The sequence below is a fragment of the Ranitomeya imitator genome, chromosome 2 (assembly GCF_032444005.1).
Source record: "Ranitomeya imitator isolate aRanImi1 chromosome 2, aRanImi1.pri, whole genome shotgun sequence".
In the NCBI taxonomy this organism is placed as follows: Eukaryota; Metazoa; Chordata; class Amphibia; order Anura; family Dendrobatidae; genus Ranitomeya; species Ranitomeya imitator.
The window spans coordinates 182,997,003-183,141,181 of NC_091283.1; the positions used below are offsets into that span (position 1 = coordinate 182,997,003).

General features: G+C 44.0%; 1 protein-coding gene across 7 annotated transcripts; it reads right to left on the bottom strand.

The window, feature by feature from the left end:
* Window positions 1-3,019: 3,019 nt before the first annotated feature.
* On the bottom strand, window positions 3,020-115,689 carry AK1 (adenylate kinase 1). Of its 7 annotated transcripts, XM_069748218.1 has the most exons (14): window positions 115,514-115,689; window positions 111,928-112,105; window positions 110,815-110,970; window positions 110,243-110,415; window positions 96,025-96,138; window positions 95,760-95,951; window positions 94,652-94,742; window positions 94,466-94,542; window positions 38,147-38,186; window positions 31,962-31,997; window positions 15,955-16,118; window positions 13,965-14,081; window positions 4,758-4,949; window positions 3,020-3,603 (listed from the first exon to the last, which is right to left on the bottom strand). In XM_069748218.1, the coding sequence occupies exons 1-14, from the start codon at window positions 115,571-115,573 to the stop codon at window positions 3,535-3,537; spliced, it is 1,659 nt and encodes a 552-aa protein (XP_069604319.1). In that variant the 5' UTR covers window positions 115,574-115,689; the 3' UTR covers window positions 3,020-3,534. The 7 variants fall into 7 exon arrangements, with proteins under 7 accessions (XP_069604319.1, XP_069604323.1, XP_069604322.1 ...); XM_069748222.1 differs by lacking the exons at window positions 94,466-94,542; window positions 94,652-94,742; window positions 95,760-95,951; ... (3 more) ...; window positions 111,928-112,105; window positions 115,514-115,689 and adding an exon at window positions 64,370-64,544; XM_069748221.1 differs by lacking the exons at window positions 94,466-94,542; window positions 94,652-94,742; window positions 95,760-95,951; ... (3 more) ...; window positions 111,928-112,105; window positions 115,514-115,689 and adding an exon at window positions 64,505-64,524.
* Between the last annotated feature and the right edge of the window lie 28,490 nt (window positions 115,690-144,179).

The following is a 144,179-nucleotide window of genomic DNA, read 5'->3' on the forward strand; positions in this document are numbered from 1 at the left end:
CATTGAAACACACTGACATGTGCACAGATCCATTCACCTGAAAACGGTCACCACACGTACCAGACACACTGATGTCTGAAAGAGCCCTTACACCTATAAAATACTCTGCATGGAATTATTTAGAGGTACAGTATGGACCACTAGATTTCTATCGGCACTGCACTACAAATCCATAGCAAGAGCCCATGCTGCTTCTTTTGAATTTTGTAAAAAAAACAACAAAACACCACAACTTTGTTTTACAGACATTAATAAGATCCAGCAGAGTATCTCATCTCTTACATTGTCCATAAATGGAATATTATTTTCGTCTTGTCCTCCAATGTTTGGCCAAGTGAAATCTACTTTATTACCATTATTCTTACAGGGGTAATCCCAAAATATTTATAACACATCCACAGGAATGATGATAAATGTATGATTGTTGGCAGCCGACATCCCACTCATCCCGAAAACAAGGGGCCCAATGTGAATAGAGTAACCGTGAGCATGTGTGACCACCACTCCAATAGTGGTCACAAATTCTCACAGATGGACCTCTTGCTCTCGGAATCAGTGGGGGTCTCAGTAGCTGGGCTTCCAGCAGTCATATTTACTGTACCATCTATCTTGTTGCATATGTATTGTGTAAAATATATATATATATATATATATATATATATATATATATATATATATATATATATATATATATATAGATCCTCTATTATGCAATTCTGGGCGTTAATATATATATATACACAACACTTTATTATCATTATATGCTTGCTCTCTGTGTTGGGCCTCTCTCAATGGTGTGCGCCTCTTCTGAGGCACATGGCAACCTCTGGTCACTGCCCGTTGTGTCGCGCACCATGACCAGGGTGGTTGGACGGTCTGAGGATCACAGAAGCCGACATGCGTTGTGGATACATGAGGCCACATGACTTCCCTGAGACAGCAGTGATTTGCATTTATGTAATTTCTTGCTGGGATGACGTCATCCCAAGACAAAGGAAATTTGCAGAAATGCGCAATGGGGATGACACCATTCCAGTAGGAGAGGACTTGCATAGATATGTTACCATCTGTATATCCTAATACTTACCTCCATTACAGTCTCAAACCTTTACAATTATTCTTTACTCCGTGCATTTTCTTTTTGATACCTTATCACCTCCTCTATATTTTTATTGTCCTCTCCTGCTGGGTAGGACATTTTGTTTACTGTGATTTATTCATTCCAGGAGCTGACATATCATTGTCTAAGGGTACCGTCACACAAGTGGCATTTTGATCGCTACGGCGAGACGATTCGTGATGTTCCAGCGATATCGTTACGATCTCGCTGTGTCTGACACGCTCCTGCGATCAGGGACCCCGCTGAGAATCCTACGTCGTAGCAGATCGTTTGAAACTTTCTTTTGTCGCTGGATCTCCCGCTGACATCGCTGAATCGGCGTGTGTGACGCCGATTCAGCGATGTCTTCACTGGTAACCAGGGTAAACATCGGGTTACTAAGCGCAGGGCCGCGCTTAGTAACCCGATGTTTACCCTGGTTACCATCGTAAAAGTAAAAAAAACAAACAGTACATACTTACCTACCACTGTCTGTCCCCGGCGCTGTGCTTCTCTGCACTCCTCCTGCATCCTGTGTCAGCGCCAGCCAGCCGGAAAGCAAAGCGGTGACGTCACCGCTCTGCTTTCCAGCCGCTGTGCTCACAGTCAGTGCAGGAAAGCAGAGCGCCAGGGACAGACAGTGGTAGGTAAGTATGTACTGTTTGTTTTTTTTACTTTTACGATGGTAACCAGGGTAAACATCGGGTTGCTAAGCGCGGCCCTGCGCTTAGTAACCCGATGTTTACCCTGGTTACCAGGGGACTTCGGGATCGTTGGTCGCTGGAGAGCTGTCTGTGTGACAGCTCTCCAGCGACCAAACAGCGATGCTGCAGCGATCGACATCGTTGTCGTATCGCTGCAGCGTCGTTTCAGTGTGACGGTACCCTAAGTCTTAGACTCTAAGAGGTAAAGAGGCCCACTTCCGCCTATAAATCAAATTCTGTCACAGACTCACAGTGGGGTCCATATCCTGTTCTTGCTCAGGGGTCCGCTTGCGTTTGTCTCCACAAACACAAATTAATTCGATACAGTTTGCACTTTTGCTCCACACTTAGTTTATTGTGGGCTGATCGCCAATGTTTTATTGTCCCCCCCATCTTTGATTTTGAGGTTTACCATCGATCTTGTGAATACACAATAAATTTTGTGCATAGGACAACCCACTGACACATAAAACGACCCCAATATATTTATACATGTGAGACAAAAGGGGCAGATATCTCACACAAGACTGAAGGGATAAAAAAAAAATTGTAACAAAATAATTAATTAATTGGAAGGGTTGTTGCACCACTGGACTCTTCTCAAACCACTTGGGACCTGACTAGTCTACAATACTGGGTCAGTGTTGCATTTTTTATGCGATTTTCTATTGGCACAGTTAGTTCTCAGTTCTTGGCTCTGACATTCTTCTTTTCTTGGCATATATGAGGGACGATGACCGGAGACCTGAAGGCCAAGATTGGTAGACCATATAGACTCTTGGATTAAAAAGAAGTTAAGGAATGAGCATCTCACAAATGATTATGAGCTAAATTCACCAAAAACAACAATCTGTGACCCTGGGCAGTTAAGAGGTTAAGTATCTTTTCCTGCCTTAACATTCCATTGGAATTATGCTATAGTTACTTAGTATCACTTTCTGCTGAAATAATATGTGACAAATGCCTCATTTCACGTTGGACGTGTCCCAGAAGACAATGTGGTATCCGGTCTACTGGTCTTCCTCTCTGGAGCAGCCCCCCTCTAGCCAGTTCCTTCATATCAATGTCAAAGGTGACTTTACAGCTTTCTGCAAGGAGATAGCAGGCTTCCAAGAGGAAATAGACTGAGCGCTAACTTCAGATTAACCCTTCTCTCTGAGGCTCCTTTGATGGTGTCACTTTGACCGAGGCCACGCGAGTAAACCAGCAGTCATGGTGAGACAGCAAGGTGGCGCTTTTTATTTTTTAAACAAGCGTTTCCTGTTCTGGAAAGGAATGTCTCCAGCTGGAGAAAAGTGGAAAACTGGAGGGGGAAAAAAAAATATGAAAAAAAGGAGTCAAGTCAGGGGACCTCAAATGTTTCCTTGAAGTCGTTTACTGCTCAGGAAAACAGGAAGAGAGTTAAGGATATCAACAATCTAAGGACAGACAGAAGGGGATTGGGGTTGAAGAATGCACCTTCCTACAGGAAGAAGGGCAAATTCTTTCAAGTCTCTGGATGGGATTAGATGACGTGTGAGACCAGCGATTGGCAGACAGAGCGACACTGACCTGAATGTCCAAACACTCCGTGCCAAAATTCTTCTGCTTGTGTAAATGTGATCTCTATTATTTTTTTTATTTTTTAGAGGGGGAGGGGGGTAGGGCAGAGAATAAGGCAAAAAAAAAAAGTCACGGACAGATAAGAATAAGGCATATTTGTTTTTTTGTTTTTTTGTTCGGCTTTGTTGTTTATTTAAGGGCGTCAAGGGCTGCGCTGACTTGTTTGAAGACGTCGTCCACTGATCCTTCTGCGTTCATCTGTTAAGAGAAACAATAAATGAAGGGCTCTGGTGATAATGTTTCAATTATGTATTACGGTACTTCCACCTGAACTAGACTGCAGTATCACACCTAATAATCAAGTGAGGCACCACTGCTCCAAGACAGCTGACACTTTTTATTTATCTCCTGCTTGACACGTCCGTTTATTTTATATACTATACACTGGGATTGGTGACCATTTTAAAAAAATGTCTGCACGTTGTTGCAGATTTTTACCATCAATTTAAATGGTGGGCGAGGTTTTGGGGGGGGGGGGGGGGAGAGAAAAAAAAAAGAAAACGTATTAGTGGCAATTTTGCAGCAAAATCCACAATTATGGATTTTTATATTTCACAGCAAATCTGCATAAAATTTCCAACAAAATCCAGTGAGGATTTGTTTTCTAGACTTGCTTATAGATTTTCATCACATTTGCTACATAACTTACCGTACTTCACTCATGTGGACCTACCCTTACAAGGTTATCGGCAACAGTTAAAGTTATCCACAGGACAAGCGATAACTTGTGGATCTGATCAGCAATGTCCCCACTGCTCCGAAAGACCATGTCTGAATGGAAATGATCGGAGATACAGCAAGAGCAGAATGAGCGTTCATAGAGGTTCCCACATAGATTAATCTGTCTCTGGCACATAGTGTTTGAGTCTTGTCAGTTATCTATAAGTGGAGGATTACGCAACATACAGTGGGGGAAATATTTGATCCCTTGCTGATTTTGTAAGTTTGCCCACCGACAAAGACATGAACAGTCTATAATTTTAAGGGTAGGTTAATTTTAACATTGAGAGATAGAATATCAAAAATAATATCCAGAAAGTCACATTGTATAAATTATATAAATGTATTTGCATTTTGCAGTGAGAAATAAGCATTTGATTTGATCAAATACTTATTTCCCCCACTGTATACCTCCAACAGATGTTGGCAATGTTGACCACTGTATAGGTATACTGTGGGATAAGTTGCCAAAAAGCTCACATTAAACATGCTGATTCCTTCGCTCCTAAGTGTTCATGCATATAGAGAAGTAATAGTACAAACACTCAGCCAACAGCTCTTTCAGGTGTATGGAAAACATAATCACACCTCTAGGTTATGACCATAGCCTGTGACTTGCAAGGATAGCATACCTTTCTTACAATGCCTCTGCCTTCATACATGGCAATGACGGGTTCGGTGGCTTTGTAGTAAGTCTCCAGTCTCTTCTTAATGGTTTCTTCATTATCATCAGCCCTGCCACTGGTCTCACCACGTTTCATTAACCGCTTCACCATCGTGTCAGCCCCAGCATCAATGTAGAGCAACAGTGAAGGAGCAGCAATCTGCAATGAAAACGTAGGAACTACCATAATTATAATTGAGTTAAATGACAAGATATACAAGGAAGAAAGTGGGCAGTGTCAATGGAGCTGGTGGCCCCGGCATGTTAGATGTAGTAGAAGTTTCTCACGTGTGTATCTAGGGATGACCACTCAGCCACATGTCTTCACATTCTTGTTGCAGACATCCAATAGAGGATTATGAGAAGCCCAAGGAAATTGACATGATTAGTCCAGCAGGACATCACGTCACGGTGTACTAAACTCACTGATGATAAGTCCCAGACCGACCATAGGTGTCCTGAGCTGAACTCGATAGTAGAGGCTGTTGAGTTCAGGTCAGGAGACCCACAGCCTGTCCAGGCATAGTGTGAAACTTGTGTTACAGATGGGGGAAAAATATTTAGAAAAATATTTAGAATTGAGAGTCCTCAGTGGTTGATCCCTCTTAATGGCTGACTGAAAAGATGGTAACAAATTGCAAGCTTTCGAGACTACATAGGTCTCTTCATCAGGCAAAGCCTAAAAGAAATTCTGAAGAATCACATATTTATGCACAACATAGCACAGAGAGAAAAAAAACACAAAACCCCCCCACCATGGATAAGACAGGTGACGTGAGGCAGAATTACCATGAGTGATAAACAGTTATGTATCAATATTGGACCAGTCCTTAGATAAGGAATGTTTTATTGTCCTCTGATTGGGGTCTAGTTCTGTTGTGATGACCACACATGGTCTGAGCGGCAATGTTGTGCATAAATATGTGATTCTTCAGAATTTCTTTTAGTCTTTGCCTGATGAAGAGACCTGTGTAGTCTCGAAAGCTTGCAATTTGCTACCATCTTTTCAGTTCGCCATTAAAAGGTATCAACCACTGAGGACTCACAATTCTAAATATTTTTCTATCTACTGCCTAACACGGTACCAAGATATACAGTTAGGGCCAGAAATATTTGGACAGTGACACAAGTTTTGTTATTTTAGCTGTTTACAAAAACATGTTCAGAAATACAATTATATATATAATATGGGCTGAAAGTGCACACTCCCAGCTGCAATATGATAGTTTCCACATCCAAATCGGAGAAAGGGTTTAGGAATCATAGCTCTGTAATGCATAGCGTCCTCTTTTTCAAGGGACCAAAAGTAATTGGACAATGGACTCTAAGGGCTGCAATTAACTCTGAAGGCATCTCCCTCGTTAACCTGTAATCAATGAAGTAGTTAAAAGGTCAGGGGTGGATTCCAGGTGTGTGGTTTTGCATTTGGAAGCTGTTGCTGTGAGCAGACAACATGCGGTCAAAGGAACTCTCAATTGAGGTGAAGCAGAACATCCTGAGGCTGAAAAAAAAGAAAAAATCCATCAGAAAGATAGCAGACATGCTTGGAGTAGCAAAATCAACAGTTGGGTACATTCTGAGAAAAAAGGAATTGACTGGTGAGCTTGGGAACTCAAAAAGGCCTGGGCGTCCATGGATGACAACAGTGGTGGATGATCGCCGCATACTTAATTTGGTGAAGAAGAACCCGTTCACAACATCAACTGAAGTCCAGAACACTCTCAGTGAAGTAGGTGTATCTGTCTCTAAGTCAACAGTAAAGAGAAGACTCCATGACAGTAAATACAAAGGGTTCACATCTAGATGCAAACCATTCATCAATACCAAAAATAGACAGGCCAGAGTTAAATTTGCAGAAAAACACCTCAAGAAGCCAGCTCAGTTCTGGAAAAGTATTCTATGGACAGATGAGACAAAGATCAACCTGTACCAGAATGATGGGAAGAAAAAAGTTTGGAGAAGAAAGGGAACGGCACATGATCCAAGGCACACCACATCCTCTGTAAAACATGGTGGAGGCAACGTGATGGCATGGGCATGCATGGCTTTCAATAGCACTGGGTCACTTGTGTTTATTGATGACATAAGAGCAGACAAGAGTAGCCGGATGAATTCTGAAGTGTACCGGGATATACTTTCAGCCCAGATTCAGCCAAATGCTGCAAAGTTGATTGGACGGCGCTTCATAGTACAGATGGACAATGACCCCAAGCATACAGCCAAAGCTACCCAGGAGTTCATGAGTGCCAAAAAGTGGAACATTCTGCAATGGCCGAGTCAATCTCCAGATCTAAACCCAATTGAGCATGCATTTCACTTGCTCAAATCCAGACTTAAGACGGAAAGACCCACAAACAAGCAAGACCTGAAGGCTGCGGCTGTAAAGGCCTGGCAAAGCATTAAGAAGTAGGAAACCCAGCGTTTGGTGATGTCTATGGGTTCCAGACTTAAGGCAGTGATTGCCTCCAAAGGATTTGCAACAAAATATTGAAAATAAAAATATTTTGTTTGGGTTATGTTTATTTGTCCAATTACTTTTGACCTCCTAAAATGTGGAGTGTTTGTAAAGAAATGTGTACAATTCCTACATTTTCTATCAGATATTTTTGTTCAACCCTTCAAATTAAACGTTACAATCTGCACTTGAATTCTGTTGTAGAGGTTTCATTTCAAATCCAATGTGGTGGCATGCAGAGCCCAAATCGCGAAAATTGTGTCACTGTCCAAATATTTCTGGCCCTAACTGTATTTCTTTCCTGTATCAAGATGGGGGAAAGAATTTAAAAAAAGTTTGCGGCATATTGCAAATGGCTACCGGTTATAGAAGTCCTTTGGACCCACTACAGTATATCACGTCTGATGAAGTGTGGCTCCATTTAACTGTATAATATGTACTAGCAGACAGAGAATTCATAAGCTGTAGCATAATTCATTACCCAAAAATCAGCATTTATTGCATATCTATGGATTTGCAGATTTTGGGTCCAATATTCTATAGGGAAAACAGAGCCATGTACATGTGGAAACTCTTCCAGCTTCTCTTGTAATGGGCAAGTTCATCATTCTTCCATTATCCTGTACAAACCACACAAGGTAATCAAGGTTCTGGGTTTTTTTGGCCTCTGTATAATGCCACCATAAATCCCTTGGCACAACAAAGTCTTTAACACCATAATGTAAATGACACGTTATGGGGACCAGTCCCCTTCCTCTGACAAGGGGAATTACAAGATGCAGCCAAGGCATTAAAAGGGTTGACCAAGACTAAGATATTGAAGACCTAGCCGTAGGATACCCTTTCTTAGATGCTGCAGGTCAGCTCCTTTCACTCCAATAGGCGCTGAGCTGTACCGAGAACGGGCCACTACATAATGTACGGAGCGGTGGTGGCCCGGCTTCATAGATGTTAACTGTAGGCATTATGGAAGACCCCCACCAATCTGAAATGGATTACAAATGCTCAGGAAAGGTAATTAGATTGGACAAACCCCATCCCCTCTTTCCCAACAGATAATTAAAGGAGTTGTAGTGGTCCAAATTATATTAATTATTTGCATTCGGGTGGTTGATGAGGGGTCTGAAAAGTGACAACATGGACCGGCTGTCTTATGCCTGATATGAGTGGGCCGTTGCAAAAAAAAAAAAACCATATGGGAACGGGGACAAAATCCGCTGAAACGTAACCAGATAACTTCCTATATTTTATATCAGTGTTCACGGTGTTTATTGGGAGGCTGTAGTGAAGATATTAGACAATAGAAAATATCTTGAAGGATTTCCTCATCTCCCAGGTCATGCAACTTTTACTTTTGTAAGTCACTACTGTAAATATTGCTGTGAGCTGAAATCCACACAAGTCATCCCATATACAGTAATAGTCGAAAGTGTTGGCACCCTTGAAATTGTTCCAGAAATTGTTTCTCCAAGAAAATTATTACAACTACACATGTTTATTTCTTTTGTGTGTACGTAAAAAAAATCAAATTGGACATAATTTCACAAGAAACCCCCAAAATGTGCCAGACAAAATTATCGGCACCTTCAATTTAATATTTGGTAGTGTACCCTTTGGAATAAATAACTGCAATCAATCAATTCCTATAACCATCATAAAGCTCCTCAACTCTGCAAACAAAGAATAATCCAAAATTCCAGTTGTAAACTGCCCATGGTCTCATATGTGAAGGCACCTTCTTCCAACAGCAATTTTAACCCCTATCTGACCTCGGACGGGATAGTACGTCCGAGGTCAGATCCCCTGCTTTGACGCAGGGCTCCGCGGTGAGCCCGCATCAAAGCCGGGACATGTCAGCTGTTTTGAACAGCTGACATGTGCCCGTAATAGGCGCGGGCAGAATCGCGATCTGCCCGCACCTATTAACTAGTTAAATGCCACTGTCAAACGCAGACAGCGGCATTTAACTACCGCATCCGGCCGGGCGGCCGGAAATGACGTCATCGCCGACCCCCGTCACATGATCGGGGGTCGGCGATGCGTCTCCAATGTAACCATAGAGGTCCTTGAGACCTCTATGGTTACTGATCGCCGGTGGCTGTGAGCGCCACCCTGTGGTCGGCGCTCACAGCACACCTCTATTTCTGCTACATAGCAGCGATCAGCAGATCGCTGCTATGTAGCAGAGGCGATCGAGTTGTGCCTGCTTCTAGCCTCCCATCGAGGCTATTGAAGCATGGCAAAAGTTAAAAAAAAATAAAGTTGAAAAAAATGTGAAAAAAATATAAAAGTTTAAATCACCCCCCTTTCGCCCCAATCAAAATAAATCAATAAAAAAAATATAAAATCTACGCATATTTGGTATCGCCGCGCTCAGAATCGCCCGATCTATCAGCTAAAAAAAAGCATTAACCTGATCGCTAAACAGCGTAGCGGGAAAAAAATTCAAAACGCCAGAATTACGTTTTTTTGGTCGCCGCGACATTGCATTAAAATGCAATAACGGGCGATCAAAAGAACGTATCTGCACCAAAATGCTATCATTTAAAACGTCATCTCGGCCCACAAAAAATAAGCCCTCAACCGACCCCAGATCACGAAAAATGGAGACGCTACGGGTATCGGAAAATGGCGCAATTTTTTTTTTTTTTTTTAAGCAAAGTTTGGAATTTTTTTTCACCACTTAGATAAAAAATAACCTAGTCATGTTAAGTGTCTATGAACTCGTACTGACCTGGAGAATCAGAATGGCAGGTCAGTTTTAGCATTTAGTGAACCTAGCAAAAAAGCCAAACAAAAAACAAGTGTGGGATTGCACTTTTTTTGCAATTTCACCGCACTTGGAATTTTTTTCCCGTTTTCTAGTACACGACATGCTAAAACCAATGATGTCGTTCAAAAGTACAACTCGTCCTGCAAAAAATAAGCCCTCACATGGCCAAATTGACGGAAAAATAAAAAAGTTATGGCTCTGGGAAGGAGGGGAGTGAAAAACGAACACGGAAAAACGAAAAATCCCAAGGTCATGAAGGGGTTAAGATCTCTCCACAGGTGTTCAATGGGATTTATATCCGAACTCATTGCTGGACAATTCAGAACTCTCCGGCGCTTTGTTTCCATCCTTTTCTGGGGGCTCCTTGAAGTATGTTTGGGGTCATTGTCCTGCTAGAAAACCCATGACCTAGGACGCAAACCCAGCTTTCTGACACTGGTCACTGCATTGCGATTCAAAATCCTTTGGTAATCAGATTTCATGATGCCTTGCACACAGTCAAGGCACCTAGTGCCAAAGGCAGCAAAACAACCCACAACATCTTTGAACCTCCACCATATTTGACTGTAGGCATTGTGTTTTTTGCCTTGTAGACCTCATTCAGATTTCAGTGAACAGTAGAATTACCATATATACTCGAGTATAAGCCGAGATTTTCAGCCCAAAATTTTTGGGCTGAAAGTGCCCCTCTCGGCTTATACTCGAGTTACAGTGGGCGGAAGGGTCGGCGGGTGAGGGGGGAGAGGGCGCTGAGGCATACTTACCTGCTTCCGGGGCTCCTGGCGCTGTCCCTGCAGTCCCACGGTCTCCGGGTGCCGCAGCTCTTCCCCTGTACAGCGGTCACGTGGGACCGCTTATTAAAGTAATGAATATGGACTCTACTCCCATAGGGGTGGAGCCGCATATTCATTTCTCTAACGAGCGGTAACGGTGACCACTGATAGAGGAAGAGGCTGCGGCACCAAAGACCAGCTGTCCGGGGGAAGGAGCGGGACGCCGGGAGCAGGTAAGTATTACATATTTACCTGTCCGCGTTCCACACGCCGGGCGCCGCTCAGAGGGCGCGATGACGCATATAGTGTGCGCGCCGCCCTCTGCCTGATCAGTCAGTGCGGAGAGACGCCGGGACGGGACGCTGAGGAGCTGCAAGCAAGAGAGGTGAGTATGGCATTTTTTTTTTTTATTACTGCAGCAGCAGCAGCAATGGCACAGCTTTATAAGGAGCATATATGGGGCAATAATGAACGGTGCAGAGCACTATATGGCACAGCTATGGGGCAATAATGAACGGTGCAGAGCACTATATGGCACAGCTATGGCACAATAATGAACGGTGCAGAACACTATATGGCACAGCTATGGGGCAATAATGAATGGTGCAGAGCACTATATGGCACAGCTATGGGGCAATAATGAACGGTGCAGAGCACTATATGGCACAGCTTTCTATGGTACATCTATGGGGCAATAATGAACGGTGCAGAGCATATATGGCACAGCTATGGGGCAATAATGAACGGTGCAGAGCACTATATGGCACAGCTTTATAAGGAGCATATATGGGGCAATAATGAACGGTGCAGAGCACTATATGGCACAGCTATGGGGCAATAATGAATGGTGCAGAGCACTATATGGCACAGCTATGGGGCAATAATGAACGGTGCAGAGCATATATGGCACAGCTATGGGGCAATAATGAACGGTGCAGAGCACTATATGGCACAGCTATGGGGCAATAATGAACGGTGCAGAGCACTATATGGCACAGCTATGGGGCAATAATGAACGGTGCAGAGCATATATGGCACAGCTATGGGGCAATAATGAACGGTGCAGAGCACTATATGGCACAGCTTTCTATGGTAAATCTATGGGGCAATAATGAACGGTGCAGAGCACTATATGGCACAGCTATGGGGCAATAATGAACGGTGCAGAGCACTATATGGCACAGCTATGGGGCAATAATGAACGGTGCAGAGCACTATATGGCACAGCTATGGGGCCATAATGAACGGTATGGAGCATCTATTTTTATTTTTGAAATTCACCGGTAGCTGCTGCATTTCCCACCCTAGGTTTATACTCGAGTCAATAAGTTTTCCCAGTTTTTTGTGGCAAAATTAGGGGGGGGGTCGGCTTATACTCGAGTATATACAGTAAGTGCTTTACCAAAAAGCTCTATCTTGGTCTCATCTGTCCACAAGATGATTTCTCTGAAGGATTTTGGCTTACTCGCATACATTTTTAGAAACTTCAGTCTAGCTTTTTTATGTCTCTGTGTCAGCAGTGGGGTACTCCTAGGTCTCCTGCCATAGCTTTTCATTTAATTTAAAGGATAACAGATAGTTCACGCTGACACTGATGCACCCTGAGCCTGCAGGACAATTTGAATTTCTTTGGAACTTGATTTGGGCTGCTTATCCACCATCCGGACTATCCTGAATTGTAACCTTTCATCAATTTTTCTCTGCCATCCAGGGATATTAGCTACAGTGCCAAGAGTTGTAAACTTCGAAATTGTGTTGGTCAATCTGGACAAAGGAACATTAAGATATCTGGAGATGGACTCGTAACCTTGTTATATTGTCTAACAATTTTGGTTCTCAAGTCCTCAGACTGTTGTATTCTCCTCTTGCTGTTTGCCATGCTTAGTGTAGCACACACAGACCCACAATGTGTATCTGCTTTCAGGTGTGATTTTCATATTGCCCACACCTGTTACTTGCCACAGGTGAGTTTGAACGAGCATCACATGCTTGAAACAAAGTTGATTACCCACAATTTTGGAAAGGTGTCAATTTTGACCGAACCATTTTTGGGATTGTATGTGAAATGATGTCTAATTTACCTTTTTTTAAATCATTTTTTGGGGGTTGTTCCAACACACACACACAAAGAAAATAAACATACAAAACGTGTAATTGCGATAATTTTCTTGAAGAAATACTTTTTCTGAAACAATTTCAAGGGTGCCAACTAGTGATGAGCGATTATACTCGTTACTTGAGATTTCCTGAGCATGCTCGGGTGGGCTCCGAGTATTCGGGCGCGCGCGGAGATTTAGCTTTTGTCGCCGCAGCTGCATGATTTGTGGCTGCTAGACAGCCTGAATACATGCATGGATTTCCTGTTTGTTAGGGTATTCCTACATGTATTCAGGCTTTCTAGCAGGCGCAAATCATGCAGCTAAAAAAAAAAAAAAAAAGAAAGGCGAGCATTTTATTCATTTATTTTTTTGGCATCAAACACGATAGAAGATCATTCCTCCCCCCCAAATAAAAATGATTTAAGAAAAAAAGAAAACCTGTGAAAGCAACCATGCAGCAACTTCATCACCAATTCTCATTGCCAGGAAGTATAGGTGGTGTAACGATTGTGTACTTGTCAACCGTCCAGAAGTTGTTGGGACTGTCCTGGCAAGTTTGCAGTCTCAGGCTGAAAGGGGCAAGATTGATACAAACCCTGCCCACAGAAGGCATGACTGGTGAGGTCCCATACGGTGCTAGGAGCAGGACTAAAGCATCCTTACATTGCCAACACCAATGTTGGTAACTATGCCATTGCGGGTGCAGAGGTTGCAGTTGCGCTTTGGCTGTGGTGCCTAAAACAGCTGAAATTATTGTTTTGCTCAGGCTGTAGTCATACCTGTAGTAGTACCTATAGTACTGGCAGAATGCTGGCTAAGAGGAACCCTCCACCCCTCAAAACTAGTGGATGGCCAGTAACAAAGCATGAGAATTGGGATAATTGTTGGACATATTAGATGGATATGAGCACCAAAACCAGCTGTACCTTCTTACGTGGGATCAGGGCAGCAGGGTTGTGCTTTTACTCTGGCAATGACTTGACCTAGCTCTGCTTATTTCAAGACTGGATGCATCTAAACATGTAGGAATTGGCCTGTTACAAGAAAGTATGGCGAAAGACAGAACGTTCCTTACCTTCTTCTCAAACTCTTCTCCCTGCTTAACCTCACGGGGGTATCCGTCTATGAGGTATCCTTTGGTGGTGTCAGCCTTGGCGACCATAGCATCTCTCAACATGTCCAGAACAGTGTCCTGGGGAAAGAAGAGACACTTGAGAACATGAAGATTTATTTGCTATTATTGCACAATTTTCTTAGAATAATGAGTAAATGACACATACCACGATAATAACAACAAAAGCCATGTAAACAGGATATTAACCCCCCCATGGAAAAATCTTACACCGCTCTGACCTGTTGCAGGTGACACATTGCATTGTTTAGAAAACGACTTCAATTTCCTCCATTTCCTTAGACTAATTAAAGTTTTTGACCTTCATTAAAGTAAATCCTTTATCGGTGCATTCATGGTCACAACAGCGGGGGGGCGACCAAATGTCGGCTGCCATACGTGACCCCGGCATACTTCACCCAGTCAGATGTGACCCCGCCATTTGTGACCCCAGCCATATGTGACCCCGCCAAATGTCACCCAGCCATATGTGACCCCTGCCATACGTCATCCAGCCATGAGACCCCCGCCATACGTCACCCAGCCATATGTGACCCCCGCCATACGTCACCCAGCCATATGTGACCCCCGCCATACGTCACCCAGCCATATGTGACCCCCGCCATTTGTGACCCCCGCCATACGTGAACCCCGCCATACCTCACCCAGCCATATAAGACCCCTGCCATCCGTCACCCAGCCATATGTGACCCCCGCCATACGTCACCCAGCCATATGTGACCCCGCCATACGTGACCCTGTTCTGTTGCTCAGAGTAGGACTTAGTGATTCAGTATATAACAGGCAAGATCTCAATTAGACGAGGAGGGTGTCGTCAATAAGATCTAAAACTATGGATGAGTTTATTAAAACAGTTATCCACAGGACAAGTGAGAAATGTATAATCAAGGAGCTCTGGCCAGGGACTGATGAGAATTCAACCTCTGCGACACTGTAAAAACTAAATTTAGAGGCATTTTTCCCCCTGTCACTATTTTACCACACTTGGAATTTTTTTTTTCGTCTTTCTTTTTCAATACATCATGAAAAAATGAATGTTGTCATTGACACAATATTTCCCACAATAAAACAAGCTCTCATAGCTACAATCAGGGGGGGAATGGAAGGAGGTTATGACTCTTGGAAAACAAACGGAAACAAGTTAAAGAATATAAAAATCACTCAATCAAGACAGGGTTAAACAACGTACAAGAGATAAAGCTACACATTTTTGTTCATGACATATTTCCTTTAAAATCTATGTAAATACTTTTATACCCAACAATGACAAATATTCTCGGAGTGATACCTTTATTGGCTAACCAGAAAAAAAAACGTACATATGTTTGCAAGGTTTGCTCTGAAAGCTTACAAACACATTTTTTTCTGGTTAGCCAATAAAGGTATCACTCTGAGAATACTTTTGTCATCGTTGGACATAAAAGTATTTACATAAATTTTTCTGGCTAACGCAATATAATTTGTTATTGGAAAACAAACTTTTTACTTTCACTAAAAAGAAACAAAAAAACAGAAAAGTGTGTGGAAATAGGTAGAAGGTAGTGAAGGGACCACTGGTCCTAAAGATTTGTTACAATTTACACCAGAAGTTTCAATAAATTTTAGTGCAAATATGCTCCTTCATATAGACTCAGATATATCCTCCTTCAGATATACACTTCTTTATAGATTTATCTATATATCTATATATATATATTTGGTACATTTTACAGAAAAGTACTTTGCTCTAATACTGGAGAAGTCAAAGTCAATGTCCCTTAGAGTCCAGACAGAATAATGTGAAGGCAGCACCACCTAGTGGAAAATAGGAAGAACACACCGACAACTAGATCAGAGCTTTCAACACTCGTCCATGTTTTACAAGTTCAGTCACTTGCAATGTTCCTTGTCGAATTCCTATGCAAAATCTAAAGTACTTTGATATTGAACTTACCAAAGGCACTAGCTCTCCTCTCTCCATGATGGCAGACAGGGTCTTCCCCCTCTCTGATCCGGAGGAAACTTCTGCCCTTAGTAGGTCTCCAGTGGACAGATGAGTGTAGCCATATTTTTGCACGATTCTCTCACACTGGGTCCCCTTGCCAGAGCCTGGACCTCCTGAAATCAACAACAATATAAACTTGTCACAATACTGAGTGAATGATGAAGTGACCGAACTCCACCACCGATCATAAAGTGCTGCCATAGGCTAGTAACGGATACGGAGCAGAGTCAGGAGGGGAGCCGGCAGCAACATACAGCCTACTCCAAGGACTAGGATGCCAGGGAACTCTGATACTGGCTGTGTAATCCCTAGATGTCATGGTCAATAGCGACCGCAGCATGTAAGACGTTAGACTACATTCACACAGATGTGTATGTGAATGGTTTGTGAAGAGCAGAACAAAAATGATTACCTCAATGAACAAAAATAAAAAAAAAGAATTTGTGATAAATATTGACCTGTCCATTCAAGGACATTTTAGCTATAGTATGAAATCCTGTTTTTCTTGTCTGTGGAATTGCCTTTGTACTGTTTGTTGTGAAACTGCCGCCCACGAAACGGTTTTCTTTTCTTTTCTTTCTTTCCTGTTTTGTGTCTTTGTTTAAACATGCAAAACTTGTATAACCACTAAACCTACTGAAACAGCTATATAAAGAAGGGATAGCACATTGAAGGGAGGCGTGCTTCAGAGACTTCCCAGTGATACACTATACAAGACGTGTCTTGTGTATTATTTCTGGTGATTCACCACTTCCAAAGGCTGCTCCGACTGAGTGTGATCCCGACATTTCCTGGCGCCTGAACAGGGACCCGAGGTCTGTGTATTCCTTCAAGAACACCGGCAGAATACGAACGAAAAGAGAATCTGGGATAATGGACAGCAGATGAACAAAAACCTGGCCAGATAAGAGACACTGTTAGATCTCTTATATCTGCCCTGCACTGTCCGTAAGATTTTCTGTGTCGTGTTCTTTAGCGGGTAGTTCTAGTAGAGGAGGATACCTATAGCTCGGGTTCTTGAACTATTTAGGAATTGATCACCTCACGGAGTACGGCATTGAATGAGAGTGAATGTGAATAGAAGGTGTGTGGAAGTTGGGAATAGCCCTATAAGCCGCCCAGGGGGTTGAAACAGAAGAAGTGACTGTCCCACTGGGCAACGTGGTTGCGTCCTTTCGGGGAGACCTCCGCGCCTATGTTCAATCTCTGATCCTGTCTTTGACAAAAACCTGGTGACGGATAAGTGTATGATAGTATGAGCCCAGGACAGATAAATTAGCCTGGGACGAGAATACGTTGTATGTGATAGTATAAGCCCAGGACAGATAAATTAGCCTGGGACAAGATACGTTGTATGTTCTTTTTCTTTTTCTGTCTGGTTGCATTTGTGTTGTTTGCTATAGGTGTAGGAATCAGGATTTTCTTACATCAACACAGTTTAAACATCCTAGCTCCTTAGGAAGAAGGTAACGAGGTATTCTCATACCCAAACGCCACCTAGGGCAAGAAAGCTCAGGATAAGAAAATGGGGAATAAGCAAACAAAGTCGGAACCAGAAGAATTAGATATCTATACTATCATAAAGGAGAGAAGTGGTGAAGATGCCACTAAGGGGCTGAAAAAGATTTTTAGTAAGTTTGGAGTTACTAGGGCAGAAGCATTTAGTGGAAAACTATGGGAAGGAATTCAGGAAAGGAAAAAAGGCATAATCAGAGACAAGAAATGGATAGATCAGATCCAAGCATTGATTGATGTCTCTAGGGTAGCAGAAAATGAGGGATGGACATATAATCAACAGAGTAAAAAGTGGTGTATTAGACCCACAGGCTGTGGAGAAAAACAAAATGTGGAATCTAAAAATACCCCACCCCCATACCTTAACCCACATGCCCCATCTTTTCTCCAAACACCACCTCAAAGTTTAGCCGGACCAGGAGGATGGGTATGTCCGCACTGTGGACAACAAAATCCAGACTGGAGAAATGATTGCCTAGCCTGTGGTACACCTAGACATGGCGCTGTACTTGCCCCTGTTAGGGTAGTACCAAGACCCTTTAGGGAACCTGGTGCTGACGGAGTAATGGGAACTAGATATCACCAAACTCGACAATATTTCCCTTGGTCCCCCGCTGAAGGCATGTCTCTCTTGCACAACGCACCAGATCCCACCCAGTGTCCAGTTAGATTTGCACAATATATACAGCAAATTATGCAGACTCACGCTGGAGTTTGGGCAGATGGAGAAGAATTATGTAGAATGAAAATGACTCCTGGACTCTTCCAGGAGCTATTAGCAAATCTACAGGTACATAGGCCCCAAGCAGGAGATGGTGCCTTACAAACGATAGAATCAGGTACACAATTTGTAGATCACTTAATGGTTTTCATGAGGGAGAGACAGAGGCAGAGAGGAACAACGGGAGTGGTGGCTCAGAAATCTGGACAATCAGTAGACGAATATTATCTAAGTGTAGAAAATAATTTCAGAGATGAAGGCATGGATCTAACCGCTCCAGGAATGATGAGGTTAGTTACAAAAACCTTTATAGATGGATTGTCTCCAAAAGTGAAGGAAAAGCTTAAGGCCGCAACCCCTGATTGGAGAACCTTGGAAGACCCACACCTGGCTAGACAGAAAGCTGTAGGGATAGAAATGGACTTAAGAGAAAATTCTAAGCCAGTAAGAATTGCACAGGCTAATACTGGCTCTGCTAATCAAAAGTTTACTTGTCATTACTGTAAGAAGCCAGGACATTTCCAAAGGGAATGTAGGAAGAGAAAAGCAGATATAGATTCAGGAACCTTTGTACCCAAAAATAGGATAAATAACCCAGTGCCTGATCAAACAGACAGCTCAGAATGACTGAAAGTTATGCAGGTCTCTCTTCCTTCTAGAAGACCAATAATACAAGTTGAAGTTGAGGGTAAAAATGTACCTTTTCTGATAGATACGGGAGCAACATCCTCCATTTTAAATCAGGACTTTTTACCATATCCTGACAATATATCCTCAAAGGTTACATATGCAGAAGGGTATGATGGTAAAATTCAGGCGTTGCCCTTTACAAAACCTTTAAATGTGAGCTTTGGCCCTAAAACTTTTGTATCCAAATTTTTATTTGCTAAAGGTGCACCTACCTGCTTGTTGGGTACTGATGTCTTAAGTAAAATGCATGCAAACATCCATTTTAGAGAAGATGGCACAGTTATGCTGACCATCCCTGAAGATGCAGAAACTCTGGAACCATATGTTAGAATACAGGCAATGGAGGATTTTCCCGAAATTTACACTCAACAAGCAAAAATTGACTTGTCTCGGGTTCCTGACAGCCTATGGGCAAAAGGAGACACTGATGTAGGATTTTTATCAGTAGCTCCTATACTGTTAGAAACTGCCCCAGGGACCATATTACCTCAGCTTAGGCAATACCCCATCAGCGCCCAGCAAGAACAGGCGATTTCTCAACAAATTCAGGATTATGTGTTACAAGGTGTTTTGGTAGAAATCAGGTCACCCGCCAATACACCCTTATATCCTGTTAAAAAGAAAGTGTCCTCCAAAGAAACTATGGTGAAATATCGCATGGTGCACGACTTACGGGAAATCAATAAGGTTTTGGCACCGGTCACCCCTGTGGTACAGAATCCTCATACCTTACTGTCTCAAATTCCCAGCACTGCTGCATATTTTACGGTAATTGACTTATCAAACGCATTTTTTTCTGTGCCACTACATAAGAACTGTTGGCATTTGTTTGCCTTTACATTCAAGGGTAAACAATTAGCATGGACAAGATTGCCACAAGGTATGGTACACTCACCAACTTTGTACTCTGAAGCAATGCAGACCGTGCTAAAAAATTTCATCCCAGAACCAGGAGTAGTCATTCTACAGTATGTAGATGACTTACTTATTTGTTGCCCTGATGAGCAGACGGCAGTTACCTCAACTGTTAATTTCTTAATTTTCCTAGCGCAAGAAGGCTGTAAAGTAAATAGACAGAAACTCCAGGCTTGTCAACAAACAGTCGTGTTTTTAGGTCACTGCATATCACAGGGCATCAGACACCTCACACCTCAACTTACGGAAGCCATACGTAACATGCTTGAACCCAGGAATCACAAACAGCTGCGTGTTTTCCTAGGTATTGTTTCACACTGTAGACAGTGGATCATACATGCAAGTCAACTCATGCAGCCTTTATATGACTGTATTGCCAACACACCATATTCACTCAGTGAAGAGGCTAAACAGTCATTGGTATCAGCTCCGGCTTTGGGACTCCCAGACTACACTAAACCTTTTCAATTGATAGCATGTGAGGATATCTCAGCTGCCACAGGGGTGCTCACACAAAAACATGGAAACAAACAGAGACCTGTGGCATACATATCAGCTCATCTGGACCCTGTAGCTAGAGCCGCACCTTCTTGTGTAAGAGTAGTAGCCGCAATTTCACTGTTATTAGATAAAGCTTCTGAGATTGTTCTTGATCACCCACTTCTAGTTCAGACCACTCATGATGTACATGGCATTCTTAACCAGGTCCAACCTAAACATATTTCAATGGCCAGACACCTCCGTCTCCAATGTTCCCTACTACTGCCGCCCAACATTTCCTTTGCCAGGATTCAGACTCTTAATCTCGCGTCTTTGCTCCCTTTAGAGTCTGAGGGGGGTACCATACCTGAGGAAACTGCAACTGCACTCTCCAACTCCTTTGACCCATCAAAGTCAATGCATGATTGTGTACAATTAATGGGCTCACAAATAATGAATAACGAAAGGGAAATAACCGCTTACAAAGAGAAAAAAAAAACCCCTAAAAAAGATACTTTATTAAATAACACAAAATAGAACAAAACCCCAAAAAGACAAGAAAGCCCTAAATACTCGGGCAATCCACCAAGGGAGAAAAAATTCTACCCACCTAGATAGTCTATTGGTAGGCTGGAAGACTATATAAAATAGGACCAATGTATAAACTGATAATATACTGGTGGTACAAACGTGTGTTAACCTACATCAAATACCAAGGGTGCAAGGATATATGTGAAATTATCCCTACAGTAGATGAAAAAAAATATCACTGAGACTGTACACCTACCTAGATGCGGAGGCTAAATAAGATTAAAATAGATAAATCTCCGGGTCCGGATGGCATACACCCACGAGTACTAAGAGAACTAAGTAATGTAATAGATAAACCATTATTTCTTATTTTTAGTGACTCTATAGCGACAGGGTCTGTTCCGCAGGACTGGCGCATAGCAAATGTGGTGCCAATATTCAAAAAGGGCTCTAAAAGTGAACCTGGAAATTATAGGCCAGTAAGTCTAACCTCTATTGTTGGTAAAATATTTGAAGGGTTTCTGAGGGATGTTATTCTGGATTATCTCAATGAGAATAACTGTTTAACTCCATATCAGCATGGGTTTATGAGAAATCGCTCCTGTCAAACCAATCTAATCAGTTTTTATGAAGAGGTAAGCTATAGACTGGACCACGGTGAGTCATTGGACGTGGTATATCTCGATTTTTCCAAAGCGTTTGATACCGTGCCGCACAAGAGGTTGGTACACAAAATGAGAATGCTTGGTCTGGGGGAAAATGTGTGTAAATGGGTTAGTAACTGGCTTAGTGATAGAAAGCAGAGGGTGGTTATAAATGGTATAGTCTCTAACTGGGTCGCTGTGACCAGTGGGGTACCGCAGGGGTCAGTATTGGGACCTGTTCTCTTCAACATATTCATTAATGATCTGGTAGAAGGTTTACACAGTAAAATATCGATATTTGCAGATGATACAAAACTATGTAAAGCAGTTAATACAAGAGAAGATAGTATTCTGCTACAGATGGATCTGGATAAGTTGGAAACTTGGGCTGAAAGGTGGCAGATGAGGTTTAACAATGATAAATGTAAGGTTATACACATGGGAAGAGGGAATCAATATCACCATTACACACTGAACGGGAAACCACTGGGTAAATCTGACAGGGAGAAGGACTTGGGGATCCTAGTTAATGATAAACTTACCTGGAGCAGCCAGTGCCAGGCAGCAGCTGCCAAGGCAAACAGGATCATGGGGTGCATTAAAAGAGGTCTGGATACACATGATGAGAGCATTATACTGCCTCTGTACAAATCCCTAGTTAGACCGCACATGGAGTACTGTGTCCAGTTTTGGGCACCGGTGCTCAGGAAGGATATAATGGAACTAGAGAGAGTACAAAGGAGGGCAACAAAATTAATAAAGGGGATGGGAGAACTACAATACCCAGATAGATTAGCGAAATTAGGATTATTTAGTCTAGAAAAAAGACGACTGAGGGGCGATCTAATAACCATGTATAAGTATATAAGGGGACAATACAAATATCTCGCTGAGGATCTGTTTATACCAAGGAAGGTGACGGGCACAAGGGGGCATTCTTTGCGTCTGGAGGAGAGAAGGTTTTTCCACCAACATAGAAGAGGATTCTTTACTGTTAGGGCAGTGAGAATCTGGAATTGCTTGCCTGAGGAGGTGGTGATGGCGAACTCAGTCGAGGGGTTCAAGAGAGGCCTGGATGTCTTCCTGGAGCAGAGCAATATTGTATCATACAATTATTAGGTTCTGTAGAAGGACGTAGATCTGGGTATTTATTATGATGGAATATAGGCTGAACTGGATGGACAAATGTCTTTTTTCGGCCTTACTAACTATGTTACTATGTTACTATGTTAGGTTGGCACCCTAGAAGATGAAACGAGAATGGCGCCCCCGCTCGTGCGATGGCTGACCCTAATCTCCTACTATCTCCCTATAAGGAGTAGAGCAGGAAAGAGAGGCCAGATGGCTGATAATGTTCAATGAAGTTTATGTGTTATGTGATTTACTAACACAGTCGGTCCTCCCCTCCAATGTGATGTTAGAAAAAAGGGATAGTACTTATAGATAAACCACGCACATATCACAAATCAAATCTTGGCATACCTAGTAATATGCCCTTATACACAGTACCAAGTGCAACAGAGATCCTATCCTCACCAGTCCCACCACAAATACATAAAAAGCCAAATACAAAACAGGTAAATATGCCGCGCCTAATATCCAAGAGTGTCACCACATATAACCACTCCACATAGCAGTACAAAGAATGTACAATATGCACAAAACGATACTTATCTGCTATGTTCGTATCAAATCAGTAGTGGACAGACCAATCCGGTGACACTTAGGCGGCTACAGGCACATAAACGACTCTCAACGCGTTTCCCCCAACACGGGTTCATCAGGAGAGGTAAGAAGATAACATGGCAGTAGATAACATGGCAGTATGGAATTGTCCAGAAAATAGGGCTGCAAACGCTTACCCGCGGGTTCCACTGAAATAGTCGCGCCAATCACGCTAGCTTCCTGTTTAGAGAACATCCGTCAATACATCCGGTTTACAAGTAACAGGCCAGTGCGGTCAGATAACCAGAATAGAGCGACGCCATTGTACTGGAGCCGACAGACCACTCAGCCGAACGTATCAAATGCTAGAGGCTGCCAGGCCTGAAAACTAGGTGCAGCGCATGCGCAGGCGACAAAAGGCTTTAAACTAGCAGCCGCTACCGCGCACGCGCAAACAAGGCAAAGCGCCCTCCGCACAGTGTAGCAAGATATCAGCGCTACAAAAGAAAAGACCCCTGCGCCTGCGCTGACAACCTGAGGACCACAAATAAAGAATATATATACGGTATGTAAACGAGGAAAACACGAAATACATAAAACATAAATAATAATTAAACAGGAAGAAAAGATATAACACTGATGAAACTATGAAAGTAGCAGCTCGATGTGTACACCACAATGTATATATAACACTGACAATTGCCAGCATACGAACCTCATAATGGTGGACCCTATACATAAGCGTGCATAAATCTATAGTAAATAACACCAAATGATAAAGAAAAGAATAAAAATAGAAAACCGGACAAAATACACCGGTAAAACTAGCTAGTGATAATGGACCACTGATTCAAAGAAAGCAGCAATAATTTTGCTGCTCATTAAGACCGTCCGGAACAAGAGTACGTAGTCTAAATATCCATTGACATTCTTTTTGAAGGAGTAGTTTGTCAACATCCCCAACACGTGGGTTACGTCGCACCACCTCAAGTACACAGAAGGAGATAGCTCTATTATCATTAAGATGAGCTATCCTAACATGCTTGGCCACAGGTGTATCCCGTTTATGTTTTATATCGCCCAGATGTTCACCAATACGTCGCCGCAATTCCCTCTTGGTTTTACCAATGTAATTAAGTGGACACAAACAGGTGGCCATATATATAACCCCTTCAGTTTGACAATTCGCAAAATCCCTCATGCAATAGATCCTAGCCGAGGTGGTACCCTTAAAGACTTTCTCTTTCCTTACCCATGTACAGAACTTACAATCTCCACATCTAAATGTACCACAGGGTTTCCGATCCAACCAGGTACCAGGTGGCTTAGGTTTATCATATAGACTATGAACCAAACGGTCCTTGATAGATCTACCTTTCCTGTATGTGATCATAGGCATAGGTGGGATAAAGTCTTTTAAGTCAGGGTCAGCTCTGAGGATCCCCCAATGTCTATTCAAGATGGTACGTACCCTACTTGATTGATCATCAAACATCCCAATAATCCTAGGGACATCAGGCTCACTCGATTTGGGCAATGGATATAACAAATCATGGCGAGCACATCCTTCCGCATGTCTCCAAGCTCCATCAAGGACCGCTCCTGGGTAACCCCTTTGTCCAAATCTTATCTTAAGATCATGGGCCTGCGCAGTAAACTCGTGATTATCGGAGCAATTCCTCCTGATGCGCATAAATTGCCCAAATCGAGTGAGCCTGATGTCCCTAGGATTATTGGGATGTTTGATGATCAATCAAGTAGGGTACGTACCATCTTGAATAGACATTGGGGGATCCTCAGAGCTGACCCTGACTTAAAAGACTTTATCCCACCTATGCCTATGATCACATACAGGAAAGGTAGATCTATCAAGGACCGTTTGGTTCATAGTCTATATGATAAACCTAACCCACCTGGTACCTGGTTGGATCGGAAACCCTGTGGTACACTTAGATGTGGAGATTGTAAGTTCTGTACATGGGTAAGGAAAGAGAAAGTCTTTAAGGGTACCACCTCGGCTAGGATCTATTGCATGAGGGATTCTGCGAATTGTCAAACTGAAGGGGTTATATATATGGCCACCTGTTTGTGTCCACTTAAAGGGAACCTGTCACCCCGTTTTTTGAGATTGAGCTATAAATACTGTTAAATAGGGCCTGCGCTGTGTGTTCCTATAGTGTATGTAGTGTACCCCGATTCCCCATGTATGCTGAGAAATAACTTACCAAAGTCGCCGTTTTCGCCTGTCAATCAGGCTGGTCAGGTCGGGAGGGCGTGGTGACATCGCTGGTTCTTCCTCAGCTTTACGTTGGTGGCGTAGTGGCGTAGTGGTGAAGACACAGCGCGCGATCTGCGCTGTCATCCCTTTCGTCGGTGGGGGCGGCCATCTTCCTGGGGCCGCGCGTGCGCAGATCGAGTGCTCTGCTGCACGGGGCTTCAGGAAAATGGCCGCGGGATGCCGCGCGTGCGCATTAGAGATCGCGGCGGCCATTTTCCCAAAGCCGAGTTTGCATCTCGGCTTTGGGAAAATGGCCGCCGCGATCTCTAATGCGCACGCGCGGCATCCCGCGGCCATTTTCCTGAAGCCCGTGCAGCAGAGCACTCGATCTGCGCACGCGCGGCCCCAGGAAGATGGCCGCCCCCACCGACGAAAGGGATGACAGCGCAGATCGCGCGCTGTGTCTTCACCACTACGCCACCAACGTAAAGCTGAGGAAGAACCAGCGATGTCACCACGCCCTCCCGACCTGACCAGCCTGATTGACAGGCGAAAACGGCGACTTTGGTAAGTTATTTCTCAGCATACATGGGGAATCGGGGTACACTACATACACTATAGGAACACACAGCGCAGGCCCTATTTAACAGTATTTATAGCTCAATCTCAAAAAACGGGGTGACAGGTTCCCTTTAATTACATTGGTAAAACCAAGAGGGAATTGCGGAGACGTATTGGTGAACATCTGGGCGATATAAAACATAAACGGGATACACCTGTGGCCAAGCATGTTAGGATAGCTCATCTTAATGATAATAGAGCTATCTCCTTCTGTGTACTTGAGGTGGTGCGACGTAACCCACGTGGTGGGGATGTTGACAAACTACTCCTTCAAAAAGAATGTCAATGGATATTTAGACTACGTACTCTTGTTCCGGACGGTCTTAATGAGCAGCAAAATTATTGCGGCTTTCTTTGAATCAGTGGTCCATTATCACTAGCTAGTTTTACCGGTGTATTTTGTCCGGTTTTCTATTTTTATTCTTTTCTTTATCATTTGGTGTTATTTACTATAGATTTATGCACGCTTATGTATAGGGTCCACCATTATGAGGTTCGTATGCTGGCAATTGTCAGTGTTATATATACATTGTGGTGTACACATCGAGCTGCTACTTTCATAGTTTCATCAGTGTTATATCTTTTCTTCCTGTTTAATTATTATTTATGTTTTATGTATTTCGTGTTTTCCTCGTTTACATACCGTATATATATTCTTTATTTGTGGTCCTCAGGTTGTCAGCGCAGGGGTCTTTTCTTTTGTAGCGCTGATATCTTGCTACACTGTGCGGAGGGCGCTTTGCCTTGTTTGCGCGTGCGCGGTAGCGGCTGCTAGTTTAAAGCCTTTTGTCGCCTGCGCATGCGCTGCACCTAGTTTTCAGGCCTGGCAGCCTCTAGCGTTTGATACGTTCGGCTGAGTGGTCTGTCGGCTCCAGTACAATGGCGTCGCTCTATTCTGGTTATCTGACCGCACTGGCCTGTTACTTGTAAACCGGATGTATTGACGGATGTTCTCTAAACAGGAAGCTAGCGTGATTGGCGCGACTATTTCAGTGGAACCCGCGGGTAAGCGTTTGCAGCCCTATTTTCTGGACAATTCCATACTGCCATGTTATCTACTGCTATGTTATTTTCTTACCTCTCCTGATGAACCCGTGTTGGGGGAAACGCGTTGAGAGTCGTTTATGTGCCTGTAGCCGCCTAAGTGTCACCGGATTGGTCTGTCCACTACTGATTTGATACGAACATAGCAGATAAGTATCGTTTTGTGCATATTGTACATTCTTTGTACTGCTATGTGGAGTGGTTATATGTGGTGACACTCTTGGATATTAGGCGCGGCATATTTACCTGTTTTGTATTTGGCTTTTTATGTATTTGTGGTGGGACTGGTGAGGATAGGATCTCTGTTGCACTTGGTACTGTGTATAAGGGCATATTACTAGGTATGCCAAGATTTGATTTGTGATATGTGCGTGGTTTATCTATAAGTACTATCCCTTTTTTCTAACATCACATTGGAGGGGAGGACCGACTGTGTTAGTAAATCACATAACACATAAACTTCATTGAACATTATCAGCCATCTGGCCTCTCTTTCCTGCTCTACTCCTTATAGGGAGATAGTAGGAGATTAGGGTCAGCCATCGCACGAGCGGGGGCGCCATTCTCGTTTCATCTTCTAGGGTGCCAACCTCCGCATCTAGGTAGGTGTACAGTCTCAGTGATATTTTTTTTCATCTACTGTAGGGATAATTTCACATATATCCTTGCACCCTTGGTATTTGATGTAGGTTAACACACGTTTGTACCACCAGTATATTATCAGTTTATACATTGGTCCTATTTTATATAGTCTTCCAGCCTACCAATAGACTATCTAGGTGGGTAGAATTTTTTCTCCCTTGGTGGATTGCCCGAGTATTTAGGGCTTTCTTGTCTTTTTGGGGTTTTGTTCTATTTTGTGTTATTTAATAAAGTATCTTTTTTAGGGGTTTTTTTTTCTCTTTGTAAGCTGTACAATTAATGGAACAAGAGACTCAGGGCTTATGTAATGTACGTGACAAGCCACTCTGTAATGCTACATTTGAACTTTTCATAGATGGCAGTAGATATGCAGATATGAATGGACAATTTCATACAGGTTATGCGGTAGTAACTCAGCATGAAGTGCTGAAAGCAGAACCTCTCCCTGCTAATCAGTCTGCACAAGAAGCAGAACTTACGACATTAGTTGAAGCTCTAAAAATAGCCAAAGATCAGACAGCAAACATATACACTGATTCTAGATATGCACATGGCATTATTTTCGATTTTGGCGTAATATGGAGAGCCAGAGGTTATATGACTGCTTCAGGCCAACCTGTTAAACATGCCTCCCTCATTAGACAGATTCTGGAGGCAGCACAAGAAACTAAAGAAATAGCGGTGATAAAGGTAGCTGCACATGTGAGACTCGACACCGAGGAAGCCAGGGGTAACGATAAAGCCGATAAGGCAGCAAAACAGGCAGCACGTAAACCCTTACATCATGCCCACACACTAGATAGCTCTGAAGATGATGAGGAAAGATTGAAGGAAGCTCAGAAACAGGTAGACGACGAAGAACGAGGGCAGTGGCAGAAAAAAGGGGCAGAAGATCAGCAAGGATTATGGAAAAAAGGAACTTTGTTGTGTTTACCCAGAGCCTGGTACCCCGCAGTGGCAAGTGACCTCCACCTACCCACGCATGTGTCGGCAAATGGTATGACGCTCAAGGTAAAAGAAAGGTGGTTGGCTCCAGGATTTGGTAATTTTGCTCGGAACATGTGTGCTGCATGCGCTATATGCCTGGCACACAATCCAGGTCAGGCCATTAAAACCCCAACCAAACATCATGTAAGACCACTGTATCCCTTTCAAAGACTCCAGATCGACTACATCCAACTTCCTAGGTACAATGGATACGAATATGTGCTTGTGTGTGTGGACATGTTCTCAGGGTGGCCAGAGGCTTATCCAGTTCGTAAAGCCTCAGCAAAAACTACTGCCATTAAAATAGCACATGAACTGATACCCCGTTACGGCATGCCTGAGGTGATCGAGTCAGATAGGGGTACCCATTTTACTGGGGAAATATTCCAGAATGTTATGAAAATGTTGGGAGTAGAAAACCAGTTTCACACTCCATATCATCCACAGAGTTCAGGTAAAGTGGAAAGATTAAATGGGACAATAAAATTAAAAATCCAGAAGGCCATGGCAGAAACAGGAAAGCCTTGGACCGAGTGTCTACCACTTGCCCTGTATTCCATCCGAAACACCCCAAGGGGGAAGGCTAAGCTGTCACCACATGAGATTCTTTTTGGTAGAGCAGCAAATTTGGGTTGTTATTTTCCACAACAACTGATGTTGAATACTGAGACTTTAACTGCTTATGTACAAGAATTACAAAAACGTTTAACTAAAGTGCATTCGCAAGTTTTTGCTTCCCTTCCAGATCCAGAAAATCTCGAAGGAGGCCACAAGTTGGAACCTGGTGATCAAGTCTACGTGAAAAGACACACCAGAAAGACTCTGGAACCGAGATTTGACGGACCTTTCCAAGTCCTGTTAACAACTCCAACAGCAGTCAAGCTTGAAGGAAAGGCATCATGGATACATGCAAGCCATTGCAAAAAAGCAGTATAAGACTCATGATATTGATGTTAATAATGTTAACCTCAACGGAGGCATGGGAAAGACTGAATTCTCTAGCCCCTTTGAACAATAGATTCGTACAACATCATAGAAAATTAGTGCATGACTTGTTAAATAATACGCAACCCCTGGCAGATTGTTGGATCTGTACCCATTCACCAGTATCAGCCACAAGTATACCTTTTCTAGCAGTTCCCGTGTCAGCTGAAGAAATATTCGCTTGGCCTAATTGTTCAGACAACCTGGCCAACAACCAACCTGGCAATACTAGACTATGGAATACTACAATCGCCATACCAATTGTGGGATGGGTAGAATTTCCTTGGTGGCAGGGCAATCTTACAGGAAAAATAGACAACTTACAATATTTAGCATTCAAGGGAGGAAAATGGGTACCTAGGAATAAGACTGGATTAACTGATTTAGGACAGGTCCCCACTGAAAATCTACAGCTCAGTTTCAGTACAACCACCCCTTCCTCTGATGCTTTCAAACCTACAGTATTGGAAAGATACATACATAATAGAAAATGGGAACATTCTGAGTTGTTCCCCCAAGGTGATGCAAACAGTTGTACAAGTAAGCCGGGGAACCTGGTTTGTAATGAATCCAATGAGTATGTCAACGGAATGCATGTATGTGGGAATCCCGCAGCCGGGTACTGTAGCCCCTTGGGACAAAAACCCTCTTGGTGTATGCTTCAGAATGTATCTAGTTTTGTGGATTTGGCTCACAGATTGGTATTGCAGCACTCAGCTTTGTGGGATCTGCCTGAGGGTACATTTTGGATATGCGGAGAAGGAGCATATAAATGGCTTCCCGTAGGTATAAAGGGTACTTGTACATTAGAACGCCTAACCCCGGCTACTTTCATAATTTCAAATAAACAAGTGAATATGCAAGCCGTGCCTAAGCACACACTGTATAAAAGAGCTGCAGATAACTCACCACGTCCCTCGGGGAGGCCGCATATAGTACAAATGGGAATTCCCAACAAAATTGCTAGTACCATTTTTATTTATCCTATGTTAACACAAATGTGGGATAAATTAGTTAGAGCCACGGATTATCTAGATGATCAGATTTGGGATATATTGGACATATTAAATACTAGTATAGCTGTACAGAATCAGCTTATAATAGTCACTAACCAACATACCCTGGTATTGGATTACCTAACTGCCTCACAAGGGGGTATGTGTCAAATCATCGGACCCACCTGCTGTCATTATATAGACCCGAATAGTACTATGAGTATGAGATTTAAATTAAAAGACGTACAACGACTCAGGGATCAGTATGACAAAGACAATGACCAAAATAAGGATAGCTGGTGGTCAGATACCTTTTCTTTTTTTAACCCGGCCAATTGGTTCAGAGGGATCGGTGGGTGGGTTACCGGGATTATGCAAAGCCTAATACATACAGTTATGGTTATTGTAATTATATATGTATTATTCAAGGTTGTACTCAAGGGTATCTCGGTATGCACAAATAAATTTTGTGTAATGGATGCGAGAATATAAAGTTTTTTTTTGTAATATCACAAAAAGAATGACTAAAATGATCGACAAGGTTTTGAATGGAATATGTCAAAGGGGGGATTGTGAAGAGCAGAACAAAAATGATTACCTCAATGAACAAAAATAAAAAAAAAGAATTTGTGATAAATATTGACCTGTCCATTCAAGGACATTTTAGCTATAGTATGAAATCCTGTTTTTCTTGTCTGTGGAATTGCCTTTGTACTGTTTGTTGTGAAACTGCCGCCCACGAAACTGTTTTCTTTTCTTTTCTTTCTTTCCTGTTTTGTCTCTTTGTTTAAACATGCAAAACTTGTATAACCACTAAACCTACTGAAACAGCTATATAAAGAAGGGATAGCACATTGAAGGGAGGCGTGCTTCAGAGACTTCCCAGTGATACACTATACAAGACGTGTCTTGTGTATTATTTCTGGTGATTCACCACTTCCAAAGGCTGCTCCGACTGAGTGTGATCCCGACAGGTTTGATTATTTTTGTTCCGAGAGCACATGCAGTAGATAGACCCATTGTGTATGTTCTATTCTGATGCTCAAATTCGGATAATAGAACACACACGGAGTGATTTTCTCAGATATGTGAATAGATCCATGAAATTCTATAGGTCTGTGTGCTGTTGGATGAAATTAAGTAAATTATTGTCTTGATCAAAAATAAAAAGTTGCTGCAATGCTAAAAGTTAAGTAATTGAGATATGTGCATCATCTTCTTATCCCAAGTGTTTGTTGTACAAAATGATGCATGGAGCATCAGTCTTTGTCCTGAACTAGATCCTCAGTATAGGCGATACTTACCAACCACAAAGATGATCTTACTGTTCTTTAATTTTTCTGAAAAGATAGAAACACAATATATTAATCTCAAGGGCTCGGATAGATCTGAAGTTCTGGAGTCAGCCTTGCCTATTACAAAGCACATTGAATTAGGAAATAAATGAGAGAAAGACTTGTGTATCTCCAACTTCTGACATTTTTCTTTCTATATTTTGCCTCAATATACGCAGCCGTTAGACCAATCTTTGCTTCATATGGTTTCCTGCAGCAGTCCCCAAATTTTGTAAGCTCCCATTATTTCTCATGCAACCCCATTCTAGAATTCTATGAGGCTAAGTTCACGGAGTGTTTTTGTGTTTTATAGATATTCAAACATTTCTTTTATGAGAAGTTTTTCTTTTCCTGAAGAGGTTTTGAAAGTTTTTTTTCCCCAAAGCATTCTTATTTGCAAGCTTTTGATTGGACAGTGCCTTGTCTGGAGTGACTTCAATCACCATTTGCGTCAAAGAAGTGACATATGTTTTTCTTAAATTAGTTTTTTCAAAACCAGGGGAAAAAAAAAAATCTCATGTGAACCGCAAATTAGATTTACCATAGAAATGAATAGGAAGAAGCTTCAATTGTTTGAAGATTTGGGGCAAATCCACTCTAAGGCTATGTTCACATGTTGCGTTTTTGCAGCTTGTTTTTTTAGGCAAATTTAAGCTGCTTACAAAAAGCAGGTTTTGCTGTGTCTTTGCTGGCTTTTGGTAGGGATACATTAGTCTCTTGTGCATGCTAAGTTAAGTGCATAAAAAAAAATAATCTAAATAAACGTCATTAGGCTTTGATACCAAAAACGCAGAAAAACCTGATTCCTGTATTTTTTGCACAGCTCTTTGACAAAACAGTCATGAAAAAAAAACAATGTGGGTGCATGAGATTTCTGAAAAACCAGACTTTGCTGGTACTGTGAAACACAACTGAATATTTGCATTAACAAACACAAAAAAAAACGCTGTGAACATAGCCTAAGAATGGCCAAAAAAAAAAGTATATATGTGTATAATAAATATTATATATATTTTTTTTTATATTTTTTATTTATTTATTTTTTACAAGCGGTTTCTTATTGAAAAACTGGGGTATCCTCACAGATCACTTTTACATGACTTTTGGAGCAAATACTACATCAAAATCCACATAAAAATACTTCAAGACACTCTCTTTGAAAGCACCTTATTATTCACTTCAGTAGGAAACAAGCCTATTGTGCGCACGCATGGTGATTTATTTATGTACAATTTTTCAGCCAGAAAAGAACCTTCAAACACAAAAAGCCTGTAAAGTCTGCAGTAAAAACTGAAGCCTCAACATGCGAATGGTATACTAAAGCTGCCATAGACATTAATGCTTGTTATAGTTCACCCCTAATCTAAATAAAACTAGTAACCAATACATTGTAGATAAGTGGTGTCCTACCCGCCCTGTTCTCTATCGATATCATACCATTACTCATACAATCAATATTGTTATGGTGGCGGCCACTTTCAGCCTAAGGGCTTGCTCTCACTTGCGTTTAAATCGGACTAATGTAGCTTTATACTTAGCCATTCCTGGTTATTAAAATGGGGAAGCACAAAAAAAAAGGGAAAGAAATTATGTAGGGTCCCTCTATAATTGGAAATAACCAGTAAGGTAAAGGCAGACGGCTGGTGGTTGATATTAATAGCCTAGGAACGGGCCCCCTCCCAGACTAAAAACATCATCTCTCAGCCGCCCCAGAAAAGGTGCATCCGTAAGATTCTGGCACTTAGCCTCACTGTTCCCACTTGCCCTAGTGTATTGGCAAGTGGGGTGAGAATATTGAGGTTGATGTCACCTTTGTATTGTCAGGTGGGTGATAGCAAGCCCAGAGATTAGAAAAGGAGAGGCGTCTATAAGACACCCCCATTACTAACACCATAGTCAAATTGTTAAAAAAAAGTGACACCCAGAATAAAGTTCTTTACTTGAAATAATGACACAGACTCCTTTAATGAATCTACATTTACCAAAAACCCATATACTAACATCAATGCCCAATCCACTGAAGCCATAGTCACCTGTAAAAGAATTTAAATAATAAACAACCATATTCTTCACTTAGCCGACAAGAAGATAATAATCAATTTGTCCCACGATGCGTCTAGCTCTGCTACATACAGATGACAGGCTGCATTGTTGCATGATGTGACTATACACCCTGTCATCTAGCAGAGAAACTGAGCTGTGCATGCTTGCTCAGCTCAGTGCCTCTCGGTATACTTCTTTCACCTCTCTGATGTCACCGCAAAGGTGAGAAAGTTCTCATGCTCGCGGTGCCATCAGAAAGGTTCTGGGAGTTCACAGTCACTGAACTCATTTCAACTTACATCAGAGCGAGGACCATGGGAAAAGTTCTAACTGTGCTTGCGCTGACATCAGTGAGTTGAACTGAATTCATTGGCTATGAACTCCCAGGACCTTTCTGGCATCACCGCGAGCATAAGAACTTTCTCCCACTTGCGGTGACATCAGTGAGTTGAGAGTTCACTGCGATACACTGAGCTGAGCAAGCACGCGCAGCTCAGTGAGTCTGCTGGATGGCAGGCTGTATAGTCACATCATGCACCATGCAGTTGTCTGTCTAGCCTTTGTTTGTTATTAACCCCTTTCTGACCTCAGACGGGATAGTACGTCCGAGGTCAGAAGCCCCGCTTTGATGCGGGCTCCGGCGGTGAGCCTGCATCAAAGCCGGGACATGTCAGCTGTTTAAGCAAAAAAGCCAAGCAAAAAACAAGTGTGGGATTGCACTTTTTTTGCAATTTCACCGCACTTGGAATTTTTTTCCCGTTTTATAGTACACGACATGGTAAAACCAATGATGTCTTTCAAAAGTACAACTCGTCCCGCAAAAAATAAGCCCTCACATGGCCAAATTGATGGAAAAATAAAAAAAAGTTATGGCTCTGGTAAGGAGGGGAGCGAAAAACGAACACGGAAAAACAGAAAATCCCAAGGTCATGAAGGGGTTAATTATAGGGTGACCCTATGCCATTTTTTTTTTGGAGGGGGGGGGGTCTACATTTTAATAGCCAGGAAAGGCTAAGTATACAGCTGCGAGCTGATATTAATATCCTGTGAAGCTTCATGGGCATTACCCCCTTCCCAAGCTATAAACATCTCCCACCAGCTGTCTACTTTCCCTCTGCTGGTTAAAAAAAAAAAAATGTTGGGATGTCCCACGCCTTTTGTTTTCTGAAAGGAATTCATTTACTAAAAAAACATGTACAGTAAACTACACACAAAGCACTGATTATATCACTCACATCTCTTGAATATTTTCTTGGAAAATTATGTGTAAATTACATAGAGAATTGCTCAATGTAAAAGCTCATGTTAAAATTGCTTTGCAGTTGGATCACATTCACTTGTAAATTGGATGCTAGGTGGTAAAAATCAGATTGTACTCATGAAAAATGCATGACACTTGTCCGACTTCTCAGGAACAAAATCAGACTGATTTTATAAACGCTAGTGTGTCTTCGGCCTAAATATTAGACACAATCTGACAACTACTTTAGGTTTACCTGCTCCTGTGGCCTCTGGACACGTTTTGGCTCTACGATGGCACGTGCAGCATGCTCCCATTTTGGCTGTGACCTCTGATGCTTTCTTACACCTGTACACTAATGGCTTGGTGCTGACATCGCAGATTCTCAAAAAAGTAGGAGTGTGTTTAGTTGTGTGCTGTTCTGGCAACCACTGCTCCCCTCCCTGAGGCCGGGACCTGTGGTTAGTGGCGGCGTGCCGGTTACTCAGGAGACAGTTGGTGGACAGTTACCCACATCAATAGTAAACAACAGTAAACGACTCTGCTACTACTCTCCTCATCATTGCACACAAGAGCCATCCAGTGCCATTATGTGAACCTAGATTTAGAAGAGAGGAAGAATTTTCCTATCTCACCTAGTAATTTTGGCGTCTTTGAATCGGAGACCACTTTCTGAAATATATGTCCAATAAAACAGATCTCACAGGAAATTTCCCAACTTATCTGAGGGCCATAATGGCAGTAATGTCCAGATCTAAACGGTTATGGAAAATGACTACATTTACAGACTCATAGATTTGGGAAAGCTTTGAGACAATCAATCAATACGAGAGCTATAATGGCAGCCATATTGTCACAACTGATGTACAGGGGGAAACAAGCGGCTTAATCAAACTACCGATGCTGCTCATCTTGGAGGAATCAAGACATCGGATCAGCAAAATCTAACCTTAGACCCAGGGCCTGTAACTGGCAAGCCCAAGCAAGGGATGGAGCTCACTATGCCCAGGTTTCCACTTGTGACTTATCTTTCCGTGTATGACGGATGCAGGATTATATATATTTCCCAGAACATAAACAAAATTGAAAAGTACACAAAATAAAAGATATTTGTTATCACCACATGTGTATCTGTATGGACAAATAATATATCATAATATTTGCTCCATAAGGTGGAAAAAAGGAACATAAAATAAATTCTGAAATAGCAGAATAATATTTTAGTCAAATAACCTCTCCATGAGAGAAAAAAAAAAAAAAAAAGATCAGAAAGTTTTATGGACCCCAAAATGGTAATGATGACAACTACGGCTTGCGCAGCTGAAACACCAGGCCCTGATACAACTGAAGCCATCAAAAAAATAAAGTAACAAAATTCTAACTTTTGGACTCGGAGACTGAAAAATGAAAAAGAAAGAGGCCACTTAGGACTATTGCCCACGGGCCGGCATAAACCTGGAGTCGCTCCTGGTTGGACATTAAGCAATAAACACTAATAGCCAATTGACTCCTCATTTTGAAGGGACTAATGCTTAATGTAATGGATAAGAACAGCCCACGGATCACAGATGTGCAGATGCAACCTCTAGAATCAGGGAGGATTTTGCAGTAGCGCATATGCAATGTTGTAAGCTTGGTATTTGGAATAACACATGTTGCTGAAACATGTACTTACACAGCTATAAATAAGGCAGAGGTGGGGAGGGGAGGCTGCTGCTGCTGTTAACATTTGCCTGACTACAAAGTATCACATTTTTGGCTGAAAGATCTGTGTAGTGGGAATACCAGATGCTCCATGTCTATTCCACTTAAAGGGGACCTCTCACCTGTCCTGGCATATCTGCTTTAATAAATACTTATATTCCCAATGAAATAACAGTTCTGGAGCATCATTTCTAATGATTCCGCATTGTGCCGATCCTCTGTTATTACTCCAAGAAATTAAAGGGCAAATGTACTTTCAAGTAACTTTTCTGACAAAAAGTTGCATGTGCGCAATAACACCATTTCTGGCCATTATATAGCTAATATTCTGCATTTTCCTCAGTTTTTCCTTCCGCAGGCTCCTTCTCTGAATGTGCAATTGACTCTGCCGGGAGTAGACTAACTGCTTTGATCTCTCCCATATGCAGCTCAGCACACACAAAGGGATTCCTGCACTTCATTACTTAGTTAGCACATAGACAGGAGCAGCTCTGAGCTGTGCACATGTGAATCCAGCTCTGGGGTGAAGTAAAACACTTGTTAGGAAGCTCAGCACGATCTTTCTGTGTCTCACTCTGCATTTATCTCCTCCACCACCCTCTCCTAACTATAGAGTATAATAAGGGATGTAACCTGACCCCTCACTGTGCTGGCAGTCTCTCTAAAGAGCGAGTTTAACTGGACTTTTTTTTTTTTTTTTTTTAAATTGAATGTCAAATTCAGAAAGCAGGTGAGGTGAAAAGAGTGGCTCATACATGGGGAAAGAAACAGAGTGCTCTGCTTGGGCAAACTAACTTTTTATATTGAGGGAGATATGAGTCTTCCAGGTGCCCACCCTGCTTATTTCCATGAAAACAAAGGACTGGATACATAAAAATCTGGTCCACTCTAATCGTGTATATTAACATATCTCATCTTTATTTATGCAGCACGTCACTGACTATCTGCAACCATCAGCCTTGTTATTGATATTTTTCGCAAAGAAAAAAAAACCAAACATTGGCCAAATTAATGTAATTTTAGCTTAATTTACTGCGTTACTCATCACACCATTTATACTGGCTGGAGAACATACTGTGGCATCACTGTCAATATGTGGAAGCCAAAGGAAGATTATGGCACAGACATAGTCAAAATAATGGAGCAGAGGAGAGAGTAATGATCTTACCTGCCATTTCTGTAGGATTGGGGCTCAAGGTAACCTCTATCTGGAAAGGGAAAAAAATTAATTATAAAAACACAAAACTTTATTAAAATATTTTATAGTTCTAACTTTTCTAAAAGCAAGCAAAAATCAGACAGATGGTGGCTGAATTTTGGTAGAAACTGGAACAGCCTATATTGAACCTTGGTATACCTCTTGGGACCCTTGGTATAATTTTAGTATTAGGCCCAAGAAACTCCAAGCTTGGCTTCATACGCCATTCATGGCCTCAGAGTCACCACTCCTTTGGGCTCTGTGGCTGCTATTCCTACTAGTCAGCTTAGAAAGTCCAACATTTGTTAGATCCAAATAAATGTATAAAAAGAAATTTCAAATGTCCAAAAAGTAAATACGTTAAATACAATTCTTACTTCTACCGATCTGCGTTATGTTACTTTGAGTGCTGACCAAGAGTCTTGTAAAATCTACATTATCTTTGTACTGTCCTGGGAAATAATGTATTTCCTCCCCAGAGTTTGTGGCTGTGAGCAGCATGTCTCTAGAGGTCATATCATCATCGTCCCCCTGATATTTTTGTTTCTTATGTTAACCCTTGTAGCATCATATACTGTATATACATGACAGTGATAAATGGCTAAATACTCTAAGTCCTATGTGAAATTTGAGGTTCCCCCATCCACGTCAGAGCAGCACCATTCTTGTTGAGAATGTACCTTATGTTTTACTGCAATGCATGTGTAAATGACACCTTATGTTTATCTAGGCTGTATTTTGGAAGGTAGTGGCATTTGACCTCAGCCTGTGGGTCAGTCCCGGTGACACATGATGTGGGTCAACACATGATGAAGCAACGTGCAGCCCCATAGGGTTGCCGCCCTGCGATGTTGTTAGGCAAAATGCTGTAGATACAACATGAGGGCTCAGTCAGATGTCAGTTTTTCTTGTATGAGTGATATCAGTATTTTTCACATATAGAGCTCGCACCTATGATAGTGTATGGCAGACCTGGGCAAATCGGCCCGCAGACTGAGACAGCCGAAGGGCTGAAACAGTGGCCTACTGGCTGTACCCCCACCTGCTGTCCATCCGCCACCACCAAAATGCAGACAGCAGTGAATACATTGGTGGAGGATGGGGCCGCCGGCTCCATCTTCCACAGTGTGTGATTCAGCAGACATGATGTCATAATTTCATCGCATTGCTGCGGAGACACTGTGCACAGGAGACAGGAACAGAGCGCTGGGGGAATGGGAGCGAGGAGAGTAATGTGTTTGGGTTTTTTCATGCGTATGAGATATTTGCATGTATACAAGAAAATATGTGGGGGCTCAACATGAATGCAGGAAGCTATGTGAGGGGGCTCACGCGGAATGCAGGAAGCTATGTGAGGGGGGCTCACGCGGAATGCAGGAAGCTATGTGAGGGGGGCTCACGCGGAATGTAGGAAGCTATGTGAGGGGGGCTCACGCGGAATGTAGGAAGCTATGTGAGGGGGGCTCACGCGGAATGTAGGAAGCTATGTGAGGGGGGCTCACGCGGAATGTAGGAAGCTATGTGAGGGGGGCTCACGCGGAATGTAGGAAGCTATGTGAGGGGGGCTCACGCGGAATGTAGGAAGCTATGTGAGGGGGGCTCACGCGGAATGTAGGAAGCTATGTGAGGGGGGCTCACGCGGAATGTAGGAAGCTATGTGAGGGGGGCTCACGCGGAATGTAGGAAGCTATGTGAGGGGGCTCACGCGGAATGTAGGAAGCTATGTGAGGGGGGCTCACGCGGAATGTAGGAGGTTCTGTGAGGGCTCATACTCTATATAGGAGGCTGTATCGAGGCTAAATACTGTATATAGGAGGTACTGTGGGGGGCTCAATACTGTATATTGGAGGCACTGTGGGGGGCTCAATACTGTATATTGAAGGCTATATTGGAGGCTCAGTACTGTATAGTGGAGGCTCAATACAATATATTGGAGGCTACTTAGGGGCTCAATACTGTATATAGAGAGGATATATGGGGGCTCAATACTGCATAAAGTGGGCTCACACGGTATATAGGGGGATGTCAGCATACTTAATTTTGATCAATGTTAAGTGTTACAATTGATAATTATAATTAATATGTTAATATTAATATTGAGCAGAATTAATTTCAGTCTATTGGCTTGGCCTACACGAGTCACGGTCTCTCACGTAGCCCCTCAGGAAAATTAATTGCCCACCCCTGGTCTATGGGGTACTTCATGTGTCAGATTTTTTTCCTTGGACTGAGTGGTTTGCACAAGAACAAGGAGAGTTTCATCACACTGACACTGACCAAACTGATGAGACACTGATCAAAAAAAATCACTGATGAAATTTAGACCCATTTATTTTTTGGCAAAACATGGGTCCTCTTAGGAACTGTTGACATGTTGTATTTTTCTGTAGGGTGGGGAAACACCGTTTTACAATACCAACAAAGTAAATTATGTTTCTGAAAGCTCTTGCACACACGTCCTCAACATGTAAATTATTTTAGTATTTTTGGAGCATTTTTCACACAAATAAAAAGTGTAAAAACCACACCAAAAATGCATATTTTAAAGCATAGATTTTCCTGCCTAGAGATTTCTTTTTGGTGCAGAAATGTCTTGATTTCATGTAAACACTAAAATCCCCAAATCAACAAAATACAACTTGGGTCCATGTATGCCAACCCCCACATGGCCATGTCTCACCTATATATTATGGAGAGGATTTTCTATGTTTGGCACCATGTGCCCAATAAATATCAGCACTGGATGATATAGTAGCATTTATTAGAGCATTGAACAATGACACCTTTGTTTTATGGAGAATTTCCCCCACGCCTGTGCAGGCACCAAACACAAGACCTGGCAGCATTCACGCAAGTCGAAGAGCAAAGCTCAAACCCCATGTAAATGCAATAATGCCTACAGATCAGACACATGCCTTACAAAGGGAACCCAATGATAAAATGCATATATACTATAGGAGAGCTATACATATACTGTAGGTGCACACGTTACCTAGAGAAAACACTGATGACCTTGATGTTGCAGAGGGCGCCTCCTCAGCTGACAGGTGAGCGGTGCAGTGGGATGGCAGGGCTCAGCATGTCAGCCTTTTGCCATACATGAGATAACTAACATTCAGGAGAACAGGGAGCTGCAGAAGAGCGGAGGCTGAGAGCAAGAATCAGAATGACGCAGGCTGTGATGGAGCTAAAGGAGTTAACTCTTGGGCTTCCAAGCTGAAAGCGAAGGTTCACCTGCTGAGCTCCATCTGTCTGCTATTACCTGATCTCTGATCTCACACCTTAATATGGGAGGCGCTTATCCTGACAAGAATTGATAAATACTCTATATATTTCTGGAAAACATATTGTGAAACTTCCACATCCTGTGATCTGATTTCCGGAAATTAATTTCATACATAAATCTTATTCCTTCTGTATAATTAATCCCTTCCCGTGACAGCCAATTTTCATTTTTGCATTTTCATTTATTCCTCCCTTCTTCCAAAAGTCAGAACTTTTTCAAACAAAAAAGGTTTCTGTAAACGCCGGCTGTTTTTCAACTAAGGAAGCTTTTGCAGTCTTTTCGGTCGTTTTTGCGATGTTTTCACTGTTGGTGTTTTTGTTTTAACTTGTACTGTGTAAATTAGCGGAAGTGAAGAACGGTCAGAGTATGTGCACACGCTGCGGATTTTGCTGCGGATCCGCAACGGTTTTGATGCTGTGGATCTGCAGCTGTTTTCCATGAGTTTACAGTACCATGTAAACCTATCGAAAACAAAATCTGCAGTGCACATGCTTCGGAAAAAAACGCGCGGAAATGCTTCGTTTATTATTCCGCAGCATGTCAATTCTCTGTGCGGGTTCCGCTGCGGTTTACACCTGCTCCATAATAGGAATCCGCAGGTGTAAAACCGCAGGTGGAATCCGCACAAAAAACGCGGTAATTCCGCAGGTAGTCCGCAGTGTGGTTTACCTGCGGATTTACAAAAACAGGTGCGGAAAAATCCGTAGACATCCCACCTACGTGTGTACATACCCTAAGACAGGGGTCCCCAACTCCAGGCCTCGAGGGCCGCCAACAGTGCAGGTTTTCAGGATTTCTTTAGTATTGCATCGGTGGTAATGTGACCATCTGCACAGGTGATGATTCCAACCCCTGTGCAATACTAAGGAAATCCTGAAAACCTGCACTGTTGGCGGCCCTCGAGGCCTGGAGTTGGGGACCACTGCCCTAAGATCACTTATTTTATCACATTTGCATATTTGGAAATGTGAAGCCTTTAAAAGAAGCTCCAAAGACTGAAATAAAGTCATTTTTACATTGCAGTGCATATGTTCATTCGTTTAGCATTTATTTAGAGCTTTTTTGAGTGAATTAAGGAGCGACCAGCTTTGAAAAGACCAACATCTTATTCATATACCTTTCAAAAGTTTGGAAACAATTTTTTTTTATGAATTTTTTTTGCTTGGCTTTGATTGTACAGGGTCTATCAGTATCTGCTTCAAAGTGACCCGCACAATTTTTTTTTTCCGATTTGCATTCTCAAAACTTTTTCAGTAAAAAAAAAACAAACTAAAAAAAATTCCTCACATAGCTCTGTGCACGCAACTTCTTTGAAACTCAGGCAAACCGAGAATTTCAAGCAGAAGACTCTGGAATTTTTTCTTATTCCTGAAGCATCTTTTGTGTTGATTTTACGGTTATTCCTGAGTGTTCTGCAGACTTTTTTGTTGTTGTTGTTTTCAGCCAGCATTTTTTGGGAGGGTTTTCTTATGGTTTTTATGAACATTTTTCTTACAGTCATTTTCCACTTTTTATTTCCTCCCCATTGAATAATGAAGAAAATTGCTAGCATTTTTTTAAAAAACAAAAACACTCCAAAAAACAACCAGTTTCCGTGGCGGAATTCGCCTAAAAAAGATGTCATGTGCACATACCCTACAGTGGTTTCACACACAGTTTTATACAGGAAATGTCATCAGTATCATGTGATACCACAAAAACATTGATTGCATACTGGTCCAAAACACTTATGACACTACGGTTATGTGCACACGATGCAGATTTTGCTGCGGATCCGCAGCGTTTCCGCAGCTGCGGATCCGCAGCAGTTTCCCATGCGTTTACAGTTCAATGTAAACCTATGGGAAACAAAAAACGCTGTGCACATGCTGCGGAAAAAAACGCGCGGAAACGCAGCGGTTTAGATTCCGCAGCATGTCACTTCTTTCTGCGCATTACAACTGCCCCTATGGAAAACCGCAGTTGTAAAACCGCAGTGAAAACCGCAGAAAAACCGCGATAAATCCGCAGCGGTTTTCCACTGCGGATTTATCAAATCTGCAGCAGAAAAATCCGCAGGGTACCATTTTACGTGTGCACATAGCCTACGGCTGGTTTCACACGTCACTGGCTCCGGTGCATGTGGCGACAGTTTCCTCACGTACCGGAGACACTGACTCACGTAGACACATTAAAATAAATATGTCTCTGCAGATGTCAGCGTGTTTTCACGGACTGTGTGTCCGTGTGCAAAACACGGAGACATGCCAGTGTTCGTGGGAGCACACGGATCACACGGACCCATTAAAGTAAATATGTGCGTGTAAACACGTACCGCACATGGATGCCGTCCGTGTGCTGTCTGTGTGCTTTTTTTTAAAGTCATAGGGTTAAAATTTAAACAAATTGTTTCAATACACGGACACACTGACAGCACACGGACGATAAACACGGACACACGGATAGCACACAGATGACACACGGATGGCCTACGTGCACACACGGACACGAATAGCTCCGGGACCGTTTCTTCCGGTACCGGAAATATCTGGACGTGTGAGACTGGCCTAATACTGTTTTTTTCCAGCAGCGGTTTTATACAGATGTGTGAAGGGGGCCTAAGTATAGGAGGTGATGCCCTGTGTTGCAGCAATAAAACTGAATACCTGGCAATGTCAAATAAGTCCACGCTTTTGGTGGTTGAATTAGGATGCCCTCTAGATTTCAGTGACTACATTATGTGTGTGAGGGTCACCAGAGTCTCCCCCAACAAAAGCTGGGGAAAATAAGGATCAACCAAGTTGGATCTCAACATGTCCAATCCTTTGTATACAAGGCAAAGAAGCCAATGACTGACAGGCTGCTTGTCTGCTTCTCCCACCGTCTGGCCAACAGTGTATACTTTTTGGAAGAGCTTGCAGTAGTCAAGTGTTCAGCCTACAGTTATGTAAGGTGTTTTCAGTGGGAGCAGGAATCCTCCTGTTTTGTCGTGGACAATATTGTTATGAACTCAAATATTTCCTTAGTTATAAAAGTAGTCAAAAGCACCAGCGTTTACAGATAAACAGTGTAAGTATATGATATTTGCCAACTGTCCTGAATTTGGCCACCCTGGCCCTGCAGGGAAAAGCCTCAACCGACCCCAGAAAGCCCACTGGAGCCTTTTCAGTCTGGGGCACACAAAATTGCGGGGACTGTATCAAAAAATTCTAGACAGTCCTGGAAAATTTCAGCAGCTCCAGCCTGAAAAGGGGCAGGATTTACGTAAACTGCACCCCAAAAGTGGACACAGTGAGGTGGGTTAGTGCGTTCCAGTGTAACAGGCCACGTTAATCCCTGTCCAGAATAAACTCGGGTATAGCTTGGCCCAGGCCAGAGTATACCCCGTGGAAAAATACTGTCCTAGGCCAAACTCTACCTGGGGGTGTAAAATAGCCTAGGCTTAACTATACCCCCCAGGCTATAATACACTCCTCTATTTTATGAGCCCTTGTGAGACAGATTTTAGATAGCATTTTTTGATAACTTAAAACTGACTTACACATGGTGGGAAGGTATTTGTGTTGTTAATCACATAATGAAGATTGATCTTGCAATACATTGTGACTGGTAATCTGAGATTACACTGTTGTCCAGTAAGGCTACTTTCACACTTGCGTTTTTTTTTATCCGTCGCAATGCATCGTTTTGGGGCAAAAACGGATCCTGCAAATGTGCCCGCAGGATGCGTTTTTTGCCCATAGACTTGTATTGCCGACGGATCGCGAAGTATGGCCATACGTCGTGTCCGTCGTGCACTGGATCCGTCTTGTTTTGGCGGACCGTCGTCACGAAAAAACGTTCAATGTAACATTTTTTCGTACGTCGGATCCGCCATTTCCGACTGCGCATGCGCGGATGGAACTCCGCCCCCTCCTCCCCGGGACATAGAATGGGCAGCGCATGCGTTGAACAATTGCATCCGCTGCCCACGTTGTGCCGAATTTGCACAACGTACGTCGGGCCGACGCATTGCGACGGCCCCGTACCGACGCAAGTGTGAAAGCAGCCTAAGATAAGTGTTTTTACCTTAGAATGCAATTGTAACTGGATCTTATCACTTCACTGGTTTTCTCACCCTTAGGCCAGGGTGTACATGCAGTGGCACGCTGCAGTGCCGGGTACTGAGGCGCGAGTTTCTCGCATCACACTCGCAAGTGTGACCCCGGCCTTAGTCTGATTGGTTGCAAAGTGTGCAGATCTCTTTCTATCCAATTCAGAGACACAGCTGCTTGTAATGTGTAACTACTAAGAAGTGCGGCAGGATTCTTTACCTCATATCTTTGTGGAAGTCTAATATTTTTACTGATTGAAGTTTTTCTGGTTCGAGTTATAAAAGTCTATGTGTTTAGGACTTTAAGATTTAAGTCTTACTGTCTCACATAACTTACCTGAAACACCTGAACCCCTAATAACATGTTGAAAAATTAAGTAATTCTTGTGTATATCACTCAGCGCTGCTGATATCAAGGGGGGTATAATCTGGCATGAGGAGATATGAAATGGCCTAGGCCAATTTATACCCCGTAATATAAATTGACCTAGGCCATAATATACCCAGGGTATTAATCAAACCTAGGCAGCTTTAACCCCAGGTATAGTCTGGAATTGGGGTATAGTATGGCCTGTTACACCGGTGCTAAGTTGGGCTTTAAATTTCCTTTTCCCTCAGGCGGAAAGATACAAGGATCACTACCACTTTTTGGTGTTCTACTACATAACATAGTAGCATAGTAACATAGTTAGCAAGGCCTCAAAAAGACATTTGTCCATTCAGTTCAGCCTATATTCCGTCAGAATAAATCCCCAGATCTATGTCCTTCTAAAGAACCTAATTAGTAATGAGCGAGTGTACCCGTTGCTCGGGTTTTCCCGAGTATTTGTTATTGCTCAGAGGTATAGTTTTCATCGCCTCAGTTGCATGATTTACAACTGCTGGACAGGCTAAATACATGTGGGAATTCCCTAATAAACAGGCATTCCTCACATGTATTCAGCGTATCTCGCAGCCGTAAATCATGCAACTGAGGCGATGAAAACTATATCTCCAAGCAATAACAAATACTCGGAGATCACCCAAGAGTGCTCGGGAAAACCCGAGCAACGAGTACACTCGCTCATCACTAATCCTAATTACTGTAAGATACAATATTGTTACGCTCCAGGAAGACATCCAGGCCTCTCTTGAACCCCTCGACTGAGTTCGCCATCACCACCTCCTCAGGCAAGGAATTCCAGATTCTCACTGCCCTAACGGTAAAGAATCCTCTTCTATGTTGGTGGAAAAACCTTCTCTCCTCCAGACGCAGAGAATGTCCCCTTGTAACCGTCACCTTCCTTGGTATAAACAGATCCTCAGAGAGATATTTGTATTGTCCCCTTATATACTTATACATGGTTATTAGATCGTCCCTCAGTCGTCTTTTTTCTAGACTAAATAATCCTAATTTTGCTAATCTCTCTGGGTATTGTAGTTCCCAGATCCCCTTTGTTAATTTTGTTGTCCTCCTTTGTACTCGCTCTACTTCTGTTATATCCTTCCTGAGCACCGGAGCCCAAAACTGTGCACAGTACTCCATGAGTGGTCTAACCAGGGATTTGTACAGAGGCAGTATAATGCTCTCATCTTGTGTATCCAGACCTCTTTTAATGCACCCCATGATCCTGTTTGCCTTGGCAGCCGCTGCCTGGCACTGGCTGCTCCAGGTAAGTTTATCATTAACTAGGATCCCCAAGTCCTTCTCCATGTCAGATTTACCAAGTGGTTTCCTGTTCAGTGTGTAATGGTGATATTGATTCTTTCTTCCCATGTGCATAACCTTACATTTATCATTGTTAAACCGCGTCTGCCACCTATCGGCCCAAGTTTCCAACTTACCCACATCCATCTGTGGCAGAATACGATCTTCTCATGTATTGACTGCTTTATAGTTTTGTATCATTTGCAAATATCAATATTTTACTGTGTAAACCTTCTACCAGGTCATTAATAAATATGTTGAAGAGAATAGGTCCCAACACTGACCCCGGCGGTACCCCACTGGTCACAGCGACCCAGTTAGAGAATATACCATTTATAACCACCATCTGCTTACGATCACTAAGCCAGTTACTTACCCATTTACACACATTTTCCCCCAGACCCAGCATTCTCATTTTGTGCACCAACCTCTTGTGCGGCACGGTATCAAACGCTTTGGCAAAATCAAGATATTCCACGTCCAATGACTCACCTTGATCCAATCTATAGCTTACCTATTCATAAAAACTGATTAGATTGGTTTGACAGGAGCGATTCCTCATAAACCCCTGCTGATATGGAGTTTAAGGCCGGGGTCACACCTAAAGTATAAAAATACGGTTTGTTTTTTATGGCCGAGATAAGTGGATAATTTCCTGAACAGTGATCCGTATTCAATGCGAGGATGCGATTTTTTTTCACCAAAAAATATCCGTGTGTCATCCGTACGGCAAGATTTTCTTCATATAATGGATCCATGGGCTCAAATATTCATGAAAACATATATATATATATATATATATATATATATCTCATACAGAGCTAGACAGCATAAAAGCCGGTAATTCAATTGCCGGCTTTTGCTAAGTCCTTACCAAACCCGACAGGATATGAGACATGGTTTACATACAGTAAACCATTTCATATCTGTTAGATTTTTACATATCCCTCACTAATAATGTTAGTAGTGTGTGTGTGCAAAATTTGGGAGCTCTAGGTGTTAAAATAAAGGGTTAAATCACGGAAAAAACTGGCGTGGGCTCCCGTGTAATTTTCTCCGCCAGAGTGGGAAAGCCAGTGACTGAGGACAAATATTAATAGCCTAGAGAGGGGTCATGGTTATTGGCCCCCCCCCCCGGCTAAAAACATCTGCCCCCAGCCACCCCAGAAAAGGCACATCTGTAAGATGCGCCTATTACGGCACTTAGCCTCTCTCTTCCCAATCCCCTGTAGTGGTGGGATATGGGGTAATAAGGGGTTAATGTCACCTTGCTATTGTAAGGTGACATTAAGCCTGGTTAATAATGGAGATGTGTCAATAAGACACATATCCATTATTAAGCCACTAGTCTGAAAGGGTTACAAAAAACACACACACATTAAGAATAAAGTATTTTAATGAAAGAAAGAAAGACACAGGGTTTTATTATTCTTTATTGTACTCTCAATCCAACAGAACACCCTCGTTCTCCTGAAAAAAAATCCAAAATAAAAAAGCACCAATATCCCATACCTGTTCGCCATAGTCATGTCCCAGGCTGTAAATCCATCTGAAGGGGGTTAAGTACAGTTATAACCAAGAGTGCTGCTAATGCTGCTGCTCCAGGCTGTAAAAGACTGGGGAATGAATGAAATGAAGGTAACGTAGCTTCGGTGACTAGCATAAACTCATTTGAACTGTAGCGTGGGAATTTTTCTGAATATTTTCTCACGCTACAGTTCATATGAGTTTTTTGCCACCTGGGAGCCTCTCTAGGCTATTAATATCTGTCCACAGTCACTAGCTTTCCCACTCTGGCGGAGAAAATTGCGCAGGAGCCCACGCCAGTTTTTCCCGTGATTTAACCCTTTATTTTAACACCTAGAGCTCCCAAAGTTTGCCCACACACACTACTAACATTATTAGTGAGAGATATGTAAAAATGTAATAGATATGAAATAGGTTTACTGTATGTAAACCATGCCTCATATCCTCTCTGGTTTGGTAAGGAGATAGCAAAAGCCGGCAATTGAAGTACCGTCTTTTATGCTACCTGGCGCTGTATGATATATAAATATATGTGTCTTAATGACATATATTTATATACCTATACTATGTGTACACATTTATTCTATCTATTCTCTTCTAACCTGTCAGTGTGATTTTACTGTACACCGCACTGAATTACCAGCTTTTCTATAGAACACTGGTGCGTATTTCACGCAAGGCAGACATGTGGTCCGTGTGTAATCCCTATTGTTCTCGCCCCCATAGACTTGCATTGGCGGATTTTTGTAGGAATACGCTGACAATCGCAGCATGCCGCGATTTTCTCAGCCCGTTAAATACGGCTGAGAAATATACGGCTGATGGAAGCTGCTCCATAGAGAAACATTGGTCCGAGTGCAATGTGTTGTTTTTGCTCCTCTCCGTCATCCGTATTCCACTCTCGTGTGACCCTGGCCTAAAATGCACGTAACAACACTAGCCTAGTCACATTTTTTGCACTATATTTTCTTTTTCTTTTCTTTTTTATTTCTTTTCTTTAATGTATTTTAGAACCAAAGTTTTTTTTTCTGTTGCTTTTCTTTTAGTAGCGCTTTTAACATGACAAGTCATGTGATTCATAAATCATTAATTCAGAGCTTTCTCATAGAATCACATGATTTATGTCAAATATATAACTAAAAAAAAGACACCAAAAAGGCCGTTCAGATTAACATAGAAGAAAAAAAACCATAGAAGTATATGAGAGAAAAACGCAACAAAATGCACTAAGAAAAATAAAAAAAAACATACCTGTAGCATGCTCCCAGAAATACAAAAAAAGTGGGGGGGGAAATAGAAGTACAAAACAAAAACAAAAAAATTAAATGCTAATATTTCTCTCTTGCCTCCCAGCAAACATCTGGACATAGCATATTTTGCAAAAAAACACAGAAAAATAAACAAAAAAATAATACCTACTAAAACCCACTCTTAGCGCTATGCCTAGGGCATATATAGTTGTGCACATGTTTTGGATTTTCTTGTACGTGTGTGTACATATCCCTAGGACAAACCTCCCCAGGCCCTATACACAGCTATTTTTCTATAACACTGTCCATTACGGTAGAATATAGACGCATTGGCTGCTGATAATGTGACATAAGTTTTACCTTACCGTGCTCCTGTCTTGCTTCTCTCCCGCCTGTCTGGCCATGAGCTGCTTCTGCTAATACTACCAGGCGCTAATGCTTTTTCTATCTATATTTAATGAGCTGAAAGAATAAACCTAATTTGTGCTGTCACAACAGCCCTTCACTGCCGCTCTTCATTTCCAGTGATCATTCCCTGAAGCTCCTTGTGCAGAGCGTTATAAGGATCCTGCACAGAAGTCTTCATATACTGTACAGCATAATCTTGTGGTGGGGCATGTCATACCTAGTTTATCCACAGGGGGCAGCAGCCCACACTATTACTTTTTTTTAGAAAAGTTTATTCCCAGGATAGTAAGTTATCTTTTATCTGTACGATGGAGAATACATTACTGTCTGCTGGGACCCCAATGATCCTGACAATGTGGCTCATTCAGAGATACGCTTTACAGCAGCCACATGGAGGAACCTTCAGGCTGGAGATGACACAGTGACATCTATTAGAGGCTATTATGGGCATGCTCTGTGACCTATGCAGAGGTCATTATGCAGAGAGGGGGAGGAGGAGAGCTGTGACCAACAGGAAATCAGACAGGAGATGAGACATAGAAGGTTTGTCACCACAAACAGGGGCACCAAGTCAGCGATGTCAAGTTATGGAGATCTCTATTCAGTGTTAAAAAGCTTGGGCAGTTTATCGTTGCTACAGCATATTGATTTTGGGAATAATTTCGGGTCCATGGACATATCACCGATGTTCAAATAAGTCCTCCATCGTGTGTTTGGTATAATTTGAGTGCTGTCCAGCCTCCTTATTCTTGGGCCTAGCTGAGTGCCAATTAAAGGGGTTGTGTGATGACATCATAGATAACATACTGTAGATCAGCGGGAGTCCGACCTGCACCGATCTGCAGAATAGTGAAGTTTTATCCCAAGTAGTATGGACCAGCAGTGCTCCATTCATTCTTTATTGGTCTGCTAGAAAAAGTGAGTGCTGCGATCGACAGTCCCATAGAAAATAAATGGAGCGGCAGCTGAGTATGCACACTACTGCCCCATTCTGCGGATCATGCAGGTCCAAGCAGTCAGATCTCCATTGATCTATATGTTAACATCTATCTCGAGGATCGGCGATCATGTCTCTTCACCGGACAACTCCTGGTGATCAGAGTAATCTGAGGTTGAGAGACTGATTGATGTGAAGTTTATTCATGACGACCCCATTTAAAAGACAGTTGCTGTTCTGCAGTGAATCCCAATCAGCCCAGAGTACAATCTACTGACCAATATCTGAATGCCCCAAACTGATGTATGCATTCAAGGCTTCACCAAAACATACAGTAATGCACACTGTTGGACTGGGTTCGCAGGGATTTTCTGTGCAAAATTAGAAAGCTTGGCAAGCTGACGGTCATTGAACGATTCTTCCTACAATCCTGATTTCCTATCTAGCTAGGTGTAGCTCTTTAAGGTGTGAATGTAATATTTGCACACCGACTAGTTAAACATACTGCTATATACATGTTTGTAGGCTAGATTATGAGTCCAGTGAAAACTGTGACCAACGTGAATATAATTTGCAGTCATCTATGTTGGCACTATATATAGAAATGCACAAAAATATAAAACAACTATATATATGGGAGGCGTTTCTAGAACACATAATTGCAGCCAATCTATATGTTCAAACACTCATATATAACAGTAAATGTCAGGAAGATGAATGGGGGCTGTGAACAGCTGCTGCCCTTCATGGACCCTCCACATCCTGTCACCTCTTCAGATTCCTAGACCTAGGTCACATTACATCCTGGCCCAGAGCTCCTACCTAATAGGGTCAAAATGGCCACCAACCTTGTCTCCTTACAGGTTCTAAGTATGGATCACCCTCGTCTAGTATCACTACAGCTGCACATACATGCACGCTAATACCAATGGTCAAAATGGCCACCAACCTTGTCTCCTTACAGGTTCTCAGTGTTTCTCATCTCCAGTCCTCAAGACCCCACAACAGGTCATGTTTTCAGGATATCCTTAGTATTGCACAGGTGATAATTTCATCACCTGCTCAAGCATTAATTCCATCGCCTATGCAATACTAAGGAAATCCTGAAAACATGACCTGTTGTGGGGTTTTGAGGACTGGAGTTGAGAAACACTGCTTTAAAGGGTCACAGTCACATGATGGGCTGAGTAGTGTGCACACAGGCTCTTACATAATATCCGTGACTGTCCTTCTTAGAGGGAGTGAAATGTCACACGGGAAGGTGAAATGATCCGTTACCTGCTCCAGATACAGATAGTGTCACCTTACCCAAGCTGGTCACTGACTTTCTGGTTTCACAGCGCCCATAAACATATTTATCATCTGCAGGTTATTACACACGAGTCACTGAACTTCTGAGCTCAGCTGATTGTTTGAGAAAACAATTAAAGACGCAGAGACGGGAATGAGATTTAACTAAATCTCATTATCTTGCTGCGGAAATAATTCAGTGTGGAAATTGACCTGAGTTGCAGAAATCCACAACATGTCAATTTCGTTGGTCAGTGTGTATTTCAGACATCGCATTGCAGAAAATTTGCACAATTTTCCCAATGAAATCCACAGCACTATTTACATCTTTGGGTTTCACTGAAGTTTTTACACTGCTGAAATTTTGCAGGAACTTGGTTACATACCCGTAAGACAGATATAAGCTTCTAAGACTTATTCTTCACCTTTATTTAAATCTAATTCTATACCCTTGTTGATTCTGATGGACATATGTATTTTTCTAAAAAGAACTATGGATTATACTATAGAGTTGAGTCGGCAGCAACGTATCAACCATGAAGGTATATACACTGTAAAATTTAATTTTTGTGCATTTGTGATATTTTTGGTAGATGATGTCACATACTAAAGTGCTTTTTCTCCTGGCGCATGCACAACTATTAAACCGCACATGTGCAACGATTAAACAGCGCATGTGCAATGATTAAACAGCACATGCGCTAAGAGCAATTGAGCCTTTGTCAATTATATGGGATAAATTCTGAGCATGATGTATAGCATGTGACCGAACAAGTAAGGCTACTTTCACACTTCCGTCGGTACGGGGCCGTCGCAAACCGTCGGCCCGACGTACCGACGGATGTTGTGCTAAATTTAGCACAACGTGGGCAGCGGATGCAGTTTTACAATGCATCCGCTGCCCATTGTGATGAGCAGGGAGGAGGGGGCGGAGTTCCAGCCGCGCATGCGCTGTCGAAAATGGTGGACACGTCGCATAAAAAGTTACATTGAACTTTTTTTGTGCCGACGGTTCGCCAAAACACGACGCATCCGTCGTACAACGGATGCAATGTGTGGCCATATGTCGCAATGCGTTGTAAATGCAAGTCTATGGAGAAAAAACGCATCCTGCGGGCAACTTTGCAGGATGCGTTTTTCTCCAAAACGACGCATTGCGACACAGCCCAAATGACGGAAGTGTGAAAGTAGCCTTACCAGAAGAGGAGTTTGAGCACTACATCACCCATAGCAAGAGAAAATCTGCCAGGATATAAATAATAAGATATACTATTGAAAAAAAAAAACAACTAGCATTAAAATATAAAAAAAAGCCTTTAATTATTTGCAGGAAGGATATAAGCAACAGTTAAAAAAAAAAAACTAACCAGATTATTTTCCAGACTTTACCAGAAACCAGACTCTCACCAAATAACAGATTGAATGCAATTGCCTGAACTTATAGTTGCATAATATAAAAATGTAATGTAACATAAAGTAAATAATAAAGCCATAGTGTAATAAAGTATTGCATTTATTCTCTTCATGCAGAGTGGTCTACCCCACTTTATCCCTCTTAGTCCTTTCTGTGGATTTGACTTTGCTCCGGGCTTCAGCGGCTGGATGAATATTTATATAATCACACAGAGAAATATAATTACATCTTACAAGATCTAGAATATCCCAGGCATCATGTCACTGAAATAAATAATGAGCACGTGGACCTGGCTCATGGGGAGGCTTTCAGACATGCTTTTTTAAGTAAAAATCTGTAAACATTTGGATGCGCCTACCGCAATGTATAAAGGAATAGAAAAAAAGACAATTCCATTAGATAGAGAAATCGTGTAAAGTCTACGATAAAAGAGTCTAAGCAATGCAAAAACCACCTGGAAGCAAAGCTTTCTCTTCATTGTCCATTTGATATTATGGATTGTAACTACTGTGTATAAGGCTGAGCTTCAAAACTAGACACAGGAGATAGACAAGAGTGGCATTGTATCTGGGGAAATCAAACTTTTTTTTTTATTGATCTCCGCTCCTAAAACGTCCCCCTACAATTATAAAATAAGCAGTAATAAAGGGTCTGAAAGGGAGACTGTTATCCCCCAAGTACGCTAATTAAACTACTTATATATGTAGGGGACTTAGCCTCTATTAAAATCATATCTGTAGTATAGATATTAGTGGTTCCTTTGGCAGAAAAAAACATTTTTTATTCAAATGAGCGGGCTTTGGTGCATCATTGGTGCACTGTTACTCCCTCTCCTTTTGTATACTGAGCCCTTTGTCATATTTTGATTAATAGCGCTGAAGCGAGCACTGCCTGTACCCAATGAGTGATTCTGCACCTCAGTATGGACCCTACAGGAGCCCAGCCGCGCTCCCTGAGTGTCACTGTGGGCTCTCATCTCTGGCTTCCTTCTGCGGCCAGTGGCCTCCTGTCTGCACCACTGCTCAGAGTGGCGGACACAGGTGGGAAACCCCCCTATTTTAGATATAGGTGCAGGCCCCATATGTGGTACTCAAATAAGGCAGCACACTGCGGCGCTAAAACATGCAAACATGAAACATGAAAATTGAACTGCATTACTGCACTAGAAATATGAAAAAATGAGAGCGTTTAGCGCATAAATTGGCCAAATTTATGTGTACCTGGTAGCCACATTAGGGCATCTCTCTTATACCAGGTCCCACACTTGCCTTTCCTCGCTTAGAATAAACGTCTTCATCTGAATGGGTACTTGTGAAACCTCTTCTAAAGGTACCTTCACACTGAGCAACTTTAGAACGATAACGATAGCGATCTGTGACGTTGCAGCATCCTGGATAGCAATATCGTTGTGTTTGACACGCAGCAGCGATCAGGATCCTGCTGTGACATCGCTGGTCGGAGCTAGAAGGCCAGAACTTTATTTCGTCGCTGGATCACCCGCTGACATCGCTGAATCGGCGTGTGTGACGCCGATCCAGCGATGTGTTCACTTGTAACCAGGGTAAACATCGGGTTACTAAGCGCAGGGCCACGCTTAGTAACCCAATATTTACCCTGGTTACCATTGTGAATGTAAAAAAAAAAACCACTACATACTTACATTCCGGTGTCTGTCGCGTCCCCCGATGTCAGCTTCCCTGCACTGTGTCAGCACTGGCCGGCCGTAAAGCAGAGCACAGCGGTGACGTCACCGCTCTGCTTTACGGCCGGCGCTTACACAGTGCAGAGAAGCTGACGCCGGGGGACGTGACAGACACCGGAATGTAAGTATGTTAGTGTTTTTTTTCTTTACATTTACAATGGTAACCAGGGTAAACATCGGGTTACTAAGCGCGGCCCTGCGCTTAGTAACCCGATGTTTACCCTGGTTACCTGGGGACTTCGGCATCGTTGGTCGCTGGAGAGCTGTCTGTGTGACAGCTCTCCAGCGACCACACAACGACTAAACAGCGACGCTGCAGCGATTGGCATCGTTGTCTATATCGCTGCAGCGTTGCTTAATGTGACGGTACCTTTAGACTAAATTTCTCTCTCTCTGTGGAGGGGTAATGGACCTGCTGCGATTAAAACACCTGTGACTCATATAAATGTAAGAGGGTAGTGCTGTTATGAACAGTAACACGCTGCCACTTTAAGAGACAGCACCCCCTTGTCTGGTGCGATGGAATATCCTGCTTCCCCCTGCGATAGACGGTGAAGATAAACTGCCCTAGGATGAGGGGAGGAGTTGAGCCTGAACTGTGTGTGTGAGCTGAAGCTGCTAGAGACTGAGAACTGTGTGCTGTTTGCTACAAGAAAGGTCCTACAGCTTGGGACGAAGTTTACTTGTGAAATTTGCAAGACTTTTCCGGGTACAGCAAAGGTGGCTGTCCTGTGCTAGTTTGTGAAGCCACAAAGATACTGAGAAAGGGACTTACAGTTTCCAGGAGCATCCCTAGGATCCATAAGCAAGGAGAAGACCACGTTTCACAGAGCTGACAGAAAGCCGTGCACACCACCATATTGGACTTCTGGGGGCCCCCTGGGACTGGACCTGAGTCCCCAACATCACCGTGAGTCTGTTTTTGTTTGGTGCACCTGTTAGGGCCTAGTGTAGGCTTCAATAGTCAGTACACGGGAGCCGTGTGGCCTGCTTAGTAAAGGCCAGGGAGGTTATACATAGAGTAGCATCGTTATTTGTTAATTGTTTAAACTTGCTTGTGAGACATATTCTGAGTCTGTAATAGTTGTAGCACTGTGCTATTTTACAGGAAAGATAACACATGTACATTGTCTTTTGCCATTGTAAACCCCTGTTTGCATCTTCCTCATTCCCTTCATTCCTTGCCTTCTAATAAATCAACCCTTTGTTGTTTGCACCTCATCTTGTGTACAGTAGTCATCCTGCACAGTGGTGGCCCCCCGGCCATCGCTTCATAAAGTCTAAATGCTCTCATTTTTTCATATTTCTAGTGCAGTAATGCAGTTCAATTTTCATGTTTGCATGTTTTAGTGCCGCAGTGTGCTGCCTTATTTATTTGACTTTATACGAGTTGGTGACTCTAGGTTCAGCACCTGTTCACACTTATTCTATGTTTGGATGTGATGGTCAGTTTTTTTAAATCCATATGTGGTACTGACATCCAAAAATATTTATAGCATATCTTTTGATTATTCAAAGAATGACCCTTGTCAGATAACCCTTTTTGAAGATTTGTACGAGATTCAAAAAACACGGTAGCCTTCTTCCAAAAACAGCGCCACTCATGTCTCCTGGATATGTCTGGTACTGCTGCTCGGCCCTATTCACGTGAATTTGGTAGTACCACACATAGCCCGAATACAGTGCCATTGTTTTTTGTAAGAACGCAGACAGGATTTGTAAATTCGTACATCGCTTTTAATGGAAAACCTTTGAAGTCAAGGACCAACAGCTGAAATTCTACCCTGACCGCCATTCAGGGGTCCAAGAAAAGTAGGAGACAACTTGTATGTAAGGCTACTTTCACATTTCCGTCAGTACGGGCCCGTCACAATTCGTCGGGCCGACGTACCGACGGAAGTTGTGAAATTACTGCACGACGTGGGCAGCAGATACAGTTTTTCAACACATCCGCTGCCCATTCTGCAGTCCGGGGAGGAGGGGGCGGAGTTTCGGCCGCGCATGCGTGGTTGAAAATGGCGGACGCGACGCAAAAAAAAAGTTACATTGAACTTCTTTTGTGTGTCGCGTCTGCAAAAACACGACAGATCCGTTGTGATCCGTCGCGAATACAAGTCTATGGGCAAAAAACGCATTCTGCGAGCACATTTGCAGGATCCGTTTTTTGCCCAAACCGACGGATTGCGATGGAGGACAAAAGACGGAAGTGTGAAAGTAGCCTTATAAACAATGGCAGCTCTATACTTGTCACATAGTTTTCTACCATATAGATATAATTAGGAAACAGTTACCAATTTGAGCACAATATGCTGTACATTCTCACATGTAAAATGTAAATGAAGACCAGAGAAGACGTGTATGTGAGACTAATGATTCCCAGCACTGGTGTAGTACTGACTTCAGGGAATATCATTACCATAACCTGCTGGAATACTCCACGAGGCTGCACTCCGGAAACTCTCTCATTTGCATTTTTTTTCATCCCAGTGGAGATGTTAACCCCTTACCGGCATCGGACGTACTATACCGTCCGATGCCGGCTCCCCTGCTTTGATGCAGGGCTCCGCGGTGAGCCCGCACCAAAGCCGGGACATGTCAGCTGTTTTGAACAGCTGACATGTGCCCGTAATAGGCGCGGGCAGAATCGCGATCTGCCCGCACCTATTAACTAGTTAAATGCCGCTGTCAAACGCAGACAGCGGCATTTAACTACCGCTTCCGGCCGGGCGGCCGGAAATGACGTCATCGCCGACCCCCGTCACATGTCCGGGGGTCGGCGATGCGTCTCCATTGTAGCCATAGAGGTCCTTGAGACCTCTATGGTTACTGATTGCCCGTCGCTGTGAGCGCCACCCTGTGGTCGGCGCTCACAGCACACGTGCAATTCTGCTACATAGCAGCGATCAGCAGATCGCTGCTATGTAGCAGAGCCGATCGTGCTGTGCCTTCTTCTAGCCTCCCATGGAGGCTATTGAAGCATGGCAAAAGTTAAAAAAAAAAGTTAAAAAAAATGTGAAAAAAATAAAAAAAACATAAAAGTTTAAATCACCCCCCTTTCGCCCCAATCAAAATAAATCAATAAAACAAATATCAAATCTACGCATATTTGGTATCGCCGCGCTCAGAATTGCCCGATCTATCAAATAAAAAAAAGTATTAACCTGATCGCTAAACAGCGTAGCGGGAAAAAAACTCGAAACGCCAGAATTACGTTTTTTTGTCGCCGCGACATTGCATTAAAATGCAATAACGGGCGATCAAAAGAACGTATCTGCACCGAAATGCTATCATTAAAAACGTCATCTCGGCACGCAAAAAATAAGCCCTCAACTGACCCCAGATCACGAAAAATGGAGACGCTACGAGTATCGGAAAATGGCGCAATTTTTTTTTTTAATTTTTAGCAAAGTTTGGAATTTTTTTTCACCACTTTAGATAAAAAATAACCTAGTCATGTTTGGTGTCTATGAACTCGTAATGACCTGGAGAATCATAATGGCAGGTCATTTTTAGCATTTAGTGAACATAGCAAAAAAGCCAAACAAAAAACAAGTGTGGGATTGCACTTTTTTTGCAATTTCACCGCACTTGGAATTTTTTTCCCGTTTTCTAGTACACGACATGCTAAAACCAATGATGTCGTTCAAAAGTACAACTCGTCCCGCAAAAAATAAGCCCTCACATGGCCAAATTGACGGAAAAATAAAAAAGTTATGGCTCTGGGAAGGAGGGGAGCGAAAAACGAACACGGAAAAACGAAAAATCCCCCGGTCATGAAGGGGTAATCATTGCAATTTTTTTTTTCATAAATGACTAATAATTTACTAAAACAGTCATTTATAGCTCAACTAGCAAATGTACAAACCTTATGTGCATGGAAAATTGTCTTTCTTTCTCTGTGTCCTCTATATCTGTTGTGAATTCTGCTTTTGGGTTCCCTTCAGTGGTTGTAGGTGGGAATGCAGTTGTCCCTGAGTTGCAGTCCTGGCCAGGTGTATCTGCTGATTGCAGTTCTGACTGGGATATTTAGGTGTGCAGGATTCATTAGTCTTTGCCAGTTGTCCATGGTTCTGGGAGGTTTTGGATCTTTGTCTGGTTCCTCCTGCCTTGCTGCCAATTCAGCAAAGATAAGTGTCTGGTTTTTGTTTCTGTGGCACACATGCTGTGTGCTTAATAATTCTGTGCTATTCATTTGTTTTCTCTTGTCCAGCTTAGATTGTGTCAGTGTTTTCTCAGTCTTGTTGGATTCTCTGGAGTTGCAGATATACGCTCCACATCTTTAGTTAGATGGTGGAATTTTTTGTATTTTCTGCTGTGGATATTTTTGGAAGGGTTTTAATACTGACCGCTTAGTATTCTGTCCTATCCTTTCCTATTTTAGCTAGAGTGGCCTCTTTTGCTAAATCCTGTTTCCTGCCTGTGTGTGTCTTTTCCTCTACTACTCACAGTCAATATTTGTGGGGGGCTGCCTATCCTTTGGGGTTCTGCTCTGAGGCAAGGTAGATTTCCTATTTCCATCTATAGGGGTATTTAGTACTCCGGCTGTGTCGAGGTGTCTAGGATTTGTTAGACACACCCCACGGCTACTTCTAGTTGCGGTGTCAGTTCAGGATTTGCGGTCAGTATAGTTTCCACCTACTCCAGAGAAACTTTCATGCTGCTCCAAGGTCACCGGATCATAACAATATCATCCATTTATCCCCCAACCTTAACTTACTCAAAACATTATTGTAACTTCTATCATCCCCCACCCATCAGTTGATATAAGAGGCAGCGCTGACATAGAAATTGCAAAGCTCTCTACCATATCATACAAGTGAATGTGATAGCTTCAGTACCACTCGTGGCCACTACACAATCTACAGCTCTGTGCCACTCTGCACCTGCAAACAATTGATCGGTGGAGATGCCGGGAGTCAGATCTCCACCAATCTCATACTGATGTCCTACATCACATCTATCTGGTATTGATGATATCCTACAGATAGATTACTAATATTATAGACTGGAAAAAAAACACTTTAATATTAACTTATAGCAGACAATATCAGCAATTGTGGAACTATTAGTTAATCAAGGAGTCACCCATGGTTCAAAAAAATATGTTGCTTCTGCTCCCTATACCCTCATTCCAGGGGTGGACACAGACAGCTTGGGGCCCCTGGGCAGGAAATGTGTCTGGGCCCCCCTCCTTTTAAGGCGACATAATATATATGTATGTATATATATATATATATATATATATATATATATATATATATATATACATACATATATATATATATATATATATATATATATATATACATACATATATATATATATATATATATATATATATATATACAGTATATATATATATATATATACATACACACACAGTCAGGACCAAAAGTTTGGGCACACCTTCTCATTTAAAGATTTTTCTGCATTTTCATGACTATGAAAATTGTACATTCACACTAAAGGCATCAAAGCTATGAACTAACACATGTGGAATTATATACTTAACAAAAAGTGTGAAACAACTGAAATTATGTCTTATATTCTAGGTTCTTCAAAGTAGCCACCTTTTGCTTTGCACACTCTTGGTCCCAAACCCATTTATAAGGCAAGAAATCCCACTTATTAAACCTGACAAGGCACATCTGTGAAGTGAAAACCATTCCCGGTGACGACCTCTTGAAGCTCATTAAGAGAATGCCAAGAGTGTGCAAAGCAAAAGGTGGCTACTTTGAAGAACCTAGAATATAAGACATATTTTCAGTTGTTTCACACTTTTTTGTTAAGTATATAATTCCACGTGTGTTAATTCATAGTTTTGATGCCTTCAGTGTGAATGTACAATTTTCATAGTCATGAAAATACAGAAAAATCTTAAAATGAGAAGGTGTGTCCAAACTTTTGATCTGTACTGTACATAATAAGTGAGTACACTATACACTAAGGGACTGTGCTATACATAAGTGAGTACCCTTTATACTAAGGGACCGTGTTAGACATAGTAATCGATTAATAATGTCTTCCTCCACCTCCCCCTTTTCCTACATCCATTATAAATCCCCCTTCCTCCCATCCCAATCCCCAACCCCCATGATTGCCCTCTTCACCACCTCCATCATTGCTTTCTCCCCACAACCCCATTATTGCCCATTCCACCACCTCCATCATTGCCTCCTCCCCACCACCCCATCATTGTCCTTTCCACTGCCACCATCATTGCCTTCTCCCCCATCACCCCCATCGTTGCCCTCTCCGTCAACCCAATCATTGCCTTCTGCCCCATTCCCCCATCATTGCCCTCTCCTTCACCTACGCACACACAGACATTCACCTCTCTACACACACACCTCATCTCACCTCTGCGCAAGGTATCCTGAAGCCGCACCATCGCCGTCAGCTCCCTGTCTCACACAGCTGTGGCGCTGAATGATGATGTCATTCAGCCGCTGCTGTGTGAGACAGGAAGTGTGGGCAGGAAGCAGGACGGATCCATTCCCTGCAGCTCGCTCCGCTGCCATTTTCTCTTACAGGCAGCAGAGCTGCAGGGATTGCTCCATGCCTGCCGCACAAGGGCATTCTGGCCAGGGGCCCCTGGAGCCTCAGGGTCAGATAAACTGGTCAGATTGCCCTCATGAATAGCCGCCCTGCAGGGGCCACCCGGAGCCTCTGGGCATCGTTGCAGCTGCAGCGGTTGAACCGGTGGTATGCCCGCCCATGCCTCATTCTTTGCCAAGGTGGCTTCTTCCTTTGTAGGATGACGAGTAAAATGTCACCTTACTGCTCATCTTGGGAAATCAAAGATGGGAGGAATACAAGGATACGCTGTATATCTGTCAAAATGCTGTTCCCTCCTCCTCTATATAGTCTTGGAAAGGTACCAGTTAGAGATTTTACCATTGCCCCTTTAGCAGCAGATCACTTTATAAAATCTATAAATTAAAGAAGGGCTGGTTACTTGTAATAAATGTGGTATTTTTCTACCTGGTGTAAATGCTGCTGTTCTCCTGAATCCGGTGTTGTTTTTCTTTTATTTCTGCGCCTCTCCATTCCTGAGATAAGGCCTCCTCTTCCCTGTGTATAAATCTAGTCTTGTTAACCAAGTGGGCGGGATCTTTGTTTCCATCTGATGACCACACCCAGTTGGAGAACAACTAGATTTGAATACATATCTCAGGAATGGAGAGGCGCAGGAATAAAAGAAAAATAACACCGGATTCAGGAGAACGGCGGCATTTACACCAGGTAAATAAACTACATATTTTTTAACAACTATCAGGTCTTTTTTTTTATAGAATGTATAGACAGGGGTTGTTTATACATCCTGTTAACCTTCATTTAGTTGCGTGAGGTCCATTGAACCCCAATCAATTTTGCTTTTGCCATTTTTCTGCCAAGTATGGAAGGTACCGTATGTTTTTTTCTGTAGCTTCCTAGCTCGAGCGCCCCTCCCTCCTCTGTGCATTGGAGACGCGACGTCGCGTACATGTGCCACAGCGACGTGAGTGCTTCCAATAGTGTAAGTATTTTGGGGAGATTAACTGAAGGTGAAACAGGAGAACCAGAGGATGCAGAACTATGAACTAGTTATGTTCATCTGTAGAAGAAACATGTTAAAAAAAATCTTCTCCTTTTGAGTAATCATCCGATCGTACCAGAAACTTTAGAATACAGTGTATTGATTAGCAGTTGGTACATGGCCGATGAAAGGAAAAAATGTGGAAAAAATGTGTTAAAATAGATCAAGTCAGCCCTTTTTCTTGATGTTTGTTGATGTTCATGGGAAGAATTACACTAAATGCAATCCAGTGCCCGCTGTAAAAGCGAAAGCCTATAATAATCACCTTGCTTATAGGGCATTAGTCAGTACAAAACTGATCTGTCTGGTTTCCAAGAACAGCGTCGTCTGATGGAAACCTCAGTGACCCTATTGTAGGTCAATAGGATCTATCAGGATCTTTTTCAAACCGGATATGAGATAGATGTCATGACTCTTTCAAGAACAGAAACCTTGACGCTAATGTGAAAAGACCCTTCTTAATTTGCTAGCGGCCCCTATACTCCATTAATGGGGATCCATACAGAGACGGATCCGTACAGTTTGTCATCTGTGACATCTCTATGAGGGGACACAGTTGCCATTCCTTGTGATATCCAGATCCAGAAACCATGGGATAGAGAATCAGAGAAATCATCCCCACAAAGGGATTTGCAAAAAAATGGTGTCCATCAAAAAGCAACAAATGGCTAACTGTAGCGTCTAATAAAAATCAACGAATACATTGAAGATCACGACTGGAATAAAATGTCATTCTCCACGTTCAAACACTGTACGGTCATTAAGGGAATGAAATCCTCGAGTCTTCTAAGACACGGCTCCGAGCAACAGGTGGTGGAGACAGATAAGTCAGCTCTCTGCACAAATGACCCCCGCTGTCCAGACAGCTCCTGCACCCACCATTAACGCTACTGACTCTAACAGAGAATAATTCCCATTTAATGCAACACTACCCATAATTAAAGGGCATCAATTATAAAGTTCCGAGCATCTAAATGTCATGTGCATCAGGGCTTGTTAATTGTCCGACCCCAGAGCTGCTGGTACTGCTGCATTACTGACCTGTCCGTGCCTAAGCAAGGGGAACCCAAAGGCCAAGGATGAGAAGGCTCGGTGTCTTCAAGCAGCTGCCCTGGCTATTTTTGCCACTATATATAGCTATGTGCTGCGGTGCATGCCGGGATTGGGATTTCTTACCATATCACGGCCTGTAAAGGACAGCAGGCTCTAAAGATGTGACCTGCATAATAATGTGAGAGGAGCGAGAGCAGGGAGGAGATAGTGGAGGGAAGAAATACTGAAAGCTTCATAGTACAGATAGGAGCTTGTACAACTTCCTCCTCAGCCCGTTAACCCTTCTGGGTAGAACGTCAAAGCAATATTTAACAAAAAGGGGAAAAAAATAAACAACAATATTACAAATTCTCATATAATTTTAGTACCACATACTATTATATAAATTTCTTATTTACCGTAATTTTTATTTTAATCTATTTTTAATTCCATAGTCCCTACTTGACTTTTTCTTTGCTTTTCTGTTCTGGGTATATCCTGTAATGTGCATTCATCACATAGTAACATAGTAACATAGTTATTAAGGTTGAAGGAAAACTTTAAGTCCATCTAGTTCAACCCATAGCCTAACCTAACATGCCCTAACATGTTGATCCAGAGGAAGGCAAAAAAACCCATGTGGCAAATAGTAAGCTCCACTTTGGGGAAAAAAAAATCCTTCCCGACTCCACATACGGCAATCAGACTAGTTCCCTGGATCAACGCCCTATCAAGGAATCTAGTACATATACCCTGCAACATTATACTTTTCAAGAAAGGCATCCAATCCCCTCTTAAATTTAAGTAACGAATCACTCATTACATCATATGGCAGAGAGTTCCATAGTCTCACTGCTCTTACAGTAAAGAACCCGCGTCTGTTATTATGCCTAAACCTTCTTTCCTCCAGACGTAGAGGATGCCCCCTTGTCCCTGTCTGAGGTCTATGATTAAAAAGATCATCAGAAAGGTCTTTGTACTGTCCCCTCATATATTTATACATTAAAATAAGATCTCCCCTTAGTCTTCGTTTTTCCAAACTAAATAGCCCCAAGTGTAAGAACCTATCTTGGTATTGCAGACCCCCCAGTCCTCTAATAACCTTGGTCACTCTTCTCTGCACCCGCTCTAGTTCAGCTATGTCTTTCTTATACACCGGAGACCAGAACTGTACACAGTATTCTAAGTGTGGTCGAACTAGTGACTTGTATAGAGGTAAAATTATGTTCTCCTCATGAGCATCTATGCCTCTTTTAATGCATCCCATTATTTTATTTGCCTTTGTAGCAGCTGCCTGACACTGGCCACTGAATATGAGTTTGTCATCCACCCATACACACAGGTCTTTTTCATTGACGGTTTTGCCCAGAGTTTTAGAATTAAGCGCATAGTTATACATCTTATTACTTCTACCCAAGTGCATGACCTTACATTTATCCCCATTAAAGCTCATTTGCCATTTATCAGCCCAAGCTTCTAGTTTACATAAATCATCCTGTAATATAAAATTGTTCTCCTCTGTATTGATTACCCTGCAGAGTTTAGTGTCATCTGCAAATATTGAAATTCTACTCTGAATGCCCCCTACAAGGTCATTAATAAATATGTTAAAGAGAAGAGGGCCCAATACTGACCCCTGTGGTACCCCACTGCCAACCGCTACCCAGTCCGAGTGTGCTCCATTAATAACCACCCTTTGTTTCCTATCCCTGAGCCAGCTCTTAACCCACTTACACATATTTTCCCCTATCCCCATTATTCTCATTTTATGTATCAACCTTTTGTGTGGCACCGTATCAAAAGCTTTTGAAAAGTCCATATGCACTACGTCCACTGGGTTCCCTTGGTCCAGTCCGGAACTTACCTCTTCATGTCAGACTAATCTGATCAGCTTCTATGAACGGTCCCTAGTAAACCCGTGCTGATACTGGGTCATGAGGTTATTCCTCCTCAGATACTCCAGTATAGCATCCCTTAGAATACCCTCCAGGATTTTACCCACAGTAGAGGTTAAGCTTACTGGCCTATAATTTCCGAGTTCAGTTTTTGTCCCCTTATTGAATATTGGCACCACATTTGCTATACGCCAGTCCTGTGGTACAGACCCTGTTATTATGGAGTCTTTAAAGATTAAAAATAATGGTCTATCAATGACTGTACTTAGTTCCTGCAGTACTCGAGGGTGTATCCCATCCGGGCCTGGAGATTTGTCAATTTTTGTGATTTTTAGACGCCGACGTACTTCCTGCTGGGTTAAGCAGGTGACATTTAATGGGGAATTTTTATCACTAGTCATTTTGTCCGCCATGGGATTTTCTTGTGTAAATACTGATGAAAAAAAGTAATTTAGCATATTGTCTTTTTCCTCATCTTCATCCACCATTTCATTTTTAAGGGGGCCAACACTATCATTTTGTAGTCTCTTACTAGTTACGTGTTCCGACCAGTTATCCCCTAAAATTTATGGGTCCTTACTAATGAAACCAAATACGTTGGCCGGGTCTAGCGGCACATCTCAACAGTGCACATGAGCATATTATAGACTGCGCATGCACAACCTGAGACACTTATATGTGGTGGATAACAACAAATTGTATTTTGGAGCTCCTGACATGCCACATTCAAAAGAAGAAAAAAATAACAAGAATTGCACCAGGTGCACAGGGTGGATAAAAAAAGAATTTGTGAATAAAACCTGAGGTCTAAAAGATAATGTTTCTCCTTGTGGAGAGTGACATACCGGCCCTGGCATATCAATGTAAGGAGACTTATTTGCCATGCAATGCTCCTCTGGGAAATTCAATATGCAAATTGCCTCTTCAGAGATAATAAAACCTGAATATTTCAGTTGTACTTTGTATTTTTAGAACTCATTAGGTTTTTTTTAAACTCCAGGAAAACACCTTTAATCATGAAGGTCTGGTTTGGAACCGCCTTAATGATTATTTTAGGAAATTGTTCAACCGGATATTCCCTAATTATCAGTTATTGCAGCTATAGCATTCTTCACTATAGTACTAAAGTACATATTGAGACTTTATCTTAATGTTTCATACTGAAAATTTGCCTGCTCACATGTTTGGACCACACATTAACCACTCTATAGGGGGTTCCATCTGAACCCTCAGAATGACGGGATTTGGACCCCCCATGCCCTGTAAAGTTCACATTCACTATAATGAGGCAGTAGAAGATACTTTGCATGCCGGCTGGCTTCCATTCCAATGGTGTTCATCTATAGTGTGGTCATCTATGCTTTTTTGGGCATTCGTACGGATTCCCAGATGAGTCACAAACATGTGGCTCAAATGTGGTGTGAACAGTCCCTTTACATCCCTCAGGGGTTCACATCCAACTTATCCGCCTTCATGAATGGTAAACCTCCCTCACTTGCTTTGCAGCAGTATATCCTTATCTTCTGACTTTTTTTTCCTATGCAGCATTGAATCCTTTACTCTACTAAAGGTACCGTCACACTCAGCGATGCTGCAGCGATATAGACAACGAGCCGATCGCTGCAGCGTCGCTGTTTAGGTCGCTGTAGAGACGTCAAACACGGCAACTCCAGAACGATGCAGGAGCGATCCTGTGACGTAACGGCGACTCGCTTATCGTTCTTGCTGGTTGTTAGCTCCATGTAAAACATTTCTGGCATCGTTGCTTTTGATGTCAAACATGACGATACATGCCGACCTGACGACGAAATAAAGTTCTGGACTTCTAGCTCCGACTAGCGATGTCACAGCGGGATCCAGATCGCTGCTGCTTGTCAAACACAACGAGATCGCTATCCAGGACGCTGCAACGTCACGGATCGTTGTCGTTCTCGTTGCAAAGTTGCTGAGTGTGACGGTACCTTTAAGCTAAAATAGAAGCAGCTATTCATTCTGGCAAATCCGTTGTACCCTGTGTCTAAATAAAGAACCACGGCAGGTCTGCGTTTGGCAGAAAGAGGCAAATCGATACCGTCAAGGACAGACATTCTTTGCTGCTCTTAAGGTACAGTCACACATAGCGACGCTGCAGCGATACCGACAACGATCCGGATCGCTGCAGCGTCGCTGTTTGGTCGCTGGAGAGCTGTCACACAGACCGCTCTCCAGCGACCAACGATCCCGAGGTCCCCGGTAACCAGGGTAAACATCGGGTAACTAAGCGCAGGGCCGCGCTTAGTAACCCGATGTTTACCCTGGTTACCATCCTAAAAAGTAAAAAAACAAACGCTACATACTTACCTACCGCTGTCTGTCCTCGGCGCTCTGCTTCTCTGGTCTGGCTGTGAGCGCCGGGCAGCCAGAAAGCAGAGCGGTGACGTCACCGCTCTGCTTTCCGGCTGACCGACGCTCACAGCCAGAGCAGGAGGAGTGCAGAGCACAGCGCTGGAGGACAGACGGCTGTAGGTAAGTATGTAGTGTTTGTTTTTTTACTTTTAGGATGGTAACCAGGGTAAACATCGGGTTACTAAGCGCGGCCCTGCGCTTAGTTACCCGATGTTTACCCTGGTTACCAGCGAAGACATCGCTGAATCGGTGTCACACACGCCGATTCAGCGATGTCTACGGGGAGTCCAGCGACGAAATAAAGTTCTGGACTTTCTTCCCCGGCCAGCGACAGCACAGCAGGGGCCTGATCGCTGCTGCCTGTCACACTGGACGATATCGCTAGCGAGGACGCTGCAACGTCACGGATCGCTAGCGATATCGTCTAGTGTGACAGTACCTTTAGGCCAGGTTCACACATCCCTAATATATGTCTGCAGGTGACAACTTCCGATCTCCTGGAAAGGATTCTCCAGAATACAGCTCTTTCTTTGAACTTTTCTCTTTAAAAAAAAAAAAAATGCCCCCTTCCATTTGGCAATCTCTGCTCTTACGGGAGACAATGGGTAAAAATTGCAAACTTTGGGCCCTGCCTCATCGCAAGCATTTTTTTCTAAATGTCTTTTATTACCTCTCTTGTAGTATGCGTTACCATTTTTTTTCACCAAATTCATAAAAAATGGTGCATGACCTTTACGCAATATTAAAAAATGCTCATTTACTTTTACTCTTTTTATGCGCCTTTTTATTACAAAAACTTGCATGATCCATTAAAATGTCTTACTCTGAGGGCTCGTACACACGACCGATTTTCTCGTACAAGCACTAATCCTGGTTTTCACAAATATCTCTCATACCTATGCTATTCTGTGGGGCTGTGCACATGTCTGATTTCGTCCACAGACTGAGTGGTCTATGGAATAAAATTAAAGATGTCCATTGCAAGTCTATGGATCTGTGGAAAAAAATCAGACCGCATTCGATACGATACGATACGATACACTTTATTGATCCCGTGGGAAATTATGGTATCACAGCAGCACAACTTAAATCATAAAAATCATAAAGGAATTCCATAGTTGACATGACAGTTTGTTGACAGAAGAACATTATACATTAGAATAGGACATACACAACGAGTGAACTGAATGTAGAGAAATGAGTAGACATTCACCTTGGTGGTTTAACCCTAATGTTATTGTTGTACATTCCCATGGCAGTTGGCACAAACGATTTCCTATATTTTTCCTTCTTACACCTCAGAAGTATTAGCCGGTTGCTGAAGGTGCTCTTCTGTCTCATGAATAGCTCATATAATGGATGTGCATTATTGTTCATAATTGCCATACACTTTTTCAGAGTTCTTCTCTCCACTACCTCCCCAAAAGAGTCCAGATTGTAGCCCACAGCAGAACTTGCCTTCTTAATAATCTTATTCAGCTTATTAGCATCAGAGGCCCGCACACTACTACCCCAGCACGTGATTGCAAAAAAGATGGCACTTGCCACCACAGATTGGTAGAACATTTCTAACATTTTGCTACACACATTAAAAGACCTCAGTTTCCTTAGGAAATACAGTCTGCTCATCCCCTTCTTGTAGACAAACTCTGAGTGGCATCTCCAGTCCAGTTTGCTATCCAAATGGACCCCCAAATATTTGTAACTCTCCACCTGCTCTACCTCCTGACCAGCAATAGTGATCGGTAAGCATTCCAACTTTATCCTGCTATAGTTGGCCACCAACTCCTTGGTTTTCTTAACATTTAGCTGCAGATAGTTACCATTGCACCAATCCACGAAATTCGACACCACCCTTCTATATTCCTCATCCCCCTGATCTCCCCTAATGCATCCCACAACCACAGAGTCATCCGAAAATTTTTGAAGATGGCAAAGTTCAGATTTATACTGAAAGTCTGAAGTATACAGTGTGAATAGAAAGGGCGCAAGCACCGTTCCCTGGGGGGCACCTACACTGCTCAATAATCTGCTTGACACCACTGCTCCCATCTGTACAAACTGTGGCCGATCTGATAGGTAGTCAGTTATCCAATTTCTCATCCCCTCCTCCACCTTCATATCAGTCATCTTTTTGTGTAGTAAAAGTGGCTGCAGGGAGTTAAATGCACTCGAGAAATCGAAGAACATCGCTCGCACCGTGGCTCCGTCATTCTCCAGAAATGAATGTACCCTATGTAACAGAGAAAGAATAGCATCATCCACCCCCAATCTATGTCGGTAAGCAAACTGAAGGGGATCAATAAAAGCATTGACCCTCGGTCTTAAGTGAGCAAGCACTAATCTTTCCAAGGCCTTCATAGCATGAGATGTTAAGGCTACAGGACGATAGTCATTTAGGGTTGCAGGAGAAGAAGTCTTGGGTACCGGCACCAGACAGGAAGTTTTCCATAACACCGGTACCCTCTGTGTTTGTATACTTCCATTAAATAGGCGTGTAAAGACAGTACACAGCTGGTCTGCACAAACTTTAAGGACACGTGAGCTGAGTCCATCAGGTCCTGCAGCTTTACCAATGTTAAGTGACTTAAACTGCCTCCTCACATCATTTTCGGATACTCTAAAATTGGTCTGCTCATCCTCCAATATCGATGTTGCAGAATTTGCACCCAGGTCCCCTCCACTATCAGTTGGCACATGTACACATGTACTGCTGAACCTGTTGAAATACTCATTCATCTCATTAGCCTTGTCCATTGTTCCTGGATCATTTTCAAGCCTCAGCTTAAGCCCAGTCAGTAATTTCATTCCTGCCCAAACCTCTCTGGTATTATTGTGGGACAGTTTCTTTTCAAGTTTAATTCTGAAGGCTTCCTGGGCCTCCTTTATTTTATGCTTCAATTCATGCTGTATCATTTTAATTTCCTCTTTGTCACCCAGTTTAAATGCCTTTTTTTTCCTGTTGAGCAAATGCTTCAATTCCTTTGTTATCCATGGCTTGTTGTTTGCAAAACACCTAATCTTTTTAGTCGGCACCAACATATCAGTGCAGAAGTTAATGTAGTCAGTCACTCTACCAACCACTTCATTAACATTTGTATACTCGTCCATTGTCCCAAGCAGCACATCCCAGTCTGTAAGATGAAAGCAATCCTGTAAAGCCTGTTCATTTGTTGGATTCCACATTCTAACTGATTTAATCTTAGGAGGCTGTGTACTAACAACAGGTTGGTAGACTGGTGACAATAGTACAAGATTGTGATCAGATTTCCCCAAGGGCGGCAGGGTAGACGATGAATAAGCATTCTTGACATTCGCATAGAGTAAGTCCAACGTAATTTTGTCACGTGTTGTACATTTAACAAATTGATAGAATTTAGGTAAGGCAGTAGACATTTTAGCCCGGTTAAAATCCCCAGAGATTACAGTAAGCGAGTTGGGGTGTTTCATCTGGAGCCGGGCAATGACTCCTGACAGCACTTCACCTGCAGCCTCATGGTTTGCAGTTGGTGGTATGTACAACACTATTGCAATAACAAGCGAGAATTCTCTAGGAATATAGTAAGGTCTGAGGCCAACAGCTAGCAATTCAATGTTCGGACAACAATGGCGCTCCCTTACAGTCACATGCCCCTGATTGCACCAACCATTGTTTATGTAGAGTATAACTCCACCACCCTTTTTTTTGCCGCTCTTCATAGTGTCTCTATCCGCCCGGACCATGTGAAATCCTGGTACTGAAACACTTGAGTCCGGGATCTCGCCACGTAACCATGTTTCAGTAAAACATATCAAACTGCATTCCTTGTATTCCCTCTGGGTCCGTATTAATGCCAGCAGTTCATCCGACTTATTACCCAGTGATTGAACATTCCCCATGATGATGGACGGAACTACAGGTTTAAACCGTCTTCGCCTTGCCTTAAGTTTTTTGCCCGCTCTGCAGCCTCTGTAGGGTCGCCTTACCTCACACGGGACACATGGTCTACCCACCGCAGGAGAAGGCATTAGCCTGCGCAGCTCCAGAAGTCGGACCCTTGAGTAAGCAACACGTTTATGAACAGACTTAGGGACATCAATCAAAACCTTGCCCATGTTAGTCGCACTAAGCCTGTCCGTGTAGGGAGGTATACAGTGCACGCCTCCAGACATAACTGTACCAATTCCCAGACAGGTAGTGGCCGCCTGGCAGTAGGTGCGTATAATACCAGTCCTAGGTTGCAAGGAGATCACAAATGCACTGTAAATCCAGATAGCTGCGGGTAGCAGCAAACATCCAAGGGAAACCTTCCAGGGGAGCCAAGGATCAGAAGCATACATCCAGAAAGCTGTGGGTAGCAGTATGCATCCAGGGGAAACAAATCAGAGTATCCCAGGTTCAGAAGCAACCAGCCAAGGGGAAATCCAAGGGTTCAGCATAAATCCAAGGGTTCAGCATAGATCCAAGGGAAGCATTCCAGCGGATCCAAGTTCAGAAGGAGAAGGTATTGGGGAAAAGAAAATTCCTTAGGAGTACCAAAAAGCTGAGGTTCAGAAAGAAAAAGGTTCACACATAACAAAAATAATTCCAAAATAAAATAAAGTAAAGTAGAACAAAACAAAATAAAACAAAACAAAACTAAAACAAAACAAAACTATTGCTGCTGCAATGGGCTGCCACTAGCACGGCGCCTTATTGTCCTCATCCAGCAGAGAGCAGACAGACACGTCTGCTCTCCTTGGTGTCTACTAGAATATCATCATTCAGATGACTTCTTTACGGACTGACAGAAAGGACAAAGCGGAGAAACTTTTTTTTCTTTCCATGTATGAGAAAAACTGTTGCCACTCTGATCAAACTCTGATCAGAAATAATCGGTTGTTTTTTCTTATTTGTTGAGAAATTGGTCATATGGGCCTACCCTAAGGCCGGCCTCACACTAGCGAGTTTTACGGATGTATGAGAGGTGCAAAAAATACGGATTGCATATGGTACAATGCGCCCAAATTTTGCACATACACACTACTAACATTAGTAGTGTGGACTATGCAAAAAAAAAGGGATATGACATGGTTTACTGTATGTAAACCATGTCTCATATCATGTCGGGTTTGAGAAGGAGATAGGAAAAGCCGGCAACTGAATTACCGGCTTTTAAGCTATCTAGCGCTGTATGATATATTAATATATATACAGTTAGGGCCAGAAATATTTGGACAGTGACACAATTTTCGCGAGTTGGGCTCTGCATGCCACCACATTGGATTTGAAATGAAACCTCTACAACAGAATTCAAGTGCAGATTGTAACGTTTAATTTGAAGGGTTGAACAAAAATATCTGATAGAAAATGTAGGAATTGTACACATTTCTTTACAAACACTCCACATTTTAGGAGGTCAAAAGTAATTGGACAAATAAACATACAAACAAAATATTTTTATTTTCAATATTTTGTTGCAAATCCTTTGGAGGCAATCACTGCCTTAAGTCTGGAACCCATGGACATCACCAAACGCTGGGTTTCCTCCTTCTTAATGCTTTGCCAGGCCTTTACAGCCGCAGCCTTCAGGTCTTGCTTGTTTGTGGGTCTTTCCGTCTTAAGTCTGGATTTGAGCAAGTGAAATGCATGCTCAATTGGGTTTAGATCTGGAGATTGACTTGGCCATTGCAGAATGTTCCACTTTTTGGCACTCATGAACTCCTGGGTAGCTTTGGCTGTATGCTTGGGGTCATTGTCCATCTGTACTATGAAGCGCCGTCCAATCAACTTTGCAGCATTTGGCTGAATCTGGGCTGAAAGTATATCCCGGTACACTTCAGAATTCATCCGGCTACTCTTGTCTGCTCTTATGTCATCAATAAACACAAGTGACCCAGTGCCATTGAAAGCCATGCATGCCCATGCCATCACGTTGCCTCCACCATGTTTTACAGAGGATGTGGTGTGCCTTGGATCATGTGCCGTTCCCTTTCTTCTCCAAACTTTTTTCTTCCCATCATTCTGGTACAGGTTGATCTTTGTCTCATCTGTCCATAGAATACTTTTCCAGAACTGAGCTGGCTTCTTGAGGTGTTTTTCTGCAAATTTAACTCTGGCCTGTCTATTTTTGGTATTGATGAATGGTTTGCATCTAGATGTGAACCCTTTGTATTTACTGTCATGGAGTCTTCTCTTTACTGTTGACTTAGAGACAGATACACCTACTTCACTGAGAGTGTTCTGGACTTCAGTTGATGTTGTGAACGGGTTCTTCTTCACCAAATTAAGTATGCGGCGATCATCCACCACTGTTGTCATCCGTGGACGCCCAGGCCTTTTTGAGTTCCCAAGCTCACCAGTCAATTCCTTTTTTCTCAGAATGTACCCAACTGTTGATTTTGCTACTCCAAGCATGTCTGCTATCTCTCTGATGGATTTTTTCTTTTTTTTCAGCCTCAGGATGTTCTGCTTCACCTCAATTGAGAGTTCCTTTGACCGCATGTTGTCTGCTCACAGCAACAGCTTCCAAATGCAAAACCACACACATGGAATCCACCCCTGACCTTTTAACTACTTCATTGATTACAGGTTAACGAGGGAGACGCCTTCAGAGTTATTGCAGCCCTTAGAGTCCATTGTCCAATTACTTTTGGTCCCTTGAAAAAGAGGACGCTATGCATTACAGAGCTATGATTCCTAAACCCTTTCTCCGATTTGGATGTGGAAACTATCATATTGCAGCTGGGAGTGTGCACTTTCAGCCCATATTATATATATAATTGTATTTCTGAACATGTTTTTGTAAACAGCTAAAATAACAAAACTTGTGTCACTGTCCAAATATTTCTGGCCCTAACTGTATATACTGTATGTGTGTGTCTCACTGACATATATATATACTAGATGGTGGCCCGATTCTAATGCATCGGGTATTCTAGAATATGTATGTCCACGTAGTATATTGCACAGTCACGTAGTATATTGCCCAACCACGTAGTATATTGCCCAGCCACGTAGTATATTGGCCAGCCACGTAGTATATTGCACAGCGACGGAGTATACAGCACAGAGCCACATAGTATATTGCCCAGCCACGTAGTATACAGTACAGAGCCACGTAGTATACTGGCCAGTCACGTAGTATATTGCTCAGCCACGAAGTATATTGCCCAACCACGTAGTATATTGGCCAGCTACGTAGTATATTGCACAGCGACGGAGTATACAGCACAGAGCCACGTAGTATATTGCCCAGCCACGTAGTATACAGCACAGAGCCACGTAGTATATTGCCCAGCCACGTAGTATATTGCACAGTCACATAGTATATTGCCCAGTCACGTAGTATATTGCCCAGCCACGTAGTATATTGCCCAGTGACGTAGTATATTGCCCAGCCACGTAGTATATTGCCCAGTTACGTAGTATACTGCCTAGTGACGTAGTATATTGCCCAGTGACGTAGTATATTGCCCAGTGACGTGGTATACAGCACAGAGCCACGTAGTATATTGCCCAGTTACGTAGTATATTGCCCAGTGACGTAGTATATTGCCCAGTCACGTAGTATATTGCCCAGCCACGTAGTATATTGCCCAGCCACATAGTATATTGCCCAGCTACGTAGTTTATTGCCCAACCACGTAGTATATTGCCCAGTGACGTAGTATATTGCCCAGCCACGTAGTATATTGCCCAGTTACGTAGTATATTGCCTAGTGACGTAGTATATTGCCCAGTGACGTAGTATATTGCCCAGTGACGTAGTATACAGCACTGAGCCACGTAGTATATTGCACAGCGAAGTAAAATACAGCACAGAGCCACGTTGTATATTGCACAGCGACGTAGTATACAGCACAGAGCCAAGTAGTATATTGGCCAGTCACGTAGTATATTTTTCAGTGACGTAGTATATTGCCCAGTCACGTAGTATATTTCCCAGTTACATAGTATGTTGCCCAGTGACGTAGTAATACAGCACAGAGCCACGTAGTATATTACACAGCGAAGTAGAATACAGCACAGAGCCATGTAGTATATTGGCCAGTCACGTAGTATATTGCCCAGCTACGTAGTATATTGCCCAGCCAGGTTTGTCACAGGTTAAAAAATAAACATATACTCACCTTTCCAAGGGAGCCCTTGTAGTCCACGGCAGCTTCCGGTCCCAGGGTTGGTATGAGCGAAGGACCTGTGATGACGTCGCGGTCATATGACCGTGATGTCATGGCAGGTCTTTCTAGCGCAGGCGCGCAGGACCTGTGATGACGTCACGGTCACATGACCGTGACATCATGGCAGGTCCTTCTCCCATACCATCTTTGCCACCGGAACCTGCAACGGAAGATGGCGGCCGGAGCGAGCGACTACGGAGGGTGAGTATAGCAGGTTTTTTTTTTAACATTACATTTTTTACTATTGATGCCGCATAGGCAGCGTCAATAGTAAAAAGTTGGAGACACACAGGGTTAATAGCGGCGGTAACGGAGTGTGTTACCCGCGGCATAATGCGGTCCGTTACCGCCAGCATTAACCCTGTGTTAGCAGTGACCGAAGGGGAGTATGCGGGCGACAGGCACTGACTGCGGGGGAGTAAGGAGTGGCCATTTTCTTCCGGACTGTGCCCGTCGCTGATTGGTCACAGCAGCCATGACAGGCAGCTGGCGAGACCAATCAGCGAATGAATAACCGTGACAGAAGGACAGACAGAAAGACGGAAGTGACCCTTAGACAATTATATAGTAGATATAGACAGTATATATGTTTTTACGATTATTTGAGCACATGGATCCATTGTATGTCCGTATGTCGGTTTTGCAAGCCTGCGAGAAAATCTCGCAGTACGGATGCCATACGGATTACATACGGAGGATGCCATGCGCAAAATACGCTGACACACCCTGCCTACAGATCACCATTTTGGGGACTTTTCTGCGTTTTACGGACGTAAATAACGGACCGTATTTTTATACGCTGAGTGTGAGGCTGGCCTAACAGTTAGCAAAACTTTCTGAAAACAAAAAATAAAAATTATTCCGGGTGACAAAATTTTTTTAAAAAGTTAGCAACTTTTGAAAAGTTACAAATAATAAATTAGTCCCAAATATCTGGCTACAAAAAACAAGTCTGTCATAGTGAACAGAGAAAAGAAACGGACAAACATGTAGAAAATAGACTCCAAAATAGCAGCAACTTTAAAGAGGAATTTGTCGCTAAAAACAGCCGAAAAACGGGAAGAAGTAAACAAAAAAAAACGCAAATGCAGTAATGAATGGGGATATTTACCTTCCAGGTTTAACTGTCGGCTGAGAATTATTTGATCACGTATCTGCTTTGTAGAAAGCACTTTAAGAACCATAATAACTTACTGGTGTTAGGAGTCGAGTTTCCTCTGCTGCACAGGGGGAATCTCGATCCGTGTCCGCTGCGGTCTCCCATTCGGCATCGGCCGCAGTGGGCTCTGCTCAGCGGAGGCGTCGCTCCCAGCGTCTTACTGGGACTGATTATGTGCAAAGGGTTACTGCTGCCTTTTCTGGCTCTCCTGTTGTACCCTGCACTGATCTGCGGCGAGCGGGCTTCTCTGGGATTAAGTCCTTATTTGCACACACTGAGCATGCCCAGGGCAAGATCTCCCGTTGGAGATCGAGGGTCACATGCTCAGGTACTGCAGCACATCCCATTGGTCCTTTTGGCAGGTCCTGAAAGGGCAAAAACTTCTGTAGCTGTTTCCTGTGCTGCAGCTATATAAACTGCGCATGACCGCACGGCCATGCGCTAGTATTGTCTTGATATTATGTGTGTGTGTAGATGGATATATGTCGATGGATGAAAGCTCCTAAGTATCCCTCCCTAGAGTTGTTGACTGCTCGCGGATGATGGTAGCTATCTAGCGCCCGACTAGCCATCTGCACGTAACACACATAACAGCGTCCTGTTGCTGTGCCTGCCAGTACGGCGCCGTGCGCTTCCTCTGCGCTTTCCTTACCCAAGCCTGGGTGGTTAGTGGCGTCCGTCAGTGCGGCACCGCACGCACTCTCGTGCCTATAGATTCTATTATATAAGTTTCCTTACACACCCAGTTGCGGTGTTGTGCCAGCAAGTGTCTAATCGGACTTCAATCCTGTGTAGGGGTTGAGTTCGCTGACTTCTTGCTCGCGCTCTATGTGCGGTACTGCGGTCCTGTGGCGCAACAGGATCGCTTCCTTCGCGCAGGGTGAAGTTAACCCATGTGTGTATACAGGTCCTTCTCAAAAAATTAGCATATAGTGTTAGGGAGGGAGGACTCTAACATGATGTCCTCCCTCTATCTGAAACTAAACCTGTCAAAAACTGAACTCCTCGTGTTCTCTCCCTCTACTAACCTACCTTTGCCTGACATTGCCATCTCCGTGTGCGGTTCCACCATTACTCCAAAGCAACATGCCCGTTGCCTTGGGGTCATCCTTGATTCTGACCTTTCATTCACCCCCTACATCCGATCACTGGCTCGCTCTTCTTACCTGCATCTCAAAAACATTTCTAGAATTCGCCCTTTTCTTACTTTCGACTCTGCAAAAACTCTGACTGTTTCACTTATTCATTCTCATCTGGACTATTGTAACTCTCTACTAATCGGCCTCCCTCTTGCAAAACTCTCCCCGCTCCAATCTGTCCTGAATGCTGCAGCCAGGATCATATTCCTCACCAACCGTTACACCGATGCCTCTACCCTGTGCCAGTCATTACACTGGCTACCCATCCACTCCAGAATCCAGTACAAAACTACTACCCTCATCCACAAAGCACTCCATGGCTCAGCACCACCCTACATCTCCTCCCTGGTATCAGTCTACCACCCTACCCGTGCCCTCCGCTCCGCTAATGACCTCAGGTTAGCATCCTCAATAATCAGAACCTCCCACTCCCGTCTCCAAGACTTTACACGTGCTGCGCCGATTCTTTGGAATGCACTACCTAGGTTAATACGATTAATCCCCAATCCCCACAGTTTTAAGCGTGCCCTAAAAACTCATTTGTTCAGACTGGCCTACCGCCTCAATGCATTAACCTAACGATCCCTGTGTGGCCTATTTATAATAAAAAAAAAAAAGGTTCCTCGCATCATGTTCTCATACACTTTATGCAGTATTAGCCCTCTGTGTCTGTACTGCTACATACTTAGGCAGGTAACTGGTTCATGCAGCTTTACATGAACACCTGAGCCTTACACTATAGCTGGTCCGAATAACTAAAGCAATTGTTACCATCCACCTCTCGTGTCTCCCCTTTTCCCCATAGTTTGTAAGCTTGCGAGCAGGGCCCTCACTCCTCCTGGTATCTGTTTTGAACTGTATTTCTGTTATGCTGTAATGTCTATTGTCTGTACAAGTCCCCTCTATAATTTGTAAAGCGCTGCGGAATATGTTGGCGCTATATAAATAAAAATTATTATTATTATTATTATTATTATTATTATTAAATTTCATTATTTACCATAATGTAATGATTACAATTAAACTTTCATATATTATAGATTCATTATCCACCAACTGAAATTTGTCAGGTCTTTTATTGTTTTAATACTGATGATTTTGGCATACAACTCCTGATAACCCAAAAAACCTGTCTCAATAAATTATAGCATATTTCACCCATCCAATCAAATAAAAGTGTTTTTTAATAACAAACAAAAAAACCATCAAATAATAATGTTCAGTTATGCACTCAATACTTGGTCGGGAATCCTTTGGCAGAAATGACTGCTTCAATGCGGCGTGGCATGGAGGCAATCAGCCTGTGACACTGCTGAGATGTTATGGAGGCCCAGGATGCTTCAATAGCGGCCTTAAGCTCATCCAGAGTGTTGGGTCTTGCGTCTCTCAACTTTCTCTTCACAATATCCCACAGATTCTCTATGGGGTTCAGGTCAGGAGAGTTGGCAGGCCAATTGAGCACAGTAATACCATGGTCAGTAAACCATTTACCAGTGGTTTTGGCACTGTGAGCAGGTGCCAGGTCGTGCTGAAAAATGAAATCTTCATCTCCATAAAGCATTTCAGCCGATAGAAGCATGAAGTGCTCCAAAATCTCCTGATAGCTAGCTGCATTGACCCTGCCCTTGATGAAACACAGTGGACCAACACCAGCAGCTGACATGGCACCCCACACCATCACTGACTGTGGGTACTTGACACTGGACTTCAGGCATTTTGGCATTTCCTTCTCCCCAGTCTTCCTCCAGACTCTGGCACCTTGATTTCCGAATGACATGCAAAATTTGCTTTCATCAGAAAAAAGTACTTGGGACCACTTAGCAACAGTCCAGTGCTGCTTCTCTGTAGCCCAGGTCAGGCGCCTCTGCCGCTGTTTATGGTTCAAAAGTGGCTTTACCTGGGGAATGCGGCACCTGTAGCCCATTTCCTGCACACGCCTGTGCACGGTGGCTCTGGATGTTTCCACACCAGACTCAGTCCACTGCTTCCTCAGGTTCCCCAAGGTCTGGAATCGGTCCTTCTCCACAATCTTCCTCAGGGTCCGGTCTCCTCTTCTCGTTGTACAGCGTTTTCTGCCACATTGTTTCCTTCCAACAGACTTACCATTGAGGTGCCTTGATACAGCACTCTGGGAACAGCCTATTTGTTGAGAAATTTCTTTCTGGGTCTTACCCTCTTGCTTGAGGGTGTCAATGATGGCCTTCTTGACATCTGTCAGGTCACTAGTCTTACCCATGATGGGGGTTTTGAGTAATGAACCAGGCAGGGAGTTTATAAAAGCCTCAGGTATCTTTTGCATGTGTTTAGAGTTAATTAGTTGATTCAGAAGATTAGGGTAATAGGTCGTTTAGAGAACCTTTTCTTGATATGCTAATTTATTAAGACAGGTTTTTTGGGTTATCAGGAGTTGTATGCCAAAATCATCAGTATTAAAACAATAAAAGACCTGACAAATTTTAGTTGGTGGATAATGAATCTATAATATATGAAAGTTTAATTGTAATCATTACATTATGGTAAATAATGAAATTTAACACTATATGCTAATTTTTTGAGAAGGACCTGTACTTGGTACCGCCATGTAGTCCGTCTTACTAGCAGCAGGGTCTTTTGCCTGCACGGTGGACCTCGGACTGCGAACGCACCTAGTTTCATATCATCTATACTTGGTGCGTTCCGCCGGTCCTTAACAACTGGTGCTTCTCACAAAATTAGAATAACATCAAAAAGTTAATTTATTTCAGTTCTTCAATACAAATAGTGAAACTCATATATTATATAGAGTCATTACAAACAGAGTGATCTATTTCACGTGTTTATTTCTGTTAATGTTGATGATTATGGCTTACAGCCAATGAAAACTCAGTCATTATCTCAGTAAATTAGAATACTTTATAACACCAGCTCGAACAATGATTTTAAAATCTGATGTAATGTGCTGCTACAGTGCAGTATAGAGCAACCTCCACCAGGGGGTGCTGGCTAAGGAAAGGAGGCTGCACACACAGCGCAGCAAAACTGAGCAACAACACAGGTGTCACAGGTAATGAAAGGGACATGAAACAAGACAAGGTCATACACGGAGATAGCGGCACGGTACAGAAGGGGCGAGCAGAGAATCGTTGGGGACAAGCAAGACGTCAGAACCTACCGGGAACGTGGTAACCAAAACGTGAGACGTAAGACGGAGTCGGGGTACAGGCCAGAGGTCAGAACAAGTCATAAACGGGTGCAGGCAGTCAGAGGCAAACAGGAACACTATAACAGGGATCAGGTCAGGAGCTCAAACAGTGCAGCATGAACTATAGCTGACACTGGCCCCCAGGCTGCAGAGGACTTAAATAGCACAGCCAGCTCCAGGGTGAGGCAGAGAGGATTAACTCCCACATGACCAGTCCAGAGACAAGAGAGCTGAACATAATCTCATAACTGGATCATGACATCTGAAATGTTGGCCTACTGAAATGTATGTTCAGTAAATGCACTCAATACTTGGTCGCGGCTCCTTTTGCATCAATTACTGCATCAATGCGGCGTGGCATGGAGGCGATCAGCCTGTGGCACTGCTGAGGTGTTATGGAAGCCCAGGATGTTTTGATAGCAGCCTTCAGCTCGTCTGCATTGTTGGGTCTGGTGTCTCTCATCTTCCTCCTGACAATACCCCATAGATTCTCTTTGGAGTTAAGGTCAGGCGAGTTTGCTGGCCAATCAAGCCCAGTGATACTGTTGTTTTTACACCAGGTATTGGTACTTTTGCAGTGTGGACAGGTGCCAAGTCCTGCTGGAGAATGAAATTTCCAAATCAAAAAAGCTTGTCGGCAGAGGGAAGCATCAAGTGCTCTAACATTTCCTGGTAGACCGCAGCGCTGACTTTGGTCTTGACAAAACACAGTGGACCTACACCAGCTCCCCAAACCATCACTGATTGTGGAAACTTCACACTAGACCTCCAGCAGCTTGGATTGTGGCCTCTCCACTCTTCCTCCAGACTCTGGGACCTTGATTTCCAAATGAAGTGCAAAATTTGCTTTCATCTGAAAACTTTTTCTCCTTGGCCAAGGCAAGACGCTTCTGGCGTTTTCTATTGGTCATGAGTGACTTGGCACAAGGAATGTGACACTTGTATATCCCATGTCCTCAATATGTCTGTGTGTGGTGTGTTGTGAATTCTGTTGTTGGGCTCCCTCCTGTGGTCATGAATGGTACTTCGGCTGGTTCTGTCCATGGACTTTCTCTGGTGGCTGTGGGTGTTTCTGAGTTTCCTTCCTCAGGTGACGAGGTTAATTCGTTAGCTGGCTGCTCTATTTAACTCCACTTAGATCTTTGCTCCATCGTTCTTGTGACCTGTCTTCCCAGCAGAAGCTAAGTGACTGCTTGTTTTTCTCTGGTTTGCTATTTTTCTGTCCAGCTTGCTATTTTGATTGTTGTTCTTGCTTGCTGGAAGCTCTGGGACGCAGAGGGAGCGCCTCCGCACCGTGAGTCGGTGCGGAGGGTCTTTTTGCGCCCTCTGCGTGGTCTTTTTGTAGGTTTTTGTGCTGACCGCAAAGCTACCTTTCCTATCCTCAGTCTGTTCAGTAAGTCGGGCCTCACTTTGCTTAATCTATTTAATCTCTGTGTTTGTATTTTCATCTTTACTCACAGTCATTATATGTGGGAGGCTGCCTTTTCCTTTGGGGAATTTCTCTGAGGCAAGGTAGGCTTTATTTTTCTATCTTTAGGGCTAGCTAGTTCCTTAGGCTGTGCCGAGTTGCATAGGGAGCGTTAGGAGCAATCCACGGCTATTTCTAGTGTGGTTGATAGGATTAGGGATTGCGGTCAGCAGAGTTCCCACATCCCAGAGCTCGTCCTATATTATCAGTAACTATCAGGTCATTCCGTGTGCTCTTAACCACCAGGTCCATTATTGTCCTGACCACCAGGTCATAACAGTACAGGTGGCCCAAAGTACTAATGCATCTCAATAGAGGGATAAGAGAAGTTCTGAGACCATTTTTTTTTCTTTGCAGTGTGTTTTGTCTCTATTTTCCCCTTTACATCTGGTTGGTTCAGAACACAGATGTAGACATGGACATTCAAGGTCTGTCCTCTTTGATGGATAATCTCACTATAAGTGTACAAAACATTCAAGATTTTGTGGTTCAGAATCCGATGTCAGAGCCTAGGATTCCAATTCCTGATTTGTTTTTTGGTGATAGATCTAAGTTCTTGAATTTCAAAAATAATTGTAAATTGTTTCTTGCCTTGAAACCTCGCTCCTCAGGTGACCCTGTTCAACAAGTAAAGATCATTATTTCTTTGTTACGTGGTGACCCTCAAGACTGGGCATTTTCCCTTGCGCCCGGAGATCCGGCATTGCGTGATGTTGATGCGTTTTTCCTGGCGCTTGGATTGCTTTATGACGAACCTAATTCAGTGGATCAGGCAGAGAAAATCTTGCTGGCTCTGTGTCAGGGTCAGGATGAAGCGGAGATATATTGTCAGAAGTTTAGAAAGTGGTCTGTGCTCACTCAGTGGAATGAATGTGCCCTGGCAGCAATCTTCAGAAAGGGTCTCTCTGAAGCCCTTAAGGATGTCATGCTGGGATTTCCCATGCCTGCTGGTCTGAATGAGTCTGTCTTTGGCCATTCAGATCGATCAACGCTTGCGTGAGCGTAAAGCTGTGCACCATTTGGCGGTAGTATCTGAGCATGGGCCTGAGCCTATGCAATGTGATAGGACTTTGACCAGAGCTGAACGGCAAGAACACAGACATCGGAATGGGCTATGTTTTTACTGTGGTGATTCCACTCATGCTATCTCCGATTGTCCTAAGCGCACTAAGCGGTTCGCTAGGTCTGCCACCATTGGTACGGTACAGTCGAAATTTCTATTGTCCGTTACTCTGATTTGTTCTTTGTCATCCTATTCTGTTATGGCATTTGTGGATTCAGGCGCTGCCCTGAATTTGATGGACTTGGAGTTTGCTAGGCGCTGTGGTTTTTTCTTGGAGCCCTTGCAGTATCCTATTCCATTGAGAGGAATTGATGCTACGCCTTTGGCCAAGAATAAGCCTCAGTACTGGACCCAATTGACCATGTGCATGGCTCCTGCACATCAGGAGGATATCTGCTTTCTGGTGTTGCATAATCTGCATGATGTGGTCGTTTTGGGGATGCCATGGCTACAGGTTCATAATCCAGTATTGGACTGGAAATCTATGTCTGTGTCCAGCTGGGGTTGCCAGGGGGTACATGGTGATGTTCCATTTTTGTCTATTTCGTCTTCCACTCCTTCTGAAGTTCCAGAGTTTTTGTCGGATTATCGGGATGTATTTGATGAGCCCAAAGCCAGTGCCCTACCTCCTCATAGGGATTGCGATTGTGCAATTAATTTGATTCCTGGTAGTAAGTTTCCTAAGGGCCGATTGTTCAATTTATCTGTGCCAGAACACGCCGCTATGCGGAGTTATATAAAGGAATCCTTGGAGAAAGGCCATATTCGCCCGTCGTCATCACCGTTAGGAGCAGGGTTCTTTTTTGTGGCCAAGAAGGATGGTTCTTTGAGACCTTGTATTGATTACCGCCTTCCCAATAAAATTACAGTCAAATTTCAGTATCCTTTGCCGTTGCTGTCTGATTTGTTTGCTCGTATTAAAGGGGCTAGTTGGTTCACCAAGATAGATCTTCGAGGGGCGTATAATCTTGTGCGTATTAAACAAGGCGATGAATGGAAAACAGCATTTAATATGCCCGAGGGCCATTTTGAGTACCTGGTTATGCCATTCGGGCTTTCCAATGCTCCATCAATATTTCAGTCCTTTATGCATGACATCTTCCGAGAGTACCTGGATAAATTCCTGATTGTGTATTTGGATGATATTTTGGTCTTTTCGGATGATTGGGAGTCTCATGTGAAGCAGGTCAGAATGGTGTTCCAGGTCCTTCGTGCGAATTCCTTGTTTGTGAAGGGGTCAAAGTGTCTCTTTGGAGTTCAGAAGGTTTCATTTTTGGGGTTCATTTTTTCCCCTTCTACTATCGAGATGGACCCTGTTAAAGTCCAAGCCATTTACGATTGGACTCAGCCGACATCTGTGAAGAGCCTGCAAAAGTTCCTGGGCTTTGCTAATTTTTATCGGCGCTTCATCGCTAATTTTTCTAGTGTTGCTAAACCGTTGACTGATTTGACCAAGAAAGGTGCTGATGTGGTCAATTGGTCTTCTGCAGCTGTAGAGGCTTTTCAGGAGTTGAAGCGTCGTTTTTCTTCTGCCCCTGTGTTGTGCCAGCCAGATGTTTCGCTCCCGTTTCAGGTTGAGGTTGATGCTTCTGAGATTGGAGCTGGGGCTGTTTTGTCGCAAAGAAGTTCTGATGGCTCGGTGATGAAGCCATGTGCTTTCTTTTCTAGAAAGTTTTCGCCTGCTGAGCGCAACTATGATGTTGGTAATCGAGAGTTGTTGGCCATGAAGTGGGCATTCGAGGAGTGGCGTCATTGGCTTGAAGGAGCCAAGCATCGCGTGGTGGTCTTGACAGATCACAAGAATTTGACTTATCTTGAGTCTGCCAAACGGTTGAATCCGAGACAGGCTCGATGGTCGTTATCTTTCTCCCGTTTTGATTTTGTGGTTTCGTACCTTCCGGGCTCTAAGAATGTGAAGGCTGATGCCCTGTCAAGGAGTTTTGTGCCTGACTCTCCGGGTGTTCCTGAGCCGGCGGGTATTCTCAAAGAGGGGGTAATTTTGTCTGCCATCTCCCCTGATTTGCGGCGGGTGCTGCAAAAATTTCAGGCTGATAGACCTGACCGTTGCCCAGCAGAGAAACTGTTTGTCCCTGATAGATGGACTAGTAGAGTTATCTCTGAGATTCATTGTTCAGTGTTGGCTGGGCATCCTGGAATCTTTGGTACCAGAGATTTGGTGGCTAGATCCTTTTGGTGGCCGTCTTTGTCACGGGATGTGCGTTCTTTTGTGCAGTTCTGTGGGACTTGTGCTCGGGCTAAGCCCTGCTCTTCTCGTGCCAGTGGATTGCTTTTGCCCTTGCCGGTCCCGAAGAGGCTCTGGACGCATATTTCTATGGATTTTATTTCGGATCTCCCCGTCTCTCAAAAGATGTCGGTCATTTGGGTGGTTTGTGATCGCTTTTCTAAGATGGTCCATTTGGTACCTTTGTCTAAATTACCTTCCTCCTCTGATTTGGTGCCATTATTTTTCCAGCATGTGGTTCGTTTACATGGTATCCCGGAGAACATCGTTTCTGACAGAGGTTCCCAGTTTGTTTCGAGGTTTTGGCGATCTTTTTGTGCTAGGATGGGCATTGATTTGTCTTTTTCCTCGGCTTTCCATCCTCAGACAAATGGCCAAACCGAACGAACTAATCAGACTTTGGAAACATATCTGAGATGCTTTGTTTCTGCTGATCAGGATGATTGGGTGTCCTTTTTGCCTTTGGCTGAGTTCGCCCTTAATAATCGGGCCAGCTCGGCTACTTTGGTTTCGCCGTTTTTCTGCAATTCTGGTTTCCATCCGCGTTTCTCTTCAGGGCAGGTTGAGTCTTCGGACTGTCCTGGTGTAGATACTGTGGTGGATAGGTTGCAGCAGATTTGGACTCATGTGGTGGACAAGTTGACATTGTCCCAGGAGAAGGCTCAACGTTTCGCTAACCGCCGGCGTTGTGTGGGTCCCCGACTTCGTGTTGGGGATTTGGTTTGGTTGTCGTCTCGTTATGTTCCTATGAAGGTTTCCTCTCCTAAGTTTAAGCCTCGTTTCATTGATCCGTATAAGATTTCTGAGGTTATCAATCCTGTGTCATTTCGTTTGGCCCTTCCTGCTTCTTTTGCCATCCATAATGTGTTCCATAGGTCGTTGTTGCGGAGATACGTGGCGCCTGTGGTTCCATACGTTGATCCTCCTGCCCCGGTGTTGGTTGAGGGGGAGTTGGAGTATGTGGTGGAGAAGATTTTGGATTCTCGTATTTCGAGACGGAAACTCCAGTACCTGGTCAAGTGGAAGGGTTATGGTCAGGAAGATAATTCCTGGGTTTTTGCCTCTGATGTTCATGCTGCCGATCTGGTTCGTGCCTTTCATTTGGCTCGTCCTGGTCGGCCTGGGGGCTCTGGTGAGGGTTCGGTGACCCCTCCTCAAGGGGGGGGTACTGTTGTGAATTCTGTTGTTGGGCTCCCTCCTGTGGTCATGAATGGTACTTCGGCTGGTTCTGTCCATGGACTTTCTCTGGTGGCTGTGGGTGTTTCTGAGTTTCCTTCCTCAGGTGACGAGGTTAATTCGTTAGCTGGCTGCTCTATTTAACTCCACTTAGATCTTTGCTCCATGCCACCTGTCAATGTTCCAGTATTGGTCTAGTTCACTCCTGGATCGTTCTTGTGACCTGTCTTCCCAGCAGAAGCTAAGTGACTGCTTGTTTTTCTCTGGTTTGCTATTTTTCTGTCCAGCTTGCTATTTTGATTGTTGTTCTTGCTTGCTGGAAGCTCTGGGACGCAGAGGGAGCGCCTCCGCACCGTGAGTCGGTGCGGAGGGTCTTTTTGCGCCCTCTGCGTGGTCTTTTTGTAGGTTTTTGTGCTGACCGCAAAGCTACCTTTCCTATCCTCAGTCTGTTCAGTAAGTCGGGCCTCACTTTGCTAAATCTATTTCATCTCTGTGTTTGTATTTTCATCTTTACTCACAGTCATTATATGTGGGGGGCTGCCTTTTCCTTTGGGGAATTTTTCTGAGGCAAGGTAGGCTTTATTTTTCTATCTTTAGGGCTAGCTAGTTCCTTAGGCTGTGCCGAGTTGCATAGGGAGCGTTAGGAGCAATCCACGGCTATTTCTAGTGTGGTTGATAGGATTAGGGATTGCAGTCAGCAGAGTTCCCACGTCCCAGAGCTCGTCCTATATTATCAGTAACTATCAGGTCATTCCGTGTGCTCTTAACCACCAGGTCCATTATTGTCCTGACCACCAGGTCATAACAGTGGTGGTTCTTGAAGCAATGACTCCAGCAGCAGTCCACTCCCTGTGAATCTCCCCCAAATTTTTGAATGGCCTTTTCTTTACAATCCTATCAAGGCTGCGGTTATTCCGGTTGCTTGTGCACCTTTTTCTACCACACTTTTTCCTTCCACTCAGCTTTCCATTAATATGCTTGGATACAGCTCTCTGTGAGCAGCCAGCTTCTTTACCAATGACCTTTTGTGGCTTCCCCTCCTTGTGGAGTGTGTCAATGGCTGCCTTCTGGACATCTGTCAAGTCAGCAGTCTTCCCCATGATTGTGGAGCCTACTGAAACAGACTACAACCTTTATAAACCCTTAGGAAGCCTTTGCAGGGTTTTTTGTTAATTATTCTAATTTACTGAGATGATGACTTTTGGGTTTTCATTGGCTGTAAGCCATAATCATCAACATTAACAGAAATAAACACTTGACATAGATCACCCTGTTTGTAATGACTATATATTACATCAATTTAACTTTTTGAATTGAAGAACTGAAATAAATGAACTTTTTGATGATATTCTAATTTTGTGAGAAGCACCTGTATGTTTTAGGCTGTAGACTTAAGAAGTAGCATGGAAGCATGTGTATTAGAATTTATGTATTCTGTAGCTGCCAGTGACTTTCTCAAGTGTCTGGCTACATTGCAGCGTCAGCAGAGAGTTCTGGACACAGAAATAAGGGAATAGCGAGGATGAAATGTCCAGCAGGACCAAAAGCTTTGCATGATCTAAATAGCATGTTCGTAGTTGTACAGTCTCGTACCCTTACATTTCATGTAATATCCATATTTTACCCTTTTTAACTGCTGGACTTTGCTCTACATTGAAATGACAGTAAATCCTAATAGAAAGAATTTGCCTTGCACGTCCTTAGGATGCATAAAATATTTTTCATAATAATAATAGGCACGAAATGCACAGAAGTGGATTTTGAAAGTGTGTGCTACCTCTACTAGATGGCACATCAGAGCCAGCATTCTTCTTCCTAATAGAGAGCTAATTTGCATACCCTTTTCCCAAGATGCATTGCCAGTGTCCCTACACCAGCTAGAGGTTTCCACTTGGAAAAACGTCACATCGTAGCATATATAGGAATCGCAACAGGAAGGCGGAGTGGAGAACAGACCAAGGGACACTATGGGCACAATTCATCATTTGTGATTTATTGAAGTCACTTTTATTTTTTTTATCTGGTGGTATTTGTTGACTTTTTTTTTTTTAACCAAATTCTTAAAAATGCCACACGGGGCAATGAATTTAGGGTAGAATCAAAAATGCTCTTTATTTTTGTATTTAGCTGGAGATATTTTTGCAACTTTTCAGCAACAAAAGAGATCCTTTCAAAAGTTGCAAAAATGGGCCAAATTGAAATATCCACTGGAAACCTTACTCCAGGCAAGGACTGCAGTGAGATGTACCCAAAAATGGGACATTTGGCAAAAGTCACATTTCATGAATCCGTCTAAGGCTCGATCACACCACCTTATAAATCAGAGAAGAAATATCCCATTTTTTTAATCAAATAACACTCTGACCAATGTTATTCAATTGTGCAGTGCGGATGACCAATTTCACTGAATTAATCTATAAGTGAAAAAAATTGCAGATCGAGTGGGTCCGAGAAAAAAATTGGATTCCATAAAGAGCCACGCTAAAGGATCCGATTTTTACAGATACATTAGAATTCTGTAGCATAAGAAACTGGAAATGGTCCTGTAAATGATTAATAACTGCTGGGTAAAACAACAGATATTATACTCCCGGCCACATTCGGACTAGACATGTCCAACCTCGCTCATTTCATCTGTATTGAGCAAACAGCACATGTCTAGTCAGCATGTGACCGGCACTGGCACTAGAGAATCCTGACAGTGCGCGCTCTGCGAGCTTTGAGGATTCACAATTCTGCAGTGACTGCAGACGTGAACCCCAAGCCTGGACAACCCATTTAAAAAAGAAAGACAATTTAAAAAGTAAAGCAAAATGTGTAGAGATTAAGACACAAATACTAAAGATACTAAAAAAAAGGAGAAAATTACTCCAGAAAACTGGAGAAACACCTATGTGCATACTTGCATACCAGCTTAGCGACCGGGCGACCAGAGACAGCTGTCAGCCCGGTTCTGGTTGCACTATTCTGTTGTGCAGCTCTGGAGCACAAACTGGTGCAGAGCACAAAACTAAGTTGCAGTTGGCATATGAGAGGGAAGTCAATTGGAAAAATGCCTCCAAATAATGCGGAGTGCCCAAAAATTAGCATCAGGGCACTTGGGCACAAGGGAGGCAGACAGATGGGTTCTCATTCATTTCTCACTTTTGAAAATTGTTGTAACCTGCTATCCAAACCTTTAACAAGCTGCAGTTCACATCATAACCAGAGGGTGGCCACATGTAGTCTCCCTAGGAATCTCCCAACAGAGTATCATGACCTCATGTTTTTTCAAAGTCGGTGAATTCATGGCACTAATTTTGAGATATGTTGGGCTAAGTGGAAATGAAGAATCATGTGTGCTGTGGCAAGTGATCGGTTGCATCAGACACATACCCCATCCAACCGGAAGAAGAAGCAAGAGAGGAGTGGCGGGGTGAAGGTAGGCAAGTATATGGTTTTTATTAACTTTTAGACTATACTTGCCCACTTTTTTCTTGAGAACGACCCCTTAAAAATATTGTGTGCCACTTTCAGATAGATCAGCGTCCACAATCCTTTGGTAGTGCACTACTACACTCTACCTGGTAAGTTCTACAGGCCTCTTAAGGGTAAATTCACACTAGCTGTTTTTTTCAGCGGTGTTTTCAGCATGCTTTCCTTGTTTTTTCTTGTGGGTTCTATTTTAGGAGGTTTGGCATGCTAGATTGGTCTCTTGTGCATGCTGATAAAGTTTAGTGTTGGAAAAAAAGTCCTATTCTATAGAACCAGGTTTTGGCACAAAAAAAACAACAAAACCTGATATCTGCATTTTTTATGTATTTTTTCAGCGTTTTTTCGCCACCCATTCAAGTCAATGGGTGAAAAAAGCTGTAAAAAATGCTGAAAGAAATGTGACATGCTCTATTGTGCAAAAAATATGCAAAACAAAAAACCCTGATGACAAAAAAAACAATGTGTGTGCATGAGACTTCTGAAATCTCATGGACGTAGCTGGTACTGTAAAACTCAGCTGAAAATTTGCATAAAAGATGCATATTAAAAACGCTGGAAAAACGCCTTATGCCTCTGACCTACAGAACAGAGGTATGATGTGTGATGTCAGTGTCCTGGCGCAGGCCATGTAACGACGTCCCTGCATTGTGCCACTAAATGCACGGGAGGGGAGAGAAGTGCTGCGGCGTTGAGAATCAGGACAAGGCGGGAATTTCTTTCATTATTTTTCTCTCGGCCTTACTACTTTGTAGTAAAAAACTTATTAAGGGGGAACTTGTACTTATTAATACTATTATCAAATACCGAGGCTTCCTGGGCATTATTGTTACTGAATAACGGGGCACCCGATTATTGTGGATCTAGAGGACACTTTGGGGATTATTGTTCATTAATGGGGCACGCTAGGTACTTTTTGTGTATTCAGGGGCACTCTGTTCATTATTACTTTTTAACGGGCAATATTATTTTCTAGATGGAAGGGAAGCGACAAGCTCAGCATCTGGGTAGCAGCAGAATGGAGAACGTGTATAGGTCGGAAATAGGGAGGGACGGCGCAAGAAATTTGAGAAGTGAAATTTGTCCGTGTTACAAACGCTACAGACTGAGCTGGATTATAAATCTTTTATGTTGCTCTGGGATGGATGGAAAAGAAAGGGAAAATGACCGAGTCCAATCTGAAAGGATGTCACCTGTGAGTTCACTACTCCTGCTATAAGGTCACTATATGGCGATTATATTGGTCTCGGTTTAGCAGCATTGTCGTCTGCGAGGTTTCACCTATACACTATAATTAAGATCTGCCTCCATGGTTGTATACATGCGCTACCTGGGTTGGAGGTCCACTCAGCCATGTTCTGCCCCTCCTGTACTGAACCCCTAGATACGGCTCTGCCTCTTTTAGGTTTCTTTTTTATTAGTGGGCTAAATACTTTTTCTGTCAACTAATCAGCCCCTTACCCCCACTAATGCCAAACTTCACTTGCATATACATCCAATATTGAAGCGTGACCTGTCCAAGTGATTCATTGCTCCCGAATGTTGAAAGTTATTCAATGCCAATGAAAAAGTGATTTATCAAGATGCTGAAATGACCCCGTCGGGCTGCGATGATTCATTCCCCCGGTGTGATGGAGAGACGCCTCTTCACTGCTCTCTACACTCAAGATGCCTTCATTTTCTTCACACATTTAAGTGAATGCTCAAGGCCAAGGTCATCAACAGGGTCACATCGGCATGTAATGTGTATCAACAGATCATGTCAATTCCAGAAAATAAATGTACTGGAATATGATTTACTTATGACACGTTGTATCTGAGTATCGCTCTTCAATAGACAGAATGATAAAGGATACAATAAAATAAATCATTTCAGCCTTTAATGATCTTTAAAATCACAATCCCTCTTGTAAAGAGGACACATTATTTTAGTATATGCAGTTTTTTTTTCTTTCTGCATAGTGTAGTTCTTCTGTTACTCCTCCTGGAAATGTTTCAGTATATTGTTAATTGGGTGTCACTACTTTCCTTTTCAATGGAGCTTTTATACCATTTCCGATTTATAATCATGAAAATATGCAACCAACAGATTCAATCCAATAAGTTGGAATTGGTGCAACCAACCCAGAACCACTTAAAGGGGTTTTTGACTACTCGGACAGCCCTCTGGTTGTCCACTACTAGAACAACCCCTTCTCAATCTGAATGTTTGCCCCCTCTAAAATAAAAAAAGCCTATACTCACCTCTGGTGCCGACACCATTCCAGCGGTGTAGGAACTCACGTTCCTGGAATTCACATGAGGTTGTTATCATGTGAGCCCTGTGCCCAATCAGGTGCTGGCATCACAGTCCCCACCTAAGTAATCAACAGGGGGTGAGTGGCCAACTCCTGAGTCCCGGGAACACTAGTGCCAACACTAGTGGAATAGCGCCGCTATGAGAGGAGAGTATAGGTGTTTTTATTTTAATGGGGTAACCATTCTTAGTGAGAAGGGGTTGTCCTAGTAGTGTACAACCCCTTTAATTATTATATTCCCTAGTGTAAAAAAATAATATAACATCAAAGGTGCCATTCCAGCGATGTTGGCGCCAGGGCATCCCAGGACTTGCATGACATTGTTAGGTCACGTGAACACTGCAGCTAATCACTGATTGGCAGCAGTGCTCATGTTTCCATAATCCCGACCACCTATGGCCTCCATATAAAGATAGATATGAATGGCTGAGATAGGAGTACCTAAAGGTTACTATACTGTGTACAGTCATTTCTTATCTGCCGAGGTTACCTGCTCTTTAAATTCCACTTCTTTCGGTTGCACAGATTCTTCAGAAAACGAGGCACGGAAACTCTGCTGGCTGAATCCTACAGAAATGGGACGAAAGTAGGAAAATTAGAAATGAACGCAAATGGACACATATGGAAGAAGGAAAAAGGTTAGTAATGACAAATGTGACTTCTGTATCACACGCACCTTCCACACCCAAACCGTCGGGGAAGAGAAGGCCCTGCACGGCACAGCAGATGTCCTCGAATATGCAGTCCTCCTCTCTGTCGGCATCAAACTGTGGGAAGAATTGGCAGGAGCCATGTTATTCAGGCCTCATTCTGACGCCCGTTCTTCAGTTCTCTGTGGTTTCCACAGCTAGGACATGAACCCGTTACAGTCTATGTGGCCGTTCACACGACCGTGTTGTTTTCCCATCAAAAAGATCACGGCGACATGTCCATTCTTATCAAAATCACCCGTACAAGACTATGGCCCTGTGGGATCTGTTTGCTTTTTGTACAAGCTTTTGGAATGGACTCTCCTACAAAATCTACATGAAAAAAATGCTTTTAATAAACTTCCTATTGATATAAATGGATAAAACACACCGACAGTGCTCAGAGTGCTTTGTTTATCCGTGTGGGAAAAGAAGCAACATGTCAAATCTTGCAGCGTTTCTGCTTAAAAAAATGCTCAAAATTTTGATTACTTGATCATTTAAAGCAGAAAAAACTCCCTGAATATAAAAAAAGTGTATAAACATCAAATTAAAACATCTATAAAAAATATTTTTATATAGATTTTTCAACTTCTTAAAGATGCCCATACACCTGTGGGGCAAATACTCATTATCTCGCCAAACTCCTCCATACACTAGAATGCCTGGCTCCACTATGGGGAAAGAATTGAGCATTTAAAGATGTGCAGCTATGACTGTTCCTTATTACGGCCCCCCTGAACCCAGGCCTTATTGCTAGTTGCGATGTCAGGCATGGCCTGTAGGGGGCAGACTTTTGCTCGGCTGTATTGCAAGATCACTGTTGCTGTGGAAATCTTTTGGATATGCCATCACTTTGAGATTAGGGAGGGGCACAAGCTCTGGGACCCCCACTGATCCTGGGAATGAAGGGCCCATAATGTCTTCTCTGTGCAGGGAAACTGCAGCACGACTCCCTTCATGTGAACAGTGCCGTGCTGCTGGTAGCAGCAGTTACTGCTCGAGCCTCTTCATTCTCAGGATCAATGTGATATGGCACAATGATGGGAATACCCGGGTACGATGTAGCAGTGCCGGATCAGCGTGGACACTCACTCTTGCTATGAGCCCTTTGTCTTGGTAATATTTGACAATCAGGGGAAGGTTCTGTTTGAAGGTGTCCAACCTTCGGTCGATGGCATGTGCGTTATCGTCTGGTCGTCCTTGTTGTGCTGAACGTCTTTCCAATCTCTGCCGCAGACGTTGACTCGAACACGCCAAGAAGATCACCAGATCTGGGGTTCCAATCTGTAGACGATACAGATCCAGTAAGGTCTGTGACAATCAGACATCATGTTCTGTATTTCTAATAAATCCGCACCTGCTCCTCGAAGGTGAATGCCTGGCCGATGTCCCGGGGAAACCCATCAACCACAAAGCCGGTGGAGTCCTGATGGTTGATAAATTGCTGTTTCAGCTCCTCGATCGTGGTTTCCTAAATAAAAAAAAAGGCAAAATATCTAAAGCGTTTTTTTTTTTTTTTGCACAAATTGAAATTGCAACTTTTTTACATTTTTACGCCAGAGTGGGCAAAGCTGGGACGGGCCGTGGTGAACCTTGCTCATATAATTCATCACTTTAGTGGCATCGATTTAACCAGAAATGTAATCAGAGGACTATTGTGAAGTGCGCCTAATTAATTAAGTAACAAGGACCTCTTAATGAGACTCTTAATTCCAGCGATCCCGTTCACTCACACTGACCTACACCATGCCTGTCCTAATGAATCAGGCATTTTGTTTTCCCATGGATATTTAGATGTGACGTGGCCTGTGGTCATAAATCAGCTGAGAGGTACTCAGAAAAAAAAGACAAAAGAGTTACCAACTCTTCTGAGAGAGCGAGCTCACTGACAGATTCTCAGTGAACTCATTCTGCCGCAATATTCTGTTGGCCCCTCTTCCTAATACTGTGCCGTGGAGATAATCGTGCAGTTTCCCTTTGCTCACCTGTTACTTAGGACTGGAGAAGCATGACGGCTTTATTTATTTCAGCAACAGTGCCATACCGGTCCACAGCTTGTGCCTGGTATTGCAGCTCAGCTCCATTGAAGTGAATAAGACTGAGATGCAATACCAGTATCCTCCTTCTGAAAAAAAAAAACCTTTAATATACAGTTTGTGCTTTTTGGGGGAGTTTGGGATAACGGGTGCATTTATTACCTGTTTTGCCAGCTTACTTCTAGCAATAGGTGTTCTGCATTAAATCTATATATCTGGTGAAGGATTATACTGAATTGAGCACAATATTTTTTTTTTTTTTTTATCTTTTGCAATGACTTCAGCACTTACTTGTAATAATGCCTACATGCCACCAGGGGGAGTATAGTGCTTTCTCTGCTTGTTCTCCACTAAGAATCCCAGCATTAAGCATTCATTAAAGCTCAGCTGCTAGCCTGGCATTACATAGGGCAGAGGGCCCCTTAAGTGGCTTTTAGATGGTGAGGAAAGTGCATTTAGAAACGGGAATGTACCACTTTCAAAAGGATAATTTTTGGAGGGGTAAATAATACAATTGCGTAAAAGATGTATACCAAAATATGCCTATATATAGATATATAATATTAACCACTTTGCAGACTGGAAAACCACACAATTCAAGTATATAACCCATAAATGTATTATTTGATAGGATTAGCTTTATCAGTATGGATAAATTAATGCCCGTGACCACAAGCTAGCGGCCAGATTTTACAGCAGCCTGGTGAAATTGGATTATATTTATTGGAACTGACACTTGATGTGCGCTGGTTTTGTTCCTAATGATAGGCACAGACCATTTTTAGAGATTCTCTAATTTTCAGTTTTCCACCTTCACCCAAATCTAATCCAGTAGCCTTGACCGCGTATGCCGAGTACGTTCTTTCTTACGTATGTAGCCTAACCACCAAACTACTGCCCACCGACCCACCTTTCCTTAAATAAAACATAACCACTTATTCTTTTTGGATATTTTGGCCACAGCGGCCAACTTTATTAACAAAATAACATAACATAAATACAACAGTATAAATTCGAGGGGAGGGTTCTTGGAGCTAAAAAGATCTGGCAAAAACCCCACAAGATAAGCTCGACCACCATATTACCCTCAGCCGTGAAAACCAGCTCGAGGGCACCGTACATCCCGTTCCGGGAAGAGAAAAAACCACCAACAGCTCCCAGGGTAAAAACCCCGTCCAGAGCCCATACCAAAATGCCAGATCCAACCCCAACAAATTTTAAATTAACTGTAATTATGCTCCAATTCCTTCCCCCAACCAATCAGCGTCAACTCCAAGAACCCCCACCCCCCCACTGCCACTGTGACAATACATGAATAAAATGCAAATAATGACCAAACACCCGCATACAAAGTGTAAACCCACAAATGTCCTCCTTTTTTTTTTTTTTTTTTTTTTTTTTTTTATATATATATATAAATAACTTCCCTCGCCATATCCACATATAAACACTGCCCCGCAATTCCCCCCCTCAATAACAAAAACCCCCAAGCACACAACAACAAGGGAGGGTGGGTGGGTCTTCCTTCTCCTGGATTAAGGTAGGGAATGGCGGTTTTCCCGCACTTTCCCTACTACCTCCCCCTTCTAAACCCCTCCCCCCTTTCCATTCTCCTATCCCCAGCCGGAGCATTATTCAAAAAGACCGCCGGCTCAAAGCAGTCATGGGGGGCCTCCTCCCAGCTGCGCTTTGTTCCAGCCCCCATCTTGACCGCGTATGCCGAGTACGTTCTTTCTTACGTATGTAGCCTAACCACCAAACTACTGCCCACCGACCCACCTTTCCTTAAATAAAACATAACCACTTATTCTTTTTGGATATTTTGGCCACAGCGGCCAACTTTATTAACAAAATAACATAACATAAATACAACAGTATAAATTCGAGGGGAGGGTTCTTGGAGCTAAAAAGATCTGGCAAAAACCCCACAAGATAAGCTCGACCACCATATTACCCTCAGCCGTGAAAACCAGCTCGAGGGCACCGTACATCCCGTTCCGGGAAGAGAAAAAACCACCAACAGCTCCCAGGGTAAAAACCCCGTCCAGAGCCCATACCAAAATGCCAGATCCAACCCCAACAAATTTTAAATTAACTGTAATTATGCTCCAATTCCTTCCCCCAACCAATCAGCGTCAACTCCAAGAACCCCCACCCCCCCACCACACACGAACAGCCCTGACCACCTCAGGCTCGTGAGTGCCCCAATGCCACCAACGCCCGCTCAACTCCTTCTTGCAATGCTAAAGTCCACAAATCAATCCCAATCGCGTTCAAGTGAACTCCGTCTTCCAACCAGTAGTTACCAGTCCCTGCCTCCAATTCAAAATGTCTAACACTAATCCCCCCATTCCTGGAAACAAAACCCGCTATTGCCCTATTCAACTTGACCCTAGCCCTATTAATACCCTTCAACGATCTAGCCCCCCTCCACCGTTTTCTGGGCACAATATCTGACCACACTATCAACACCCCAGGAAATGATACCTGCAACCTCAACAAATCGAACCGTATGTCCCTAATCAATTCCCTGACAGGCCGCACACCCAAGTCATTCCCCCCCAAATGCACGATTAAAATGTCAGGTTGTCTATCTAACCGAACCGCCTTAGAAAATTCAGGAAGGGCCCTGCCCCACACCATCCCCCTATATCCCAACCACCGAATGACAACTTGACGCCTACTAAAGCCCAGTTGCCTACCGTCCGGCCTGACCTCGGCCCGCAGCGCCCCCCAATGAACGAACGAATGTCCGAAGATCCAGGCTAAGTAAGGGGACATACCTGCAACAAGATGCATGAAGAAAAAAACACTGGGGTCAAATACAAAATCATAATCGCACCATTAAATTAATGACGGACGTAACTTAAGTAACGATTTGAAGTCCACCTGCCAATTCTACGAATGTCTTCCGCGCCCAAACCCAAACTATCAGCTTCTGATGCCGCCCCGATACGAAATGAATGCGACCCAAACATATCCGGAGAAAGACCCAACTCCTGCAAGCCCCTTCTTAACACTGCAATGAACTGAAAGCGTGACAAAAATGACCCCTCTGCGTGACATAACAAAGGGCCAGATCTGCCTGACCATAACTGCCAGTATGCTTCCAGACAACCTCTAGGACACATCAGAGACCCGTTAACCCTCCCCAGCACGACACGTCTCCCTCTCCCAATTTGGTCAGTCTTTGAACGCCGAATCCAAAAAACAACACCCCCTGTCCAAACTTCCACATCCTCCGCCAATAAACCCCCGGCTCTAACTTTGGACGCAGACACCAGTTCCCCAACGCGCATGGCCCCAAAAAATGCTAATGAAAAGGCAAGGCGGAACAACGCCAATTCGAAACCCGAACCACAAATAATCTCCAAGACTCCACCCAACCGTTCTAAAAGGCTAAACGAAATGGGGCGGCGACGATCAATAGTGTGATTACCTCTCCTAAAACCCCTAAGTGCCTGTCTGACCAAAAATTGTTTTGTCACGTCCACCAACCCCTGCAACTTAAAAGCAAACGCCAATCCAGCAACAAATTTATTAACCTTCGAAACTGACCAACCTTCTTCGGCCGCCTTCCCGATCAAGAATAATACTGCCAACATCCTGTCTTCTTCAGACACCAACTGGCCCCACACCGACACCCAACTTTGCCATACCCGCCAAGATGCTTCATATGATGCCCATGTTTGGCTCGTCACAGACTCCTGAATCAACCGGCCCGCTCGTCCATAATCACGCTCCAGAGATGCAAAGGGCATTCCTCTCCCGAGATCTCCGCGTCCGGCGCTAATTCCCGAAAACGGTCCCACTGGAAACGAGACAATGCATCCGCTATTGAGTTTTGCACACCCGGCACGTGCACCGCCGAAATACAAGCGTTCAGCTCCAAGCACTGAAAAACCAACTCCCTCACCAACTTAATCACCGGGGGAGATGAGGCCGACAAGCTGTTAATCACCGACACAACGCCCATGTTATCGCAATGAAAACGAATCCTTCTATTAGCAAACATTTCCCCCCAAATGAAAACCGCTACCACAATAGGAAACAATTCCAACAGGACCAGGTTTTTTGTAAGGCCCAAGTCTCTCCACTGGCTTGGCCACCGTCCGGCACACCAACGACCACCACAATAGGCCCCGTAACCAGCCGAACCGGCTGCATCCGTGAATATCTCGCAATCAAAGTTTGTCAAGACCTCCTGCTGAATCAATGACCGCCCATTGTAATTGCCCAGGAAACGTTGCCACACTAGCAAGTCATCTTTGTGCTCCTTGTTCAGGCGAATAAAATGGTGCGGCTCCTTTACGCCTGCCGTCGCCACCGACAACCTGCGACAAAATATCCTGCCCATGGGCATGATCCGACATGCAAAATTCAATCTACCCAAAAGAGACTGCAACTCTTTCAAAGTCAACTTCCGCTTTCTTCTAGCCCTTTCAACCTCCTGCTGCAGAATGGCCAACTTATCCTCCGGCAACCGACACTCCATTTTTTCGGAGTCAATTAAAATTCCTAAAAAACTCAACGCCGTGCTGGGACCCTCTGTTTTATCTGCCGCTAATGGAACTCCAAAAAGCTCTGCGACCCAAAACATAGCCGTTAGCGTATTACGACACACTGCGGAATCAGGCGGCCCAATAAACAAAAAATCATCCAAATAATGGATAACCGACTGAACTCCCGCCACGTCCCTAACCACCCACTCCAGAAACGTACTAAATGTCTCAAACAACGAACAAGAAATGGCGCAGCCCATTGGCAAACATCTGTCCAGATAGTAACCACCATTCCAAAAACAACCTAATAACGGAACACTGTCCGGATGCACCGGAAGCAAACGGAAGGCCGATTCAATATCCGTCTTTGCCAACAGCGCCCCCAGGCCATGCCTTCTCACCCACTGCACCGCTGCATCGAATGATGTATACTCCACAGAGCACAGCTCTTGGGCGATGCCATCATTTACCGACCGACCCTTTGGATACGACAAATGTTGAATCAGCCGAAACTTATTCGGCTCTTTCTTAGGCACCACCCCCAAAGGGGAAACCACCATACCCTCCGTCGGCGGGTTCGCAAACGGCCCCGACATCCTTCCCAACTCTACTTCTTTCCTAATTTTAACATCAACCACCTCGGCATGCAACATTGCCGACCGCAAATTCTTAATTGAAAAAGGAACCTCATGACTCGGAGGAGGAATCCTAAAACCATCCGCAAAGCCATTAAAAATAATACCTGCCTTCACCTGATCAGGGTACCTATTTAGAAAGGGGGCCATCTCGTGAAGCCTCACCGGGCTCTCCCCCTTGACCGGCACCCACAACTGGCTTTCCTTTTCCCTTCCTGAAACACTTTGAAGCCCCGTGTGAACTTCCGTTACAGTGGGAACACACATGTTTAAATTTACAGGTGCTACCGTATTTACACTGCCCGTCATTAAACTGCCAGCAGGTTCCAGACTTCTCCTTTGCTCCCTGTGCACCCTGACTACTGCTTCCGTGTCCCGCCTGCTGGCTGCCACCACCCCCGGACCCATGAAAGGACTGCCCATGTCTGGCTGGGGCCATAACCTTCAGCCAAAGGCCTATATCCTTCTGGTCCCACCTAATTTCTGGCCTAACCGCCTTTCTCTGTCTAAACTGTTCATCGTACCGCAGCCACGTTTGACCGCCGTATGTACGATGCGCCTCCCCAATTGAGTCTAGATAGCAAAACAAACCCGAGCAATTCTCGGGCGCCTTCTCCCCCACTACGCTCGCCAATATTGCGAATGCCTGTAACCAATTCACGAATGTCTGCGGAATTAAACGCCACCTCCGCTTTTCCTCCTCCTCCTTTTTGCTATCGTCTTTTTTCCCTTTATCCAAATTAAACTTCTCCAACGGGAGCAAGGAAAAAATTTCCACATACTCGTCTCTCCAAATCTTCTCCTTCACCTCCTTTTTTAAATGCGCTCCCAACGGCCCTTCAAAGCACACATAAACTTCCCCTTTTGCTCTGTCATCTAATTTTACCGAATCGCCTTTTTCCTTCTCTGTCTGAACCGAAACTGATACTCCTGCCGATGCTTCCTCCAATACTCGACTAGGGCTTACCAACCCACTTCCCGACGGGGGTGCCACCCCTCGCCCAGCCAGCCACGCCTCCACCGGCGATGCAGCAACCCCATTTGCCGACCCCCCTTCCAATCTACGCAAAATTTGCGACATACCCTGCAATAAGTCCTGCATGCCTGGCACCTCTGCCACAATCGGCCCACTCCTCTGCCGCTCCTCACACACCGCCACCCGACTTCCCCTAACTTCCTGCAACCCGGCCCCTGCGGGCGACAAACCAGACGTAGAATCATACTCACAACGCTGCGCGGGTGCTGTGTCCCCGCCAGCCGGACCTCCGGATCCCTGTCGCTCCGATCTCCCTTGTCGATCACCTCTGGACTCCGACACCTCCTCACCGCGTCGATGCCCTGGGCCCGCGCCCCTGGCCTCCTCGTCACCAGGGGGGACCCGAGCGTGCTGGAACTGCTGCGCTGCTAGCCCTCTCTGCCCCAGGCCCGCGCCCCTGGCCTCCTCGTCACCAGGGGGGACCCGAGCGTGCTGTAGCTGCTGTACCGATCCACTCCTCCGTCCGCCGTCAGTATTCCCCGCCACCTCACCGTCCGATGGGCAACGGGTAAACGCTGCTCTATGTTCCGGAGATCTCCTGGGCGACCGCGACCGATCCCCGCGTTCCAACTCGGGCGAGCCCGCCCGGTCGTGTAACGATCTTCGCTCCCTAGCAGGCAGCTCGACACTGCTGCCTGCATCTCTCCCTCCGCTGCGCCGTTCCGTGTAGGCAGGACGTAGCAGATCTCCTGACCGCTGACCGTCCGCCGCCTGTGTACTCCTCGTGGACATCCCAGCAGGCACCCTGGGAGGCGATGGGCTGTGGGTGCCTGCCGCAGGCAAAGGGGCCGGATTCCTGGGTGTTGCTGCCGCTGCTCGTCCTGGCCGTGCTGCTCTTCCTGGACTTGCTGCTCCTCTTGCTGCTCCTCCTGGCTGTGTCCCCCTGCCTGGCTGGGCTGGTCTTCCTGGTGGCGCTGTTCTCCCTCGTCCTGCCGCCGCGCGCCCCCTGGGGGCTGTGGATCTGGTGGTGGCAGGAGAAGCGGGGACAGGGGAAGCGACGGCCGCTCTGCTCCTGGATGCTGGGACAGCTGATGGAGCCGGTGTAGCGGCGGCCGCACGCCCGCCGCTAGCTGTGGACCTGCCAGGAGCGGAGGAAGCTGCGGCCGCGCTCTGCCTGGATCGCGCAGGCCGCACTTCCGGTCCGACGCTCCCGGCGGCAGCGGCGGTGTCCTGGGTCTGCCGCCCGGCGCGCGCAGGCCGGGTGCATGGATTCCTGCCGGAGCGGGAGCGACCAGGGGGGGAAGCGCCGCTGGACTCACCGCCCGCAGGGTCCCTGGAGGGGCTCCGGAGCCTGCGCCTGCCACGCGCCGGGAGATCCGGAGATAGTCTCTCCGGGGGCCTGGTCCTCCTGCCCCGTGAGCTCTGCCCGGATCCTCCTGCGGCACCAATGATGGAGGCCAGCTGTGCCTCAAGCCAGCCCCCTCTTCTGGATCTGGCCATCTCTTGGAGCTGGGCCAGCATGGACTCCGCTGACGCCATCCTGCACTTCTTCCTTCTCCTGGATTAAGGTAGGGAATGGCGGTTTTCCCGCACTTTCCCTACTACCTCCCCCTTCTAAACCCCTCCCCCCTTTCCATTCTCCTATCCCCAGCCGGAGCATTATTCAAAAAGACCGCCGGCTCAAAGCAGTCATGGGGGGCCTCCTCCCAGCTGCGCTTTGTTCCAGCCCCCATCTTTATAAGGGATTTTGCAGAGGGTGTTTGATAACCGTGTCCCTTACACCCATAAGAAGGAGAACTTGGCGGAGCTAGGACCAGAAGATGCCATTTTTGGGAAGCCCTGCACCCTGGCGTACCTAGGTCCCATTACCGTTCCACAAAGACATATGCCGTCTTTACCTTTTTGTTTTCGTGCTGCTGAGTTATTATGTCAGGAAACGAACCAAGCATTTCCATGACAATGCAGCAAGGAGGCGTAAAAGCCGCTCAGTCTCTTTTGTGTCATTGCAAACAGTTGCTCCACTGTTACATCAATCTTACATTAATTAAACAGGACTAGCTGCATACAGTCAATGTATCTCATTTAAAGGGAACCTATCACTAGGTTTGGGGCTACCATGATGTTGTAATGTAGCCGAGGTCCAAACTCGCTTTTTGTCAAAACCAGTCGTTTCGGCATTCAGTAGTAAAAGATTCTCTACATTATTGACATGAGTCCGAGAGATGAAGCCGGCAGCAGTGCGTGAATGCTCACTGTGCAGATGAAGCCGAGGATAGTGCCCCTTGCTCATACACATGGACTAATTCACAAGTTCTTTCATTATCTAATGAATGTTTTTACCTGTGCAAGTTTGAAACACTTAATGGTTTATTTCCAGATTTTCACAGGACATCAGTTCGACTCATGGGACCCCCTGTATACTATATACAGAGGTCCTGTGTACAATGTCACCAGTGATCTCTGTATTACCTCTACACAGACACTACATACTAAGTACAGATCTCCTGTGAATACTGGCACTTATGGTGATAGTATTGTGGGTTTTTTATTCATTACTGATCAGTATTGTAGTATTCAGTCACTATGCGGTGGTAATATGTGGTCTGGAAATGGTGTTGCGGTATTTGTCTCTTGTATGTGCTATTTGGTCACCAAGTGGTGGTAATATGTGGTCTTGACATGGTGCGGTGGTATTTGTTCCTTGTATGTGATATTATTCCATCACTGTGGTTGTAATTTGTGGTCTGGTCATGGTGCGGTGGTATTTGTTCCTTGTATGTGATATTGGTCATTTTAAAAATTGAAAAATAAATCAAAATACACCTAAATTGTATTGCATATTTTAACAAATATTTAATAGGTTACAGCAGGGGTGTCAAACTGCATTCCTCGAGGGCCTCAAACCATGCGTGTTTTCAAGATTTCCTTAGCATTGCACAAGGTGCTGGAATCATTCTCTGCAGGTGATTAAGTTATCACCTGTGCAATGCAAGGAAATCCTGAAAACATGACCTGTTTGCAGCCCTCGAGGAATGCAGTTTGACACCCCTGGGTTACAGTAGATTAGGGCCCGGCCATTTTTCTGGAATAATCCGTAACTTGACCGGGGGGGGCCCACAGTGTCTGAACAGCCCTGGCTAAAGGTACCGTCACACTAGACGATATCGCTAGCGATCCGTGACGTTGCAGCGTCCTGGCTAGCGATATCGTCCAGTGTGACAGGCAGCAGCGATCAGGCCCCTGCTGTGCTGTCGCTGGTCGGGGAAGAAAGTCCAGAACTTTGTTTCGTCGCTGGACTCCCCGCAGACATTGCTGAATCGGCGTGTGTGACACCGATTCAGCGATGTCTTTGCTGGTAACCAGGGTAAACATCGGTTACTAAGCGCAGGGCCGCGCTTAGTAACCCGATGTTTACCCTGGTTACCAACGTTAAAGTAAAAAAAAACAACCACTACATACTTACCTACCGCTGTCTGTCCTCGGCGCTCTGCTTCTCTGCTCTGGCTGTGAGCACAGCGGCCGGAAAGCAGAGCGGTGACGTCACCGCTCTGCTTTCCGGCTAACCGGCGCTCACAGCCAGTACAGAGAAGCAGAGCGCCGAGGACAGACAGCGGTAGGTAAGTATGTAGCGTTTGTTTTTTTACTTTTAGGATGGTAACCAGGGTAAACATCGGGTTACTAAGCGCGGCCCTGCGCTTAGTAACCCGATGTTTACCCTGGTTACCGGGGACCTCGGGATCGTTGGTCACTGGAGAGCTGTCTGTGTGACAGCTCTCCAGCGACCAAACAGCGACGCTGCAGCGATCCGGATCGTTGTCGGTATCGCTGCAGCGTCGCTTAGTGTGACGGTACCTTAACCTTAATCCACTCCTGCCCCCAGCAATCCTATTTTGGGACTGCCAGGGTAAACTAATTACAGTTTCGGCCATTTCCAGGAGTCTCTTAGACAATGAATGGAGCATAGGTCAAGTATGTAGGGCACTGCAGAGTTCTCAGGTTCACTGGGAATCAGGAAGATAGGAGATAACTTTCAATTCTGAGAAAGCCCCAGTTGTATAGTAACTAGTGATGGGCGAGCGTGCTCGGATAAGGTGTTATCTGAGCATGCTCATGTGCTAACCAAGTGTCTTCGGCGTGCTCGAAAAATATGTTTGAGTGCCCGCAGCTGCATGTCTTGTGGCCCTTTGACAGCCGTAACACATGCAGGTATTGCCTGTTTGTTATTCAATCCCTGCACATATTCTGGCTGTCGAACAGCCATGGGGACTCAAACATATTATTTGAGCACGCCAAAGTCACTCAGTTAGCAAATGAGCATGCTCAGATAACACCTTATGCCAGCACGTTCGCTCATAACTAATAGTAACACGAAGGTGGCTGCAAATGTAGAGACAGTTCCACTTTAACAGAGCTTATCTCATGTAGACATCACCTCTTTATTTACCTGATAAATGCGCTAATGTTATTTTAATGTTATTAAAGTAGCAATAGAAAACAAAAAGTATTATGCAAAAGGAGGACTGCAAAGCAAAAAAAATTAACTTTATTAATAACAAATATAGTGCAGCAACTAAAAACACCAGAGATGTATATGATAATATATCTCAGCCCGAGCTAATGAGCAAGACTAGACCAGGTCCTCAAACCATGCATGGTGGATAAATAAAGTAAAGAATAGTGACATCAACCCATAGGTGAAAAAAAATATATAGAAGCATATTTAGCCAACCATATCTGGAGACAATGAGGAGGTGGACAAAGAGGTGTTCATGAGCCACCGATACCTCATGTAGGAACTCATGAGCAACTAATATCTCATATAGCAACTCATCAGCAACCAATACCTCATGTAGGAACTCATGAGCAACCGATATCTCATATAGGAACTCATGAGCAACCAATACCACATATAGGAACTCATGAGCAACTGATATCTCATGTAGGAATACATGAGCAACCGATACCTCATGTAACATAGTAACATAGTAACATAGTTAGTAAGGCCGAAAAAAGACATTTGTCCATCCAGTTCAGCCTATATTCCATCATAATAAATACCCAGATCTACGTCCTTCTACAGAACCTAATAATTGTATGATACAATATTGTTCTGCTCCAGGAAGACATCCAGGCCTCTCTTGAACCCCTCGACTGAGTTCGCCATCACCACCTCCTCAGGCAAGCAATTCCAGATTCTCACTGCCCTAACAGTAAAGAATCCTCTTCTATGTTGGTGGAAAAACCTTCTCTCCTCCAGACGCAAAGAATGCCCCCTTGTGCCCGTCACCTTCCTTGGTATAAACAGATCCTCAGTGAGATATTTGTATTGTCCCCTTATATACTTATACATGGTTATTAGATCGCCCCTCAGTCGTCTTTTTTCTAGACTAAATAATCCTAATTTCGCTAATCTATCTGGGTATTGTAGTTCTCCCATCCCCTTTATTAATTTTGTTGCCCTCCTTTGTACTCTCTCTAGTTCCATTATATCCTTCCTGAGCACCGGTGCCCAAAACTGGACACAGTACTCCATGTGCGGTCTAACTAGGGATTTGTACAGAGGCAGTATAATGCTCTCATCATGTGTATCCAGACCTCTTTTAATGCACCCCATGATCCTGTTTGCCTTGGCAGCTGCTGCCTGGCACTGGCTGCTCCAGGTAAGTTTATCATTAACTAGGATCCCCAAGTCCTTCTCCCTGTCAGATTTACCCAGTGGTTTCCCGTTCAGTGTGTAATGGTGATATTGATTCCCTCTTCCCATGTGTATAACCTTACATTTATCATTGTTAAACCTCATCTGCCACCTTTCAGCCCAAGTTTCCAACTTATCCAGATCCATCTGTAGCAGAATACTATCTTCTCTTGTATTAACTGCTTTACATAGTTTTGTATCATCTGCAAATATCGATATTTTACTGTGTAAACCTTCTACCAGATCATTAATGAATATGTTGAAGAGAATGTAGGAATAGATGAGCAACCAACACCTCATGTAGGAACTCATGAACAGCCAATACCTCATGTAGGAACTCATGCGCAATCAATATCACTTGTAGGTACTCATGAGCAACTAATACCTCATGTAGGAACTCATGAGCAACTAATATCTCATATAGCAACTCATCAGCAACCAATACCTCATGTAGGAACTCATGAGCAACCGATATCATATAGGAACTCATGAGCAACCAATACCACATGTAGGAACTCATGAGCCACTGATATCTCATGTATGAATACATGAGCAACCGATACCTCATGTAGGAATAGATGAGCAACCAACACCTCATGTAGGAACTCATGAACAGCCAATACCTCATGTAGGAACTCATGAGCAATCAATATCTCATGTAGGAACTCATGAGCAACCAATACCTCATGTAGGAACTCATGATCAACTGATATCTCATGTAGGAATACATGAGCAACCAATACCTCATGTAGGAATAGATGAGCAACCAACATCTCATGTAGGAAATCATGAACAGCCAATACCTCATGTAGGAACTCATGAGCAACTGATATCTCATGTAGGAATACATGAGCAACTGATATCTCATGTAGGAATGCATGAGCAACTGATATCTCATGTAGGAATAAATGAGCAACCGGTATCTCATATAGGAACACATGAGCAACCAATACCTCATATAGGAACTCCTGAACAACCAATATCTCATGTAGGAATTCATGAGCAACCGATATCTCATGTAGGAACTAATGAGCAACCAATATCTCTTGTAGGAATACATGAGCAACCGATATCTAATTTAGGAATGCATGAGTAACCAATATCTCATGTAGGAACTCGTGAGCAACTGATATCTCATGCAGGAATGCATGAGCAACCAATACCTCATGTAGGAATAGATGAGCAACCAATATCTCATGTAGGAATTCATGAGCAAACCGATACCTCATGTACAAACTCATCAACACTCGATACCTCATATAGGAACTCATGAACAGCCGATACCTCACGTAGGAAGTCATGAACAGCCGATACCTCACGTAGGAACTCATGAACAGCCGATACGTCACGTAGGAACTCATGAACAGCCGATACCTCACGTAGGAACTCATGAACAGCCGATACCTCATGTAGGAACTCCTAAACAGCCGATACCTCACGTAGGAACTCATGAACAGCCGATACCTCACGTAGGAACTCATGAACAGCCGATACGTCGTGTAGGAACTCATGAGCAATTAATCCATCACTCAACTTGATGAGGTTATCAAAGACCTTTCTAATGGGCTTAGGCCTGGACCATCATGATGTGGCCAGTGGGTTTATGCATTGAGTTTCATGACCTGGCTAGTGGGCTTACGTGTGGAACATTGTGATGTAACCAATGGGATTATTCATGGAGCATATATGTTTTATCTTTATGTGTATCAAAATAAGTCAAATCTGACATACCGGTGGTGCAAGTTCCCCTTTAGAGATAATCTGGGCAATCAGTTCCCATTTGCGATCACTGCTGGCATGATGGATTAGCTGGTTGCGTAAGATCTCTCCAACAGAAATACAGTTAAATCCAAAATGAGAGGCCATCTTTGTGCTCTGAGTCCCCTTACCACTGCCCGGACCACCTAAAATATTAGATGTAAAACAGTACAAGTAGGGCAGAAAAATTAAAAAGAAAAGCAAAACATCAACTAAAGTGCATCCCCCCCATAATTCTGATGCTGCTCCGAGATTTCCAACATTCGAATCAGTGCTACAACTCTGACAAAAGCTTCATTGATTGGAATCACTCTTCATCCACAAAGGAAATGTTAAAGATTCATGACCCTTTTACCAATCCTTGGAGAATTCTGTCACCATAATGTCCAAAACAGGTCACGAAAGTAGTTTCTGAAATTCTTAACCCCTTCTATAGTCTATTGCAAGCATCATGGGATCCCATTAATGGATATCTGTGAGCAGTTCTGATAATCTATCTGCGCCATAGAGACATAAAAACCCTGCAAATTAGCGTCAGTTCTTACCAATTACAAAAATGATTTTAGGTCGAGGTCTATTGGGGTCAAAGACGTCGTATTCTTGAATGAGCCCTGTTGATTCTGTCATATCACTGTCACTGTCAATGGAGAACTGGGACTGAATCGGAGGAAGTCGCTCATAGCGGCGCATATGTTGTCCCTCTGGATGTAGAAAATAACATTCAGCAACAAATACAAATGAAAAAAAACACGGAACATTACATTAACTGTACAAGCTATATACCAGCTTACTCATTCACGTCACCAGGCAGTTTTATGGCATGGACGGACAGCAAGAGGCAGTTTCCCCGAGTGCCAAATTCTATGGGGCGCCAAATTTCACGTATGAACTAACATGGTGAAATAATTTATTCTTGGAGTGACTGAGCCCACCCTGCAGCTGATGAGCTAAATTAATAAAAGACCAAGCTGCTGCTTTGTCAATTTGGTCACTGGCTCCAGTTCCTATGAGGAGCACAGCAGTCAAGATGAGTTTATCAATGGCTGCGACCTCTGCATAGGCAGCAACTGATGTAACAGAGGTTGAGCAAGACCGTATTGAATCGTGCGCCCTGCTCTATGCTCTCCTGCAGCTCTCCTGTCAAAGGTAATTTTGTGAGAGGAGAGACAGGGAGCTGTCCCAAATAAAAAAAAAAAAAAAAAACTTTATCATTAATAGATATAATACTTTTTTCATTTTAACTAGAGTTAAGGTTAGGTTTGGGGCTAGGGTTAAGGCGATGGTTGATCCTAGGATTAGGTTAATAAAATAATTACAGTACATAACAAAAATTCCATAAAATGAAAAGTAGAAAAAATATATATAACTTTTGAGTTTTAAAATTCTAAGGTGGATTTCAGCAAAAAAGCATAAAAAAAGCTAAAACTACAATTACAGAAATCTTTATTTTAAAAAAACCCAATACATGAGATTGGAGAATAAATATTGGACTGGTTGTAGGACTCAGGAGATGCCAACTGTCCATGGGTTAGGGGGCACAAAATACTTACCTTAGGCGCTGGCAATTCATACTGCAACACTGTTACCTGCTGAGATGGGGAAAAAAGCACCAAAAAAAGAAAAAAAAAATACAATGTGTGAAAGCAGTTTTCACTTACCAGACTTCTGTGTGCTTTTTTTCCCCTGATTTCCATTAATAGGAGGCAAATTCCGACCCAAGAACGTATCCCACTGCACCTTTTCAGGGCCCCCTAAATCTCGAACCCTTTGTAGACACAGTTCTAAGTAATTAATGGGGTCCTCTGGACGGTAATACATGAGTCCTGTCAGCAGGCTCTAGAAGAAAGGTGGAGTACATTCTTGAAGGAGATTAGATTAATCAGTTTAGTGCCAAGGCTGCATTTGCTTCCAGGCACTCATCCATAGGGATTTATGAATATATACCAGCAATAATGGGAAACGGAATCTAATCAAGTGATGAGGCTACAGAACTCCAACCTCCCTTAAAGGTGCAGCTCCATAAATCAAGGCTAGACGTCCTGTGTGGACATACTCTACATAGACAATGATGACCTGTACTTTGGAGGGGTCATCAATACTTGACTGGTTGGGGTCCAACTCTTCCATAATCAGCTGTTTGCAGCTCTGGATGTAAATAGTGCACATGAAGCAAGCAGCAAATAGAAGCTGGACTGAGGTTTGATAACAAATATTGCACATCATTGATCCAGAAGAAAGAAGGCCCCCTTCAGATCATGGTTATAGTACACCTTGGACCAGTATGCCCCATTAAGGATATGTGTACATGTAACTGACCTGTCTGGAAGTTCTTCAGCACAATCTGCACTAAAAAGTGCCAATTATATTGCAGTAATACTGTATATTTCCCCCCATTGAAATCTGCAGTGAGAATCTGCAGCAGAAATTGACTTCATATCCGCAGCGCAGGTGATTTTTGGTGACAGTAAGTAAAATCTGCATTGATAATACACTGCATATCCCAATAGGAGCACAAGCCCTGACACTTTCCCAGGAAGCAGCAGCAGCGTGCACGGTAACTTTTTTTGGCACAGGTGGAAGAACGTACTACAGTGCACTTTAGGACAGAGACAGACGGCTGTATAACTCGTGCGATGATCGAATCGGACTGCATGCATGGACTGCCCGTCACCTCTCCTGGCCTGAGCATGACAGCGTGATGTGTGCAGCTGTCAAGTTCAGGTCAGAACAGCAGACGGTCAGTCCGAGGATTGCGATGCGGTCCTCGCACAAGTTATACGGCAGTCTGTCTCTGCCGTTACACAATGATTTTTTCAGCTGAAGATTGTAAGTAAGGGTTCCCCTATAGAATAGAAAGATTTCACAGACTTCTAAGTCACTTTAATAAAAGTAAATTTTGGAGTGTCAGATTAATGGCAAATTCAATGTAATTATAACATGCACTTATAGGCCAAATACAAGGAGAAAAGAAATGCTATATATTACGTCAGAATGAAATGTAAATGACCAAGCTGCGCAAGATAGTAAACTTATAAAATAAACCGTGCAAATAGTATATCTAGACACCATGCCTTCTAATATCCTGGACCTCTAGAAAGATATCAGGGCTGCAACTATACAAAATACTCAGATAATCTGCTCCCTCCTCCACTAAGTACTGCAGAGCTCCTAGCAGCACATGGCCAGAGCAACACTAATCAGATATATAAATTATGTATACATTAAATGCATGTGGGTACATTATATTGTCTGGAGAATATGCCTGCCTGTACATATTAACTATGTGTGTACTGCACATTATATACAGACTGTGTGTACATTATATACGTGTATATTGTACATTATATACAGACTTTGCCTGTGTACATTATGTGTACTGTACATTTTATACAGACTGTGCCGGTGTGTACTTTATATGAGTGTACTGTAAATTATATAAAGGCTGTGCTGGTGTACTTGTACATTATATACAGACTGTGTACATTATATACATGTATAAGGTATATTATATACAGATTGTCTGTGTGCACATTATATATGTGTATTGTACATTATATACAGATTACATATGTGTGTATTGTACATTATATGCAGACTGTTCCTGTGTAGATTATATATGTGTACTGTACATTATATACAGACTGCTTGTGTGTACATTATATGTGTACTGTAAATTATATATGACTGTACATTATATACAAACTGTGCTTGTGTGTATATTATATATATATGGCTACATTATATACAGACTGTGCCTGTGTGTACATTATATATGACTGTACATTATACACAGACTGTGCCTGTGTGTACATTATATATGACTGTACATTATATAAACTGTGCCTGTGTGTACATTATATATGTGTACTGTACATTTTATACAGACTGTGCCGGTGTGTACTTTATATGAGTGTACTGTAAATTATATAAAGGCTGTGCTTGTGTACATTGTACATGGGTGTACTTGTACATTATATACAGACTGTGTACATTATATACATGTATAAGGTATATTATATACAGATTGTCTGTGTGTACATTATATATGTGTATTGTACATTATATACAGATTACATGTGTGTATTGTACATTATATGCAGACTGTTCCTGTGTACATTATATATGTGTACTGTACATTATATACAGACTGCTCGTGTGTACATTATATGTGTACTGTAAATTATATGACTGTACATTATATACAAACTGTGCTTGTGTGTATATTATATATATATGACTACATTATATACAGACTGTGCCTGTGTGTACATTATATATGACTGTACATTATATAGACTGTGCCTCTGTGTACATTATATATGACTGTACATTATATACAGACTGTGCCTGTGTGTACATTATATATGACTGTACATTATATACAGACTGTGCCTGTGTGTACATTATTTACAGACTGTGCCTGTGTGTACATTATATACAGACTGTACCTGTGTGTGCATTATATATGACTGTACATTATATACAGACTGTGCCTGTGTGTACATTATATACAGACTGTGCCTGTGTGTACATTATATATGACTGTACATTATATACAGACTGTGCCTGTGTGTACATTATATACAGACTGTGCCTGTGTGTACATTATATACAGACTGTACCTGTGTGTGCATTATATATGACTAGACTGTACATTATATAACGACTGTGCCTGTGTGTACATTATATATGACTGTACATTATATAACGACTGTGGCTGTGTGTACATTATATGACTGTACATTATATACAGACTGTGCCTGTGTGTGCATTATATACAGACTGTACCTGTGTGTGCATTATATACAGACTGTGCCTGTGTGTACATTATATACAGACTGTACCTGTGTGTGCATTATATATGACTAGACTGTACATTATATAACGACTGTGCCTGTGTGTACATTATATGACTGTACATTATATACAGACTGTGCCTGTGTGTACATTATATACAGACTGTGCCTGTGTGTGCATTATATACAGACTGTGCCTGTGTGTGCATTATATACAGACTGTGCCTGTGTGTACATTATATACAGACTGTGCCTGTGTGTGCATTATATATGACTGTACATTATATACAGTGTGTAAGCTGCACGTGTGATATGCCATAAGGGAGACAGTAATGTAATACACTATATAAAGTAATGTCAGAGGGTGTTATGTAACATGATGTACCGTGAGCTGATACAATGTAACAATAGGAGCTGCAGTGATCGCCAGCAGACAGTGTACCGGTACCTCGAACAGCCGGGGGATGTGCCTGTCCTGCAGGTAGTCCTTGGCTTGTGATGTGCTCATGGTGCAGCAGCTGCCGCCTCTCCTCCCTCGTCCCCAGCCTGCAGCCTCCTCTCTGCCGCCAGTGCGCTCCCCTCCGCCGCCTCCTCCTCTCTGCGCTCCGGTCTCTCGCTCGCTGCCGCCTCCAAGAGCCAAACTGCACCGCCAGCTCCTCCGACACCCACCCGCCTCCTGAGGGGCACCTGAACGCCACTGACCCCCAACATGCCAGCTGCACACTGCAGAGAAGACCCCTGCGTCCATCACATACTGAGCAGTACTGTATAGACACCGGCCGCACAGAGGGAAGCACAGCAGCTATGTCTCTATCATCTTATGGACTGAACACTGTGTAACTCAAACTCACACTTGTTTGAGCTGTACTAGATCAAGAAGTTGTTTCAGTTTTTGAAATGATCAGTCTGTCTGTCTATCAGAGCTGCATAAAGACGTGGACTTTCAGGATGTACCCAATATTTATCTGTCTATCTGTCTGTCTGTCTATCCATCTATTATCTACAGTGAGGGAAATAAGTATTTGATCCCTTGCTGATTTTGTAAGTTTGCCCACTGACAAAGACATGAACAGTCTATAATTTTAAGGGTTGGTTCATGTTAACATTAACCCCTTTCTGACATGTGATGTACTATCCCGTCGAGGTGGGGTGGGCCCGTATGCCCACCGACGGGATAGTATGTCATATGCGATCGGCCGCACTCATGGGGGGAGCGCGGCCGGGTGTCAGCTGGCTATCGCAGCTGACATCCGGCACTATGTGCCAGGAGCGGTCACGGACCGCCCCCGGCACATTAACCCCCGGCACACTGCGATCAAACATGGTATAGGAAAGCATCACGCAGGGAGGGGGCTCCCTGCGGGCTTCCCTGAGACCCCCGGAGCAACGCGATGTGATCGCGTTGCTGCGAGGGTCTCTTACCTCCTCCTCCCTGCAGCAGGCCCGGATCCAAAATGGCCGCAGCATCCGGGTCCTGCAGGGAGGTGGCTTCACTGCGCCGGCTCAGCGCAGGCGCCGGGAAGCCTTCAGAAGTGCACGTCAGATCGCTGATCTGACAGAGTGCACAGCAAAGTGTCAGATCAGCGATCTTACGCTATAACATGATTCCCCCCCTCCCCGCCTGGGGCAATGTTATAGTGTAAAAAAAAAAATATTCACATGTGTAAAAAAAATTACCCCAAAAAATATTGTTCCTATAAATACATTTTTTTATCTAAATTTAAAAAAAACAATAAAAGAACACCTATTTAGTATCACCGCGTCCGTAACGACCCCACCTATAAAACTATATCACTAGTTAACCCCTTCAGTGAACACCATAAAAAAAGAGGCAAAAAACAATGCTTTATTCTCATACTGCCAAACAAAAAGTGGAATAACACGCGATCAAAAAGACGGATATAAATAAACATGGTACCGCTGAAAACATCATCTTGTCCCACAAAAAACGAGCTGCCATACAGCATCATCAGCGAAAAAATAGAAAAGTTATAGTTCTCAGAATAAAGCAATGCAAAAATAATTATTTTTTCTATAAAATAGTTTTTATCGTATAAAAGCGCCAAAACATAAAAAAATTGTATAAATGAGGTATCGCTGTAATCGTACTGACCCGAAGAATAAAATTGCTGTATCAATTTTACCAAACGCGGAACGGTATAAACGCCTCCCCCAAAAGAAATTCATGAATAGCTGGTTTTTGGTCATTCTGCCTCACAAAAATCGGAATAAAAAGCGATCAAAAAATGTCACGTGCCCAAAAATGTTACCAATAAAAACGTCAACTTGTCCCGCAAAAAACAAGACCTCACATGACTCTGTGGACCCAAATATGGAAAAATTATAGCTCTCAAAATGTGGTAACACAAAAAATATTTTTTGCAATAAAAAGCGTCTTTCAGTGTGTGACGGCTGCTAATCATAAAAATCTGCTAAAAAAAGGCTATAAAAGTAAATCAAATTCCCCTTCATCACCCCTTTAGTTAGGGAAAAATAAAAAAATGTATTTATGTCCATTTTCCCATTAGGGTTAGGGCTACAGTTAGGGTTGGGGCTAAAGTTAGGGTTAGGGTTTAGATTACATTTATGGTTGGGAATAGGGTTGGGATTAGGGTTAGGGGTGTGTCAGGGTTAGAAGTGTGGTTAGGGTTACCGTTGGGATTAGGGTTAGGTGTGTTTTTGGATTAGGGTTTCAGTTATAATTGGGGGGTTTCCACTGTTTAGGCACATCAGGGGCTCTCCAAACGAGACATGACGTCCAATCTCAATTCCAGCCAATTCTGCATTGAAAAAGTAAAACAGTGCTCCTTCCCTTCCGAGCTCTCCCGTGTGCCCAAACAGGGGTTTACCCCAAAATATGGGGTATCAGTGTACTCAGGACAAATTGGACAACTTTTGGGGTCCAATTTCTCCTGTTACCATTGGGAAAATACAAAACTGGGGGCTAAAAAATAGTTTTTGTGGGAAAAAAAAGATTTTTTTATTTTCACGGCTCTGCGTTATAAACTGTTCTCACAACACATCTAGATAAGTTCCTTGGGGGTCTAGTTTCCAATATGGTGTCACTTGTGAGGGGTTTCTACTGTTTAGGTACATTAGGGGCTCTGCAAATGCAATGTGATGCCTGCAGACCAATCCATCTAAGCCTGCATTCCAAATGACGCTCCTTCCCTTCCGAGCTCTGCCATGCGCTCAAACGGTGGTTCCCCCCCACATATCGGGTATCAGCGTACTCAGGACAAATTGGATAACAACTTTTAGGGTCCAATTTCAACTGTTACCCTTGGAAAAATACAAAACTAAGGGCTAAAATTAATTTTTGTGGAAATTTTTTTTTATTATTTGCACGGCTCTGCGTTATAAACTGTACTGAAACACTTGGGGGTTCAAAGCTCTCACAACACATCTAGATGAGTTCCTTAGGGGGTCTACTTTCCAAAATGGTGTCACTTGTGGGGCGTTTCTACTGTTTAGGTACATTAGGGGCTCTGCAAACGCAATGTGACACCTGCAGACCATTCCATCTAAGGGTACCGTCACACAGTGGCATTTTGATCGCTACGACGGCACGATCCGTGACGCTCCAGCATCGTAACAATATCGCTCCAGCGTCGTAGACTGCTGTCACACTTTGCAATGTACGACGCTGGAGCGATAATTTCATGACGCATGTGCGATGTAGAAGCCGTTGGTTACTATGTGCACATCGTATACAATATCGTGCACACCTTTGTTACACCATGCGATCATGCCGCCACAGCGGGATTCTTGACGACGAAAGAAAGTTTCAAACGATCTGCTACGACGTACGATTCTCAGCGGGGTCCCTGATCGCAGGAGTGTGTCAGACACAGCGAGATCGCTGGAACGTCACGGATATATCGCTGGAACGTCACAAATCGTGCCGTCGTAGCGATCAAAATGCCACTGTGTGACGGTACCCTAAGTCTGCATTCCAAATGGCGCTCCTTCCCTTCCGAGCCCTCCCATGCGCCCAAACGGTGATTCCCCCCACATATGGGGTATCAGCGTACTCAGGACAAATTGGACAACAACTTTTGGGTCCAATTTCTCCTGTTACCCTTGGGAAAATACAAAACTGGGGGCTAAAAAATAATTTGTGTGGGAAAAAAACGAATTTTTATTTTTACGGCTCTGCATTATAAACGTCTGTGAAGCCCTTGGTGGGTCAAAGTGCTCACCACACATCTAGATAAGTTCCTTAGGGGGTCTACTTTCCAAAATGGTGTCACTTGGGAGGGGTTTCAATGTTTAGGCACATCAGGGGCTCTCGAAACGCAACATGGCGTCCCATCTCAATTCCAGTCAATTTTGCATTGAAAAGTCAAATGGCGCTCCTTCGCTTCCGAGCTCTCCCATGCGCCCAAACAGTGGTTTACCTCCACATATGGAGTATCAGCGTACTCAGGACAAATTGTACAACAACTTTTGGGGTCCATTTTCTCCTGTCACCCTTGGTAAAATAAAACGAATTGGAGCTGAAGTAAATTTTTTGTGAAAAAACATTAAATGTTCATTTTTATTTAAACATTCCAAAAATTCCTGTGAAACACCTGAAGGGTTAATAAACTTCTTGAATGTGGTTTTGAGTACCTTGAGGGGTGCAGTTTTTAGAATGGTGTCACACTTGGTTATTTTCTATCATATAGACCCCTCAAAATGACTTCAAATGAGATGTGGTCCCTAAAAAAAAATGGTGCTGTAAAAATGAGAAATTGCTGGTCAACTTTTAACCCTTATAACTCCCTAACAAAAAAAAATGTTGGTTCCAAAATTGTGCTGATGTAAAGTAGACATGTGGGAAATGTTACTTATTAAGTATTTTGTGTGACATATCTCTGTGATTTAATTGCATAAAAATTCAAAGTTGGAAAATTGAGAAATTTTCAAAATTTTTGCCAAATTTCCATTTTTTTCACAAATAAACGCAGGTAATATCAAAGAAATTTTACCATTAGCATGAAGTACAATATGTCACAAGAAAACAGTGTCAGAATCATCAGGATCTGTTGAAGCTTTCCAGAGTTATAACCTCATAAAGGGACAGTGGTCAGAATTGTAAAAATTGTCCCGGTCATTAACGTGCAAACCACCCTTGGGGGTAATCAGCAATAGGTCCTCTACCAGAAGGAACCATCCTGGCCACCATGGATGTGGAATATTTGTACTCCAATATCCCATACCAGGATGGATTAAATGCCTGCAAACTCTTCCTGGAAAACACAGGGACTGAGGCAAATTCTGTGGAGAAACTTATAAAATTCATCCTCACCCACAATTACTTTGAATTTGACAAGAAGATCTATCTACAGGAGACTGGCACAGCAATGGGAAGTAAAATGGCCCCTCAGTATGCAAATCTTTTCATGGCTAAGCTTGAAAGCGACTTTTTGTTCTCATGTCCCATCAGGCCTCTGGCCTACTACCGCTAGATTGATGATATTTTAATCATCTGGACGGAGTCTGAGCCACAGCTAATGACGTTCCATGAACAGTTTAATCAATTTCATCCTACCTTCAACTTGACACTCAACTACTCCTGTACTGAAATTAACTTTTTGGACACCATCATTAAGCTGCAGAACAATAAAATCCTGTATCAGAAGCCAATCGACCGTCCAAATACCTTAAATGGGACAGTTTACATCCAAAACACATAAAAATCTCCATTGTCTACAGCCAAGCCATCAGATACAGTCATATATGTTCCATGTTATGATCTGGTGATTAAGGAGCGACATGCGTCTAGCTCTGAGCAGGTGGCAACTATACTGACCGCAGTCCATAAGCTCAACACAACACTAGAAGCAGCCGTGGAATGCTCCTAACTCTACCTAGGCATCTCGTCACAGCCTAAGAGCTAACTACCCCTAAAGATAGAAGCAGGAAAACTATCTTGCCTCAGAGAAAATCCCCAAAGGATAGATTAGCCCCCCACAAATAATGACTGTGAGAGGAGAAGGAAATGACATGCGTAGTATGAAACAAGATTTAGCACAGGAGGCCACTTCTAGCTAGATAGAAAATAGTACAGGACAGAACGCTGTGTGGTCAGTAATAAAAACTAGAAAAAGTCCACCGCAGAGAAATGCAAAAATCTCCACACCTGACTAAAGGTGTGGAGGGCAAACTCTGCTGCCCAGAGCTTCCAGCTTAGCTGAATAGATCCATACTGAAAAGCTGGACAAATGAACAAAAACAAGAAAGTGCTGAACAACAAGTCCACAACAAGAGAACCGCAAAAGCACAAGCAAGGACTTAGCTTTGATGAACTGGTCAGAGTGTCAGGAAAGTCCTAAGAGCAATGACTCCAGGCAGGAACAATAGACAACCGGCATTGAATGAGGGATAAGGCCAGACTAATATAGCTGAGCCAGAAAGACGATCAGTGAAAACAGCTGCTGAAGCTAAATCCAAGAAGCAGCCATACCACTAAAAACCACAGGAGGGAGCCAAAGAGCAGAACTCACAAAAATGCCACTAACAACCACCAGAGGGAGCCCAAGAGCGGAATTCACAACAGTACCCCCCGCATAAGGAGGGGTCACCGAACCCTCACCAGAGCCCCCAGGCCGATCAGGATGAGCCAAATGAAAAGCACGAACCAAATCGGCGGCATGAACATCGGAGGCAACAACCCAAGAATTATCCTCCTGGCCATAACCCTTCCACTTGACCAGATACTGAAGCTTCCGCCTCGAAAAACGAGAATCCAAAATTTTCTCAACCACATATTCCAACTCCCCCTCAACCAACACCGGGGCAGGAGGATCAACAGATGGAACAACGGGCACCACATATCTCCGCAACAAAGATCTATGGAAAACATTGTGGGTGGCAAAAGAGGCTGGAAGGGCCAAACGAAAAGACACAGGATTGATAATCTCAGAAATCTTATAAGGACCAATAAACCGAGGCTTGAACTTAGGGGAAGAAACCTTCATAGGAACATGACGAGAGGACAACCAAACCAAATCCCCCACACGAAGCCGAGGACCAACACACCAACGGCGGTTAGCAAAACGCTGAGCCTTTTCCTGGGACGTCAAATTGTCTACCACATGAGTCCAAATCTGCTGTAACCTGTCCATCACAGAATCAACACCAGGACAATCAGAAGGCTCAACCTGCCCTGAAGAAAAACGAGGATGGAAACCAAAATTACAAAACAAAGGCGAAACCAAAGTAGCCAAACTGGCCCGATTATTAAGGGCAAACTCGGCCAACGGCAAGAAAGTCACCCAATCATCCTGATCAGCAGACACAAAGCATCTCAAATAGGTTTCCAAGGTCTGATTAGTTCGTTCAGTTTGGCCATTGGTCTGAGTATGGAACGCCGAAGAAAAAGACAAATCAATACCCATCCTAGCACAAAAGGCCCGCCAAAACCTGGAAACAAACTGGGAACCTCTGTCAGACACAATATTCTCCGGAATGCCATGCAAACGAACCACATGCTGAAAAAACAATGGAACCAAATCAGAGGAGGAAGGCAATTTAGGCAAAGGTACCAAATGGACCATTTTAGAGAACTGGTCACAATCCACCCAGATAACAGACATCCTCTGGGACACAGGAAGATCCGAAATAAAATCCATGGAAATATGCGTCCAAGGCCTCTCCGGGACAGGCAAAGGCAAAAGCAACCCACTAGCGCGGGAACAGCAAGGCTTGGCTCGAGCACAAGTCCCACAGGACTGCACAAAAGCACGGACATCGCGCGACAAGGAAGGCCACCAAAAGGACCTAGCAACCAAATCTCTGGTACCAAAAATCCCAGGATGACCAGCCAACACTGAACAATGGACCTCAGAAATCACCTTACTCGTCCATCTATCAGGAACAAACAGCTTCCCCACAGGACAGCGGTCAGGCCTATCAGCCTGAAATTCCTGAAGCACCCGCCGCAGATCAGGGGAGATGGCAGAAAGAATCACCCCTTCCTTAAGAATGCCAACCGGCTCAAGGACTCCAGGAGAATCCGGCAAAAAACTCCTAGAGAGGGCATCCGCCTTAACATTCTTAGATCCTGGAAGATACGAGACCACAAAATCAAAACGGGAGAAAAACAGGGACCACCGAGCCTGTCTAGGGTTCAGCAGCTTGGCCGACTCAAGGTAAATCAAATTCATATGATCGGTCAAGACCACAATGCGGTGCTTGGCTCCCTCAAGCCAATGTCGCCACTCCTCAAATGCCCACTTCATAGCCAACAACTCCCGATTGCCGACATCATAATTGCGTTCCGCAGGCGAAAACTTTCAGGAAAAGAAGGCACATGGCTTCATCAAGGAACCATCAGAATTCCTCTGTGACAAAACAGCCCCTGCCCCAATCTCAGAAGCGTCAACCTCAACCCGAAAAGGAAGAGAAACATCCGGTTGACGCAACACAGGGGCAGAAGTAAATCGGCGTTTAAGCTCCTGAAAGGCCTCAACAGCTTCAGAGGACCAATTAGTCACATCAGCGCCTTTCTTCGTCAAATCGGTCAGGGGCTTAACCACACTAGAGAAGTTGGCAATGAAACGGCGATAAAAATTAGCAAAGCCCAAAAATTTCTGAAGGCTCTTCACAGATGTGGGTTGAATCCAGTCATGAATGGCTTGGACTTTAACAGGATCCATTTCTATAGACGAAGGAGAAAAAATAAACCCCAAAAAAGAGACCTTCTGAACTCCAAATAGGCACTTAGACCCCTTCACAAATATAGCATTATCACGAAGGATCTGGAATACCATCCTGACCTGCTTCACATGAGACTCCCAATCATCGGAAAAAATCAAAATATCATCCAAATACACAATCAAGAATTTGTCAAGATAATTGCGGAAAATATCGTGCATGAAAGACTGGAACACAGACGGAGCATTAGAGAGCCCAAATGGCATCACAAGGTATTCAAAATGGCCTTCGGGCATATTAAATGCAGTCTTCCATTCGTCACCCTGTTTAATACGAACAAGATTATATGCCCCTTGAAGGTCAATCTTGGTAAACCAACTAGCCCCCTTAATCCTAGCAAACAAATCAGAGAGCAAAGGTAAAGGGTATTGGAATTTGACCGTGATCTTATTAAGAAGGCGATAATCAATACAGGGTCTTAAGGAGCCATCCTTCTTGGCAACAAAAAAGAATCCCGCTCCCAATGGTGACGAAGACGGCCGAATATGCCCCTTCTCTAAAGACTCCTTAACATAGCTCCGTATGGCGGCATGCTCTGGCACAGACAGGTTGAAAAGTCGGCCCTTAGGGAACTTACAGCCAGGAATCAATTCAATAGCACAATCACAGTCCCTATGTGGAGGAAGGGAACTGGACTTGGGCTCATCGAATACATCCTGGAAATCTAACAAAAATTCAGGAACATCAGAAGAGGGGAAGAGGAAATTGACATCAAAGGAACGTCACTATGTACCCCTTGACAACCCCAACTAGTCACAGACATTGATCTCCAATCCAGCACTGGATTGTGTACTTGTAACCATGGAAAACCCAGTACAACAACATCATGTAAATTATGCAACACCAGAAAACGGCAATCTTCCTGATGTGCAGGAGCCGTGTACATAGTCATCTGCGTCCAGTACTGAGGTTTATTCTTGGCAATGGTGTAGCATCAATACCCCTCAAGGGTATGGGACTCTGCAAAGGCTGCAAAGAAAAACCACAGCGCCTAGCGAATTCTAAGTCCATTAAGTTCAGAGCAGCGCCTGAATCCACAAATGCCATGACAGAAAAAAATGGCAATGAGCAAATCAGGGTCACATACAGGAGAAACTTAGGCTGCACAGTACTAATGCTAACAGATCTAGCGACCCTCTTAATACGCTTAGGGCAATCAGAAATAGTATGAGCAGAATCACCACAGTAAAAACACAGCCCATTCTGACGTCTGTATCCCCTCTGTTCCGCTCTAGTCAATATCCTATCGCATTGCATGGGCTCAGGATTTTGCTCAGAGGACGCTGCCATATGGTGCACCACTTTGCATTCGCGCAGGCGCCGATCAATCTGAATGGCCAGAGACATAGATTTGCTCAAACCAACAGGTGTGGGAAACCCCACCATAACATCTTTAAGGGCTTCAGAAAGACCCTTTCTGAAAATTGCTGCCAGAGCCTCCTCATTCCATTTAGTGAACACAGACCATTTTCTAAATTTCTGGCGGTATAATTCTGCCGCTTCCTGACCTTGACACAGGGCCAACAGTGTTTTCTCAGCATGCTCTACAGAGTTAGGTTTGTCATACAATAATCCGAGCGATTGAAAAAATGCATCTACATTAAGCAATGCCGGATTCCATGGCTCAAGTGAGAATCCCCAGTCCTGAGGGTCGCCACGCAGAAGAGAAATCACTATCTTTACTTGCTGAATGGGGTCACCAGAGGAACAGGGTTTCAGAGCAAAAAACAATTTGCAATTATTTTTAAAGTTCAAAAACTTAGATCTATCCCTGTATAACAAATCCGGAGTAGGAATTCTAGGCTCTAAGGCCGGAGTCTGAACCACATAATCTTGAATACTCTGTACTCTTACAGCAAGCTGATCCACACGAGAAAACAAACCCTGAACATCCATGCCTACATCCAAATCCCAAATCACCCAGAGATCAAGAGGAAGGAAAAAGACAAAACAAACTAAAGAAAAAAAAAATGGCTCAGAACTCTTTTTCTCTTCCTTCTTTTGAGAGGCATTCAGCTCATTTTTGGCCAGTTGTACTGTTATGATCTGGTGATTAAGGAGCGACATGCGTCTAGCTCTGAGCAGGTGGCAACTATACTGACCACAGTCCCTAAGCTCAACACAACACTAGAAGCAGCCGTGGAATGCTCCTAACTCTACCTAGGCATCTCGTCACAGCCTAAGAGCTAACTACCCCTAAACATAGAAGCAGGAAAACTATCTTGCCTCAGAGAAAATCCCCAAAGGATAGATTAGCCCCCCACAAATAATGACTGTGAGAGGAGAAGGAAATGACATGCGTAGTATGAAACAAGATTTAGCACAGGAGGCCACTTCTAGCTAGATAGAAAATAGTACAGGACAGAACGCTGTGTGGTCAGTAATAAAAACTAGAAAAAGTCCACCGCAGAGAAATGCAAAAATCTCCACACCTGACTAAAGGTGTGGAGGGCAAACTCTGCTGCCCAGAGCTTCCAGCTTAGCTGAATAGATCCATACTGAAAAGCTGGACAAATGAACAAAAACAAGAAAGTGCTGAACAACAAGTCCACAACAAGAGAACCGCAAAAGCACAAGCAAGGACTTAGCTTTGATGAACTGGTCAGAGTGTCAGGAAAGTCCTAAGAGCAATGACTCCAGGCAGGAACAATAGACAACCGGCATTGAATGAAGGATAAGGCCAGACTAATATAGCTGAGCCAGGAAGACGATCAGTGAAAACAGCTGCTGAAGCTAAATCCAAGAAGCAGCCATACCACTAAAAACCACAGGAGGGTGCCAAAGAGCAGAACTCACAAAAATGCCACTGACAACCACCGGAGGGAGCCCAAGAGCGGAATTCACAACAGTTCCAACCCCATGGATAGGGATGAACACCTTGGTCGCCTTAGAAAGACCTTTTTCAATCAGGGCTACCATCCAAGAACAATTGAAAACCAAATTACAAGAGCAACTAGACTATCAAGGAATCACCTGCTACATTGCAAAGCTAAAGAAGAAAATAACCGGGTACCTCTAGTAGTTACCTACAATCCAAATCTGGAGGTGCTAAATGGAGCTGCACGGAAATTACAACCTTTACTACAAAAAGATGCCCGCTTACAATCCATTTTTCCAGACCCCCCACTACTGTGTTTTAGGCAGCCCCCAAATCTAAGAAGCATCATTGTCAAGAGCTCCCTGTCCTCTCCCAACAGCAGCAGGTACCTTTCCTTGCAATCAGAAAAAATGTGAAACCTGTCCATTTATAATGACCATGGACAAGTTAAAGATCCCCAATTCACATCAGGACTACAAGATAACAGGTACTTTGAGCTCCGTCACTTCTAATGTGGTATACCTAATTATTTTGTACTAAATGTCCAACTGGGGGTCTGTATGTGGGGGAGACAGGGCAAAAACTGAGAACAAGGATGAACTCTCACCGCCACACAATAAGAGAAAAAAGAATGGATCTACCTGTGGCAATACATTTTTGTCTCCCAAATCATAACATTATGGACATGAAATTACTTGTGTTAAAAGGTAGCTTCAAATCTAAGAGAGACAGAAGAGTATGGGAATATAAACTGATGACGACCTGTGACAGTCTTAGTGCAGGAATGAATGTGTTGCATGGATTTATGTCTTTTTACATCAACTAAGGAACTTGCCCCTCAGACTATGAGGGGTCATCGCAACAGAACCAGACTCCAATCAGAGGACAATAAAACATTCCTTATCTAAGAACTGGTCCAATATTTATAGACATAACTGTTTATCACTCATGGTAATTCTGCTTCATCTCACCTGTCTTATCCATGTTTTTTTTTCTGTGCTATGTTGTGCATAAATATGTGATTCTTCAGAATTTCTTTTAGTCTTTGCCCGATGAAGAGACCTGTGTAGTCTCGAAAGCTTGCAATTTGTTACCATCTTTTCAGTTAGCCATTAAAAGGTATTAACCACTGAGGACTCTCAATTCTAAACATTTTTTTAATAATAAATAATAATAATTTTATTTATAGAGCGCCAACATATTCCGCAGCGCTTTACAAATTATAGAGGGGACTTGTACAGACAATAGACATTACAGCATAAGGCTGGTTTCACACTTGCGTTTTGATCTGCAGCGTTTGTACCGCATATAAACGCATGCGTTTTTTTTTACTATGTTTAACATTAACATGTTTTTTTGCTGCATGCGTTCTTTTGCAGAAATGCAACATGTAGTAATTTTCAGAGGCTTTTTTTGACGCAAGAAAACGCATGCCTTCGTTTGCGTTTGATTTGCGTCAAAAAATACATTGGTGTCTATGGAAACGCATGCGTTTTTACGTACATGCGTTTGCATGCGTTTTTGAACGCATGCGTTTCAATTAAGATAACCATGTCTAGACACTGATAAACCACCCCCTACCATCAAGCTGATAAAAGGGAGGTTGGGGAAAGTTTCAGGACACTTCTCATCAGACTATCAAGAAGACAAGACACTGGCAGGCCGCATATTGGAGGACAAGACCCAGATCAATGTGAGTATATCCTAGCCAATGCCTTTATTTTCTATTTTTTGGCTCTACATGTCCTAATTTCTTCCATTTATTTCTTTCTACATGCATCAGAATGTCTTCTGCGGAGTCTTCATCTGAAGAGGAATATCAGCCACGTCAGTCGGAAGTGGAGCAGGTCAGTGAGGTGAGTATTTGCCTCTTCAGCTTGGTAAGTATTCAGTGTCACATCGACACATGTGACAATGTGATTTGTCCTTTTTTTTAGAGCACTTCTACTGAGGCACAGACCAGACAGGAGCAGCAGAGTGAAGGTCCGGTGGGAAGACGGCAGCGGGTATGTATACAAGGCTGACTGTCCTCATTGTAATATTCTTGAATCTTCCTTTCTTTACACTCGTATTTCTTTAAATTTTTCTTCTGGAATCCTTTTGTATGTTGACTTTCGTATTCATGCCATTTCTCATCATCTGTTCTCTTTCTTTTCCTTATGTGATTGAGCAAACTTTAATGATTTTCTTTAATTTTTAGGTTTCACGACAGGACGATGACCTTATCGACAACGACCTCCTAATAACCCTGGTCCAGGAGCGAGTTCCGTTGTGGGACAGCCGGGATCCACTGCATTCGATGAACAGCACGCTCCGCCGCTTATGGAATGAGGTGGCCCAAGCGTTGTGGGATGGCTGGGACAATGCCCCGCCACAGGCCCGTAGTGCATTTGGTAACCTTGGCCGTGCTCTCTTGACTGTTTGTGATGAAAGAAACTCTCCGGAGTTTCTCTCATCACACACAGTTGTCTTTGCACGGCAAAAAGTCAATTTTCTGACCATAATGTTTTTTTTTTTAACAGTGGACAAAGTAAAAACACATTGGCGTTCCATGAAGGACCGCTTCAACAAGCACGTGCGCCAAGAGAGTCGTGCTGCCAGTGGTTCAGGAGCAAGGATCAGACTGTACAAATATCATTGCGTGCTGTCATTTTTAAGACCGGTCCTTGTCCAGAGAACGTAAGTTTTTCTCACATGCTTTTGGTTGTATTGTATTGACATAATCTGTATTTTAAAATTCCACAGGATTTAGCGTCTTGTTTTTTTTTTGTATTAATTTTCTGTTTCCTTTTTTCACAGCACACACAGCACGACTGTCGACCCAGGTTCTGGAGCGGTCCTTCATCCGGCAGCCACGGACCCGTCCCAGCCATCCAGCAGCGCAGCAGCAGGTGGGCCTTCCACACTAACTGGAGACCAGGGAGCTGGCCCATCAGGCAGTCCTCTTCCACTGCACCCTTTTTTTTGGACTCATCTCGGCAGCGACAGAGGGCTTCGGACAGGTCACTCATGCCCGAGTTTTTGCACTTGAGCTCGGTTTTACACAAAGCAATCAAGGCTTTAGGTGACCGAATGGATGTTTCTCATAACCTCTTGAATTGCCGTATCCAGGAGGTCACCAAAAGCCGTGATCAAGTGAAAGCCGACCTTCAGAGGCCAGCTCATCATTTTTTCAACCAAATTGAGCAGGGCATGTCGGAACACCTTAGCCCTGATCTCCAGCTCAGTGTGATGCAGGCCTGCAATGCTGCTTTTGTGCAGGCTATGCAGCAGTGTCGTTATTTACAGCAGACAGTGGCGGCATATCCAACTGTGCCGTCACTGTGACGATTAACCTCCATGCCGACCTCTGCTGCATACCACTGCACGGCCACCTCAATTCCTTCCACAGGCGGACTCCACTACAGCGCCAACACCATGACGAGTGCAGTTGGACATCCCACCGCCAACACCTTGCCCACCGCTGCTCCGGCTTGGACCTCCTCCACTGACACCACGATGCAGCAGGACCCTGGCGTAGCTTTTCAGACCGGCCCCACCACGATGCAGCAGGATCCTGCCATGGCTTTCAGGACCGCCCCCACCACGATGCAGCAGGACCCTGGCGTGGCTTTCAGGACCGGCCCCACCATGATGCAGCAGGACCCTGCCATGGCTTTCAGGACCGCCCCCACCACGATGCAGCAGGACCCTGGCGTGGCTTTCAGGACCTCCCCCACCACGATGCAGCAGGACCCTGGCAGGGCTTTATGTTCCCCCCCACCACGACTCAGCAGGACTCTGGCATGGCCGAGCGCTCGACAAGCGCAATGGACTGTGAGACAGTGCAGCCGGACCCTGACGGGTCTCCCGCCACCACGCTACAGCATATGAGCCCACCAAGATGTCCCCCTAACAGGCTAAACAAAAAAAAACACAGAAAAAAAAAAACTCTTAGTATTCCTCCCCCTTCACCTACCGATGTGTCTGTATTGTCAGTTTTGTCTCACCCTTCCAGTGCATCTCAAGCCTCTCATGTGTCAAGCCCCATCCTCGAACTTCCAGACCCTTCTAGTTTCATTGCCCCTTCTCCTGCCACCTCTGCGTCGTCCACGGTTAGCCAGGCCTCAGTTCTTCACACCCCCCGTTTACATCACTCTACCCGAAGCAGGCGCGGTACAAAAAAATAAGTTTTAGACTTTGTTAATGGAGCGCCCCCAGACACAGGGCCACGAGTTCTCGGTATCGGGCCTCTCTGGTTCGGTTCTGAGGCTGTCACGGTGGCTAGACCCGGTCCGCGACCCTGCTAAGGGGCGTCCAATAAAGGTGGTGCAGTCTGTCAGGGGTTCGTGACGCCACCTGTGGTGTTCGGTCAGGGTGACCGACGCTGCTGTGGGGTCCGCTGGGGTGATGGAATGGCAGCTGGATGGTATACCTTCCCACAGGTGAAGGATGTCCCCAGGGCTTCCCAGTAAGGTGGATGGTAATGGTGTGAGGTGCAGACAATAACGAGGACACAAGGTTGCAGTCTCTTTACCTCTTTACTGAAGACTTCAAGATCCTCAATCCAGAGCACGCTTAAGAGGGCTATCTGAGACCGGCCGGTCCGATAGGCACATCCAGAGTTTCCTTCACAGATGGAAATCGTTGCCTACCACTAGCGCCTGTGTGTTGTAGTCCTACCCTGCTGAGCATTCGGAATAGTCCTCACAACTGCTGTTCTCGTTCGTTCGTTCTCTACAGCTCTCTCTCTCTTTGGTTCCAGATGTTTCTAGTTCAACGTCCCCCAGGTATGTTATGGCTAGGACGCACCCATATGACGGGAAGGCCTGGAGGTCTTCCGGGACCCTAAAGACGCCCCTCTCCCACTGTTGCCCCCTATGTCTTCGTAGGTGTAGTAAGATAGACAGCCAACCTATGATTAACTGTCCTGCGGAGTTCGAAGTAAGGCCTAGAGTCAGTTACTCCTGCGGTGTTCCGGCCACGCGCCTCAGTAGGATGTTGCCTCGGTCTCATGGCACGACTCCTACTGGTACTCCTTTGTGCTTGATCTCATTTACACTGTTCCACAATATCCTTCCCTTCGTGTCTCTCTCTTGGATACCGCCGCGGGGTGTGCAGGCGCGGTTCCGTTACGTTCTGCTCTGTTCACTAGGCACCTGCCAGGTTCCCACGCCTGACAGGGACCCCCCTGTGTCTTCTCCCTGCAACACCCCCTGCCACGGGATGTTGCCTGAATCCAACCCAGTCAGCTTCTGACTAACTTCCTCCCCAACCCCTAGTTTTACCAGTGTGAGGAGTGGCCCAATAAATAAAGCCTTTTTCTCCCCCTAGTGGCCGGAGTGTGAAGTGTAATGTGTTCTGGTGATACCTGGTCAGGGGAGAACTCCTTTAGTGCCATCAGACGTACCATCAGTCCCCTTAGTGGCAGAGCGTCATACTGCAACGACCAGGTCTCTGGGGCGCTGCATTAACAAAATAAAACAAGTTTGATTTGCCACAATTATGTTTGGTTTATTGTGTCTATCGCCGCCGGCAACACACACCGTGCGCCAAAAAACTTCGCCACACTTATTTTTTGGGCCACAACATATCTCCAGTAGATAAAAATACAAGACTGCAGCTATATGTGTGTCTTTAGTATACAGATATGAGGTGGCCCCAAAAATATAACATGTATCTCCATAATCTCTTTTTGTATATGCCTAGTGTGGCAGTATGAAGAGAAAATGGTGGAAATACAGTGCAGTCCTCTACTGAACAGGTCAGGTGTCCAAAAACTCGTAAGTTATGACACCTGACCTGTTGAGTAGATAACTGCCTTGTATAACCACCATTTTCTCTTCTTTATACATAATCTATTATACACCAATTGAGGGGACAATGGTGGTCACACGCTACATATCTATGCTCACCTGCCCAGGTGTCATAAATAGTGAATTCATGAGCCTGTATATGTTTATCATGAATTCATTATTTCTGACACCTGACTTTATGAGTATACATAGCGTGACAGTGATTGTCTCTCCATTTTGTGTCGAATGGATACATGAGAAGAGAATCATGACGCAATGACGTCAACAAGCTAACCAATAAAGCAACATGGCTGCCATTACTAGCAGTATGTGGCCAGTGTTTTATATCAGTATTTGTAAACCAAAACAAGGAGTGGAACAATTAGAGGTCAATTATGATATTGACATAATAGCTAGCACCTCTGTCTTTATCGCCTACTCCTGGTTTTGGATTACAAAAAATGATATTAAATAAAGATAACTGCCCGTTTTTGGGCAACCTTGGTTTGGAGAGGAAAAAGATAGGAGACACGGTCAACACAACCAACACTAAAGTTTATTAATGTGAAATATTATTTTCATTGTAGAAACTTACTGGTACAGATAAAGATACCACAGGACATTTACACAACATTGTCCTGCCATGACACCCGTCCAATATCTGAATCAAAATAGGCAGCAAATTGGTCCCGCATGAGACCAACGGCTGCAGTTGACCGCAGCGGGTGATGCTGGAAATCAGGCAGTGGGTGTGCAACTGGTTCATCCAGTTCAATGTGGGGTCGCTCCTTAGTAATTATGTAATTGTGGAGAACCACACAGGCTTTGACCACCTCGTCAACTGTTTCCACTTTTAGATTTATGGCTGATTCAAGAATGTGCCATTTAGCGACCAGAATGCCAAAGGTACACTCAGCGTCGGACTGGAGTACCTTGGGCCCACTAGAGAAAAATCATTCTTGGGGCCCACCTTGCAGTTTAAAAATACCACACAGGATAGATCCTATATACCACATCACACTGGAGAGCTGACAGATCCTCTATATACTACACCACACGGGAGAGCTGACAGATCCTCTATATACTGCACCACATAGGAGAGCTGACAGATCCTCTATATACTGCTCCACACAGGAGAGCTGACAGATCCTCTATATACTACACCACACAGAGCTGACAGATCCTCTATATACTACACCACACGGGAGAGCTGACAGATCCTCTATATACTACACCACACGGAAGAGCTGACAGATCCTCTATATACTACACCACACGGGAGAGCTGACAGATCCTCTATATACTACACACGGGAGAGCTGACAGATCCTCTATATACTACACCACACAGGAGAGCTGACAGATCCTCTATATACCACACCACACGGGAGAGCTGACAGATCCTCTATATACTACACCACACAGGAGAGCTGACAGATCCTCTATATACTACACCACACGGCAGAGCTGACAGATCCTCTATCTACTACACCACACGGGAGAGCTGACAGATCCTCTATATACTACACCACACAGGAGAGCTGACAGATCCTCTATATACTACACCACACAGGAGAGCTGACAGATCCTCTATATACTACACCACACGGAAGAGCTGACAGATCCTCTATATACTACACCACACGGAAGAGCTGACAGATCCTCTATATACTACACCACACAGGAGAGCTGACAGATCCTCTATATACTACACCACACAGGAGAGCTGACAGATCCTCTATATACTACACCACATGGGAGAGCTGACAGATCCTCTATATACCACACCACACGGCAGAGCTGACAGATCCTCTATATACTACACCACACAGGAGAGCTGACAGATCCTTTATATACTACACCACACAGGAGAGCTGACAGATCCTCTATATACTACACCACACGGAAGAGCTGACAGATCCTCTATATACTACACCACACGGGAGAGCTGACAGATCCTCTATATACTACACCACACAGGAGAGCTGACGGATCCTCTATATACTACACCACACAGGAGAGCTGACAGATCCTCTATATACCACACCACACGGCAGAGCTAACAGATCCTCTATATACTACACCACACAGGAGAGCTGACAGATCCTCTATATACTACACCACACAGGAGAGCTGACAGATCCTCTATATACTACACCACACGGAAGAGCTGACAGATCCTCTATATACTACACCACACGGCAGAGCTGACGGATCCTCTATATACTACACCACACAGGAGAGCTGACAGATCCTCTATATACCACACCACACGGCAGAGCTGACAGATCCTCTATATACTACACCACACAGGAGAGCTGACAGATCCTCTATATACTACACCACACAGGAGAGCTGACAGATCCTCTATATACTACACCACACAGGAGAGCTGACAGATCCTCTATATACTACACCACAGGAGAGCTGACAGATCCTCTATATACTACACCACACGGCATAGCTGACAGATCCTCTATATACTACACCACACGGGAGAGCTGACAGATCCTCTATATACTACACCACACGGGAGAGCTGACAGATCCTCTATATACTACACCACACAGGAGAGCTGACAGATCCTCTATATACTACACTACACGGGAGAGCTGACAGATCCTCTATATACTACACCACACGGGAGAGCTGACAGATCCTCTATATACCACACCACACGGGAGAGCTGACAGATCCTCTATATACATACATATATATACATATATACACTTACATCTCTATATACTACACCACACAGGAGAGCAGTAATGTAGGTCCACTGTGTGTAGTAAAATACTTACCGGTGGCCATGTTCCACTGCAATGAAGACACAAAGCAATGACACAGCAGAAGACGGCGACTGTTGCGCATTTTATTACACACAGGGAAGCTTTCTGTTGGGGGCGAGACATTGTTTTTATTAGTACGATTTTGGGATAGATGTAATGTTTTCATCATTTGTTATAGCTTTTTTGGTGGAATTGTGGCGAACAGAAAAAAGGACATTTGGCATTTGTTTCTTCTTACGGTGTTTTCTGATCAAGTTAGTTGTTTTTATAGTTTGATCGATTGGACTTTTCTGAACCCAGCAATACCAAATATTTGTTGTTTTTTTATTTTTAAAATATATTTATTTTCAATGGGATAAAAAGGGTGATTTGAACTTTTAGGAATTTTTTTATTTTCTTTTTACCTTTCACTGGTACAGTTAGCCCCCTTAGGCTATGTGCACACGTTGCGGATTCTCTGCAGATCCGCAGCATTTTTTTGCAGTGCAGAAACGCTGCAGATCCGCAATTGATTTACAGTACAATGTAAATCAATGAGAAAAAAAAATGCCGTGCACACTTTGCGGAAAATCCGCTGCGGAAATGCTGCGGTGTAAAAGAAGTAGCATGTCACTTCTTTTTTGTGAATCTGCAGCGTTTTTGTACCCATTCCATTATAGAAAACTGCAGGGGTAAAAACCGCAGCAAATCCGCAAGAAAACCGCAGCAAAAATGCACAAAAACCGCAGCGGAACCGCACAAAAAACGCAACAAATCCACAGGTGTGTTTTCTGCCAGGAGAGGCAGAATCCGTACCAGAAATTCCTAAGCCTAATCCGCAACGTGTGCACATAGCCTTAGAGGACATGAAGATGCGATCATCCGAACGCATGTGCTATTATATACAGTGATGCCACAGCTCGGCTACAGGAAGAAGACCCCTGGCTGTCATTACAACCCATCGGCGACCCACGATCACCTCATGGGCACCAATGGGTGAGAGAATGATACGCACGCATGCTGGCATGTGTTATATGCTGCAGTCAGAGATTGACACTGGCATTTAACACGCGCCATACATGGAAGGCAGATGTCATAAAGGTGTTAATCACCTGAGGACCCCCTTCACCACTGTGTCACCCAATATCCTATGGGCCCCCTCCCCCACTATTTCACCTCTATTTTCCTATGGGCCTGCTCAGAGAGTGAAAGGGGAGCCACAGTAAGGCTATGTGCACACGATGCGGATTTTGCTGCAGATCCGCAGCGCTTCCGCAGCTGCGGGTCAGCAGGAGTTTCCCATGCGTTTACCGTACCATGTAAACCTATGGGAAACAGAAAACGCTGTGCCCATGCTGCGGAAAAAAACACGCAGAAACGCAGTGGTTTACATTCCGCAGCATGTCACTTCTTTCTGCGTTTTCCGCAGCGGTTTTACAACTGCCCCTATGGAAAACCGCAGTTGTAAAACCGCAGTGGAAAACGCAGAAAAACCGTGGTAAATCCGCAATAAATCCGCAGCGGTTTTCCACTGCGGATTTATCAAATCCGCTGCAGAAAAATCCGCAGAGGGCCAGAATACGTTTGCACATACCCTAAAATAGAGGTGGCTGACACAATGGGGGAGGGGGTCCACAAGAAAATTAGAATATCACTGTGGGCCCCCTCCCCTATGTCACCTTTAGGATGCATGGGGCCCCCTCCCCTAACTGCCTTAGTGGCTGGAGATCTACTCAGAGTGCAGGCATCATATAGTTATTTACTTACAGTCACACTGACTGCAGCCATCAGACTCCCTCTGCTCCACTGCTGCTTGGGGTAGGACTGCTGACTAGAGTTGAGCGACCTTGACCTTTTTAGAGTCGAGCCGGGTTTTGCGAAACCCGACTATGTCCAAAGTCGGGTCGAGTGAAATCGGCCGATTATGACGTAAAGTCGGGATCGACCGAAACACGAAACCCAATGCAAGTCAATGGGGCAGCATAGTCGGCAGTGAGTGGGGGCCAGGAAAACACCTAGAGTGGCCATTTTAATGTCAAAACCATCCATTCTTCTTAATGAAGCTTGTCAAGCGTAATTTACCTTATAATAATTGGAAGGCATTTGAAATTGGGGGTCATTTGGCTAAAGTTGTGGGGGGTAGGGCTGGTTCAAGTAATTAGTGGGCCCAGGAAATCTGGACCACGTCACGGCAGTGGAGCAGGGAGAGGTAAGTATTTCAACTTTGCAAGTGCTGTGAACCTGAGCAAGCAGGGGGGGCCCACTCGTTGGCATTGGCACTGGCACAGGGCCCCTCAAAGTACAGCGGTGTGTTTGCACGGCGGGGGCGCCTCCCACCGGCAGCAACACTTTTGCGTACTATGAGAGGCCCTGTGCCAGTGACGTCGCCAACTAGTATTCCTCCCCCCACCTGATGAAGGAACCTGCACTTTCATCTGCACCTTCCTCTTTGTCCCCGTGTAAGGTGGTATGGTATGCGGGAAGAGCAACCTGACTTTCAGCAGGGTCACAATGTTGTTGTGTAGCGTGCACGGGGAATGTTGCGTTATGGGTCAATGTACCAGCAGACTCATCTATCACTGGCTGGGCAATGGGCACGATGAAGTGGAAACACAGATATAGGCCCAAAGAAGAAAGTGGGCTAAATGCAGTTCAAAATTGGTAACACAGGAATAACCAGGGGGCATTGCAGTGGAGGACAACTGGAATGAGAGGCTGACACAGAGAGTAGGGCCAAATCAGTAAGTAGTCGAAATGCAGTTCAAAATTGGCAACCGTAGTAAACAGGCGGCACAGCTTTGTTCAGTGGAGGAGAACAGCAAGGAGTGGCAGACACCGATAGTAGGCCCCAAACCAACTAGTACGCCAAATGCAGTTGTTCCATTTAACCACAATTTAATGAGAGCCTGAAGATAGAAGCTCAGGAAAGGCAACCTGGGGAACACCTTGGAGTGTAACACACCATCTCTCTCCACCCCATACCCATTTTGTATGGCCTAATGCAGTGTACTTTTCTACAACTACTAAACGAGAGTCGGAAGACCGAAGCAATGGCAAGGAAACCTGGGGAACACCTTAGAGTGTAACACACCCTCTCTCTACACCCCATACCCAATTTGAAGGCCTAATGCAGTGTAGTTTCCAAGAACTACTAAACGAGAGCCGGAAGATCGAAGCTCAGGAAAGGCAACCTGGGGAACACCTTGGAGTGTAACACACCCTCTCGCTACACCCCATACCCAATTTGAAGGCCTAATGCAGCGTAGTTTCCAACAACTACTAAACGAGAGCCGGAAGATCGAAGCTCAGGAAAGGCAACCTGGGGAACACCTTGGAGTGGAACACACCATCTCTCTACACCCCATACCCAATTTGAAGGCCTAATGCAGAGTAGTTTCCAAGAACTACTAAACGAGAGCCGGAAGATCGAAGCTCAGGAAAGGCAACCTGGGGAACACCTTGGAGTGTAACACAACGTCTCTCTACACGACGGAAGGGCTGATTCTTAGGAAGGAAGGCTGTTGGAAATAAGCATTGCGCGTCCGAGGGTGATTATATTCTTATTAGGTATATACTCACCCTCGGACGCGCCCTGCTTCTTTATTTGGAATGAATGTTTATTTGCAATGTGGTGTTGACTTTCTCTATTATTTTGGTAATTAATGATTTTATTATTTTCATTATTTTGCATCTTCTCGGCAATAATATAAAGAAGACGCGACAGGACAACACTCGGTGGATGCCATATGTGTGTTTTCAATTTAAAAAAACTTTCAGTTAACTACTTGCAGGAGAAAGTAATTGTAGCTGGTGGCCATTTTTAGTACTGTACCAGATTAGAGTTGTGTGTTTGTTTTTAATGTTAAAATGTCTGCATTTGATATCTCACCAGTATTTTCTTTTTTATAAGCAAAATACTTATTTTTATATTTTCTGATGTTGGTTCCAGGGGTACACGGCCAGCAGTGCCCTGGTCAGTGTAGTAGTAGTTGAAAGAATGGACCGCAGACAGGCATCGAAGGCCTAAAATAATAACACATGGCTGTAGGCAATTTTAAATTGGTTCCAGGGGTACACGGACAGCAGTGGTGTGGTCAGTGGAGGCCTAGTGGAAGGAGTGACCGCAGACAGGCATCGAAGGCCTAAAATAATAACACATGGCTGTAGGCAATTTTAAATTGGTTCCAGGGGTACACGGACAGCAGTGGTGTGGTCAGTGGAGGCCTAGTGGAAGGAGTGACCGCAGACAGGCATCGAAGGCCTAAAATAATAACACATGGCTGTAGGCAATTTTAAATTGGTTCCAGGGGTACACGGGCAGCAGTGACCTGGTCAGTGTAGTAGTAGTTGAAAGAATGGACCGCAGACAGGCATCGAAGGCCTAAAATAAAAAAATTGGGCTGGCTGTAGGCAATTTTAAATTGGTTCCAGGGGTACACGGGCAGCAGTGACCTGGTCAGTGTAGTAGTAGTTGAAAGAATGGACCGCAGACAGGCATCGAAGGCCTAAAATAAAAAAATTGGGCTGGCTGTAGGCAATTTTAAATTGGTTCCAGGGGTACACGGGCAGCAGTGGTGTGGTCAGTGGAGGCCTAGTGGAAGGAGTGACCGCAGACAGGCATCGAAGGCCTAACATAACAAACTTGGGCTGGCTGTAGGCACTTTTAAATTGGTTCCAGGGGTACACGGGCAGCAGTGGTCTGGTCAGTGGAAGTCTAGTGGAAGGAGTGACCGCAGACAGGCATCGAAGGCCTAAAATAATAACACATGGCTGTAGGCAATTTTAAATTGGTTCCAGGGGTACACGGACAGCAGTGGTGTGGTCAGTGGAGGCCTAGTGGAAGGAGTGACCGCAGACAGGCATCGAAGGCCTAAAATAATAACACATGGCTGTAGGCAATTTTAAATTGGTTCCAGGGGTACACGGACAGCAGTGGTGTGGTCAGTGGAGGCCTAGTGGAAGGAGTGACCGCAGACAGGCATCGAAGGCCTAAAATAATAACACATGGCTGTAGGCAATTTTAAATTGGTTCCAGGGGTACACGGGCAGCAGTGACCTGGTCAGTGTAGTAGTAGTTGAAAGAATGGACCGCAGACAGGCATCGAAGGCCTAAAATAAAAAAATTGGGCTGGCTGTAGGCAATTTTAAATTGGTTCCAGGGGTACACGGGCAGCAGTGACCTGGTCAGTGTAGTAGTAGTTGAAAGAATGGACCGCAGACAGGCATCGAAGGCCTAAAATAAAAAAATTGGGCTGGCTGTAGGCAATTTTAAATTGGTTCCAGGGGTACACGGGCAGCAGTGGTGTGGTCAGTGGAGGCCTAGTGGAAGGAGTGACCGCAGACAGGCATCGAAGGCCTAAAATAATAACACATGGCTGTAGGCAATTTTAAATTGGTTCCAGGGGTACACGGGCAGCAGTGACCTGGTCAGTGTAGTAGTAGTTGAAAGAATGGACCGCAGACAGGCATCGAAGGCCTAAAATAAAAAAATTGGGCTGGCTGTAGGCAATTTTAAATTGGTTCCAGGGGTACACGGGCAGCAGTGGTGTGGTCAGTGGAGGCCTAGTGGAAGGAGTGACCGCAGACAGGCATCGAAGGCCTAAAATAATAACACATGGCTGTAGGCAATTTTAAATTGGTTCCAGGGGTACACGGGCAGCAGTGACCTGGTCAGTGTAGTAGTAGTTGAAAGAATGGACCGCAGACAGGCATCGAAGGCCTAAAATAAAAAAATTGGGCTGGCTGTAGGCAATTTTAAATTGGTTCCAGGGGTACACGGGCAGCAGTGACCTGGTCAGTGTAGTAGTAGTTGAAAGAATGGACCGCAGACAGGCATCGAAGGCCTAACATAACAAACTTGGGCTGGCTGTAGGCACTTTTAAATTGGTTCCAGGGGTACACGGGCAGCAGTGACCTGGTCAGTGTAGTAGTAGTTGAAAGAATGGACCGCAGACAGGCATCGAAGGCCTAAAATAAAAAAATTGGGCTGGCTGTAGGCAATTTTAAATTGGTTCCAGGGGTACACGGGCAGCAGTGACCTGGTCAGTGTAGTAGTAGTTGAAAGAATGGACCGCAGACAGGCATCGAAGGCCTAAAATAAAAAAATTGGGCTGGCTGTAGGCAATTTTAAATTGGTTCCAGGGGTACACGGGCAGCAGTGGTGTGGTCAGTGGAGGCCTAGTGGAAGGAGTGACCGCAGACAGGCATCGAAGGCCTAAAATAATAACACATGGCTGTAGGCAATTTTAAATTGGTTCCAGGGGTACACGGGCAGCAGTGACCTGGTCAGTGTAGTAGTAGTTGAAAGAATGGACCGCAGACAGGCATCGAAGGCCTAAAATAAAAAAATTGGGCTGGCTGTAGGCAATTTTAAATTGGTTCCAGGGGTACACGGGCAGCAGTGACCTGGTCAGTGTAGTAGTAGTTGAAAGAATGGACCGCAGACAGGCATCGAAGGCCTAAAATAAAAAAATTGGGCTGGCTGTAGGCAATTTTAAATTGGTTCCAGGGGTACACGGGCAGCAGTGACCTGGTCAGTGTAGTAGTAGTTGAAAGAATGGACCGCAGACAGGCATCGAAGGCCTAAAATAAAAAAATTGGGCTGGCTGTAGGCAATTTTAAATTGGTTCCAGGGGTACACGGGCAGCAGTGACCTGGTCAGTGTAGTAGTAGTTGAAAGAATGGACCGCAGACAGGCATCGAAGGCCTAACATAACAAACTTGGGCTGGCTGTAGGCACTTTTAAATTGGTTCCAGGGGTACACGGGCAGCAGTGGTCTGGTCAGTGGAAGTCTAGTGGAAGGAGTGACCGCAGACAGGCATCGAAGGCCTAAAATAATAACACATGGCTGTAGGCAATTTTAAATTGGTTCCAGGGGTACACGGACAGCAGTGGTGTGGTCAGTGGAGGCCTAGTGGAAGGAGTGACCGCAGACAGGCATCGAAGGCCTAAAATAATAACACATGGCTGTAGGCAATTTTAAATTGGTTCCAGGGGTACACGGGCAGCAGTGACCTGGTCAGTGTAGTAGTAGTTGAAAGAATGGACCGCAGACAGGCATCGAAGGCCTAAAATAAAAAAATTGGGCTGGCTGTAGGCAATTTTAAATTGGTTCCAGGGGTACACGGGCAGCAGTGACCTGGTCAGTGTAGTAGTAGTTGAAAGAATGGACCGCAGACAGGCATCGAAGGCCTAAAATAAAAAAATTGGGCTGGCTGTAGGCAATTTTAAATTGGTTCCAGGGGTACACGGGCAGCAGTGACCTGGTCAGTGTAGTAGTAGTTGAAAGAATGGACCGCAGACAGGCATCGAAGGCCTAAAATAAAAAAATTGGGCTGGCTGTAGGCAATTTTAAATTGGTTCCAGGGGTACACGGGCAGCAGTGACCTGGTCAGTGTAGTAGTAGTTGAAAGAATGGACCGCAGACAGGCATCGAAGGCCTAAAATAAAAAAATTGGGCTGGCTGTAGGCAATTTTAAATTGGTTCCAGGGGTACACGGGCAGCAGTGGTGTGGTCAGTGGAGGCCTAGTGGAAGGAGTGACCGCAGACAGGCATCGAAGGCCTAAAATAATAACACATGGCTGTAGGCACTTTTAAATTGGTTCCAGGGGTACACGGGCAGCAGTGGTCTGGTCAGTGGAAGTCTAGTGGAAGGAGTGACCGCAGACAGGCTTCGAAGGCCTAACATAACAAAATTGGGCTGGCTGTAGGCACTTTAAATTGGTTCCAGGGGTACATGGGCAGCAGTGTATGGTCAGTGGAAGTCTAGTGGAAGGAGTGACGGCAGACAGTCTTCGAAGGCCTAACATAACAAAATTGGGCTGACTGTAGGCACTTTTAAATTGGTTCCAGGGTAACACGGCCAGCAGTGGCCTGGTCAGTGTAGTAGTTGTAGAAAGAAGGGACCGCAGACAGGCTTCGAAGGCCTAACATAACAAAAATGTCAAAACAATGGTATTGTCAGTGCCAGGCATTGAAGGATGTCAGCGGCTAGACTACACATTGGTGAAGCTGTGAGAGATAATTTTGCTAGTGGTAGAGCACTGTTTGAGCTGGGGGGGGGAACTGTCTTGTGGCCGGCGGTACAGGCACAGGGCCCCTCATATTACAACGGTGTGTCTGACGTTGGGTGCGCACCACCACCGCCAGAGACACTTTATTGTACTATGAGGGACCCAGTGGCAGTGCCGTCGACCAAAAGCGGCCACACCCACCTCTTCAGACAAACAGCACTCTCAAGGGTCCAAGCGCAAAGTGGCGATAGCACGGCCCCGTGTGGGGAGTTTGGCCATTTCGTGAGGTGGAAACATGTCGTATGCTGGACAATCAGGTGAAGAAAATTACGAGATTGGAAAAGTCATTCAGAATAGTCCACAGGCAAGACCTTTTCATAGGAAAGCTAGGTGTCAGCCGGGCAGGGTGGGGCAAAAGATTTTGAAATCCAGTTGTGGTTCATTTTAATGAAGGTTAGATCATCTACATTTTGGGTAGCCAGACGAGTCCTTTTTTCTGTTAGTATTGAACCTGCAGCACTGAATACTCTTTCTGATAGGACACTAGCTGCCGGGCAAGCAAGCTCCTGCAATGCATATTCTGCCAATTCTGGCCAGGTGTCTAATTTGGATGCCCAGTAATCAAATGGGAATGACGGTTGAGGGAGAACGTCGATAAGGGATGAAAAATAGTTTGTAACCATACTGGACAAATGTTGTCTCCTGTCACTTTGAATTGATGCTGCAGTACCTGTCCTGTCTGCGGTCATAGAAAAATCACTCCACAACCTGGTCAGAAAACCCCTCTGTCCAACGCCACTTATGATTTCTGCCCCTCTAACACCTCTGGTCTGCTGGCCCCTGGAGCTCGTGTGAGAACGATCACGGGCGCTGTGTGCAGGGAATGCCAGAAGCAAACGGTCAACAAGAGTTGATTGTTTTGTTGCTAATATTAGTTCCAAGTTCTCATGTGGCATAATATTTTGCAATTTGCCTTTATAGCGAGGATCAAGGAGGCAGGCCAACCAGTAATCGTCATCGTTCATCATTTTTGTAATG

Bases quoted from the DNA above. Each gene is read 5' to 3' on its own strand.
- AK1 (XM_069748218.1), bottom strand. From the start codon at position 115,573: ATGAGCACATCACAAGCCAAGGACTACCTGCAGGACAGGCACATCCCC. The intron at 31,998-38,146 runs GTAAGATCATTA...CTATCTTTTCAG, and splicing joins CAATCCTACAGAAATGGCAG to AAAAATTAAAGAACAGTAAG. The intron at 4,950-13,964 runs GTAAGGAACGTT...TTTTCATTGCAG, and splicing joins GAGAAGAGTTTGAGAAGAAG to ATTGCTGCTCCTTCACTGTT.